General features: G+C 54.4%; 6 protein-coding genes and 1 pseudogene across 24 annotated transcripts; 5 read left to right on the top strand and 2 right to left on the bottom strand.

Moving 5' to 3' along the window:
* Window positions 1-5,875: 5,875 nt before the first annotated feature.
* MRGBP (MRG domain binding protein) lies at window positions 5,876-9,883 on the top strand. 4 transcript variants are annotated; one of them, XM_059705094.1, is made up of 5 exons: window positions 5,876-6,119; window positions 6,304-6,425; window positions 8,073-8,154; window positions 8,361-8,435; window positions 8,585-8,974. In XM_059705094.1, exons 1-5 carry the CDS (start codon window positions 5,972-5,974, stop codon window positions 8,746-8,748), a joined length of 591 nt encoding a protein of 196 aa, XP_059561077.1. In that variant the 5' UTR covers window positions 5,876-5,971; the 3' UTR covers window positions 8,749-8,974. The 4 variants fall into 4 exon arrangements, with proteins under 4 accessions (XP_059561077.1, XP_059561076.1, XP_059561075.1 ...); XM_059705093.1 differs by having other exon boundaries at window positions 8,582-8,974; XM_059705092.1 differs by lacking the exon at window positions 8,585-8,974 and adding an exon at window positions 9,028-9,883 and having other exon boundaries at window positions 5,894-6,119.
* A 3,061-nt stretch (window positions 9,884-12,944) lies between these two features.
* OGFR (opioid growth factor receptor) lies at window positions 12,945-20,720 on the top strand. Of its 2 annotated transcripts, none has more exons than XM_059705090.1 (7): window positions 12,945-13,162; window positions 15,529-15,597; window positions 16,094-16,172; window positions 17,478-17,556; window positions 18,320-18,386; window positions 18,888-19,036; window positions 19,575-20,720. In XM_059705090.1, the coding sequence occupies exons 1-7, from the start codon at window positions 12,998-13,000 to the stop codon at window positions 20,440-20,442; spliced, it is 1,476 nt and encodes a 491-aa protein (XP_059561073.1). In that variant the 5' UTR covers window positions 12,945-12,997; the 3' UTR covers window positions 20,443-20,720. The 2 variants fall into 2 exon arrangements, with proteins under 2 accessions (XP_059561073.1, XP_059561072.1); XM_059705089.1 differs by having other exon boundaries at window positions 12,945-13,183.
* A 2,960-nt stretch (window positions 20,721-23,680) lies between these two features.
* COL9A3 (collagen type IX alpha 3 chain) lies at window positions 23,681-44,510 on the top strand. The gene is made up of 32 exons (XM_059705088.1): window positions 23,681-23,794; window positions 24,325-24,393; window positions 25,566-25,601; window positions 26,191-26,262; window positions 26,828-26,881; window positions 27,732-27,767; window positions 28,000-28,023; window positions 28,267-28,320; window positions 28,659-28,712; window positions 29,018-29,059; window positions 30,074-30,130; window positions 30,456-30,509; window positions 30,946-30,999; window positions 31,247-31,300; window positions 31,667-31,720; window positions 32,887-32,940; window positions 33,606-33,659; window positions 34,554-34,607; window positions 34,706-34,759; window positions 34,954-34,998; window positions 35,142-35,195; window positions 35,269-35,322; window positions 36,242-36,295; window positions 36,411-36,482; window positions 37,476-37,511; window positions 37,976-38,020; window positions 39,504-39,536; window positions 39,676-39,822; window positions 39,918-39,972; window positions 40,396-40,578; window positions 42,770-42,847; window positions 43,758-44,510. Exons 1-32 carry the CDS (start codon window positions 23,729-23,731, stop codon window positions 43,946-43,948), a joined length of 2,043 nt encoding a protein of 680 aa, XP_059561071.1. The 5' UTR covers window positions 23,681-23,728; the 3' UTR covers window positions 43,949-44,510.
* Window positions 44,508-63,307, bottom strand: TCFL5 (transcription factor like 5). 9 transcript variants are annotated; one of them, XR_009453985.1, is made up of 9 exons: window positions 62,559-63,303; window positions 61,827-62,010; window positions 61,118-61,280; window positions 58,745-58,988; window positions 56,086-56,227; window positions 46,503-47,278; window positions 45,992-46,251; window positions 45,346-45,490; window positions 44,508-45,250 (listed from the first exon to the last, which is right to left on the bottom strand). XR_009453985.1 is itself a non-coding variant. In XM_059705085.1 (6 exons), exons 1-6 carry the CDS (start codon window positions 63,209-63,211, stop codon window positions 45,128-45,130), a joined length of 1,509 nt encoding a protein of 502 aa, XP_059561068.1. In that variant the 5' UTR covers window positions 63,212-63,302; the 3' UTR covers window positions 44,508-45,127. The 9 variants fall into 9 exon arrangements, 5 of the variants coding, with proteins under 5 accessions (XP_059561068.1, XP_059561070.1, XP_059561067.1 ...); XR_009453986.1 differs by lacking the exon at window positions 45,346-45,490; XR_009453987.1 differs by lacking the exon at window positions 46,503-47,278 and having other exon boundaries at window positions 62,559-63,302.
* LOC132240372 (small nucleolar RNA SNORA1) lies at window positions 61,389-61,506 on the top strand (annotated as a pseudogene).
* A 9,799-nt stretch (window positions 63,308-73,106) lies between the features above and the next one.
* DIDO1 (death inducer-obliterator 1) lies at window positions 73,107-122,941 on the bottom strand. Of its 6 annotated transcripts, none has more exons than XM_059705075.1 (17): window positions 122,799-122,941; window positions 106,919-107,093; window positions 105,651-105,763; window positions 103,988-104,810; window positions 103,047-103,368; window positions 100,694-100,912; window positions 98,923-99,136; window positions 89,556-90,015; window positions 89,298-89,457; window positions 88,194-88,310; window positions 87,981-88,085; window positions 87,730-87,862; window positions 86,991-87,519; window positions 86,447-86,600; window positions 85,765-85,854; window positions 84,917-85,112; window positions 73,107-77,807 (listed from the first exon to the last, which is right to left on the bottom strand). In XM_059705075.1, the coding sequence occupies exons 4-17, from the start codon at window positions 104,806-104,808 to the stop codon at window positions 74,599-74,601; spliced, it is 6,729 nt and encodes a 2,242-aa protein (XP_059561058.1). In that variant the 5' UTR covers window positions 104,809-104,810; window positions 105,651-105,763; window positions 106,919-107,093; window positions 122,799-122,941; the 3' UTR covers window positions 73,107-74,598. The 6 variants fall into 6 exon arrangements, with proteins under 6 accessions (XP_059561058.1, XP_059561059.1, XP_059561057.1 ...); XM_059705076.1 differs by having other exon boundaries at window positions 122,773-122,914; XM_059705074.1 differs by lacking the exon at window positions 122,799-122,941 and adding an exon at window positions 116,744-116,879.
* A 146-nt stretch (window positions 122,942-123,087) lies between these two features.
* GID8 (GID complex subunit 8 homolog) lies at window positions 123,088-129,573 on the top strand. 2 transcript variants are annotated; one of them, XM_059705080.1, is made up of 5 exons: window positions 123,088-123,228; window positions 125,825-125,954; window positions 126,890-127,086; window positions 127,392-127,589; window positions 128,544-129,573. In XM_059705080.1, the coding sequence occupies exons 2-5, from the start codon at window positions 125,837-125,839 to the stop codon at window positions 128,715-128,717; spliced, it is 687 nt and encodes a 228-aa protein (XP_059561063.1). In that variant the 5' UTR covers window positions 123,088-123,228; window positions 125,825-125,836; the 3' UTR covers window positions 128,718-129,573. The 2 variants fall into 2 exon arrangements, with proteins under 2 accessions (XP_059561063.1, XP_059561064.1); XM_059705081.1 differs by lacking the exon at window positions 123,088-123,228 and adding an exon at window positions 123,705-123,844.
* The last annotated feature ends 3,237 nt before the right edge of the window (window positions 129,574-132,810 follow it).

Genomic DNA, 132,810 nt, shown 5'->3' with positions numbered 1-132,810 from the left:
GAGAGCTGCGGCTGAGACTGCTGCCACGGCGTCATTTGTTGCAGCAGCAGCAGCAGCAGAAAATCGCTAGTAACCATTGCACCACTTCCTGTGCTTGCTGCCCTATGGATTCAGACCCATGTGCTTTTCAGTCTTTTGCTATAAGAAAGCTCTGCACTTCCTGGCCGGTTTGGCCCAATGGATGGAGCATCGGCCTGCAGGTTCCAGGTTCGATTCCGGTCAAGGGCACATCCCCAGCAGGGGGAGTGCAGGAGGCAGCCAAGCAATGATTCTCTCTCATCGATGTTTCTATTTTTCTCCCCCTTCTTCCCTAAAACCAATAAAAATATTTTTTTAAAAAAGCAAAGAAAGCTTTGCACACCTGGCCAGCAAAGGGCAGTGGTTGAGCGTCAACTTATGAACCAGGAGGTCATGGTTCAATCCCCCATCAGTGCGCATGTGGGGGTTGCAGGCTCCATCCCCTGTAAGGGGCGTGCAGGAGGCAGCCAATCAATGATTCACCCTCATCACTGATGTTTCTATTCCTCTCTCCCCCTCCCTTCCTCTCTGAAATCAATAAACATATTTTTAAAGAAAGCTTTGCATGTTTGCCATGCACACGTGTAGAGGAGGATAAGCCAGCCCTTGAGCCCTGAGCTCAGCCCAGCCCTGTGGTCACCATCCATAGACCAGGGAGCTGGCTCAGCCAGTGCCAGCAGCGCCCAGGGCCCACCCCGCAGTGCCGTCTGATGCTGGGAGTTCTGCAGCCTTCACCTGCCTTGTCCTGAGCAGACCACATCCTGGATCTGAATTGGAGACCGCGGTGATGGGGGGCGGGGGCCCTGCTCCCCGTCTGCAGGGAGTGGACAGCTCTGAGCTCCCGAACCAGCATGCCCTGCTCTCCACAGTGTTCCAAGTGCTGCTCTTGAGGACCAGCCTGGGACAACATGGTCAGCAGTAAGTGGACAAAAGAGGAAGACCACAGGGACACGCACTCCAGCCAGTGTGGCCCAGGCTGGGACCCTATCTCACCGTCCTTCCTCCCACCACTAGCAGCTTTGGCTACTGCTCACTGATGTGCACCTGCTCTGGAGGCCACCCCTGCGGAGCTTTCTGCTGTCCTGAATGAATGATGGATAGTTGGTGGATGGATAGACGAATGGATGGATGAGTGGGTGAGTGGGTGGATGGATGGATGGGTGAGTAGGTAGATGGATGGATAGATGAGTGGATGGATGGATGGATGGTAGATGGGTGGGTTGATGGATGAGTGGATGGATGGGTAGATGGATGGTGGATGGATGGATGGTAGATGGGTAGGTGGATGGATGGTGGATGGATAGATAGTAGATGGATGGATAGACGAGTGGATGGATGAGTGGGTGGGTGAGTAGGTAGATAGATGGATGGATAGATGAGTGGATGGATGGATGGATGGATGGTAGTTGGGTGGGTTGATGGATGAGTGAAAGGATGGGTGGATGGATGGATGGTAGATGGATGGGTGATGGGTGATGGATGGTGGATGGGTGGATGGATGGCAGATGGATGGGTGATAGATGGAAGGAGAGTGGTCAGATGAATGGATGAAAGGCTGGATAGAGGAGGAGACAAGCAGTACACTATAGATAAGTGATGGCGAACCTATGACACGTGCGTCAGAGGTGACACACGAACTCATTTTTTTGGTTGATTTTTCTTTGTTAAATGGCATTTAAATATATAAAATAAATATCAAAAATATAAGTCTTTGTTTTACTATGGTTGCAAATATTTAAAAATTTCTAGATGTGACACGGCACCAGAGTTAAGTTAGGGTTTTTCAAAATGCTGACACGCCGAGCTCCGATGGCGCCATCGCTGCTCTAGATGCTGCAGAGCTGGCTCAGGGCCAGTGCAGGGCAGAAGGAATTTGGTTTCAGGATGACTGTTCCTGCCTGTAAAGAGAACCGCTGACTTCACAGAGAGCATTCGCCGCTCTCCACATGGCCCGGAGAAGCGTTTCCTTCTGTTGAAGTGCACAAGGAAGCAGAGCTGGCCTGTGGGAGCTGAGTCAATGGGGAATGATCCCATCTCTTCAAAATAAACTCAGCCCTTGTTTTTCCCTTGAAACTGACCGAGAGCTGAAATGATGAGCACCCCAGGCGCAGCCTTCATGGCAGTTGGCGCTGTCACGTCACTGTCCTGCAGCATTTTGAGGTCAGAGTGGTCCCAGGGCTCTAAGAGCTCCAGGGAGATGAGAACAGCAGAGGGAAATGACACATAACACCGCCATCAGATGGCGCATAAAGCCCTCATCATTGGAAAATAGAACTGGGGAGGGGGGGCAAGTGGGAGAGAGTGTCTGTGGGGCAGAGGCGTCACTGGAGTTGGCTCTTGCCGGATAGGTCTTCAAAGCCAACATCAAAAAACACCAGCCCTCGGAGACCAGGGCCTCCTCCCTTCCCTCCGGAGCTGGGCCGCACTGAGCCGAGAAGCTGAGACTAAGTCCCCGTCACTGTGACCACACTGCCTTCAGCAGGCTCCCTGATCAGGAGGTTCCCGCCCCTCACCCGTCTCCACCACCCCCAGCAGGACACCCCCCTGGAGAAGGGCTTCCTGCAAACTGGTCCACGGGCTTCCCGGGGGCCACAGGAGGGGAGAGCAGAGGGGCTGGGTCGGTCAGTGCCAGCAGGGCAAAATGAGTGGTGCCCGCGGGACCCCCTTCTCAGAGAAGATGAGAGAGTGGGGGGTCACATGGGCAGAGTGCAAAGCCGGGCACCCAACTAGCACAGTGGACCAGTTACCAGTATTCCTGTGCCTCGGTTCCCCTAACACAGACGGGATGATGGCCACTGGCACCGAATAACGAGGAAACCCTCCTCTCCGCTTGGTCCCTGCAGTCCCGGGTGAGGCCATCAGCTCTCACAGTCGCCACTGCCAGCCAGACAAAGGTCCTCCCGCAGGGCCTGGCTCTAATGACAGAGGGCTGTGCCCACGGGCGTGGAAGGCCACATATCCCACAACAGAACTGGGGAATGGAGAGATGGGAAAAGCAGCTCTGCCCGTCTCCCCTGCCCACTGCAAGGCACCTGGAGAGCAGCACTGGAGGCAGCTGGCGGCACCTCCCACGGGGGCCCTCACCTCAAACCGCCTGGAGGACTGCTCACAACAGCGCCCTCCCCAGGCTGACTCAGCAGGGCGGGGACGCGCATGGGCTGACACGAGCGCACACATACGCACACGCACACACAGGCACTGCATCCCGCTGATGCCCGGCTGCTGGTGAGTGGCCACTCCCACTTGGAGCTGCCGGGCCACCAGAACTTCCACCCTCCTCCTCTTGGTCCATCCCGCCGCCCACAGGTGCGCAGGCGGACAGCGTACCTCGCCACAGGGCTTTTCCTGGCAGAAACACACAGACTGTCCAGTGAGGCAGAAGGTGATGAAGTTGGTTCTTGTGCACCCTTCCCTGGGGGGTCTTCTGCACCCACAAAATCAGCCCAGGAGGACCGGGGCTGAGGTCTCCCCTGGCCATCACAGCAGAGTCGCTCACTCCCTCTACAAACCCTAAGTGCCTCACTCACACTGTCAGCAAGAGGCAGGTGGGGCTCTATGGGCCAGGCGGGCCCTGCATCTCAGCACAAATCAAGCTGCCAACCAGACAGTAATTCAGGCAAATTTAGGAGTAGGATCGTCAGATAAAATATAAAATGTCCAGTTAAATCTGAATTTTAAATAGTGAATAATTTTTAATATAAGCATAACCTATGCAATATTTGGGGCATACTTATACTGTAAAATTATTCCTTGTTTATCTGAAATTGGAATTTAACTGATGTTGAATCTGGCAACCCCAAAAAGAAGCCACTCCCCCCCACACCAGTCGGGGATGATCAGCAGCTGAGCCTGGCACCCGTGGTTCCCCTCCTCCCTGGCCCAGCTCAGCGCTGCAGGGCTGTGGTGGGGACAATAATAGGACCAGGACAGGGTGCTGTGAGGGTCAGTGGAGCCAACCACAGCGCTTCCCTCCCCAGGCGGGACAAAAGTCTCCGGTCACCACAGCGATTCCTTCTCATATGCCCTTCTGGAGAACTGGACTTCCTTTTCAAGATGCCATCCTCTGGGTGGGCCAGGTTGCAAAGGAACTGCCTTCATTTGGTTCCTGCCTGCATGCTTCTAAGGAGCCCTGGTTTGGGTCCAAACAGTGAGTGGGAGACGCCCCCTAGAGGTGAGATGTGTGTCTGCAAGCCCCAGCTGGCCCTTGGAGCAGAGAGCTTGCCAACCCCGCTGGAGTTGTTTGTGGATCCCAGGCACCTGGGAGAGGAGGCAAAGATGGGCCCTGGCTGGTTTGGCTCAGTGGATAGAGCATCGGCCTGCGGACTGAAGGGTCCCGGGTTTGATTCCGGTCAAGGGCACATGCCCGGGTTGCCGGCTCTGTCCCCAGTGTGGGGCATGCAGGAGGCAGCCGATCAATTATTCTCTCTCATCATTGATGTTTCTATCTCTCTCCCTCTCCTTTCCTCTCTGAAATCAATAAAAATATATTTTTTTAAAAGAAAGAAAAAGGCAAAGATGGGGTGGGAGTGAGCAGAGAGGGATCGTGGCCCAGGAGCAGGGACCCCAAGGTGCCCAGGGCACAGTGGAGAGATTACTAATGGAGGCCACACTCCACTGGGCGCTTTCTGCGTTGAGGAGCCTGTTAGGCAGCCCTGCTTCTGCCTGTGGGCACCACGGAGTCAAATCCCACTCTGGGCCAGGCGGGACCAGAACTCCCTGCGACCTCGGGGCTCCCCTGACAGCTGGAGGCCCTGGGCCGCTGCAGAATCCTCTCTGGGCCACCTCTCCCGCTGGAATTGTGGGGACTGCATCACCGGCAGCCCCCTTCACACATGGGAAGCTGAGGTTCGGCCCCAGCCAGCGGACCCCGCTCTGAGTCCACGTGCCTGTCCCAGAGAGTGAGGCTGACCAGTCTATGCGGGCCAAGGGGCAGCGCTCGGCAGCCTGGCTCCAGCTGTTACTATGAAGCCCGAACTGCAGCCGGGACGCTGAGCAGACAGACGGCTGGCAGGTCGGAACCCCCACGTACCCCTGGGCAGGCGCCCTTGAGGAAACTGAGGCCTCCAGAGGCTCTGTGCCTGGCGCGACTCACACAGCTTGCAGGCGGCAGAGAAAGGGCACCCACAAACCCCATCCTGGAGCCTACAGTCGTCGGGAGCCCAAGAGCGCACTACCCGCGGGCGCTGGGGCACCACGGGGGCGTGGCCGGGCAGGAGTGGGCGGGGCGGGCGGAGGCCCGGGATGCCTTGATTGGGTGCTGCTTTGATTCGTCACTGGGCTGCTGCCTCCCAGCCGGCAGCCCACCTTGGCCACGCCCCAGGGCAAGACTCCGCCCCGCCCCGCCCCCGCCCCGGCCGCGGTCGGGCGCAGACTAGCGGGTAACCCTCCACCTGGCCCCGACCCGGCCCTGCCTCGGCCTCGCCCCGGTGCGGACCGCAGTTAACTCGCGCCGGGGTCTTTCGGGGCCCCGCCCAGGCCCTGCCCCCGCCGCAGCCCCGGTCAACCCCCCAGACGCCCACCTGTATGGGCGTCTCGGTCCAGATCCCTCCCCGTTGCGCCGAAGCCGCTTTGTGCAGTGCTCCGACCAGGGGTCATCAGAGGCAATAGGAGCCCTTTAAAGCCCACGCTGGCGGAACTGACTGTGGCCTGTTCTTATTTCTGAATCGCTTTATTGGGGTGTAATTTGCAATTCCGCCACTTACATTCGACGGGGTAACCCAGATTGGGCAGCCATCGCCTCAACCGCCACCATCCCCTTCCCCAAATCCACTCCATTTCCGGAGGTCCGCGCTGCGTTACAGGGCCTGCCGCCAGGGGGCGCCGGCGCGCCGGGACCCACCCGCTGCTGAGCCTGCGCCTGCGTGCTGAGCCGCAGAGCACGCACCCCGCGAGTGCGCTTGCGCGGAGCCGTGGCCCCGCCGCTCCCGCCGGGGGCTCGTAGCTGAGCCGGGCCATGGGGGAGGCCGAGGTGGGCGGCGGGGGCGCGGCGGGCGACAAGGGGCCGGGGGAGGCGGCCACCAGCCCCGCCGAGGAGACGGTGGTGTGGAGCCCCGAGGTGGAGGTGTGCCTCTTCCACGCCATGCTGGGCCACAAGCCCGTCGGTGAGCGGGCGCCGCGGACCTGCGTGGGGGCGGGGCGCGCCGGCAACGGCCGGGGGCGCGCGCTGGGCGGGGCCCCCTCCACCGACCCTGCCTGCCCGCGCCCCGCCTCTGCCCCTTCTCTGCCCCTTCCCCACCGACGCCTGCCCCCCCTCCTCTCGCCCTCCAACCGGAGCCTTCCCCGCAGGTGTGAACCGGCACTTCCACATGATCTGTATCAGGGACAAGTTCAGCCAGAACATCGGCAGACAGGTGCCGTCCAAGGTCATCTGGGACCACCTGAGCACCATGTATGACATGCAGGCGCTGGTGAGCTGGACCCCTCCCTCCCCGTCCCCCAAGGCCGAGCCCTCCAGACCTCGGTCTGTCCTCAGAGCGCCCGCGTCCTCGTGGGGACCATTCATTCAACCAGGTAGCTCCGAGTGGGGTTCAAGAAAGCACAGACCTAGTGATAACAGCTGGTTACCGTGCAGAACCGACTGTAGATGGGTGATGAGTGAAAGCCTTTCCGGGGAGGTAACGCCGAGCCCAGGCCCAAGGGAGGGGGCCCTCACGCGGGCATCTGACTTATGGGAGGTCCCAGGAGTGCTCGAGGCAGGACGGTGCCCACATTCCGGTCAGGTGTAGGTGATGTGGTGGCTTCTGTGAGAACCGGACCGGCAGGGTGTCAGCCAGGTTCCCTAGGTAACCAGGAGGGCCAAAGGGACAGGTGTTCCCCCCAGAGGAGCAGCAGGAGATCAGAGGAGGGCACCCACCTGGGGTCGGGGCACCTGGGTCAAGGCAGGAGCCTAAGCTGTGTCAGGAAAGGCTTGCCAGCCCCTGGCCTTCTGTCCAGATCCTGTGCTGCCCCTGGCTTCTTGTCGACCTCCGGCAAGTCCTCTGCCTCTGCTTGTCATGGGTCACAGCTGTGTCCTGGGGCTGGCTGCTGTTTATGCACAGCCCCTGTGAGGGTCAGCTGCTTGCACTAGAGGTGTCCTTCGGGGGTGGCCTTGGGTGCAAGGCCGAGGCAGGCCTGCACTCAGCAAAGCTCCCACGTGTGTCATCTGTGGGGTCACCTGGTCCCCAGGCACTTCCCACACCCTGACTTCAGGCTGCTGGGGCCAGAAGTGGGACACGGAGATGAGAGCAGCAGAGTCCTGTCCTGGGGAGCCCCTGGTGTCCCTGGGGAGGCAGGCAGGTAGCTCTGAGGCACAGACACTCATGCGGGGGGCCCACATGACAGGCCCCGGGAGGCTGCAGGGTACACCCAGGGCTCTCAGCTCAGGACAGCAGCCCTCTCCCTCTTCCTGTCATGGCCTGTCACTCAGGCCTGGGCAAGACTTCAGGGATGGCACTGCCTAGACCCCAGCACCACTCTGGCCCTTGTTAGCACAAGTCCCCGGACCCTACCCACAGAGTGAGCAGGGGGACCAGCAGCCGGTGGATCACCGCGGCCGGAGATGCTGATCAGCACGTTGACAGCGGGCCGCCTGGCTTGACATGGCTCCCATGTGGGTGGCGGGTGGAAGCCCGTTTCCCGAATCCCCTCCCACCAACTCACCTTCCCTCGTCTGGTGTTCCGTGTATCACGGTCTGTCCCTTCTGGCACACGTGACCTGCAGGACAGGTGGAGCCTGACAAGCCACAGGGCCTTGGGTCTCTGCGCTCCTTACCTGCTTTCTGTGGGGTGGCTTTCCCAGCCCACATGCCCTGTCTCCAGGCTGTTGGGCTGCCGCTGCCCTGCCCTGAGGTGTGTGCCAGCAGGGATGTGGCCCAGCACATGTCAGGTGACACTGACCAGCATTCTTCCCACTAAGACCCCTGCCCTGGTCTGTCTCCTGCCCACCTCCGCAGCCTCAGGGCAACATTGTGCACTCACTGGGTGCTCCTGAGCTGGCTCTTACACATTTTTCGTCACTTGCTAAAATCACACCTTTTTTGTTTCTTAAAAAAATTAAACTTCCTATTTGCCATCAGCACGAGTCTGAGATTCTTCCATTCCCGAATCCAGAAAGGAACTTCGTCCTCCCGGAAGAAATCATTCAAGAAGTCCGCGAAGGTGAGACTTGGACAGGTTAGGTTTGGGAATTAGGAAAGGTGGGAGGTGGGCAAGGGTGGTGGTGTCAGAGTGAAGGGCATGAGCCTCCGGGAGGAGTGAGGGTCTCTGGCCTGTGATGCTCGGCCCACCTGGGTGGTCGGGAGCAGCCCCAGCCTGAGCCACCCCAGTAGTGTGGGCGTTCAGGGAAGGCAGTTGTCTCCCCACAGGAAAAGTGACCATTGAAGAGGAAATGAAGGAGGAAATGAAGGAAGACATGGACCCCCACAATGGAGCCGAGGATGGTAAGTGTGTAGCTTCTCCCATCCCTCCACCGGGGTCCCGGGGGACACAGCACCCACCCCTGGCAAGGCCTTCCCACAGGGCGCAGCGCAGGTCCCCAGCCTGAATTTCTAGCCCGTTGCAGCCACAGCTACTCTGTCTGGTCCAGCAGTTGAAAGGCAGCTTCCATCTGCTCGGGCAGGAGCCTCGGCGGGCATGGACATCGTGCGTGTGGCCGACGCCATGAATGAACCGCAGGGCGGCCCCGGGCACCGGCGGGCCCAGTCAGGTGGACCCAGTGCGCAGTGCCGGAGGCCTCAGTACAGGACAAACTGAGTAGCAAAAGCTGGCTCCACCTGCAGCACAGGCGTGAGTGGCGGCGGGCGGGTCCTGCAGCCTGAGCGCGTGGTGCCCGAGGCCCCTGGTGGGCACGCCCTCAGGAGGACCAGGTGCTCTGCGGGCCGGGCGGGCGCCCCCAGCTCAGGAGAAGCTTGTGGGTTCAGAGCGTCATGTGTGTAGATACAGAATTTTCTAACCGAACAAGAAGATGAAATAAAATTCTGGATATTCTGTTTTCAGCCAAATGATTTTATTTCCCAGTTTTTTCATCTTCAGGAAGCTTGGGGAAAGCAACCGAAAAGTGCAGCAAAGACAGAGACAAGAACTCCTCAGACTTGGGGGCCAAGGAAGGGGTGGACAAGCGCAAGCGCAGCCGAGTCACCGACAAGGTCCTGACCGCCAACAGCAACCCCTCCAGCCCCAGTGCTGCCAAGCGGCGCCGGACTTAGATGCTCCTCAGAGAAGGGCTGGCAGGGCTCAGGTGCTCGGCCCCTGCTGCCCGCCCTGGGGACTGGGGATCTGTGGCACCCACACCCCTAGAAAAAGGACCGCCGGCTTAGGTTGGGTGCGCTCTGTGTCAGTTCCGCTGCTCTCCGCACCAGCGGCCTGAGCTACAGCCTACATGACAGAGCCTGGAGGAATGAGCACAACGCCGTTGTCCCCGCCCGCCCAGGAGCACCAGGCTTCCCCCTGGGCCACTGTCCATCTGTCCGCTGCTCTTGCTCAGTGACTGCGACCTCAGGAGAAAGACCACACACGCCGCCTGCAGCGGCCCCTCCCGGCCCTGAGACACAGCTGGGTACTTGGCCTCATTCACTTGTACTGTAACGATGTGTATAATGTGGTTGATATTTCACTATTTAATTTCTAAGAAACCTATTTTACTAGTGTTTTATATGAAAAAATACTGCAGAAGTTAAAAACCTATGTTGTATTTTTTCCAAGATGTTTTGTTTTAAGGGAATGAGCGACAGGATAACTTTTGCTCAGTTTTATATGCCAGACACAGGATTTGTGGTTATTTTTGTATTATCGAGTAACTTGCAAACAGAGCAAACGAGTGAGTGGAGGGAGGCCCGACAGGAGCTGATGGCCGGCCGGGGCCTGTGGAGCATTAAAGCACAGAAAGCAACCTGGGCTTGTGTGATTTTCATACCGAAACCAGTCACTGGCTGCAGTCGGAAGCCTGTCGATGTGCTTGGCTCACGTGATACAGTAGGTGCAGCTCTTAGCAGGTGCGGAGTGTGAGGTGACTGACGAGGCCCTCAGATGGAGAGCAAACGAGGCACAGCTGCGCCTCCTTCCCGCTGGATGTCTGCATGTGCCCGGGGCTGGGCCTGCTGTGCACAGCAGAAGTCCACCAAGTGATGGAGAGGCCAGCCGGCGCACCGACAGACAGGACAGTTTCCTGCCCACCCAGCAGCCTTCCCACCATCTGGGAGCAGGAAGTCAGAACTCGCTGCAGCCCGTCCAGGACCCTGTGCTGAGAGGCCGCCCAGCATCGGGTTGGAGGCTGGCCCGTGCCAGACCCATTTCTTCAGGCCCTTGAAGACATGGCTGGCACGCTGCCTCCCAGCAGGCCAGCAGTGCTTGGTACCGAGTGTCTTGTGCCAGAGTCTGCTGACCCTGAGCGGCTGCTCTCGGCATCCACCCTGTCCTGGAACTGCAGCAGAGCCTGCACTCCAAGGCTTGGGGGCCCATGGGTGTGTCCGCACCTGCCGCCTGGAGCAGGGATCTAGACAGAACCCAGGTGGTCGGAGGCTACCCTTCGCCACACCCTCCTGCCACTGCCTTTTCCCTGTGATGAAGTCTGCACAGCACACGCTGCGCTCACCCAGCTATCCTTGCAGCAGAGCAGGCAACAACTCTTCATGGGAAGAGAGCAGAGGTCTGCCTTCTAGAGAGTTCTAGAACACATGCAGGGAGATAGGCCCCTGCTCCTTGGCCTCCCTCACTGCCAGTGTCCAACCCCCTCAGTACCCACTCTGCCAGGTCCGGAGTTGTGATGCACAGAGAAACCTGGGTGGCACGGGAGGGGCTCCCTTCACTGGGTTTCCTGGGAAACTCCCGTCTGGAACAGTGTCTTCAGGGACCTCAGAATTTGCTGGAAAAGCCTAGTCATTAAACCTGCCTTGTTTCAATTAACATTTTACTGCACTTTAAGAAGGGTGGGCAAGTAGCCCCACTCCCCATGCCCTGGCGCCGTGGGGGCTGCAGCCCTCAGCATCGGACGAGCATCCCTGCCCTGGGCAGACACCGCTGCCTGAGGCCTCCAGGGCTGCTCAGCCCTCACCAGCCCAGCTTCCCTGCTCGAGAGTCCAGTCCAGTCCAGTTGGCTGCCTGTGGTTTGTGCAGGTCAGGCTCAGCCATCTGTGGCACGTGATGTCTCCCAGCCTGGGGGTCCGATCTGTGACCTGGGTCTAGGTACATCCACCATGTAGCATGGAAATTATCTGAACAAGAAAACAGGATGGGGCTGCAGGAGGTGGGAAGGGGGTATAGAGACGAAGGCCTACGGAACTAAAAGAAGCACAGTCCTGCAACTCGGTGCTGCCCAGACACACGCCTGCAGGGCCGGCGGGTGGGAACCAGGTGGTGTGGTCTCAGGGCTCCCTGCTCTAGCCGAGCCCCCACGGGGAATCCAGAAGGACTGTGGGCTCCCAAGCAGAGTTGGACACTTACTGAGCAGCAGCGGGCCTGCCCGCAAGGCTAGGTGAGTAGGGATGGGCAGACTTTGGCCAGATAGCAAGGCCGCAACTATTTTCACTTTTGGAAAGCGTTAGGGCAGGTCTAACTTGGTCCCGCCTCAGCCAGACTTACAAGAGCCTGGCCAAGCACCTGGGGCAGCGTGTGTGAGGCCTGTGGATGGGACACTGGTGTGATGCTCTTGGCCACCTCACACACCTGGGCAACAAGCCGCCTGGATTGCTGAGCCCACATGGCGTCCCCAGAGCCCCAGCTGTTCCCACAGCAGAATCTGGGGTGATTGGGCGTGGCCATTATTCATAAAGCAGCAGTTGGGCAGTGTCTTAAGTCAGGAAAGGTCTACAGTCCTGGCCCTGGCAGGAGGCAGCAGTGGGCAGGCTGAATGGTAGGCTGTGGTGGTGAAGCCGGGGTCCCCTCCTGCAGGGCTCCCAGAGCAGCAAACCTGGAATGACCCACAGCCCAGCACCCAAAGCCTCCATCAGAGGAGCCCCTCTACCCCAGTATCACGGCCAGGGGCTCCAAGACCAACTGCAAATGGGCTGACAAGGTCAGGCCCCTCCCCAGTCCTGTGGGCTGGCCCCACTCCCTAGGAAATCTGCCCTGGCCGTTGGGGGCAGACATGCAGAAATGCCTAGGGCCCCTATCCTTTGGGGGAGTCACCACTGTCCTTTAGAAAGGGGAGCAGACTCAGCTCCAGCCAGGTGGGCTGTGCCGCAGAGTTGATGGAGGTCGACGTGTCAGGGAGCCGTGGCACCAGCACCAAGACAGGCCTCCCGCTGAGCTCCTGGGCCACTGGAAGTCTGTCCCACTCCTGGCGTCACCAGCTGCGCGGTATGAGGACGGCACCATGCCCGGGCACAGGCAGCCGACCCTCTCCGCTGGGTTCTTGCGGGGCCGGGAGAATCCGCGCGCCCCTGCGGGGCTAGGCTGTGCCCCCCCCCCCCCCCCACGTGGCCCCATCACCACAGACCGCTCTCCTCACGGCGGAGCCTAAGAGCCAGACGGGTTTTAGCTGTTTTTTGCGATAATAAAGTGGTGTCGTCGTTCTAGAAGACGGCTTTACCTGGGGTGACCACTCCCAAGTTTCATTTTGAGGGTGCGTCACCCACTTTGCTGGAGGGAAGGGACATTTCGGGGCGTGTCCTCCAGGGGGGCGTTCTCGGAGGGGAGAACATTAGGGGAATCCTGGGGGGGTCTGGGGGGATCTGGGGGGGTCCTAGGACAGGCACCTTCTGTGGACTACCTCCGGGGGCTGTTCCTTAGGGGCAGCCTCCCTGTGAGAAGCCCCAGGCTGGCATCTTGAGGTGGGGGACACCCTCTAGGGGGGACGTTCTGGGCAAGGGAAGGGGAAGTCTCGGGTTGGGGCGTCTGGCGCAGGCAGCCCCGGGGCACATCCTTCCAGGGAGGGCACCCTGGGCGGGCGGAGTCGGCAGCCCCGCGACCCTGGCCGCCCCGCCCCGCCCCGCCCCGCCCCGCCCCCGCGCTTCCTCCCGGTTTCACTTTCGCTTCCGGCGGAGCGCGGTCCCGCCGCCACCCGAACATGGACGATCCGGACCACGACTCCACCTGGGAGGACGAGGACGAGGACGAGGACGAGGACGAGGACGAGGAGGAGGAGGACGGCGGGGGCCCGAGCGCCGGGGGCGACAACGATGGCGAGGCCGCCGCCCTGGGAGACGCGGAGGACGAGGAGGAGGAGAAGGAGGTGTGGCCCAGCGCGCTGCCGGTGCAGCCCCCGCACCCCCACGCCCCGGGAGACCCGCACCCGAGACCCGCGATCCCCGCACCCCGAGACCCGCGATCCCCGCACCCAGGAGACCCGCGATCCCCCGCACCCCAGAATGGGAGCCAGGCCCTGATCTGGGAAAAACTGTCCATTCCCCCTCACCCCCCGCCGGGGGTGGGGGGTGGGAGGACGGAGGCATCTCCTGGAGACCGGACTTGGGGCCCGACTCCCTCTCCAGCTATGCCCTGTTCCCCACCCTGGTCCTCCTGCTCCCCTCATAATCTGATGGACACCCTGAGATCTGCCCCTGCTTGCCACCCCCACCCCCTGGCCCAGACAGGAGGCTTTGCAGAGAGATCCAGGGCCACCCTAAGACAGGTGCCCAGGACTGAATCTGTGTGGGGGTGGCATTTCCTCAAAAGGGTGCCCCTGGCACATCCTTGACCTCCTCTCTCTCACATCCACCTCCAGGCCTGGGGCTCTGTCTTCTAGATCCTAGCGCTCGGTGCTGGCCACCTCCACTGCCCACCTGCCTCTCGGCCTCCTGGTGCCCCTCAGGGAGCACCTGGCGGGCCTGTTCCCCACCCTTCCCCTCCCCTCCACGCCTGACCCACCCCTGCTGCTCCTCTTGGGCTGGGGCTGGCCTTCCCCCCTCCTGGAGGTGCCTCAGGGGCTGCATTCATGTGGCTTGGGAGCCAGGGCCCCTGGCTGTGCCCAGTGGTTACTTGTGGTTACCACCGGTTACTTGTTGCACTGTTACTTTTGTTGCCACCAAGTACTTGTCTTGCCACTGGTTACTTGTTAGCAGGGGCTATTTGCTAGCATGCACTGGGGTGTGGGTGCCACTGCTCTAGCTGGGCCCCAGGAGTTAGGGAGGGACGGCACCCGGAATGGTAGCTGGCACCCTGGGTCCCATTTGCTTTTGGATTAAGGCGTCTTGCCTGTGTCTAGAGAATCTTGAAGCCATCCAGGTGGTCTCTGGGATGGATTCTCCCGGGACCAGAGAAGAACACTGGTTTTCAGGTTTATCAGTGTCTTACAGGGACCAAAGAGAGGGACGCCGAGAGGCTCCTGGGCCTGCCTGAAAGGCAGTGGCCTCAGCGCACCCAGTGTTGGGGCAGGGACAAGTTCCCTGAGGAGGCAGGCTGGGCAGTGGTCAGGGTCAGGGGCCTGGAGTCACGGGGCAGGAATCGGTTCTGTCCCCTAGCGGGTGTGGCGAGGGTTAGGTGGAGGACGCTGTCCGCCCAGTTCCACAGGCCACGCTGCTGGAGGCCTGCTCTGACCGCTCCCCAGAGGACTCCACCTGCAGTGCTGCCCGCATGGTGCCCGCTGGCCCAGGGGCAGGAGAAACAAACTGGTGGAGAAGTGGGACATGCACCCGCTGAGTTTCGGTTTTGTTCCCTGGCCCTTGGCCTGTAGGAGAGAACCTAAGCAGCTGGCAGGGGGCAGCCCTGGACCTGGCTGGAGTTCAGACCACTGAGGGGTGTTGCGGATTGGGAATGGGCTGGAGCCTGGAGGCGCGGTGGTGGGCCTGGCCTCCTGACCCCTCCACCACTTCTTGGCTCTTCCCAGGTGCTGGGACCCAGCTGTCTGCCCAGGATGAGCTGTCTCTGCCCCTCCTGCGCCCCCTCCCCAAGCCTCAGTCAGACAGCTGGGCTCCGCCCTGCCTGTGCCCCCCACCCTGTAACAGGTGGGGGGGGGGGGGCTGCATTTACTTAGCTTCCTGCTCGCCAGTTACCTCTCATCCTACCCGGGACCCAGGTGCTTGGCCTGTAGAGACAGGGCTGCTGGTTTGGGACGGAAGCGAGGAGCCTCTGACTTGCTGCAGAGAAGGGCTGGTGGCCAGGCGATCCAGGGTCTGGTCACTGAGCCGTGGGATTGGGTGGATGGGCCTGGCGCCCTGGGCGTTGGTCGTTGGTTCCTTCATCAGACCCTGTGACTAGGTGTGGGCCGCTTCTAGAGCTATAAGTGGCAAGGCGCTGTCCTTGGGACACAGGCCTGGTGACAGTTTACAGCTCAGTACAAGGAGGAAGTGCTGCGGAAGGCGGGCTTTCCTCGGGAGATACAACTGCAGCTGAGGGGGGTAGCCAATAAGTGAAGCTGGAGCTTGGAAGGCTGCCCCCCAAGAATGTTCCCATGGGCCTGGGGATCCTGAAGGCTGAGCAGGGGGCAGGTCTCACTCCAGCCACTCTGGGCTCCTCTGGTTTTGTTGACATCTGGCCCAGGTCCTTGCTGCCCTCACCAGGATGGCACTCGGGGAGGGGGGGGGGGTGTCTGTTTGCTGGCAGGCCTCTAGGGAGGGGGGCATCTCCCATGGGGTCTCATCGTCTCTCTTCTCTTCCCAGCCCAGGATGACGGGGCTCCTAAACTGGAGAGCCATGCGGGACACACGCAGGTACCGGCACCACTACCCGGTACGTAGCTGCCTGAAGCACCCTCGAACCCTCGCAGCCCGCCTGGGGCAAAACCCTCCCGCCTTCCACCCGGACAAGGCCAGTGGCACAGCGTGTTCCTTGGCCCCTGCCTCTGGAGCCTCAGCGGCCTTGCCTTCACTAGGCATCATGGTGCCAGCTCTCGGCACGGCCACGTGAGGCCCCTACCGCCTGCCCCTGCAGTGGTCTCCTGTGTCCTCAGCCCCTGCCCTCCGCACCCATGAGTCCCAGGAAGCCCTTGGGCCGCCTCCGGGTGCAGATGAAGGGGACCTCCCAGCACTGGTCCGCTTTGGGGAGGAGGAGGGCAGAGGTGGGTGAGGAGCCCAGGCTGCCACATGGGGTCCTCACCAGCCTTCAGGATGTCTGGTGTTTTCCAGTGGAGAGCAGATGCCCGTCCCCTAGGAAAGCTTTAGTCTGAGGGCCCAGGGAGGCCAGCCTGTTTCTGATTCTGTCACCGGCACTCTCTCTGGCTCTTTAGGATTTGATGGAAGGGGACAGCAATGGTGACATGCCAAACCTGAGTTTCTACAAAAACGAGATCCCGTTCCGGCCCAATGGTGCGTGCCTGGCCGCCTGCAGCTCCCTCCTGCTGCAGGTCCCCTCTCCCCTCTCTCTGCCTCTGGGTCTTCTGGGACCTGGGCTGCTGGGACCTGGGCTGGGACTGGGGCACTGGGGCCTATAGCTTTCAGGTAGCCCCACAGCGCCCCCCACAGGCAAACTTGCTGTGATGGACCGAGCGGTACATGCGGGTGGCGTTGCAGCCCCGAGGTCTCTGTCACAACTACTTGGCTCTTCTGCCGAGTGGGAGAGCCACATACACCAACGAGTGAGCAAGTGTGGTTTTCACATTTTCAAATGGTTGGAAAAATTTTAAGGTAGAATATTTTGTGACTTGAAAATTATATGAAATTCAAATGTCAGTGTCCATGAGTGAAGTTTATATACATATATATACATATACATGTTCCTTATTGATTTCTGAGAGGAAGGAAGGGGAAGGAAGAAGGAGAAAGAGATAGAAACATCAGTGATGAGAGAGAATCATTGATCAGCTGCCTCCTGCACCCCCACACTGGCATGTGCCCCAACTGGGACTCGAACTGTGACCTCCTGGTTCCTAGCTCGATGCTCAGCCAGGCACACACCATGCAGAGCCAGGCCGTCCGGCCCATGAGGGAAGTGTCACTGGAACCGTGGTCTGGCTGTTTCCCTAGGACACAGCGTGCTCAGAGGCCATGTGGCCGCACACCGTAAATGCTCAGCCGGACGCTTCGCAGACACAGTGGCCGGTGGAAGGCCAGCTACGGGGTGGGGCTCAGCTGCAGGTTCTGTGTGAGGGCAGAGTTCTGATGACAAGCCCTGGTGTGAGGGGCAGTGAGGACCCTCCAGCAAAGACAGGTGCAGGTCGGGGAGCACCTGTCCCTCCCTCGGGCATAATCGTCTCTCTGGCATCTGCTCTCAGGTTGCAAAGAGGCCAAGGGCCTAATTTGGGGGATTAAAATCACATGAGATGTACAACTCAGAGCTGCAGAGCCCCAAGGTCCTCAAGAAAGGTGGTAGCCCTGGCCAGTTGCTCAGTGGGTAGAGCATCGGCCTGCGGACAGAAGGGTCACGGGTTTGAGTCTGGTCAGGGGCACCTACCTCCATTGCAGGCCCGATCTCCATGCCAATCAGTGCGTGCGGGAAGCAACCAGTTGATGTCTCTCTCTCACATCAATGTTTCTCTCTGTCTCTCCCCCTCCCTTCCACTCTGTCTAAAAATCAGTGGGGGGAAAATGCTTGGGTGAGGATTGAAAAAAAAAAGGTGGGTAGCGCTTGAATAGCTCCCCACTGACTCACTGACGCGTCCCATGGTGCTCTAGGCTATTGCATTGAGTATATTCTTGAGAAATGGAGGGACAACTACGACCTCCTGGAGGACAACCATTCCTACATCCAGTGGTGAGCAGAGGGCGGGTGTGGGGCTCGGAGCACAGGTGGGCTTGGCATCTGGGGAGGGGCTGGGACTCCTGGGGAGGAGGGGCAGAGCTGGGGGGCTGAGATGGGGCTGGACCTCTGGGGAGGGTCTCCAGGGGAGGGGCTGGAAGGCCTGGCTTAGGCAAGCCTCTTCCTGGAGTCCCATGCATGCCTGCAGGCACACTGCGTCCTTTCTGAAGCCGGGTTTGGTGCGGGCTGCGGGCACTGCGGCTCGGGGTCTTCACTGTGAGCAGCTCTGTGCTGGCTGGGAGCTGAGGCTGCGTGTGGGGCAGGAAGGACAGCAGACAGCAGCCTGCCGCACGTGAGCCCCGCGCAGCGAGTGCGGCCTGTCCTGCATGGCTTGTGGTCGCCCTGCCAACAGTGTGTCTTTGAGGACGGCTCCCAGGGGGCCTCTCCTGGGCACAGGGAACTCTCAGCATCAGTGATGAGAGGGGAAGAACGAAGAACAGAAGGAACAGCTGGCCGGCCTGGGCGAAACGGCTCGCTGGTTGCCCTTGCTGTAGGCCACCCGTGCCTGTCCTGTGCCCTGGTCTGTGATGCCCACCCTGCCCTCACTCTCCTGCTCTCCACCCTTTGACTTTATTGTGAGAGCCTGTGACATGTGTGTCTAGCGAGCCCCTCCCAGGGTTGAGTGAGGAGCCACTCCAGGCTGCCCAGCAGCATGTGCCTGCATTGCCGGGAGCCCACGGCTGCCAGGGACGGGCCTGTGCTATCTCTTCTCCCACAGGCTGTTTCCTCTTCGGGAGCCAGGGGTGAACTGGCATGCCAAGCCCCTCACACAGCAGGAGATCGAGGTGAGCCGGGCCTCTCTGTACCCCTGGGGAGCCACTCGTAGGGCAGGAGCTGGAAGTCCCCTAATTATCTGCCCTCTAAAGTGTTCCTCACCTCTCCCCAGGCACTCCTCACAGACTTCCAGAGAAATCACCCCACCTTGGGGCGCCTGGGGCAGGGGCTGGAGCAGGACCCCTAGAGGGATGGATGGGGAGCCACTGAGCATGTCAGGAGGCGCAGCATGCTCCTAGGCGATGGCGAGTGCACGATGCCGCCCTGGCGAGTCCTGAGCTCTTCCCAGCGGCTTGAGAATTCCTCTCAGGACTAAAGTGGACACTTCAGGCCCTGGTGGCCTTGTAGCCGCTCAGAGTAAAGAGACGGTCACATGAAGGAGTTTTAGGGCTTCTTCAGCCTGAGTCCGAGTCCAGTCCCGGCCTCTAGTGAATCAGACCTGAGGGGGCATCGCCAGCTGGGTGTCTGTGGGGCGGCTCCAAAGCGCTCGCTCTCCTGGGGCTGCTTTCCAGGCCTTTAAAAGCTCCCAGGAAGCCGGGGAGCGGCTTGTCCGGGCCTACGAGCTCATGCTGGGGTTCTACGGAATCGAGCTGGAGGACCGGGACACAGGCAAGGTGCGGCGAGCGCAGAGCTACCAGAAGCGCTTCCAGAACCTCAACTGGTGAGGACCCCAGCGGGGTAGCTGGCACAGCCAGGTCTCGGGCTGAGGAGGGGACTGTGCCAGGCTTCTGGCGAGTGCCCCGGAGCCCTTGTGGGAGCAGGGACAAGCGACTGCGGCTGAGCACCCTGCTCCTTGCTTGCAGGGTGGGGGGTCCCTGCCTGATAGGGTGTGAGGGCCTAAAGGGAGTCCCGCTGGTCACTGTGCCCTACTACCCTTGGCGTGGGTCCGAGGACCCACTGGGCTGGGTCAGCTTCACAGCACCCCCTTGTGCCTGTTGAGAAGCCAGGTGGGGGGTTGGAGGAAGTGCAGGGGAGGCATCTGCCCGTGGGCACACTACGGGAGCCCCTCCAACCCTCCTCTAGCCGTGCGGGGGGAGGGGTGCTCCGTGGGACCCAGGGCACCGGCACCGGCAAGAGGAGAGGGCGCATCCCAAACCCAGCCAACCGCAGGCTCCGGGAGGTGGGGTGCAGCCGGGGGAGGAGGAGGGCGGGCCCCGGCTGAGGACCACCCGCGCCCTCTGCCCCCACCCCCCCTCCAGGCACGGCCACAACAACCTCCGCATCACGCGCATCCTCAAGTCGCTGGGCGAGCTGGGCCTGGAGCGCTACCAGGCGCCGCTGGTGCGCTTCTTCCTGGAGGAGACGCTGGTGCGCCGCGAGCTGCAGGGCGTGCGGCAGAGCGCCCTGGACTACTTCGTGTTCACCGTGCGCTGCCCGCGCCAGCGCCGCGCGCTGCTGCGCTTCGCCTGGGCGCACTTCCGGCCGCGCTGCCGCTTCGTCTGGGCGCCGCACCACAAGCTGCGGAGGCCCCGGCCGCGCGCCCTGCCGGGCCCCGAGCCGGCCGCGGGGGAGGCGAGCCCCGCGGACCCCTTCCTGGAGGCGGGCGGTGCGGGCGGGGATGGCGTGGCCGCCGGGCCCCCGCAGGAGGAGGGAGCCCGGGAGGGGGACCCGGGGGCGCAAGGGCCGGAGCCCGCGAGCCCCACCGAGAGCAAGAAGAGGAAGTTGGAGCCGAACCGGCGGGAGCAGGCCCCGGGGGAGCCGGGCCCCCAGAGCGCCTCGGAGGTGGAGAAGATCGCCCGGAACCTGGAGGGCTGCGCCCTCAGCCAGGGCAGCCTCGGGGCCGGGACCCAGGAAATGGGCAGCCAGGGGCCCGGGGAGACTGAGCAGCCCTGTCCCCCGCCCCGGGGAGCCAAGGCGGCCGACGAGGTGAGGAAGCGAAGGAAGGTGGACCAGGCGCCGGCCCCCTCGGGGTGTCCTGAGGCCGGGGTGGGCGAGGAGGTGGAGGAGGACGAGGCAGAAGGCCAGGGGGAGCCGGAGCAGGGGGCCCCCGGGAGCCCGGCCACTGCCGAACCTGCGTCAGACGAGAGGGCGGAGGCGGGGCTGGCTGCCAGGCCCCCGACGCCTTAGGCTGGGGGACACCCGGCCTCCGCTGGGCCTGTACGCGGGGTGGGGGGGTCTCCTTGACGGCCGCGCCCCGCGCCCGCAGTGCCGGCCTCGCGCCGGGGTCGCTGCCGCCGTCGGAAGACACGCGGACGGCCACGGACTCCAGAGTCCTTACCGCGCCTCGCCGCCCCTCTCTGCGCTGCCCTGTCTTTGTAAACTGGCCCTGGAGCGGCTGGGGTGGGAGTGGGCTCATTTCTTAGTCTGGTGCCGAGGCCTTTTCTGAATAAACTCATTTGACTTAGTGTTTCGGTGTGGATCGCGGTCCTGTGGGCGCCAGGGTGGACGGGCTGGTTTCGGGAGATGCTGCTCTCCGCACTCTGGCCTAGGAGCAGCCCTCAGGCCCGCCTGCCCCGCCCGGTGCACCCTGATCACAGCGCAGGGCTGGATAGTGGGCCTTGGCTGCATTTTGTCACGGGCACTGAGGCAGCTCCGCCCGCGGTGGGCAGCGTTCAGAGATGCCCAGGTCTAGACCACACCTTCGCCTGCCCCGATTCTGGTGCAGTGATGTGCTTTGGAAGTAAACTAACTCAGCAGTGTTCTCTGTGCTTTGTCCCTGCCCTGCCAGCCACGGCCCCTTGCTGACCCTCCACCCCAAGGCACCACCTCCAGAACCCCCTGGGCTCCTCCCACCCGGCCTGGGCACAGTGCATCCCTCCTGTAGCAGCCCTGCCCCCAGGACAGGGTGGGCGCCCAGCCTGGCTTCATCCGCCTGGGCCAGGGGCCTGGGCAGAGGGCCTTTGCACAAAAGAAGTGATGAGCTCACTGCTCTCCTGAGGAGGAGGGAGCTGCTGAGTGTGACCCGTCTCCTTTCCATGAAGCGCATTGGCCACTAGCTCCAGTCCCGGGAAGGGCAGGGGAGAGGGGGACTCGATGTGACAGACAAACTGGAAGTCGTTTTGGAGGGAGACCCTGCCTTAACTCCCCAGCGCCCTCATGGGGGAGGGGCATGTCCTTAGCCCCCGTTTGCACCACAGAGGGACTGAGCGCTGATGTGGGTGTGGGACGTCAAACACTGAGTCAGGGACCCCAGTGGTCGGGGTCCCAGGTGAGAGCCTGTGGGGTTCAAGTTCAGTTAGAGAAGCTTGAAGCCAGAAGGAAACTCTACTTGAGTCACCCTGGCGGTGGGGTCTGTGCCCACAGTGGGGAACTGGGGACAGCCAGGCAGCTCCAGTACACTGACCCCAAGCTCTGGCCCCTGTCCCCCAGTCCCAGGCCACTGCAGCTCTTAGGGCTTGGCGGCAGGGGCAGCTCCGGGGAGCAGAGGCGTTTCCCAGTGGCAGGATGGAAGGGTCTGCTAGGAGCAGGGGCTGGGCTTGTTGCGGGCAGTGGAGCAGGATGCCAGATGCCAGGTGGCTCCTGAAGGAGCTGGAGGCCAGCTGGGCTTCCTTGGGAATTGGGGGGCAGCTGGGAGGGACTGAGGCGGGAGCTGGGGGGCAGCTGGGAGGGACTGAGGCGGGAGCTGGGGGGAACCAATCTTGCTCCCCAGACCCTGGGCTTGGGGTGGCGGTGGAGGGCTTCCCCGCCCGCTGCTGTCTGTGAGGCCCAGGATGGCTCCAGTTCTGCTGGAGGCAGGAGCCCAGCCTCTCCGGTTCTTCCTGACGTAACTCACACCTGTCCTCCCAGGTGAGGGTGTGGCCCAGCCTGGATGGGCAGCTGCAGTCTGACCAACAGTGAAGCCAGGTGCTTCCCTGAGGCTCCCTTTCCTGGTTCAGCCATCACCTCTCATTTGAATTCACATCGTCTCAAAAGTCCTGAGTTCCCACCTGGCTGGCGTGGCTCAGTGGTTGAGCATCGACCTATGAACCAAGAGGACATGGTTCAATTCCCAGTTAGGGCACAAGCCCAGGTTGCGGATCGATCCCTAGTGTGGGCATGCAGGATGCAGCCGATCAATGATTCTCTCTCTCATTGATGTTTCTATCTCTCCCTCTCCCTTTGTCTCTGAAATCAATAAAAACACATTTTAAAAAATATAAGTCCTGCGTTCCCACATGCGGAAATGAAGCTGACACGATGTGCCATGACCCCTAAATATGCAGATATCTTGGGGTGGGCCTGTAGGTGACCTGGATGTTGGAGAGGCCCCTAGGGTGACCATGGAGGCCACCTGGCCCCAGGTGCTGCCCCTTCCCCTCCCAGAGTGAGTGATCAGTTTGCCCAAATCCAGGGAGCCCTGAGCTGCCAGGGGCTTGTGGGAAACGGAGCATCTGATGCAGCCTTAGAGTCCCTATTCATCGCCGCTTGCCCGGCCTCAGGACCCTGGTGGTCCTCCTTCCATTCGGCCAGGGCCACCACTTTGCTGTCCCGTGGGGTGTGGGGTGCCAGGGCACAGCCAGGCCTTTGCCAGCCATGGCTCATGTGGATGGACCACTCAGTATAAAGTTTGGGGTAAGGCCCTGAAGTAGGAGGTATCCCCAACCTGGCAGGCGTGGCCCTACCCCAGTGATGGCGAACCTTTTGAGCTCGGCGTGTCAGCATTTTGAAAAACCCTAACTTAACTCTGGTGCCGTGTCACATATAGACATTTTTTGATATTTGCAACCATAAGTAAAACAAAGACTTATATTTTTGATACTTATTTTATATATTTAAATGCCATTTAACAAAGAAAAATCAACCAAAACAATGAGTTCGCGTGTCACCTCTGACACGCGTGTCATAGGTTCGCCATCACTGCCCTAGACTTTTGCCCATGGCGGGGCCCATGTCAAGAATCGGGGCTGTGGGGGCTGGTCTGAACCCTGACACGGGCACTCACCTTCTCCGGGGGGTCTTCCTGGGCCTTGGGCAGCCTGGGGCCCACTCAGGGCCTGGGGAAGGGCAGGCAGCTTCCGGACCCCATTTCTCAGACTGAAGGTGCGCCTTCCCCACAGGAGCCCTCCGTGCGGGCTCCCACACCCCGGGGAGGAGCAGGGAGAAAAGAGCGTCTTTCTCTTTGCTAAAAGGTGTGTGTGTCTCACTCAGCAGCGGCGTAATTTTAACTCAGAGGCTGACCCAAAAAATGCCACTGGTTGCTTCCCCCCACCCCGGCCCCTGCCTTCCTCCCACAGCCTGGACCGGGAGGCCCGGTGGTGGCGGCGGCGGCCCCTGCCCAGCCTGGTGGGCCCCGCTGAATGGGGGGTTTGTGTGCAGCCAGAGGGGCGGGAACTGGAGACCTGCCCGCCGCCGGCCCCGCCCTCCAAACCCCGCGCCCAGAGCCCCGAGCCCCAGCCTGGCCGCGCCTCCAGCGCCACTCAGAGTGCACGCAGCCATGGCCAGAGCCCCCACGCTGGCCCTGCTCCTGCTCGGGCAGCTCCTGGCCAGGACCGAGGCGCAGGTGAGCACGGGGCGCAGGAGAGCTGGGCTCGCCCCCGCGGGCTGGGGTGGGGGTCCAGGGCTCTGATGTCAGACATCCAGCCGTGCAGCCTGGGGGCCGCCCCTGACCCGAGCCGCCTGGGCCAGCCAGCGAGTGAGCCTGGGACGGGGAGACTGGCACAGGCCTATCGCGACCACCAGGCTGAGCCCACAGACACCAGGCCTCCTCCGCGTGAGCCCAGGAGGCTGCCCGGTCCTCCCAGGCCAGGGTGCCGCCACCGCCAGAGACCACAATGTGGCTTTTGTTCCCAGGCTCCCTGCGGTGGGCACAGCCCTTCCTGGCTGCACAGATGAGGCAGTAGACACTGGCAGGGGGCGAGGGGCATCGCTGAAGCCAGACAGGGTCATGGGCCCCTGTGCCAGGCCCCAGTGCTGCTCGACCCTGGGAAGAAGGGACCCTCCATCGGACTGACCCAAGAGCCAACCAGGGGACCCACCTCGAGGGGGAGGGGTGAAAAGTCCCAGGTGCCTAATGACATTGTTCCATTTCAGAAAGTGGGACCTCGAGGTCCTCCTGGTCCCCAAGGGCCACCTGGAAAGCCGGGCAAAGATGGCGTTGATGTGAGTTTGGGGCGTGGGAAGGCCCAGGAGGGTTCTGTGGGGCTCCAGCTCTGGCTCCAACCTTTACAACCCCCTCGGCCTGATGGAAAGAAAACTACGTCCTACTTCGCAGGTCGGGTGATGTCGGGGTGATGAGCCAGCACCCATATGGGATGTGAAACAAAGACAATCCTTGTTCCTACTTGGGACACACCCCACGGGGCCTGCATGGGGCGGCAGGGGGGGGGGGGGGGGCTGCATGTTGGTCTTTGACTGGAAATGTGGGCACTGAAGTGTGTGCCCGGGGGTCTGTGCTCCTGTATTCTGGGGGTTGGGTGTGGAAGTGCAGGGCCTGACCCTCTTTGTGGGTCTTGTTGGGGCTGCTGGGGGCTGAAGCCAGCCTTGGAGGGACTTGGCCTGCACTGCATCCCTGGTAGGTGCCCCAGGCCAGCAATATGGGGGGGCAGCTGAAATCCTGCAGCCTGCCCCCAGGGGCTGTCTGGGGTGAAAGCCCCTCCATCCAGCCACCTCCATGAAAGGTAGGGGCCCCCTCCAAGGCATCTCCTCACCCATATTATCCCCTCTGAGTCCCCAAGGCCCTGCCTGGCCGTCGGTGGCCCTGAGCCTCCCCCTCAACCTGGACCCCACGCCTCTCCCGCTTGGCTGGGCCCTTGGCCCCCCAGGGCTCCCGGGCCAAGCTGATCCTTCCTCCTGAGGATGCGTCCACTCGAGCCTGCCTGGAGCCTCGGTTAAAGGGTCGCAGGCCTGGAGGTCATGGCAGGGAGGCCCGGGCTGCCTTCTGGGGCCTCACGGGTCTGGGGCTGCCCCTCTGGACAGGTGCGGGCAGCAGGCCTCTCAGCGCCCACAGCGCTTCCTGAAGCTTCTCCGGCAGCGGAGGAGCTAGGGCTTCTTGGAGCCTTCCCCTTGGTTCTGGGGGTCATGACCCTGAGCCCTCAAAGTGATCCCCAAAAGCAGGGTAGGCCATGTCAGGGCTGAGCCCAGCCTGTCCTAGCCCCTCTCCCCAGTGCCTGCCTCAGCACCTGGCCCTAGCGGGGAGGTGCCCTAGGTGTGGACGAGGGGGTGAGGGGCTCCCGACTTGTCTTCCGGGGCAGGGCCCTGGGGCCCAGCTCTGCTCCCTGGGGCGGGGTCTTCAGGGAACCCTTGGTCACATCAGGGTGTCTCCCCCTCTGCAGGGAGAAGCTGGTCCTCCGGGTCTGCCTGGGCCCCCGGTGAGTGTCCTGGCTGTTGTGGGGGAGGGGTGGCCCCTTCCAGTCTGGAGGGGAGGGTGGGCCTAAAACAGAGGGGTCATTGACACCCCTTCCCACCACACTGGGCCCTGGGTTAGGGAGCAGGGCTGAGCCAGGAAGGGGTGGGAGGGAGGGTGTGTGTCGGAGTCTGCGAGGCTCTGGGAGGTGCAGGCTTTGAAGCTTTCTTTGGGCCAGTGCCTGGACAGGCGAGGAATGCAGCCTTGCGGGGTAGCTGGCCAGAGGTCCCCAAGTGAGTCCTCACAGAGGCGTGTGGGCCCAGGGATTGAGGCCCACAGTCAGCCCTTGGCCGGAGAGGCTGACGTGTCCAGGTGCATGTCCTGCAGATGTGAGCAAGTAGGGGGCCGCTAGAGAGGGCTGCCCTCCTGGGGCCGGTGAAGGGTTGGCAGGTGACCCCAGCTGGGTCAGGTCTGCAGCGCACGGACAGGGCCGGGCCTCCCGGAGAGAGGCCCCTCTTGCGTTGTGGGTGGTGCCCGGACTGGAAAACACAATTTCTTGGTGAGGCCAAGGCTCCCCATTGGCCCTTCCTCACACCTCTGCCCTTCCCCCACAGGGACCCAAAGGGGCTGCCGGGAAGCCGGGGAAACCAGGAGAGGCTGGGCTGCCGGGGCTGCCCGGCGTGGATGTGAGTGTGCCTGCGCTTTCTCTGCGCCCTCCCTTGAGCCCCCACTCCCCTCTGGGCTTGGACAAGTTCCTCCCCAGGCCCAGGAGTCAAGGTTAATTGCTGCCGTCTAGCTGGGCCCGCTCTGGCCTTTATCCCAGACCTTAGTCTGGCCTTGGCCAGCAGAGGACAGAGCCCGCCCACAGTAGAGGTGAAAGTCCCACCAGCTCCTGCTTATCTGGGAACAAACACCCCTTATCCAGGCCCCTTTGAGCCCCAGCCCGTTGGTCATCAGGGGCTCAAGGCCTGGCCCCAAGACCACGGGGCTGAGGTCTGGATGGGACTGCTGGGCTTGCCGATCCAGCAACGGCTCCAGGCGCTGGGCTCCCACTGGCTGCCTCCGTGTCCCCCAGAGGCTCTGGGCCCCCGTGGACAGTGGATGGCCAGCACAGCACGGTGCCAGGCCCGGGAGTCTTCTCGGCCGCTCTGGACTCAGTTTAGTTAGGGAAGGGCCCATGGCTGGTTCTCCCCTGCACAGGGGAGGGGTCACCTCCTTCCATGTGACCCCTCAAGCCCTGCCTCCCCCCAGGGTCTGACTGGTAGGGAAGGACCACCTGGATCCAAGGGCGCCCCTGGAGAGCGGGTGAGTGCCAGCAACACGGGGGTGGGGGGGGTGGGCTGCAGGCAGCCCAGGGGCGAGCTCGGGGCCGGGGCCCTGCACAACCGCGGGATAGCAGGGGACACAGGGTGGCAAGTGCACGGCCCCCCCATTCCACACCCACCTCTGGGCAGAGTTGTCCTGGCATTCAGACTGTGTTGGGGAGGCTGATACGGTTGGGGGTGATGGACCCCACATGCCCTCCTGCTCCCCGGGTGAACACTCAAGAGGCCCAGGGTCGCCCAGGCTGTGCCCTAAGTCTGACCATCATTCCTGAAGCCCACTTCCTGACCGACCAGCCTCTGCAGGAAGGCTTTCTCCAGCCCCGCACGCTGTCCCCTCCCTCTCTGAGCAGTGACCGTCCCCCCAGCACTGGGGTGCAGAGGGCAGGGGGCACAGGGAGAGACGGAGGGAACTCGGCTGGAGGCGTGGGGACAAGGGCGAGAGTGGCAGCTGTGGCCAGTGGGTCCTTTGGTGCCGGGTGGAGGGGGTAGGTGAACTCCAGGGTCTCTGCAGGGAGCCTTGGGTGGGCAGGACCGGAGGGGAGTGGCCTCAGTACAAGGACCGTGTCTTCGGGAGGCTGGGTGACAGGACTGGCGGCCAGGCGGGCACCCCGGCTGCCCGAGGTTCGGGCTCCTCCGCAGGCCAAGGTGGAGGGTCCCGTGACCTCCGAATCCAACCACCAGGGGCTGGGACCAGTCGCAGGCCACTGGGGCGCAGAGGGGGCCCCTCCCCTGAGGAGCTGTAGGATGGATCTGGGAGGGCGGGAAACAGGTTTGCAGACAGAGGAGGGGTGACTGGGCCCATCCCACCCCTGACACCATTTCCTTCTCAGGGAAGCCTGGGACCCCCGGGGCCGCCGGGACTCGGGGTGAGTACATCTCATCTCCTGGTGGGGGTCTGAGGGGCTGCAGGGTCCGACCAGGGTGAGGTCCCAGGCCCGCTCCTCTGCTGACCCTCTGGGCTGGGTCCTCTCTCCCAGGGAGTGTGGGAGGCTCTCCTGCACCCAGACCCCCTGAGCTGCTCTTCCCCACACCCACCCGGTCGGCTCAGGGCGAGAGTGGGGTGGTGGGCAAGCTCTGACCCCATGCTTGGCTTTGCAGGGCAAAGGCCTCCCCGGACCTCCTGTGAGTACAACCCTCGTGGCCCCGAGCCAGGCATGCCCACCACACCCACAGCCAACCTGGCTGTCAGGTCCCCAACCAGGGCTGGGGGGGCCTCTGGGGGGACAGAGACATGCGCCCCTGGAGTCTCAGTCCCTTCCGAGAGGGCAGACCGGCCCTGCATGGGGGTCTGGGAGTGGGCTGTGACTCCCCAGCTCCCCAAAGCCCTTGGGTGCAGACTCCCACCCCTCACTTCTTTACCTCCAGGGAGAGGCAGGGATCAGCGGGCTCCCAGGTGGACTTGGCCTCCGGGGTCCCCCGGTGAGTGGCTGCCCCGACCTTCCCCACTGCTGGGAGCAGGCGCTCTGCTCGCCAAGACCCCCGAATTCAACCACCAGGGGCTTCCCACCCTCCACCCTTCCCTTTCTGCCCCCACCCCCTGCCCCCTGCCCTTTCGTGATGGAAGCTGTGGCTGACATCCAGGGACTGGGACAGGCCCGACCTCAGGACACAGACCCTAGGACTGGCGGGGGGCGGTAGGCAGAGCTGGGAGCAGCCCCCCAAAGACACAATCTGGAGAGGCTTCTCTCTGGAAGTAGGTGGTCCCCTCACCTCAGGTGGGGGCTGGGCCTGTGCACCTAAGTCATAACATCCCCCAGGGACCCTCTGGACTCCCAGGCCTGCCTGGCCCTCCGGGACCTCCTGGACCCCCTGTGAGTACTGGGCAGGGGCTCTGGGTGACTGCATGGTGGGCTTGGTCCTCTGTCCCCAAGCACCCCTCCCCTGGCCCTCACCCAAGATCTGTACCACACCCCTCCCCGACTGGGTCCAGGGCCGAGCAGAGGGTGGGGATGGTCAGGGCTTCTGTCCTGGTCACATGCCCTGCAGATGGGCCAGTAGCACTCGGCTCTGACCACAGGAGGGATGAGGGCCCAAGGCCCCCAGTGGTCCCTGAGTGGTGAGGATGGGGAGGGGGGAAGGTGGGTGGGCAGTGTCACAGTCAGCCATCTCCTTCCAGGGTCACCCAGGGGTCCTCCCCGAAGGCGCTACTGACCTTCAGGTGGGCATTGCTCGCGAAGGGGCTGGGGTGCCTGTCTTGGTGGGAGGGGGTCTGGCCTGATCCCCTGCCTCAGACATCCATCTGGGGAATCAGCCTGTTCCCTCCCAGAAGGAAGGCAGAGATGGGGTCTGGGCATAGCCTCGCCCACCCCTCCCACCTCCCCCCTGTCCCAGTCCAGCTCTGCAGGAGCCACATGCAGCAGTGAGAATCCAAATTAGGCAAAACCGAATTGCACACAGTCCAGCCCCTCAGCTCAGCCGCACTCCAGGGCTCCAGCCGCCTGGCCACGGCGGCAGCATGGCCCGCAGACAGAATGTGCCATCGCAGAAGGTTCCGGACTGTTCACTGTTATCTTGGCCTTTGAGCTTTGTCACTTGTGTCAAAGGGGAAGCGGTGGCGGGGCGGCCAGATCTGTGCTCCGCCCGCGGGAGAGCCGGCAGCTGGCTCACCCTCTGGGGCTGTCTGCCGTCTCTTCCCGCCCCCACCCGCGTCCCAGAAGGAGGGCAATGGCTGAGTCGCTGATGAGTCCGCCCAGACCCTGTGGTCGATGCCTCGGCTCCGTGCCAGATCGGTCGTGGAATGATCTAGAATCCTTAGGCCCCCACCCCACAGCCTCCCCAACACGGAGCATCCAGTCTGTGCCTGAGGGACACATCCTTCCTGAAGCGTTAGTGCAGGGGAACCGCCTGACGCGCTGCAGGGAGCGGGGCTCGCATGAAGGCGCCTTTGTGAGGCCGCAGACACTCACTGAATAGCTGCCTTGAGCCTGTGGCGCCGGCACCGAGGCTGAGAAATTGGAGCCGGGCTGTGAGGAGGCCGGGGGCCTAGTGGCCGAGGTCTGGCTCCTACAGAGCCTGGGCAGCCCGGAATGAGGCCGTGCGGCCCGGGGACCCCTTCATTTTAGGATGACCCGCCTCCGGGCCCCGGTGCTGAGCTGTGTTGGGGTCTGGCTCGGAGTTCCCGGGGTCCCTGTGTCTCGGGGGGTGGGGGGGTCTGACCACTCTTTTCCGACAGTGCCCGGCCATCTGCCCGCCAGGGCCCCCCGGCCCCCCAGGAATGCCAGGGTTCAAGGTGAGTGGTGTGGCCACAGGGTGACTCAGACCTGAGCCCACCTCCACACCCTGAAAGGGCAGCCCAGCACCTGTATGGGCTGAGATGGGGGAGGTGGGAGTCTAGAAAGGGGGGCTGGCTTCCCACCCTGCCTGGGGGCCTTGCTCTACCCCCCCAATCAGCATGCATGCTCACTGAGAGAGCCCTTTCCTGGTCCAGCTGCACCCTCGTGACCAGCCCTGTCCCAACCTGGGCTGTCTCCCCGTGGAGCCTTGGCCCAGGGTGGGGGATGGGGGTGGGGGAAGAGGTGTCAGGCTGTGACTCATCACCCGCCGCTGGCTTTTAGGGACCCACTGGCTACAAAGGGGAACAAGGAGAAGTCGGCAAAGATGGCGAGAAGGTACCCTGGTGGTGGCCGCTGGAGGGGAGGGCGTTTGAGTGGTGGTGGCGGGTGCGTGGCTGCGGTGGCATCGAGGGCGTGCCTGACTGAGGAGCTTCTATGGACACGTCCCCAGCAGGCCTGGGCAGGCCCCACGGTGGCCAGAGAAGTCTGGCTTCAGCTCGAAGTGGCCCCAGCAGCCCTGCCTCCGTCCCTACAGCCACTGCCCTTGGGGGCATCTTTTCCTCACCACGGGCTGGGGCTGAGCCGGGTGCCCTCCAGCAAGGAGTGGCCAGACTGCCACTTGGGCAGCAGAGGCGGCCGTCCCAGCCAGGAGTGGCTGGGAGTCTGTCTCTGGAGGCGGGCCAGCATGAGGGGCGGAGCGGGCGGGCATGGAAGGGGTTGTGAGAGCTTGGGGCTGACCCCACCACCATCACTTTCTCCGCCTCCTCTGCAGGGTGACCCCGGCCCCCCTGGGCCCCCCGGCATCCCTGGCACAGTGGGGCTGCAGGTGAGTCGGGGAGGGGCTGGACAGGGTGATGGTGTGGGATGGGAGCCCCTTGGACAGCTCGAGGCTGTGGGGGATGGTCCCTTCCTCTCAGGGTGCTGATCCCAAGGGTGTGTGGCCCCACCCTTCAGGGCCTGAGCTGAGGCTGAGGGCTTCTAGGGAAGCCACCAGGGCCACTCAGTGGCTCCCGGGGCAGGGCAGTCCTGGCGGGCTTTGGCCTGGCCCTGCATCTCCAGCTCTCTCCCCACAGGGCCCTCGGGGGCTCCGAGGACTGCCAGGGCCGCTCGGGCCCCCCGGGGACCGGGTAAGTCTGCCAGCACCCACCCGCCAGCACCCACCCTCCTGCACGTGATGGGCTTTGGGCCAGGCCGTCAGCACAGGCGGGTGGGGGGCCACCTCCAGACCTCCCCAGTGGCCACAGATGGCTGTGTGACTTGGCGAGGCTGCCTCTGAGCCCTCACTCGGTCGTCTCCAGAGCCCAGGTCCAGGAGGATGGGACAAGAGGGAGGCCTTGGCAAGCGTGGAAGGGGGCTTGGGGACCACTAGGTGGCTAACTAAGGAGGGGTCTGCTGGGGGTGCTCGAGGCAGGGCCTTCCACATGGAGCAGGGTCCTCTCTGGGATGCTGGCCAGGCTCAGAAGTGAGGCCCAGATGCCCCCTCTTCTCTACAGGGTCCCATCGGGTTTCGAGGACCCCCCGGGATCCCAGGAGCCCCCGGGAAAGTGGTATGTGTGAGTCCTGGGGGTGGAGGGCCCATGCAGGCCCAAGCTCCCTGTTCCCTTCTCTCTTCCTCACTCAGACGCCTCCCCAGCCCCACTGGGCTTCACTGTACATTCCCAGGGATGAGCCATTCTGCTGTGTGGGTACACCTGGGCATAACCAGTGGGCACACCTGTGGGTATACCTGGGCAGGTACCTGTGGGCACACCTGTGGGTACACCTGGGAAGGTACCTGTGGGCACACCTGTGGGCACACCTGTGGGTACACCTGGGCATAACCAGTGGGCACACCTGTGGGTACACCTGGGCAGGTACCTGTGGGCACACCTGTGGGTACACCTGGGCATAACCAGTGGGCACACCTGTGGGTACACCTGGGAAGGTACCTGTGGGCACACCTGTGGGCACACCTGTGGATACACCTGGGCATAACCAGTGGGCACACCTGTGGGTACACCTGGGCAGGTACCTGTGGGCACACCTGTGGGTACACCTGGGCAGGTACCTGTGGGCACACCTGTGGGCACACCTGGGCATAACCAGTGGGCACACCTGTGGGCACACCTGGGCATAACCAGTGGGCACACCTGTGGGCACACCTGGGCGTAACCAGTGCGCACACCTGTGGGTACACCTGGGCATAACCAGTGGGCACACATGTGGGTACACCTGGGCAGGTACCTGTGGGTACACCTGGGCATAACCAATGGGCACACCTGTGGGTACACCTGGGCAGGTACCTGTGGGCACACCTGGCCATAACCAGTGGGTGCACCTGTGGGTACACCTGGGAAGGTATCTGTGGGCACACCTGGCCATAACCAGTGGGTACACCTGGCCATAACCAGTGGGTGCACCTGTGGGTACACCTGGGAAGGTATCTGTGGGCACACCTGGCCATAACCAGTGGGTACACCTGGCCATAACCAGTGGGCACACCTGGGGAGAGACTTTACCAGAGTCGTGGGTCTGTCCTTGATGGAAGATTTGCACCTTCTCTCTCTGGACGGAGTGAGGTGTGATGGGCATTCTTCTGGCCTCTGGCCCTCAGCAGCCTCGGTCCTGCCACCTCTGACCACTTGCAGGCTGATCCTGCCAGTCACCCCTCAGTCTAACTCTCCCACTTGCTTGAGTTGTGAACTCTGTCCTTGTCGCCCCCTTGTCATTTCAGGGTGACAGAGGCGAGAGGGGCCCAGAAGGGTTCCGTGGGCCCAAGGGCGACCTCGTAAGTGAGAGAAGCTTGCTCCTCTGGGTCCTTCCTCAAAAGAACCTGGCCTGGGGGGAGGGGAAGGACACACGATGTCACATGCCAAGGGACACAGGGACGGCCCTTTCCTGCCGGGGGGCGGGTGAGCCGCTGGGCAGGTGGGGGCCTGGCCTGCCTGGGAGCCTCCACCCCGTTTGCCCAGCAGCTCCTTGAAGCTACGGTCACCTGACAAGTCCCCCTGCCCCCGAAGCGGCGGGCTGGGGCCATAGGACCCGGCTCCTGGGTGCAAATTCTGGCCACGGACACACATCCCCCGAGAGGCCTGGGCACTAGGGCTTGGCCTTGTGCCCAGCTGCACAGCTGCGAGATGAAGTCACACAGCCCGCGCCTCCGGTGTTCAGCCAGCAAACGAGGAAGCCGAGAGGGCATCCGGCCATGGGGTGACCTCCCCAACTGGCACTTCCTGCAGACACCAGCCAGTTCTTTCCTGGACTGAGCTGGCCACCCAACATGGCAGTGTCCGTGCTGAGGGCCCTGCACTGGGACTGGCCAACGCAGCTGTTCCCTGACCCAAGCACAGCCCCTGGCATCCAGGGCCACCGCCCAGGTCACCCGGGAGCGACTGTGACAATAAGGGAGGGACGTGCCTCAGTTCCAGCCGTCATGGCTTGCGTGTCTTTCAGGGCAGACCTGGTCCCAAAGGAGTCCCTGGAGGGGCCGGGCCTGTGGGAGAGCCGGTGAGTCCCCGCGTCCCTGCGGCCTGTCCCTACACGGGGCTGTCTGCCCCGCATTCTTGTCGCCTGCGCCGTGTCCCCCGCTTCGGGGGCGGGCCTCACGGGGCTCAGCGCTCTGCTGCCAGCCTCTGCAGCGCACCTGGTTGAGCAGGCCCGGGTGCTCACTTTCACGAGCCGGGCACCCTGTGTTCGCCTGGCCCTGCCCCGGTCGCAGGGGAGGCAGGGCGGTTGGCTGAGCTGCTCTGTAATCTGGGGCACGTGAGGTGGAGGTGGGCAGGACCGGCAAACACAGAAGCAGGGCACCCACGCTCTGGCCCGTGCCCCCTTGCCCCGCTAAGTGCCCACACTCAGCCCAGACCCTCTGGGCTCCTCCCCACCCTCCTGGAGCTCAGACACCTGAGTGGGGAGGCGGCTGAAGGCGGTGGGCAGAGGCACCCTGCTGTCCCCTACCTTCCCCAGACTTGGCTGTGTTCTCAGTTCCAAATTAGTCAAGAGTGTGGGATCAGACAGGCCTGGCCCCAGCCTCAGTTCCCCCATCTGAAAAACAGGACTCTGCTAGGGACTGTGAGGAGCCTGGACAGAGGTGGAGGGTGCCCATGGTTCCACAGGCGCTCAATGAGCATCAGAGTGCATCCTCACCACCTTTCCCTGCCCTCGCCCCCTTCCTGCCCGTGCACCTCGCCTGGGTGGTCTCAGGGCAGCACAGGTTACTAAACTGTGGCCACTGAGCCATGAGACCAGCTCAGGGTCCTCTGACTCAGGAGGCACAGTCAGTGTGGGAAGGGGGGAACTGCCCAAGCAGGTGGCCTGGAGGGTGATGGGACCGGGCGGGGCGGGGGGGGGTGTGGAGTGAGGGACATGCTGCCTGTCAGGCCTCATGCCATTGCCTATCCCCAGGGCATGCCAGGCAAGGATGGCAGGGATGGCGTGCCAGGACAGGATGGTGAGAAGGTGGGTACTTGGCCAGTGGCCTGGAAGGGTGGAGGGGGTCTGAGGGGGAGTTCAGCCTCCTGGGCCTCAGCACCCCATCACCCCTGGATCTCCCACAGGGAGAGGCTGGGCGCAATGGTGCCCCAGGAGAGAAAGGTCCCAGCGGGCTGCCGGTGAGTGCGTGGGGCTCCCACGGGGCCGGGGCTGCAGTGGATGCTCCCACACAGGGCATCTCCCGGGGTCCCTGGGTGGGGCTTGTGCAGGGGTCTCTGCGAAAAGAAGCTCCTCAGCCGTTGGGGTTCCCTGCTTCCGGTCATGCGCTCCCCCGTGGACTCGGCAGCTCTGACTCCTGGCTTCTGTCCTGCAGGGTCTCCCCGGACGAGCAGGGTCCAAGGGTGAGAAGGGAGAACTGGTAGGTGGCTTCTTCCTCGGCCGAGGGGGGGGGGCAGGGGGGAGGGGAGGGGCGGGGGGAGGGGGAGGGGGGAGGGGCGGGGGGAGGGGGAGGGGGGAGGGGACCCCAGCCCAGGGTCCCAGATGGAGCCCCCCTTTGTGCAGGGCCGAGCCGGAGAACTGGGCGAGGCTGGTCCCTTAGGAGAGCCCGGCATCCCGGTGAGTAGCCACAGCCCCCCCCACCCCCCCCTGAGAGCACAGGCCCCGCTGACCGCCCCCCCTCCCCCTTCAGGGAGATGCTGGTGCAGCGGGGGAGCGCGGGGAGGCTGGCCACAGGGGCTCAGCGGTGAGTGGGGATGAGCATGGGAGGGTGGGCTGAGGACCTATCTGTGCGGGCTGGGGCCATGTGACCTGTCTGCGGTCTGGGGCCATGTGACCTGTCTGCGGGCTGGGGCCATGTGACAGGTCTGTGGGCTGGGGCCATGTGACCTGTCTGTGGGCTGGGGCCATGTGACCTGTCTGCGGGCTGGGGCCATGTGACCTGTCTGTGTGGGCTGGGGCCATGTGACCTGTCTGCGGGCTGGGGCCATGTGACCTGTCTGTGTGGGCTGGGGCCATGTGACCTGTCTGCGGGCTGGGGCCATGTGACCTGTCTGCGGGCTGGGGCCATGTGACCTGTCTGTGTGGGCTGGGGCCATGTGACCTGTCTGCGGGCTGGGGCCATGTGACCTGTCTGCGGGCTGGGGCCATGTGACCTGTCTGTGTGGGCTGGGGCCGAGGACCTATCTGTGCGGGCTGGGGCCATGTGACCGGTCTGTGCGGGCTGGGGCCATGTGACCTGTCTGCGGGCTGGGGTGGTGTGGGGGACGCATCAGTGGGCTGAGCACAGGAGACTCAGGAGATGGTGAGGGCCAGGCCGGAACTGTCCTGCTCTTGAGGCGTCTGTGCTGAGGGGACAAAGGCCGACCCCGCCTCGGCCCTGGGAGGTGCTGTGGCAGCTCCCCAGGCCGTGTCCCCGCCATGGATGGAGACAATGACCACACAGCCACCGCGCCCGGAGGCCCTGGGCGTCGAGTCCTGGCACCAAGTCTGGCTGCTGCATGAGGTCCCCTGGTGTACCTGACCTACCCTCTGGGACTCCCCCAACTACCCGTAGGACACCCCCACCTCTGTCCCTTACGGCTGGGCCTGGTGGCTGGGCCCAGTGCCTGTGCTGCCTGCCCGCTGGGGAGGCAGAGCTGGACTCACCCTTCTTCTGATTTCAGGGGGCTCTGGGCCCGCAAGGCCCTCCCGGGGCCCCTGGCGTCCGAGGCTTCCAGGTGGGTGAGGTTTGTGGCCAGGGTTTGTGGCCAGTGAGCCCAGGTGGGCCCTCTGGGCAGGGAGGGCCCCTGCTGGGCTCCCTGTGGGTGCTGACCAGCTGGTCTTTGTCTGTAGGGCTGGAAGGGTAGCCTGGGGGACCCTGGCCTGCCAGGCCCCCAAGGTCTCCGCGGCAGCGTGGGCGACCGGGTAAGTGGCTGTCCTCGCAGGGGTGCTGAGCGTCCTGGGCACAGGGTCACCTGGCGCCGAAATAAGCATGAGGGCCATCACTCTCCACCACTGGGCTGCACTGTGGCCAGCTCTCCTAGACTCCCTGAGTGGCCTTGTGACACCAGTAGGTTCGCTTGAGGGTCCCTCCGTCCATGACAGTGGGGCACAGAGAGTCCCAGGCCGGCTGGGGCCAGATGACCAGGTGCCTGAAGGACCTCTGGGAGGAGGCTGTGGCCTAGCCCGGCCAGGCCACACCAGGTCTGTGGGAGCCCTGAGCACCTTCCTCGGCCCTCCGCCCCACTCCACCGGGGGCTCCTCAGACATGTACCCCAGGCCCTGGGAAGGACACCCCTGCCTCCAGACATCGCTGCGCCCTGGGAGGCCGGGAGCCACCACCCAACATGCTGGGGACACGTGAAACCACTGGCCTGTGGTGGAGACAACAGCCCTTCATTAGCGTCCAGGGGGAAGCTCCGGGGGCAGGATGCCCCCCAGCACCGGGACTCTGAGGGGGAGACTGAGCCTCAAGAACTTCTGCAGCGGCCCTCCCTGTGGTCCAGCTGCCCACGGGCGGTCTCAGACTTCCTGCAGTTTGGTTCTCAGGCTGCTATTGAGCAAATGGACCATTTGCATGTAGATGTTGTAGGGGCCACCTCACAGTTCCCAGACAGGGCCCAGCCTCCGCCTGGGGGCTCTTGAGCCTCTGACTCGGCAATCCCACGTGAGATCAGCCCCGGACTGAGTGTGTGAAGGGTTAGAAACAAGACCGAATTAGAGGCGCCTGGGAAGCAGTGGAGCCGTGCTGCGGAGCCCCCAGGAGACGGGCGGTCGGCCGCGTGGGGAGACCCTGAGGCCTCGAGGGAGCACGCACAGAGGGGTCACACAGGAGCCTAGCTTTGGGACGGAGCGTCAGGGAGGGAGCACACACCTTCGCTTCCCTAATTCCTCTAACTCCGAGCCTTCTCTCTGCAGGGCCCGGGAGGAGCCACAGGCCCCAAGGGAGATGAGGTGAGCTGCCTCTCCCACTCTGAGCTCCGGACAGCGGCTCCCTTTCATCTCCTTCCTCCGTCTCTGCCCTTGGCCCTCACTTGCTCCTCGCTCCCTCCCAGCTGCGAGACAGCTCTGGGCACCCAGCCCCAGAGCCAGACCTGGGCTGGCTCCCAGGTCCACAGTAGCTGCACCCTGGGAAGTGGCAGGGGCAGGTCTAGGTTCCCCCTGCTTTTCCAGGCGGCATTTTCTCCCTGGAACCTCGGGGGTGGATGGGCCTGCACTCCTGCCTCTGCTTCCGACCTCCGGCAGCACCTGGCCTTTCTTCTATTGGCCGGGGACCTAGAACAATCTGAGCCCAAGGAGTCTCTCCTGGGAAGAAAAGCCTCTCACGCCAACAGCGGGTGTCAGCCCCCCCCCCCGGTCCCCCGAGCTTGGGGAGCCCCCTCGGGCATGCACACCCTTTAACTTGGGTGTCGTTTCAGGGCATCGCTGGCTCTGATGGTCTTCCCGGGGACAAAGGCGAACTGGTGAGTGTGTCACATGGACTTCACTGTTCCACTAGGGACAGGCTGGCCAGCTCGGGACCAGCCGTGGCCCAGCAAGCGTGAACAATGCCGAGCGCGTCAGCGCGTCAGCGGGTCAGCGGGTCAGCGCGGCGGCCACTGCGTCCCTGTGCTGTCCTCGGGGGAGAGGGGCCACAGGCCTGTCCTGCAGTGACACCGCCTACAAAGGCTCCATCTGTGGCCATTGGAGTTGAGTTTTTTTTTTTTTAATATATATTTTATTGATTTTTTACAGAGAGGAAGGGAGAGAGATAGAGAGTTAGAAACATCGATGAGAGAGAATCATCGACCAGCTGCCTCCTGCACATCTCCCACTGGGGATACGCCCGCAACCCAGGTACATGCCCTTGACCGGAATCGAACCTGGGACCTCTCAGTCCGCAGGCCGACGCTCTATCCACTGAGCCAAACCGGTTTCGGCAGGAGTTGAGTTTTAATGGAAGAAAACTGGGCTTCTGCGGAGATAGAGCCGGTCAGGTCCCCGTGGACTCGTCAGCTCCGGGAGCAGTCTCGGGGTGGGAAGGGCCGTGCTGCCCCGCGTGGCAGGGCTCCTAGTCACCTGCCTCTGTCAGACCCACGCGGCTCAGGCAGCATCCGTGTCTCCGGCCGAGCCTCACGCCCAGTGCAGACCTTTCACATCTGCAGCCAAGTAGTCTCCCTTGTGTGCTGTTCATGGTGTGAATTCCCAGACAGCCTTGCCACACGGGCACTGGAACGCACCGCCCGTTCATCTGACTGGTGGGCGGTGCCTTCGAGCCGGGGAGCCCTCTCGCTGTGCTCAGGCTGTGTGAGCTGAAAGCCTCGTCCTGGTCTCCCTTTTGGCCTCAACGGGCTGTCCCCCAGACGGCCGCTCGGGTATCTGGTTGGAACTATGTCCCCTTTACACCCAGGCAGGCGGCTTCCAGGGGACGTAGCCAGACAGGGGAATTGAGGCACAGAGCCCTGGCCACGTGTGTGACAATAACAACGGAATGGGAACAAATGAGCCAGCCCCTGGACTGCCACATGAGGAATCCTGTGCAGCGACTAACACACCTCTAGGGAAACTAAGTTAAAAAGCATCCGTAGAGCCCTGGCTGGGTGTTCAGTGGTTAGAGCACTGGCCCACACGCTGAAGGGTCTTGGGTTAAATTCCTGGTCAGGCACATGCCTAGGCTGCGGTGATCCCTGGTCGGGTGCGTACGGGAGCTAACCGATCAATGTTTCTCTCCCTCTCCCTTCCTCTCTCTCAAATCAATAAAGACTGAGGGACACTCAGGTGAGGGTTAAAGGAACGGAGCCCAGAATAGAGGGCGGGACACACGTCAGAGTCACGGTGGTTTCGTGGCTGATCTGACTTTGTATTTCATCCTCGAAGAGTCATGTGCTGGGTCAGTTCCTTGGCAACTGCTTCCCACCCAGGTAACAGCATGTGGATCATTAAAATGCTCCCTTCCCTCTCCTGCAGGGAGCCAGCGGCCCCGTCGGACCCAAAGGCGAGGTGAGTAGCCGGCGGTCTGACAGCAAAGCAGAGGAGCGTCCGGCCCTGCGGCCGGTCGTCGCCAACCTGGCTCCTCGGAAGCCGCGTGGCAGCTGCAGGTGGCCGCCCCCACCCAGCGGGTCCTGTTGTCTCTCCCTAGCCCGGCAGTCGGGGGGAGCTGGGCCCAAAAGGCATCCAGGGTCCCAACGGCACCAGCGGCGTAGAGGGTGTCCCGGGTCCCCCTGGGCCCGTGGGCCTCCAGGGCGTGCAAGGTGTGCCTGGCATCACCGGGAAGCCCGGCGTCCCGGTATGTGGCCTTCCTCTCCGAGTGTGGTAGCGGGGGCCTCGGCGAGGTGCCAGCACCCACCCCCCTTGCGCTGACCAACTTTGGGTGCATTTCAGGGGAAAGAAGCCAGTGAGCAGCGCATCCGGGAGCTGTGCGGGGGCATGGTCAGCGGTGAGTGCTCGCCTCCCGCCTGGGCTGCAGCTCCACATCCCGCCCCTGCCCCGCGCTGACCCGGGGTCCTCGGGGGCCCATGGCGGGGTCACACCATGCCTGGCGCACGGGCATGTTCCCCGTGTCCACCAAAGAACATACAAGGCGCACACAGCTGTGCCCTGTGGGCTCTGACGGACCGGGGGGCAGCTGGCCACTCCGATGCACGGCTCTTTAAGGAGCTCTGAGAAAGCGAGGGTCTCCTCTCCAGCCGGCGCTTGCCTCGGCACGCAGAGGGGGCCTGACCGCATTCGTTTCAAGCCCAGCGCTGAGCCATTGCCAGTCGGTTGAGAGAGCGCCCCTGAGAGGCAGAGCAGCCATCGCTTTGCAGGACGCACTGGGCCCCTCCTCCTGACTAACCGCTGCGTCTCTTTGTTTCCAAAGAGCAAATCGCACAGTTAGCTGCGCACCTGCGGAAGCCATTAGCACCAGGACCCATCGGTCGGCCAGGCCCGGCAGGCCCCCCGGGACCCCCGGGACCTCCAGGCTCCATTGGTCACCCCGGTGGTCGGGGGCCCCCTGGATATCGTGGTCCCACCGGAGAGCTGGGCGACCCCGGACCCAGAGGTGAGTCCAGGCAGCCCCACACAGCCCCACATGGAAGCCAGACCTGCCCTCCACAAGCTCTCTCCTCCGTGGGGGAGGGAGGGAACGCAGGGACCCGAGGGCACCCAGGCGTGAGCCAGTAGACCTTCGGGCCTTGGCTGGCTTTGGGTCCCGCCACGCTGCCCTCCTCTGTCCACACGGCCGCACAACACTCTGAAAGGCTGAGCTTTTGCTGGAAAAGCACAGTAAATTCCTTATTCATCCGCAGGTACATTTTTAAATATGATGTTTTCTCTAATCAGAATAACGTTTGGGGAGTAGGGGTTACTACGACGTGGGAGATGAATCATCAGGGCCTCTTGATACTGAATAGAATGCACCTTCATGAAAATACAACACTGCTGCTGCAAAAGGCAAACATTTTAAAATTCAAAAACCTCCTCTGGACTATAAAGAACGAGGGAACGTAATTTAGAAAGGAGGTAAGTCCTGGCATGGCCGCCAGGACCCATGCAGTGGCCCTGCCACGCGGACGCCGCAGGGCGCGCTGTGCCCAGACAAATGCAGCCTGGGACCTGCGGCACCAGCGTGGCAGCTGCTGGCCACGGACCTTCTCCAGATGGCCTTTAACACTGAGCTCGTGTTAGAACGCAACGTTTGCCAGCACAGGCGGCCTGCGGCCAGTCGGGCTCACGATTCCAATTTATTGACCAAATAATTGTGTTTCTGAAAGCTAGCTTAGAGATGGAGCAGTTCCAGCGCTAGAGGGTGAGCATGTCAGGTGCACCTTCTCGTCCCGGAGCGACCTAGGCCCTGAGTTACTTCCCGCCCTCCGTGGTGTTGGAGACAGGCTGGTGCCTGGATGTCTGTCCGGCACCCAGAGCGGACAGGCTTTCTTCACACAGGGATCCGAAGACCTCACGACTTCTGAAAATAAGATTCAAAACGAATTAATCACCTTTACGGATCCTCTCAGAAAACCAGTGTGGCAGTCTAACCATGACGGTCATCACACAGCCCCTTCCTGCGAGGATGGGCTTTGTCCCGGGGAGGCGTGGCCTCACTCCTCAGGGGGGGCACGGGATGGTGCCTGAGGGTGGCTGTGACATTAATCTGGGAATGTGCAGTGCAGAGCCTCAGGCAAAACCAGTCAGTACTGAGCTCCCCATCCTCCAGACACATAGGTCAGGGGCACAGCAGGACCCCACCTGCCCCGTGGGGAGGCCATTCCTACCAGCGGTCCTAGTGGCCTGTGTGTGATGGCCGCACACTCCTCACCTGGCCGCACACTCCTCACCTGGCCGCACACTCCTCACCTGGCCTCACACTCCTCACCTGGCCTCACCTGGCCCATACTGCTCACCTGGCCGCACACTCCTCACCTGGCCTCACACTCCTCACCTGACCGCACACTCCTCACCTGGCCGCACACAGCTCACCTGGCCTCACACTCCTCACCTGGCCGCACACTCCTCACCTGGCCGCACACTCCTCACCTGGCCTCACACTCCTCACCTGGCCTCACCTGGCCCATACTGCTCACCTGGCCGCACACTCCTCACCTGGCCGCACACAGCTCACCTGGCCGCACACTCCTCACCTGGCCTCACACTCCTCACCTGGCCGCACACTCCTCACCTGGCCGCACACTCCTCACCTGGCCGCACACAGCTCACCTGGCCCATACTGCTCTCTAATGCAGAGGTGACGGATTGGAAGGCTCCCTGACACCCACGGAGGGAGCTGGAGTTGGTCTCCTCTCCCAGGCGAAGGCTCCTCTCCCATGCTGTCTGCAAGGGTCACTGCATCAGTGCAGGTCCCGCTGACCAGGAACGTAGCTTCACACAGAGCACAGGCCGACAAGCAGGCCTCCTGTAGACCTCGGTGTCACAAAGACCAGAGCTCGTGGGAGGCGGTGGCCAGGATCCCACGATTAGAGGGACATTTGAAACACCTGTGCATAACTTGTGGGCCGTGTTGAAAATAGGGTTACAACGGAATGTCAGTCATGTGACAGGCATGAGTACGGAACAAAACCAACACCGTTAGAAACGGCCACTGGGATGTGGGCGGTCACTCAGCCGGGCTCCCGTGTCGGAGCCTTAGCGTGCTGTGTGGACTAAAGAGCTGGCATGGGCGCCAGGTGGCTGGCAACGCCACCCTGAAGCCTTCCACCGTCTCAACACCCGCTTCTGTCAAATCCCTCTGATAGGAAGCCAGGGGGACCGCGGAGACAAAGGCGCGGCCGGCGTGGGTCTGGACGGGCCCGACGGAGACCAGGGGCTCCAAGGTACAGGGCCAGTGTCTTTAACCACTTTTGTGTCTTGGCACCTTTCCCAATTCTCTCACTGTGTGGGCAGCACTGGGTGGCAGTGTCTCAGGTCTGATGAAGGAGTTGCTTTCTCGGGCAAAGATTTTGAGGCGAGGTTCGTGACCATCTGACAACCACTTCAAAACGTGAACGGTTTGCCAGTACAGGGCCTCCTGCTGCCCTTTAGTTAAGCAGACTCGGTTAAAGTGTTTGACTAAAGCCACCTAGTATCCGTTTCACTTAAATTCTAACAGAATTTTCTCTTAATGGACCCACAAGTACCCTGAATTAAAAATTTTCCCCTGAATGTTTAAATTTTAATGTCAAATATAAGAGCTGTCCTCAGCGAAGGCCAGCCCCACCACACCCCACCCCAGCCTTCTGGGGGACTGTTTGGGGTCATTGTCATCTGCACTCACATCCTGGGAGTCCACACCACAGGGGAGCAGGGCCTCCCCAACCCGCCCCTCTCCTCTCCTGGCCACACCCCAGGCTTCTGGCTTCTCCTCTGCTGACCCACCTCCACCACCATCCCCAGTCCGGGGCACCCTAGGTGGGAGAGTCTTTGTTGGCTCCCCCCGTCCATCCCTCCCCATGCGTCCCCACCACGCACTCCTCCCACCACACCAATGCACTCCTGAGTGTGGAGTCGGAGCTGCCACACTCCAGACAAGACCCAGACCCTGCTCCTGCCTCGCCACCCGCCCCGCCCCAGCCCCTCGCAGGGGCTCTGCCCTGCGGTTCTCCGGGCCTGGGCTCTCCTCCCTGAGCTTCCAGGGTTCGGAGACAAGCCAGTAACAGAGTGTGGGGAGGCTGCAGGTGGACAGGAAGGGCCGCTGCGGCTCGCTCTCACTCCAGATCTACACTCATCTTCCTTCTCTGTCTCAAGGACCCCCAGGTGTGCCTGGTGTGGGCAAAGACGGCCAAGATGGCGCCCACGGTGAGCCCGGGCTGCCCGGAGACGCTGGCCTTCCTGGTGCTGTTGGTGCTCAGGGGACCCCCGGCATCTGCGACACCTCGGCTTGCCAAGGAGCTGTGATGGGCGGCGGCGGGGAAAAGTCAGGTCCTAGAAGCTCCTAAAACCACCTAGGAAGTGAGTGTGACACCATTGAAGCAGTGGGCTCTGGAGGGACACGGGGGTCAGCAGCGTCCATTACTAAGGAGAGAGCAACACACCGGGCGGGACGCCCAGCGAGCCCTGCATCCTCGGCGGTGGCGCCTGGACCCCTGGGTCCCACGAGTGTCCTGCAGCTGCCGGAGACGTCCTCTCTTGTGGGTGCACAGCGGCCCATGTGGCTGCAGCGTCGGACCTTGGACACAAGCCCTGTGTGGTACCAGCAGGAGGGACAGGGAGTGCAGTGTGTTCAAGCCCACGAGAAAATTCAGCAACTTGTTTACATGGCATTTGTGTACACTAAGATATAATCCCAATAAAATGATAAATTTAAATTCATGACTGACCAGTGTAACCAAAAATAAAGGATTTCACATACGGTACCCTCCACACCAAGGTCTCGTCTGACCTACCTGCTTCTTTTGTGTAAAACTGTTAACTGTCTCTGACCCACAGTATTTATTGACAGTGACTTTGTATTGCACGAAGCCTGTTGTCATAAATAAAGCCACTCGTTTGAAAAACTCAGTTCTGAACAATAGTTTATTACATGAAGTACTGACTCAGTGTGAAAGTGAGGTCACCAGAGCAGCCCACGGTGACAACATCTCATCTATGGACAAAGGAGCTTTAAAGATGTCTCTGGAAGTTTCCTAGCAAAATTCTGCAATGCAGTCCATGTGACTGGAAGTCGTTGCAAGGGGAGGCGATAAACAAATGAAATGAATTTCCAAACTACTTCTAGTGAAGAACATTTTGACCTTTCCAATTGCTAAGGGGGCATTTTTAAATGTAAAGGAAATAAGTAAAAAGCAGTGTACCTGTGAGACTAAAGAAATTACAAAGGGTGTTCATTTTTTAAGTTATCATGTTAAGAAAACATGATGGAATCAGACAGATAATTGAAAAATTACTAATTGTCACAGTGTCTGCATCCCAATGGTCTAAGAGGACAGTAATGGACAAATATTTTGTTTTATATTTTGTTCTAAATATTTTTACAAAATGTGCTTTCAAAGTCCCCACTGGAGTTCCAACTTGAGTCATGTCCCTCGAGAGTGGGCGGCTGGCGCAGAGCTCCAGGCTGGGACACGCCCACGGCCGGGCAGAGGCCGCCTGCTTCCAGGAACCAGTGTCCAGTCCGCTCACTTGATCTCCATGGCAGGGCTGCTCTGTAGACTCTCCTGCGCAGGGCACGGCGCCAGGGAGTCTGGTCTGGTCAACTTTAGCCTCCTGCCAGTTTTCCCGCAAAACACGCTCTCAAATTCCTACAGTGGAGAAAAGATCATTAGTGTACCAATCCATAGACATGAAAATTGCTGTCTTCGAAAACACAAAAGGTTGAAAGTAAGAGCTAACCTACTTCAAAATATACAGTTAGCCCTGGCCAACGTGGGTCAGTGGTTAGAGCGTCAGCCCGAGCACCAGAAAGCTCTGGGTTCCATTCCGGTCAAGGGCATGTACCTGGGTCACTGGTTCCCAAACTTACGTCACATCTTGCTAGGGGTCTGTATAATAAAAATAGGGATTTAAACACTTTTCTCATAAGTTACACTGACATTTACTTTTAATTTTCCAACAGCTTCTCACAATACCTGGTCAGACTCTAAGACCCTCTTACGGTTTAAAAGCAACCACATTTGCATTTGTTGTTTTACCGTGGTAAAATATATTCAGCAGGAACTTCACTGTTCTAACCATTAGTAAGTGTGTGACTCAGATGCATGAAATATATCCACACTGTTGTATAACCATATACATTTCCATACGTCTTGTGTTTTTTTTTAAGTACAGCATTCTTAATTAAATCTGGGTTTATATATTTATTGTGGTAAAATATATACAGCAGGAAGTTTACCATTTTAACCATTTGTAAGTGTACAATTCACTGCCAGTAAGTACATTCGCACTGTTGTGTTACCATCCCCTCCATCTATTTCCAAGTTTTCCATGACGCCAAACTGACACTCTGCCCCCATTAAACACTCACCCCCAGCCCCAGCATCTACCTCTGTCTCTGTGAATGTGGCTCCTCTAGGCCCTCATGTAAGTGGAATCCCAGGACTTGTCCTCTGTGACTGGCTGATGTTACTTATGTCTTCCAGGTCCCTCCATGTCGCAGTTGTCAGGACTTCCTTCATTTTTATGGCTGAGTAACAGTGCTTTGTGTGGACAGAGCACATTTTGCCCGTTGTGAATGATGCTGTTGTGAACATTTTCATACAAGTATCCATTTGGGTTCCTGCTTTCAATTCTTTGGGGTAAATACCTAGAAGTAAAATTGCTGGATCTTATGGTAGTTCTATGTTTAACCTTTCGAGGACACACCGTATTTATTTTTTTTCATCTTTACAGTTTAGAGTATTACAGATGTCCTCCCCTTCGCCCCCCCGCCCCCGCCATTTCTCCCCTCTACCCAGTCCCTACCCCACACTAGGCCTTCTCCGCCCTATTGTGTCCATAGGTAATGTATATACACCTATAAGATCTTCGGTTAATCTCTTCCCATACTCCACTCACCCCTTTCCTCTGAGATTCGTCAGTCTGTTCCATGTTTCCATACCTCTGATTCTATTTTGTTCATTAGATTCCTTATTTTTTTAGATTCAATTGTTGACAGATATGTATATATTGCCATTTTATTGTTCATATTTTTTATCTTTTTCTTTTCCTTTCTTCTTTTCTTAAAGAATACCCTTCAACATTTCATGTAATACTGGTTTGGTGGAGATGAACTTTAGCTTTTTCTTGTCTGTGAAGCTTTTTATCTGACCTCAATTCTAAACGATAGCTTTGCTGGATAATCTTGGTTGTAGGTCCTTGCTATTCATCACTTTAATATTTCTTGCTACTCCCCTTCTGGCCTGCAAAGTTTTTGTTGAGAAATCAGCTGACAGTCATATGGGCACTCCCTTGAAGGAACTGCTTTTCTCTTGCTGCTTTTAATTTTTTCTCTTTGTCTTTAACCCTTGGCATTTTAATTATGAGGTGTCTTGGTGTGGGGCCTCTTTGGGTTCCTTGTTTGGGACTCTCTGCACTTCCTGGACTTGTAAGTCTATTTCTTTCATCAGGTAGGGGAAGTTCTCTTCAAATAGGTTTTAAATATCTTGCTCTCTCTTCTCCTTCTGGCACCCCCATAATGCAAGTGTTGGTATGCTTGAAGTTGTCCCAAAGGCTCCTTATATTATCTTCAAATTTTTGGATTCTTTTTGCTCCTCTGATTGGTTGTTTTTTGCTTCCACATATTTCAAATGGTTGATTTGATTCTCAGAATCTTCTACTCTACTGTTGATTCCCTGTAAATTATTATTTATTTCAGTTAGTGTATGCTTAATTTCTGACTGGTCCTTTTTCACTAAGATCCTTGAAAATCTCACTAAGTCCCTTGAAGCTCTCATTAAGATCCTTGAGCAACCTTATAACCATTGTTATGAACTCTGTATCTAGTAGTTTGCTTGCTTCCATTTCTTTCATTTGTGATATGTTTGTCTCCGCATTTTGGCTGCTTCCCTGTGTTCCTATGTATTAGATAGAGCTGCTATGTCTCCTGGAATTAGTAGAATGGCTTTGTGGATTAGGTGTCCTGTAGGGCCCAGTGGCTCAGCTTCTCCAGTCACCTGAACTGGGCACTCTAGGTGCGCCCCTATGGGTTGTGTGCAGTCTTGTTGCAGTTGAGCCTTGATTTCTGTTGGCATCACTGAGAGGAGCTGACTTCCAAGCCAATTGGCTATGACAACCAACTGTGTCTACAATGGAAGAGCTGCTGTGCAGGAAGACACCCCACTGGAGCAGGACTTGCTTCAGTGGGGCTTTGGTGCTGAGTCTGCCCCTTGACTGTGTTACTTGTGGATGTAGAGTTGCTATTCATCACTTTGGTGTGGTCTGAAGCTGTCTACTGGGTGCACTGGCTCTGGGGCCTCCCAGGGGTGCAAAGTTGGCCACTGCCTGCAGTCATCCTGCAGAAGCTAGAGAGATCTGCAGGTGGCTGAACTAGGAAGAGCTCAGGCAAGGCCCAGCTGTGAAGCAAGGCAGGCTGGTGCTGGTGCCAGGTTTTAGGCCTTTGATTGATAGATTTCATGCCAGCTGCTGCTTGTTTGAGAGATTTTAGTAAAGTCTGAAGCCTGAGCCAGGACAGACCATTCATATGGAAAAGCCACTGCAAACAGCTTGGGTGGGGCTGCAAATTGGATGGGGCAGGGTCTCAGGGAATCACCAGGGTGGAGCAAACAGTGTGGGCCAAGGCTGATGGAAACTCATATGTGGCTGCCAGTCAGCTCTGCAACGGGAAGGTCCCAGCACAGGAACAATGACCCCTACAAGCACCATCTGGGAGAAAGCTGCCCCTGAGCTCCTGCCCAATGCTAAACAGTCCAGTTTCTCCCTGTATGTGTCTGGGTCCCCCACCCTCGGAGCTCAGAGGAAGCGGAACCATGTAAGTTTGTGTGCGTGCCCTTTAAGAGGAACACCTGGGTCTCCAGCAGGGTCCCCAGCAGGATTGTCACTCAGCCACAATCCCTTCCTGTTTTTACAGCCCGAAATTATGGGGACTTCTCTTCCCAACTCTGGAACCCTGGGCTGGGGGTCTGGTGTGGGGCTGGGACCCCTGCTTCTCATGGGAGGCCTTGGAGATACCCTTCCCAATTAAAAACACGCCACTTGTGGATGTCAGACCGGTCCATTCTGCACCTCTGCCCCTCCTACCAGTCTCAATGTGCTTTCCTCTTTACTTCTCTAGTTGTAGGACTTCCATTCAGCCAGATTTCAGGTGGTTCTGAATGATGGCTATTCTGCATTTCTACATTAGTTATAATTTTGATGTGGTTGTGAGAGGCGGGGAGTACCGGTGTTTACCTATGCTGCCATCTGGGTTCCCCCTCTGGCTGCACCAATTTACAATCCCACCAGCAATCCCAAGGGCTCCAATTTCTCCACATCTTCGCCAACACCTGCTTGTTTATTTTTTTGTTTTGTTGGGGTTTTTTCTATAGCCACAACCGATGAGTGTGAGGTGATATCTCATTGTATTTGCATCTCTCTGATGAGCAGTGATATTGAGCATGTTTTCATGTGCTTACTGGCCATCTGCATGGCCTCTTTGGAGAAGTGTCTTGCCAGGTCCTTTGAATCAGGTTTCTTTTGTTTGCTGGCTGTCGTAGGGCATAGTTCATTCATGCCAGGAAGGTAAGTGGCAGCACTCTGTGGGCACTGGCTGACCCCAGTAGTCTGGAGTGGTGGGCGCTCCACTGGACTGCAGTCTCAGTGGTGTTATGACCAAGGACCCTGCCATGTGCAGCTTCGCTCAGAAGCCGTATCTGTATATAAATATACTCTAAACTTTGTAAGGTTTTAGTGCAACTTAAGACAAACCACATTTTGATAATTCCCTATGTTCTGATACCCAAAGCCCAAGTATAAAATATCTGCCTATATTTGAAAGGGTAGAATTTACCTTTTTAAAGAAATTGATTTCAGAGAGAGGAAGGGAGGGGGGTGAGTGGGGGGAAGAAACATGGATTTGTTGTTCCACCCATCCATGCATTCATTGGTTGATTCCCGCATGTGCCCCAACCAGGGATTAAGCCACAACCTTGGGTGCATTGGGATGATGCTCCAACCAACAGAGCTACCAGCCAGGGCTAGAATTTAGCTTTTAAAATAACCAAATAAAGCCCTGGCTGGTGTGACATCCTGTGCACTGAAAAGTTGCCAGTTCAATTCCTGGTCAGGGCACATGCCTAGGTTGCAGGTTCGCTCCCCAGTCAGGGTGCATGGAGGACACAACCGATCTATGTTTCTCATATCATTGTTTCTCTCTCTCTCTCTCTCTCTCCCTCCCTCCCTCCCTCCTTCTTCTTCCCTCTCTCTCTCTAAAATCAATAAAAACATATTTTAAAAAAAAACTAAATAGAAGTCAGAAACAAAACAGCCATTTCTCAGATGGAAAAAAGGTACTTGGAGAGATTTTCTAAGCCACCTTCGCACATGAGGCTAACCCCGGGCACATCTTTAATTTTAGTATTTTGCCAGAAGTGGGTTGAGCCATGCTCCATCTGGATTCTCCCAGGGTCCCGGGGAACCCAAGTCCCTGGGAGTTGGGGTGACTGTGAAACAGTGAGACGGGGGCCTCCTTAACCCTCCTCAGCTAGTCATTGTCATTCTGCTCTCTCAATTAGCATCTGTTTTCAACCAAACAAGTGAAAAGGCTGAGTTTTAAGGGATTTTTACAATTTATCAGAACACCTTGACATGACGTCTGGCCAAAGTTGATATTCGCGTTAGATTTCTAAGTATGAGAATGCCAATAACAAAAACTGTACTTCTTAAGAGGAAGGAGGTGTTCTAATTACATGTCAGGAAATGACACCAGGAAGTTCCGAGTAAGAACTCATGTCAGTAGAGACAAAAGGTTAAAGACAAATGGAAGGTCTTCGAATTGGTACAACAGCCACACAGGAAGGAGACAGAACAAGGAATGTGAGGGCCTAACAGAGCTCTGAACTGTGTGACACAAACAGAATTCAAGGGGTGACAAAGCCGATCTCAGTGGGAGATGTCACACCGGCCTCTGGGGGCCAGAGGGGACAAAATCACAATTCATAATCTTGACCTAACAAGGAAATTCACTTAATGAAGGGTGCATGTTCTTTCGAAGTGACCACAGAACCATAAAAAATTGACCACAGCCCTAGCTGGTTTGGCTCAGTGGATAGAGCATCGGCCTGCGCACTGAAGGGTCCCGGGTTCAATTCCGGTCAAGGGCACATGCCCGGGTTGCAGGCTCAATCCCCAGTGTGGGCATGCAGGAGGCAGCCGATCCATGATTCTCTCTCATTGTGGATGTTTCTATCTCTCTCTCCCTCTCCCTTCCTCTCTGAAATCAATAAAGATATTTTTTTTAAAAAAATTGACCACAGGAGAGGTCACATGGTAGTCTCAATAAACCTCAAAACTACTTTCTATACAACCATCTTCATTGATCACATTGTGAGAAACAGAAAGAATGAAAATCTGTGGAAAATGAAAGCCCTCCTTTGCAGGGTTCATGCAAAGAGACAAACCAAGGACATCAGAGATACTTGGAGACGATGAGGCATTACCCTAGGCCAGTGATGGCGAACCTATGACACGTGTGTCAGAGGTGACACGCGAACTCATTTTTTTTGGTTGATTTTTCTTTGTTAAATGGCATTTAAATATATAAAATAAATACCAAAAATATAAGTCTTTGCTTTACTATGGTTGCAAATATCAAAAAATTTCTATATGTGACACGGTACCAGAGTTAAGTTAGGGTTTTTCAAAATGCTGACACGCTGAGCTCAAAAGGTTCGCCATCACTGCCCTATGCTGGGGGTGTTTTCCAAGGAGCACGGAGACGGGTCTGCTCTATATTCACTGACCAAGAGGGGAGAAAGGCTGAAAGTAAATGAAGTCAGCTTGCAACTCAAGCACCAGAAAATCTAAATTTATAAAAAGGAAAGAAAGAGAGGTACGGTTTAAAAATAATTAACATAAAAGCAAATTATGATAGAAAACACATTCCTACTGACTCTCCTGTTCCCAATCCAAGAGGCCAGAACAGACCAGGACCGGTGCTCTGGGAAGACCCACAGCAGAGCCAGGACACTGAGATGAGGGACAAAGGAGCAGGCGTGAGGGAAGAACGAGGGAGGAACAAGCTCACAGCACAGAGCTGTGGAGCACTCCCCAGGAGGGTCTCCCCACAGTGCCAGCGCCCCAAGCCAGGCGGCCACTCTCCTGCCCTGGGAGCGAGGGTCCTGCTGGAGGCGATGAGGGAGGGGTCATGTGCACTCACTGAACACAGGGATCAGTGACCCCTGTGCACCAATGGTGAGATCCCCAGCCGCTCCGCTCCCAGACTGTTTGAATGGGGGGCGTTATAGAAGGAGGGAGGGGAAAAGGTGCCTCAAGAGAAGCAGGAACACCAGGGAGGGTGGTGACCTGGGGACTGGCGGCGGAGGTCAAGGTCAGGTCAGCACAATCACCTTTGACCCATCACTGGCTAAACAGGCACTAGGCAGTCAAAGGCAATTGGAGAAAGGAGATGGGACAGGCAATTCCTTTGAGCAGTGCAGCTAGCAGCAAGGAGGGGGATAGTTGCTGGCGGGGGACATGGGCCCAGTTCTCACAGGGGAGTAACTATGGGACAAGTAACAGCGCCTCTGCCCCTAATCCCAAGCAGGTACTGAAGGACAGTGTCCATCTGGCAGAGCTGTCCCGTCTCCCGACTTCAGGTGGAACCAGAAAGGGCACAGCAGAGAGGCAGGGATGAATGACAGTCTGGGGAGCCCCGTGACCTTGGACTGGATTCTGAGTGGGGACACCCCGGGACAACAGGTGCAGTGTGAATGTTGCCCCTGAACTACTAGTAACAGTGTCGGTATAAAGTCCTGTCTCTGACCACGTGTTCTCACTGAAACATACACAGAAGGCCAGGTGCAAAGCGGCCTTGTGCCTGCAACTCACTATCAAAGGTTCAGCAAAATACAGATTCTGCACAGAATGGAGCAAATGGGGCAATACGCCAACAGCTGGCAGCTCTGGGCGAAGCCAGGAGGGTATATGAGGGGCTCTCAGTCCTATTTTTGTCATTCAAGTTTGAAGTTGCATCGAATTTTAAACTGCCATAGTAAATAAATAATAAAGTGAGCCATCTAGGTGCAGAATTCTCCTGACACCTGGATGCCACAATAACTAATGGAGGGACCCCCAGTTAGAGGCCGCAGAATATAATGAAATGCAAACCCCATGGCTGGTCACTGGTTCAGGGAAAAAACACAGCTGAGTCATTTTAAAAGCAGTTTGGGGACATATGACTATTAGACATCAGAGAACTACAATCAATGTGGGGGGCATGACAATGGCCTGGGGAGGAAAGGGCATTAGGACACACGAGCAGACATTCAGCGGAGAAGGGTCACGTCTTCAGTTGTCTTTGAAGTCACCTAGCAAATGTGAGTGAGGCTGGTGATGTGCACAGGCATCTGCTATGCAGCAGGCTCATCAGCAAAGTGACAAAGCCAAGCACCCACTCGCTGACAAGGACCCACCGGTCCATGCAGACTCGCCTGTCGTCCTGGGCACTAAACAGTCTGGGAAAGACCATGGGTTCCTCCCGCCCACCCTGTTTCTCCCTGTCCACCCAGCAGTTCAAGCCAGAACCCCGAGTGCTCCCCAATCCCTCCTCCAGCACAGCACGCCCACATCACAGCGAGCGCGGGCCTCCGGCTCCCACCGCAGCGCCCAGCAGTCTCGGTGAGCGGCTCTGCGGCCCTCAACCAGGGTCTTCACCTTCACTCCCCCCCGGACCTCTCCTACCCAGGATCCAGGCTCCTCACACAGCAAAGCGTCAATCACAGCGTGCCACTCCGGCCTGACCCCCCCGAGGCTGTGGCCACCTGGCCTCAGACGCGCGCTGTGGCAGGGCCTGCACGGCAGTGTGCCCTCTTTGAGACGCTGGGGACGCCGCCCACGGGCCAGCGGGGTCTCCATAGATTTAAAGTATGACTGAGCAGAAGCCTGGTTGGAGCATGAAAGGTTTGTGGAATTCAATGTGTACTAAGATAACTCAGGAAAATTACTTCAGACTCTCATGCATCGTATTCTGAGAACAAAGACATTCATGCAAGTAGGAGGGTGAGTTACTGAGAAACAGTGAGGCCCACGTGCGTTTAGGCCAGTGATGGCGAACCTATTGACACGTGTGTCAGAAGTGACACGCGAACTCATTTTTTTGGTTGATTTTTCTTTGTTAACACATTTCGTATGGCCCAGGAGTCTTCTCGTGTTTCGTGCGCCATCTGTTAAGGACCGCTCACGAGTGTTCTCGTTTTTCACGCCCATGGAAAAAGGAGCGAATCTAGATACTTATGTAAATTTTGTTTGGTCCCTCTTCATAGAGGAAAATGTTTTACGCAGCACCATACGTTAAAAAAGTACTAGGAACTTTAATTGTTTAATTGTTTTTGTAAATAAAAATGTTGTAATTATTGGAAAACAACACCTAAAGTGCATTATGATGATTTAAATAACGTGCAGTTTGCCCAAAAACGTGCGGTCCCTGGTGTATGTCTTAGAGATTTCTATGCGGTACGCAATGTGTAAAATGGCATTTAAATATATAAAATAAATATCAAAAATATAAGTCTTGGTTTTACTATGGTTGCAAATATCAAAAAATTTCTGTATGTGACACGGCACCAGAGTTAAGTTAGGGTTTTTCAAAATGCTGACACGCCGAGCTCAAAAGGTTCGCCATCACTGGGTTAGGCTGTTTGCCTCCTAATTCCCCCCAGTTGCTAACTGGCGTCACTCCGGCCTGTTTCTTGATGTTCCTATGATCTAATGCAGAAACAATCTACAAATTCAATATAATTAAATTTCAGAAATGCTCAGTATGCATACTGTCCATAAAACATAATACCTATAAATCAATCTGAGAGTGTGTGTATATTTAACAAGGTTTTTGCTGTTGTAATGCCTTCATCATACTTGAATGAGTTCTATCAATAATTTTCTAATAGGTACACAGAGCCAAACATTAAATCATTTAAAAAGTGTAAAAGCTTTATTTTATTAAAATAACCCCAAAAACTAAAATAAAATAACCCCACAGTCTACCCCTAACAAATAGTGTTAAAGAGCAACTGCATGACAACTATAAATGATCCGTTAGAGCAGTGGTTCTCAACCTTCTGGCCCTTTAAATACAGCTTCAAAGGGGTCGCGACACACAGGTTGAGAACCGCTGCCAGAGGGAATCCGACATAAGCATTGCTTGGAAATGCAATTAAATAGACAATGAGAACCAGGACAGAGATGAAATATGAAGCTCACACGACGCAGACCAGGAAAGCAGAGCCACTCAGCACGGCCCGGCCACGCTTGCAGCGTCCAGCATCTGGACACAGGAGGCTCTTTTTTTTTTTTTAAATCCTCACCCAAGGATGTTTTCATAGTTTTGTTTTGTTTTTTAAGAGAGAGAGGAAGGGGGTAGGGGAGAGAGAGAAACATCATTGTGAGAAACATCAACCAGCTGCCTCCTGTACACACCCCGACCTGAAAACTAGGTATGTGCCCTGACCAGGAATCAAACCCACAAGCTATTGGTGTACAGGACGACGCTCCAACGGACTAAGCCCCAGCCAGGACATGAGGCGCTTTTTAAAAAGGTTCCATGTTTATCACACCAACCTCAGCTTGGCTCTCCAATCAGACTCATGCTGCAGCTCACTTCACTAAGCCTCCTTACCAGTCAGCCTGACCGCTAGCTCTGCAGCCAACACGGGAGCCCTGGTGTCCGGAGGAACACAGAAGCCACAGCTGGCACCACCTGGGTTCTCTCCTCTGAGCCAAGGAAGGGGTGGACAAAAACCACACCAAGCATTCGGTCCAATGGGAACCCAACAGATGGTCAAGGACATGCTGGCCCGAGCCCCAGGTCACCCAGTCACCCAACCCACACAAGTGTCTCTCTTTCTGCCTTTGGAGGCACTGAAGGCCAGACCATTTACTTAACATTTATCTGCCCTTTGCTTGCTTTATCCCTTTGGGTTTCCTGAGGGCAAAACCACTCCCTCCTCCAGTCTCTGAAAGGCCCCCTCACCCAGTCCAATCCACCACACACAGCAGGTGCTCAGCCTGTCTCGAGGGCGACCCCCGTCATCTCCACTATCATGGAGTGAGCAGGCCAGGCGGAGGCCACTTGAGCACACGCCACGAGCAGAGCTCTTGCTCACAATGACTCCGTAACGTCTGATTCCAGGACACAGAGGACAGTTTGGGATCTTCAGGAAAAAGGACACATAAGAACACTGATAGGCTGACAAACTCCTAAAACTCACCTGACCTCAATACTCACCTTAATTTAATATATTTTTATTGATTTCAGAGAGGGAGGGAGAGGGAGAGATAAAAACATCAATGATGAGAGAGAATCACTGATCGGCTGCCTCCTGCACACCCCACACTGGGGTTTGAGCCCACCACTTGGGCGTGTGCCCTGAGCAGGAATCGAACTGTAACATCCTGGTTCATAGGTCGATGCTCAACCACAGAGCCATGCCGGCCGGGCAATACTCACCTTCTTAAGAGAATCTCCATGGCGCTCCTGAATGTACTTTAGGAACGCAGTGGTCCACTGCAGGGTCGTGGCCTTATCTGTCTCGGCGTTGCAGAACGGGACCAAAAGATTCAACTCATCACAGCAAATGCGGATTCTGCGCCTACAGCAAAATCCAAAGCAACACAGAGAATCTGAAGCAAAGAGCTGAGCAAATGTGTGTGTCACTTGAAGAGTCAGAGCTCAGGGGCCTGGCACCAAGTGCACGGGCAGAGGCCTGTCCCCCCAGGACCTGGTGCTCTTGACTGCCCTCACCCAGGCTCCTTCCCTTGGCCACTCCTGCCCTGGGCACCCTCCTCGGGGAGCTTCCCTATTTACTTCCCAGGGGCCAGATTCAAGGGTCTAGACCAGTGGTCAGCAAACTCATTAGTCAACAGAGCCAAATATCAACAGTACAACGGTTGAAATTTCTTTTGAGAGCCAAATTTTTTAAACTTAAACTATATAGGTAGGTACATTGTTATTAACTTAATTAGAGTACTCCTAAGCTGGCCTTTGCTAAAAACGTCCTCAATCTGAGGGGTCGACCTCAGCGAACGTTACCCCCACTTCTTCTAACGTCACTTCTTCAAAACAGACTCGCCCAGGCCGAAAACCGACTTCTGTGCATGGGCCACGAAGTTTCAATCGCACTGTACGTGCGCGCCCGCACGTGGTGTTTTGTGGAAGAACCACACTAAGGGGCCAAAGAGCCGCATGTGGCTCGCGAGCCGCGGTTTGCCGACCACTGGGCTAGACCAACGACAGACCCAAACCTCTGAAACTGGAAGCTAAGTGTCGTGTTACATATTGGGCAGGTCACCCTCTCCCTCCTTAGTAAGCTGCCCGCTGTGTGCCCAGGACGAAGATCCCAGCCTCACTTCGTCGAGGGACCTGGTTCAAAAAGGACCACAGACACCAGTCTGTTAATATCTGGAACCTGGCCGCCTTAGAGACCAATCAAGTCACAGCTGGAGTCACGACTAGGCCATCTGTAACTTGCACACATATGGCTAGTGATGTGCGGAGTCCGGCCTAAGCTGACACTAAACGATGCACAGGGCACGGCCCTCATCCTGGTCTCCTGCTGAGCACGCAGGATGTCACGGGCCTCGTGAACACAGCCGGCACTTAGCGGTGCTCTCCACCCCTCATCAGCTTGTTTAATTTTAACGTAAACCTACATGGTAGACAGTAACTCTTATAGACGGAAGCTCAGGACAGGATGGAAAGAGCTGGCGGAAGAAAGGCTGTTACACTAGGACATGGCAGTGAGAATAGAAACTTCCACTGCGAACATGCGAGGGTTTTCCCAGAGCAGGTGCTCAGTGAATGTCCTCTAAATAAATGCCAGAGGAAAGAAGCTCTGTCACCTGGTGAGCTCAAGGGTGTGTGTGCATCCCAGTCCATGGGATCTGGCTGGCTTAACTGTATCCCTTTAGAGCAGGGGTGGGGAAACCCGGCCCTCAGACCGTATCATGCCCTCGAAATCATTTGGTTTGACCCTGTAAGGCATTAGGGGTGAGTTAAATGTTTGATCAAATGTAGCAGCTAATTTTTAAGCTGATAATCTTGTCTGGCCTGAGAATGATGTTACAAATATCCAAATGGCCCTGGGCAGAAACAAGGTCCCCATCCCTGCCTCAGAGGGGTAACCTGCCTCAGCCCCACCATGGGGCTTCGTCTTGGTCCAGGCTGCATCTCCTGAGCCTACAACAAAAACTGGTCCGTGTGCTCAATGAATGACTCAGTTAACTCCGTGTTAGAAAATACCATGTAAAATCCCAGCTGTAAGAAACACTAACCACCCCGATTCTACACAGAATCTGCAAATATATGTAGAGACAAAACGACTTAACAGTTTTAACCCCCTCCTTCCCCAACATTCTTAAAGGAACCAGGACAAACTGGTGACAAGGGCTGCAGGGGAACTGCCGGCAGGCCACCCACCCTCAGGAAGGAAGGCATGCCCATGAGGCTGGCCTGGCTGGCATCTGGGAACTTCAGATTTCCCACCATTGTGAGTTAAGAGAGGCTCCCTGTGCCTAAGCCAGTGGTTCTCAACCTGTGGGTTGCGACCCCTTTGGCGGTGAACGACCCTTTCACAGGGGTCGCCTAAGACCATCCTGCATATCAGATATTTACATGACGATTCATAACAGTAGCAACATTACAGTTATGAAGTAGCAAAGGAAATAATTTTATACAATGTGGTTTCCATGAAACACAGGCTTTCCTTCTGGGTCTGGAGCCTGACTGTGTGCTGGGCAGGGGACGCCCACAGGACTGGTCCCCAAACAATCTCGGGCATGGAATCTGCTGACAGCTTTCACACATCCAAGAGCGCAGGGCTGGGGAGTGAAGTGCTCCCCTGCGAAAAGCCCTTGGGAGGCCCCGCCCTCATCCCGCCACCTTCTCAAATTTTTCCATGTCTTTTCTAATCAATCAGGATGGTCTGGGGGTGCTGGGGACCCCAATCCACCCAGCAGAGCAAAGTCCACATTTACTCGTGCGAACTTTCCCCGCCTTTGAACACAGACACGGCTACTCTTGTTTTTATGGCAAGGTGCCGTTATTACTAATGTGTCTAAGGTAAGTGTCCACAGATGCTCCAAAGCTCGGTCCCGCGTACACACATTACCTCCTGTCCCTCTCCATGCGGTTGTGCCTTTCCCTGCGCTGTGACCTTCCGCCCGGGGCGCTCTGGGACTGCTCCCCAAGATGAGACTGCGATGACTCTGCAGACTGCCAGGAGCCCTGGGCGGTGGTGGCACCTTCGCCCACGTTCTGAATCTCTCCGAGGGCTCTTCGCTCCACACTGGCGTCCAACTGCCGTATCCTACTCCGATTCCTCTTATTTATCGCTTGTTTGCACAGCGCTTCTTCTTTGCAAAAGAAGAAAAAAGTGGTACTTTAATTATTTATTTTTAACTTAGTTCCAGTAATGCTGAATACATTTTTGGCATCTTCAATCCAAGACATAAACATTAATGGGGAAGGAGCACAGAGACCTGAAGAGGACGAGCTGGACACGAAGGCAACTCTGTGTGAGCAGCCAGCTCCAAGCTCCTAGTTCCAAACACAAAACTAGGCACAGACCTCTAACCAAATTACAACATGCTGAGTGTTAATCAGCATAGCCCTGCCAACCCCCCCACCCCCCCGTTAATCAACAGGCATTAACTGTCATCTATGAACAACCAAGAAGTTATTTGATTTTTCTGACATTCAGAGTGGGGGGAAAAAGCTGGAATTATCCTATATAATAAAACGGGAATATGCAAAGTGACCATCGCTCTGCCGCAAAGATGGCTGCACCCACAGCTGAGGCGAGTTCCCATAACAAGCCTTAAGGAGCAATCAGCAGGGACCTGAGGCTGCACGCCCCCACCCCCGTGCGGGTTGACAGGGGACCTCAGGCCGTGCCCCCTGCCCAGCAGGGATTGATGGGGGACCTCAGGCCGTACCCCCCACCCCAGCACCGGGCCAGGGGACCTGAGGCCACGCCCCCCACCCAGTGAGGCTTGACAAGGGTGAGACCGGCTGGGTCTGGATCTCGCCCAATGAGGGAGGGGGCAGCTGGGTCTGGGTCTCGCGTGATTTTGAGGCGTGAGTGGGTGGGTGGGGACTTAACTCTGGATCCCGTGGTGCACCCCAGACTGACAGGAGGAAGATTTTCATATACATTTTACTAATTTTCTTTCATCTCTGACACTTCTATTATAGAGAAAAGGCAAATAGCAATATTAAAATATTTCCTCTAATTAATCCCCTTTTAATGGGCCACTAGTTCTAATATGACAACTGCGTTTCTCAGGAGAGGACAAATGCTAAGTGGTTTAAGATTCAACTCACGCTCACCTTACAAGTGATTCTTCCCCCCTGAGGAGCAATCACATCAGAGCTACAAAAATACTCATGTTTCCACCAGACACAGAACAGCAGACACCTAACTAGTGTGTGTGGTGACGTGCATCCTGAGAAGCCACATAAAGCCGCATTCAAAAAAATCACCACATTTCAGAATACTGGACAGAGGGAATCCACAGGCATTGGTAATGTTTTATTCCTTAAGCTGAGTAAGCAGTACAGGAGCTATTTCCATCTTAACCTTCACACCTGACAAATGTTAACATATACTTTTGTGTCATAAAAACAAGGAAAAAATTAGTTATTGCCACGGGAGAAAGCAGTAGCCCTCCACCCCATCTGGTGTTCATAGCTCTCAGAAAGCTTAGTGCCAGCTGTGTTATTGTGGTGGGTAACCTGCAACCAATTTGTTTCTAGGGAGAAAGGGGTGAGAGTTAACGTTTGACAAAAGCCGAGTTGCCTTCAGGCGTGTCTGTTTCTACATCACCTTATGGCTCCTTGCCTCCAACTCAGACCTCTGCCCACCCACGGACTGTCTCCTAAAGCTTCTAGCAGATTTCAGGCCTTGCCTCACTCACAAGGAAAATAAAAACAAACAAGCCTATGTGCTTTGGTGACTTGAAGGTAACTGAAACTCTATATAAGTCTATCATTTTTGTGTTAGGGTATTTACTATTAAGAACAGGCAGCCCGAACACAATGTTTCCATACCAACTGTAAGCATGATGCCTATAATTCGGGCAAATGCTGAAAGTGAGGTGACTAGGGCAGTGATGGCGAACCTTCTGAGCTCGGTGTGTCAGCATTTTGAAAAACCCTAACTTAACTCTGGTGCCGTGTCACAAATAGAAATTTTTTGATCTTTGCAACCATAGTAAAACAAAGACTTATATTTTTGATATTTATTTTATATATTTAAGTGCCATTTAACAAAGAAAAATCAACCAAAAAAATGAGTTCGCGTGTCACCTCTGACACGCGTGTCATAGGTTCGCCATCACTGCCCTAGGGGAAGATGGAAGCCCTGAGATACAGACACTTCCAAGGCGGCCATGTTCATAAACCACCGCCCCCTCAAAGACCACAAGGACAGGAGGGCAGAGGTCAGACGGAAGTGCCTGCTCCCTCCCGCGTGGTGGCTTACCTCCCACTTTAATCCAAACCTGCTCGGGCAAAGCTTTGTTTCTACTGCCTAAAGTCTGCTTCGTGGACTCAATCTCTTGTTGGTAACAGAAGGAGAATGCTCTCGGCAATCCAATATCCTGATGTTTGGCAGCCTCAAGTATAGAACAGGAGTTATTAGAGCTCTGGAAAAGATGAAGCAACGGGAACCTGATCACTACTCTTTCCTGTACAAATACAATGCGCTAACAGCAGTGACCTCAAAGCTATTAACATGCAACATGAAGAGCTTAGGTCACAGAGGACTTTTGAAAATTCCCTAACCAATTTGTTAATGTGGCTACATTGAGACACAGATTATGCTTCCATCACAGTAATTTTATTACAGTGGTGACGAGACCTGTAACACTTTTTGAAAATAAAAAAAAAATTCTCTAACCACATAAATGCTCTCAATTTTATATGTTGTTTCTTTTTGTATTAAATTTTAGAGAGAGGAAGAGAGAGAAGCATCGATGTGAGAGAGGAACAGCAATCGGTCACTCCCACTCATGCCCCAACCGGGGACTGAAACTGCCCTGACCAGGAATTGAACCCGCCACCTTTGGCTGGATGGAATAACACTCCAACCAACTAAGCCACAAATGCTATCTATTTGAAAAAGTTAAGAAAATCAATGAAAGAACGTAAGTAAAGAGGTTAAGGTCACTCCACAAAGCCACTTTCTGCACCTGAGTCTGAGAGAGGCTGGTGCCCCCTCCAGAGGAGCAGGCGTTCGCAGTGAACAGGGGGTAGGTGAGCTGCAGGGTCGTGGCGGCGGCGGCGGTCTTATTTTTCACTAACGCTGTGCATTTGTTTTGTTGCTGAAGAGGAACGTTCATTAACTCAGATGGATGTCGAATAAGAGTCACCAAACTGCCGAGACAAAAGAAAACGCAGAAACACATGATGACTCGGCAGGAAAGCTTCCTGAAGCCCGCCACCATCTGCCATCACCTCCGAGGTTAACACTGCACTTTGTAGGGGTGCTCCAATCTGTCGGGAGGAACGCGCCCGTCACCGAACTCTCTACCAAGCAACTGTCAACTGATGCAGTGGACAAGCTCACCTTCTTCCTCACGGAGGGAAGGGGCTGTCATCCTTTAGTTATACCTCCTCCTCCCCATCACGCCCTGGACACCCATCTCTTTTGAGAGCCATCCTCCAAAATCAGGACTCTGCATAAAACAGGGAACCTGTAGGTGGGATGGATGGCAAGCTGCAGGGTCACGGGAGCAGCCGGGCTGAGAGCTCTCCGGAGCGGGCGTCCGTCAAAGCCTCGTCCTCAGTCCCCCTCACCGACCCAGCGGGCCTGCCCCTGCTGATGGCAGCCAGAAGGAACGGGTGCCCCCGCACAGGACCCTTCCCACACCCACACCCGCGGGACCCGTCCTCCGCCCCGCCGCCCGCGCCCAGGCACCCACTTGTTGAGCGCCACGCCGGGCTCGGGGGGCTCGGCGCCGCGCGGGGCGGGCGGGGGCTCGGCGGGGATGCTGTTGAAGCGGTCCTCCAGGCGGACGCGCACCGCCGACTTGGCCCGCGCCTCGCCAGCGCCCTCCGCGTTCTCCTTGCCGGCGGCGTCGGGCGCCTTGGGCCGCGCTGCGCCGGGGCCCGGGCCGTCGGCGCCCGGCGTCTTCTCGGCGGCAGCGGCGGCGGGGGGCGCGCCCGCCTCGCTCAGCAGCATCATGCGCAGCTCCTGGAAGTCGATGTGGCCCAGGCACGGGTTGGCGCCCGCGAAGCCGCCGTCGGCCAGCGCCGGCGGGCACAGCAGCGGGTACACGGGCGCCGCGCCCCCGCCCGCCGCCGCCGCCGCCGGGCCCCCCGCCGCCGCCGCGCCCCCCGCCGCTAGGAAGGCCGAGTTGAGGCGCGTCTCGAGCTCGCCCTCGGCCGCCGCCTCCATGTGCGAGTAGAGGATGTGCTGCAGCTGCGTGTACTCGACCTCCGTCATCTCCACCAGGCTCAGGTCGGTGGTCGTGAAGCTCAGTCCCGCCTCGCCCAGCGCCGCGTCCGCGCCCTCGGGGCCCGCCGGCCCGCCCGCCTGCGCCTGCGGCGGCTCCCGCGGCCCGGGGCCCGACATGCCGGCGCCAACGGCGGGGGGCGCGCGGCGGGCGGGCCGGCGTCGGACACGCTCAGGCGGACGGCGCGCCGGAAACCGCCGGCCCAGCGCGCTTGCGTGGCCCCGCCCCCAACGGCAGCCCCTCCCCCTGCGCGGGCCCCGCCCTCCAACCGCCCGCCGCCCCGCCCCTCGGCCGCGGTGGCCGGGCCGGGCCGGGCTGCGCGCGCACGCGGGGGTGGGGCCAGGGTTCTTGGGTCCTGACGGCCGGGGTCCGGGGTCCCGGGTCCCGGGTCCGGGGTCCACAGACCGAAAACACCTAAGCCTGGCGGTAGCCGCGCACCCTCCACCGAGTTCACGGAGCCACGGGGTGCTGTGCGGCTCCCCACTTCTCAGCATGCGGGGCGGACACGACGTCTCCATGCGCCCCAACAGTAGACCGGTGAACAGTGCTCCAAACCCAGTGTGACAGGCAGTCTGCGTGCCAGTATTTACCAGGGCGTGTGGTGCCCTCCGCGGACACCGGCCAAGGGACTAAGATTTGCACAGCTTTACTGAGCTCATGCACAGTCCCACTGCTCGTCCATTGTAGGGGGTGGGCCTCTGTGATCCATCTCCAGCAGGGTGGGCTTTGGATGGAATTTGCTGAATTTCCCCAGGGCAAACAGAATGTAGGGAGGAGGGAACAGGATATAGGAACAAAGAACTGTGGACGTGGGCCAGCATCACGGTGGAAACGCCGGAACAGGGGGAAGTGGGGGCAACTGGAGAAGGCCTCAGCCCAATTCTTTTAAATGGCCCAATGGGAGACATGGAGGGAACAGGTACTCCATAGGACTCAGCCAATGAGGAACTGGAGGAGGGACTGAATAAAGCGGTGTTTGCTGCTCAGGTGTGCCTGTACCAACGGACACCCACTCTCCAGAGCGTATTAAAAATCTCGTTTTGGCCATACTTCTGTCTCTGAGCCCATCATTTGAATTCGGACAGGTGAGCATTTCTCACGTCCATGTAGTGTGCGGTCCAGCGGTAGTTTGTGCTCACAGCGCTGCACTCATCACCCCAAGAGGAGGCGAGTGAGCACCCCGCTGCAGGGCTCCTTTGCACACATAGCAGGCCCAGGCCCCTAACCTGTAAGAAAAAGAAAAGGCCAAATGGGAGAGAAACCCTGAGGAAGGAAGCAGCTTTACAGAACGAGGGCAGCACTGCTCAGCTCTGGGAGACACACGCTGCAGTCAAGTCACTTCAGCGGCTCTGGACCACCCAGTAAGCCATAAGCACACCATCCATCTGTCCACGTGAGCCTCACATGATGAGGACCAGAGCTGAACCTGAAACTGTTGCACAGACACGACCAGACACAACATTACAGGAAAGTAAAACTCCAGAGCAACAGCCCCCATGAACAAGTAGGCAAACATTTTTTAAAATCCTCACCCGATAATATATTTTTATCGATTTTTTAGAAAGAGAGAAACATCCATAGGTTGCCTTCTGTACATGCCCATCAGGGGATCAAATCTAAAACCTAGGTATGTGCCCTGATGGGGAATTGAACCCACAGCATTTTGGTGTATAGGACAATGCTTCAATCAACTGAGCAAGCATGCAAAATTTTTTAACAAAATCTTAGCGAACTGAACTCAACAAGATTAACAAAAAGGAGATTATGATGCAAGCTTTGTGTACTTTTAAGAGTCAACCAATAGAAATTACCATATTAGCCCTAACCGATTTGGCTCAGTGGATAGAGCGTCAGCCTGCGGACTCAAGGGTCCCAGGTTCGATTCCAATCAAGGTCATGTACCTTGGTTGGGGGCACATCCCCGGTAGGGAGTGTGCAGGAGGCAGCCAATCCATGTTTCTCTCTCATCGATGTTTCTGACTATCCCTATCCCTTCCTCTCTGTAAAAGAAAAAAATCAATAAAATATATTTTTAAAAAATTACCGTATTAACAGATGAAAAATATCAGCCATATGATTACCTAAACAAAACAAAACCAGTCCTAGTCGTTTTTACTCAGTGGATAGAGCGTCGGCCTGCGAAATGAAAGGTCCCAGGTTTGGTTCCAGTCAAGGGCACATGCCCGGGTTGTGGGCTCCATCCCCAGTGGGGGACTTGCCAGAGGTAGCTGATCCATGATTCTCTCTCATTGTGGATGTTTCTATCTCTCTCTCCCTCTCCCTTCCTCTCTGAAATCAAATATATACACACAAAACAACAAAAAAAAAACCCATGTTTGACTAATCCAATATCCATTCCTGATAGAAATTCTGCCAACCAAGAGCACACAGGAAATATAACTATAGCTAATGTCAGACTTAGCGGTAGAGAGCAAATGCCCCCACCCCTGGGTGAGGGAATTAGCCAAGATGCCCACAGTCACCACATCTGCTCAGCGTTGTACAGAGGGCCCACTGAGCACAACAAAGCAGGGGAGAGACAGGCTTTCAGGTGGAAGAGATGTGCCTTTACTTGCAGATCCCATGCCCATCTGTGCAGGAAATCCCATGGAAATCTATAAAAGCTAGTATGTGAATTCAGCAAGGTCACAGAATACAAGAACAGCATGCAGATGTCCATTGTGTTCCACATACCAGTGATACACAGGTGTGCACTGAAATTAAAATATGCCAGTACACTCACTCAAAAATACGCTTAGGTGTAAATTTAACAGAATTTTGAGAGTAACTGGATGCTGCACAGATATGCTCTCAGGAACAAACTGGCATTACAACTAAAATACAGAAAAACTTCCTGAGTAATCAACATAAAACTCGCAGAAGAGAACCCTGATACCCGAGGACCGAAAGTGGAGATGGCATAGAGACTGGAAGAACAACATAAGTAGATTAGTTTTTGAAAGTGTTCAGTAGCTGCACATTTAAATCATTTGTTTTAAAATATATAAAAATTACTTAAAATAACAAAAATAAATTTAACAGAATTTTAACAGGTATAGAACATGTATGTTGGATATCACACTGAATCCTTTCACAGCCCTAAAATCCTCTGTGCCTCACCTCTTCATCCCTCCCCTCAACCCCTGGCTACCACTGATCTTTACTGTCTCCACAGTTTTGCCTTTTCCAGATGTCACATAGTTGGAGTCACAGATTGGCTCCTTTCAGATTGGCTTCTTCCACTCAGTCATGCATTTCATTCCTCCCTGTCTTGTCATGGCTTGTCAGCTCATTTCTTTTTTGGTGCTGAATAATATTCCCCTGTCCGGCTGACCTGTCCATCCACCTGCTGAAGGACATCTTGGTGGCTTCCAAGTGTTGGTGATGATGAATAAAACTAGGGGTCCAGTGCACGAATTCATGCACCAGTGGGGTCCCTCAGGCTGGCCTGTGGGCTGGGGCCAAAACCGGCTCTCCGACATCCCCTGAGGGGTCCCGGATTGTGAGAGGGCACAGGCCAGGCCAAGGGACCCCAACAATTCACAATCGGGCCGGGGAGGGACGTGGGAGGTGGCCAGCCAGGGAGGGACTGAGGGAGGGCTCCAGGGCATGTCCAGCCTGTCTCACTCAGTCCCGATCAGCCAGACCCCAGGAGCAAACTAACCTATAAATGGGAGCGTCTGCCCCCAGGTGGTCAGTGCACATCATAGCAAGTGGTTGAGCAGCCTTAGCATATCATTAGCATATTACACTTTGGTTGGTTGAATGGATGACTGGACGACCGGGCATTTAGCATATTAGGGTTTTATTATATAGGATGACTATAAACATCCATGTGCAGGTGTTTGTTTTTTAATTAAATCTTTATTGTTCAGATTATTACATTTGTTCCTCTTTTTCCCCCCATAACTCCCCTCCTCCCAGTTCCCACCCCACCCTCTGCCCTCACTCCCCACCCACTGTCCTCATCCATAGGTGCACGATTTTTGTCCAGTCTCTTCCTGCATCCCCCACACCCCTTTCCCCCCCAAGAATAGTCAGTCCACTCCCTTTCTATGCCCCTGATTCTATTATAACCACCAGTTCATTCTGTTCATCAGATTATTTATTCACTTGATTTTTAGATTCACTTGTTGATAGATGTGTATTTGTTGTTCATAATTTGTATCTTTACCTTTTTCTTCCTCTTCCTCTTCTTAAAGGATACCTTCCAGCACTTCATATAATCCTGGTTTGGTGGTGATGAACTCCTTTAGCTTTTCCTTATCTGTGAAGCTCTTTATCTGACCTTCCGTTCTGAATGATAGCTTTGCTGGGTAAAGTAATCTTGGTTGTAGGTTCTTGGCATTCATCACTTTGAATATTTCTTGCCACTCCCTTCTGGCCTGCAAAGTTTCTGTTGAGAAATCCGCTGACAGTCGTATGGGTACTCCCTTGTAGGTAACTGTCTTTCTTTCTCTTGCTTTTAAGATTCTCTCTTTGTCTTTTGCTCTTGGCATTTTAATTATCATGTGTCTTGGTGTGGTCCTCTTTGGATTCCTTTTGTTTGGGGTTCTCTGCGCTTCCTGGACTTGGAAATCTATTTCTTTCACCAGGTAGGGGAAGTTTTCTGTCATTATTTCTTCAAATAGGTTTTCAATATCTTGCTCTCTCTCTTCTTCTGGCACCCCTATAATTCGGATGTTGGTACACTTGAGGCTGTCCCAGAGGCTCCTTGCACTGTCTTCGTATTTTTGGATTCTTTTTTCATTTTGCTTTTCCGGTTGGGTGTTTTTTGCTTCTTCGTATTTCAAATTGTTGACTTGATTCTTGCGATCCTCAAGTCTGCTGTTGGGAGTCTGTATAATATTCTCCACTTCAGTCAGTGTATGCATAATTTCCAGTTGATCCTTTATCATAACCTGGAGGGTATGACTAGATTTCTTGAGGATCTCACTGCATTTATCGGCAGTCTCACCAGTCTTTTTGAGAGTCTCACTAAATTTATTGGCGGCTTCTAGAAAGTTCTTGAAAAACCTTAAAAGTGTGGTTTTGAACTCTATATCCAGTAGTTTGCTTTCCTCCATTTCTGTCATTTGTGTCCTGTTTCTTTGTCTCCGCATTTTTTATGCTTCCCTGGGTTGATAGAGTGGTTTTCTGTGCTAAGTGTCCTATAGGGCCCAGTGGCTCAGCCTCCCCAATTACCTGAGGTGGACACTCTTGGTGCACACCCTAGTGGGCTGTGTGCACAGTCTTGTTGTAGTTAAGCCTTGATTGTTGTAGGTAACACTGGGAGGAATTGACCTCCAGGCCAATTGGCTGTGAGAATCAGCTGTGTCTGCAGTGGGAGAACTTCTGTGCTGGAGACACCCCTCCGGGGCAAGACTTGCTTCAATGGGGCTTTGGTGCTCACTGAGTCTGCCCCCTGAGTGTGTCCCTTATGGATCCAAGGGGCTGCAAACTGGATGGTCCCACTCTGACCACCGGGCACACCGGCTCCTGGATCTCTAGGGAGGTGCTAATCTAGCCTCTGCCTGAGGCCACCCAGCAAAAGCCTCCGTGCAGGGCTTGGGCGGGGCAGGTCCCACGGGATCAACAGGGCAGTATGAGCAGTTATGGCTGCTCTCAGTCCTGCCCTCAGGGGCCCCGCTTCTTAGCATCCCGGCAAACGCTGCAAGCACTTCCGAGAGAAAGCTGCTCTCGAGTTCAGACCGATGCCAGACAGTCCCGCTTCTCCCGTATGAGTCTGAGTCCCCAGAGACTCGCCCGGAACTGGAGCTCAGAGCCTGAGACTCCCTCCCGATTGAAAACGACAACCGCGCCCTCAGCCGCCAGCCTGCTCCGCGTGCGCCTCTGTACCTTAGTATTTTACTTCTGCACCGCAGCTCCTCTGAGTCTCAGTGCTTTTCTCTTTCCTCCTAGTTGTAGAATTTCCACTCAGCCAGCCTTCCTGTGGTTCTGGATGATGTCCGTTCCGTCTTTTAGTTGTATTTTTGAAGTGGTTGTGCGAGGCAGCAGACTCCGATGTTTACCTATGCCGCCATCTTGGTTTCCATGTGCAGGTTTTATGTGGACATCAGCTTTCAACTCCTTTGGGTACACGAATCTGTTCAGTTTGGTAAGAGACCACCCAGCTGTCTTCCAAAGTGGCTGCGCCCCTGCCTTCCCAACAGCAGTGAAGGGGGGTTCCCGCTGCTCCGCGTCCTCGCTGGCACTTGGTGTTGTCAGTGCTCTGGGTTTTGGCCGTTCTGATAGGTGTGTCCCATGATCTTTTGTGGACCCAATTCTAGAGCTGGCGAGGTGCAGCACGGCACAGGGCCGGCTGATGTCTTCAGGACACAGTATATGCTCTGAGTTAGCAACCAGTATTGGTGGTCTGGCTTCAAAGCCAGGATTCAGGGACCTGTCACAATTAGCCCTGCTGATCCACTGGAAAAATCTGTGCTTTCTGTTCCTGCAAGTTTAGGTTCTAGAGTGCTCAGCCCGAGGGAAGAAGCACCTTCTCCAGGGGAAAGATGGCAGACTGTGCCAGCCTGGGGATTGGCCTGTCAGGGGCTGGCCGGCTCTGAGCACCCCGTATCCTGTGATTATAGTTGGTAGAGAATGACAGTGATCATTCAGCCAGGACCTCCCACAGCACAGACCCAGCAGGAAGGAAAGCGGGTCTCCTACCAGGCTGGGGACCCGACCAGCACAGGGAGCACGGACTGGGCAGGGGAATGGGGTCATTATGAGCACCAGTGGCAGTCATGTGACCAGCCGCAGAAAGAAGGATGTCATAGCTGAAGTGCCTCTTCTGACTTTGACAGGAACATGTTTGTGTGTCTATTAACCACTTGCCTCGGCTTCCCTTTCCTCTTGTGCTGTCAGCTAGCGGGAGATGTGACAAGAGAGCTGGCCTTATTCCCAGAGTGTGCAGGGCGGCAGCTCACGGAAGCGTGGCCTCCTGGGGATCGGCATTGTGGTTTCGGGATGGTGTCTCATGTGAGGTGGGCGCAGGCTTTGTTACTGTCTTTGTTGGGAGATTATGGCTTACAGGGTTCGAGGGCCTGGTGGCTGGCCGGGGCTGGGTCTTTGTTCTCAGAATCCTGAGGGTTCCAGGCCAAGAGGGTCACCAAGACCTGGCTGCCTGAGATCTGAAGGCCAGAAGAGAAGCACAGACACTCGGCTGGGTGTGCCTCGAGGGCTGAGGTGGGTCAGCGGGAGTGACTCCCCTGTTAGAGCAGACCCGAGTAGCCTCAATTCTGGGCCAGGTGTGCTTCTGCCACCCTGAGAGGGAGGCAGTGTTTGCCTTTTCCTGAATGTCACGTGACAGGATCCTCCAGCTGGTGGCTGCAGTGTGGCTTCTTTCCCTGAAACTCACCCTCTCCCCACCAGCTTTCTTTCTGCCCCTGGGCCTGGGCCTCTACTTTTCATTAATTGAAGCATATTTGGGCCTGGCTGGCGTGGCTCAGTGGTTGAGCGTCAACCTATGAACCAGGAGGTCACGGTTCAATTCCCAGTCAGGCCACATGCCCAGGTTGTGGGCTGGATCCCCAATGTGGGGCATGCAGGAGGCAGCGATCAATGATTCTCTCTCATCATTGATGTTTCTTTTCTTTTGTTTTTTAAATCCTCATCTGAGGGTATTTTTCCATTGATTTTTAGAGAGAGTGGAAGAAAGAGGAAAAGACAGAGAAAAATATAGATGTGAGAGAAATTCATCGATTGGTTGCCTCCTGCATGAGTCCTGACCAGGACCCAGGCCGGGGAGGATCCTGCAATCAAGGTATGTGCCCTTGACCAGAATCAAACCTGGGACCCTTCAGTCCACAGGACGACGCTCTATCCACTGAGCCAAATGGCTAGGGCTCTCATCATTGATGTTTCTTTCTCTCTCACTCCTTCTCCCTCTCCCTTCCTCTCTGAAATCAATAAAAACCTATTTTTTTAGAAAAGAGTATTTGGGTGGTTGATCGTTTGGGCAATTTTGAATAAATTGCGATAAATACTTATAGACTTGAAGGTGAGTCTTGGTTTAGGGCAGTTTCTCAATCTTTTAAAAATTACTCCTCCCGCCGAACCGGTTTGGCTCAGTGGATGGAGCGTCGGCCTGCGGACTCAGGGGTCCCGGGTTCGATTCCGGTCGGGGGCGTGTGCTTTGGTTGCGGGCACATCCCCACTGGGGGGCGTGCAGGAGGCAGCTGGTCGATCTCTCTCATCGATGTTTCTAACTCTCTGTCCCTCTCCCTTCTTCTCTGTAAAAAATCAATAAAATATATTTTAAAAAAATTACTCCTCCCTAACGAGCCTCTTTAAATGGTTTTTCTTAATTGTCCTCTCCCCTTGCGACATCGTGGCCACAGAGGTTCTGTGCACCTCTTCCTGGAGCCTTTGGGGGCAGGGCCCTTAGCGGGCATGGCCTGGGCAACACCTAAGATCTGGGCCAGTACTGCAGTACTGCTCATTGAACGTGCATGGGGACGGCGGGTCGTGTGGCATCTCACCCAACAACCCGCTGGTAGGACACTGCAGCTGCCCTGCAGGGGAGCACACCTGCCCCTCCCAGCAGCCCTGAGGGACAGGCCTGAGTCCTCACCAGCACTTGTGATGGTCAGCTTTCTGACCCTGTGGTGGTCCCCACTAAGGCTTAATTCCTCCTGGTTTTTACTCACACCCCCGATTTCTTCCCTTGCAGGAGGGATGGCCGTGTGACACAGCCTGGCCGGCCTGAAGTTTTAGACGAGGAACAGATGTGGCAGGCGTGCCTGCAGACTGTCAGTTCTGCTGGCTCAGGCCCCTTCAAGAGTATGGCCATAGTGTGGTCCCTGCTGTGAGCTGTGTCTCAGGCGCCTGTCTGTCTGTCCCTGTGCTGGTGGGGCAGGAGGTGGGAGGAGCAGAGGCCCCAGCACCTTGGGCTCTCTGGTGAAACAGTCTCTTTCTTTCTTTTCTTTTGTTAATACTCACCGGAGGATATTTTTTCCATTGGTTTTTTTTAGAGCGGAAGGGACGGAGGGAGGGAGGGAGAGAGAGGATATCAATGTGGGAGGGGCACATCAAGATCAGTTGCCTTCTGCACGCGTCCCAACCAGGGGCCGGGGATCGAGCCTCCAACCCAGGTATGTGCCCTTGACCAGGAATCAAACCCCAGACCCGAGGGTACATGGGCCGATGCTCTAACCGCTGAAGCACATCAGCTGGGGCAAAACAGCCCCCTTCATTCTCCCTCACAGCAGCTGAGAGGCTGAACTGCAGGGACCAGGAGTGACAGTGAGTAGAAGCCCCCAGGCACTCCCCCCGACAGGCAAACTCAGCTGCTGGCTCCTGGGCTGTCCTCCAGCCAACCCTCACTCTTCAGGTTCCCAGAGAGCTGAGCTCTGGGCAGCACCTGTACCCGCCTGACACTAGGGGAGTCATGGCTGGAGGACAGGCAGGGTGCTGGGGTGGCAGGAAGCGGGAGGTGTCGTGGAGTGTGTACAAGACACAAGGTGGGCTTCAGGCTGGACGCAGGAGGCCGACCGTCAGAGGAGCCCCACAGGACTGACGGACTTCTCAGTGTCCTGGCGGAAGTGCCCTGACAGTGTAGGGAGCGTCCGGCCAGAATCCAGCTTTACCACTTGGCAGAACCTCAGCTAGCCGGGCCATCTCCAAGGTCAGGGCTCGCCCCTTGGGCTGGGCCTTGGGGTTGTCCAGCACCTTCCAGGGACAGTGGTCTGTGGCAGTGGGACTGCCCCATGCCAGGGTCCCTTTTGAAACCCCCCACACTGCCCTTGTGTTCAGGGCCCCCCGCTGGTTTGCTGTGAGCTTAGCTTCCTGCTCTGACAGTCCAACACCGGAACGCAGTGCAGGGAGTTGACCCAACTCGATGGCAGCAAGTCCCCTGAAGCCAGTGCATCTGGCCACCAGCCGGTCATGGAATGGGCTCACCTCCAAGGCATCTGAGGGCCAAAGGGCAGCCCAGCCCCTGCCATGTCCACTGGCAAGAAGGGGTGGCCAAGGTGTCCCTTTCCAGCCCCAACTTTCCAACGTGGAGAGGATGCGATGACACAGACAGAAAACATCTGTAGATGTTTATTCTACTTCAAGTAACGAAACCTCCCAAGTTCCACGTTTCAATGGACAGGGATATAGTACTCTGCGCTATAAAATACAAGTTACAGAAAATCCTATCGAGTAAACCTAAAGACACACACTGGATTTTTACATTTGTGTAGATTAGAAAACTTGTGTTACATGTAAAAACCTTCCCATCCTATTAGATGTTGGAACTCAACACCGCTTGAATGTGCCTTACCTGGGACTCTGGCTCCCGGCACCAGCCTCCCAGACTGCTCGCCCTGGACGGCGCCCAGCCCACCGTCCCCGGGAGAAGGAAATCTGGAGCAAGGCAGTGAGCAACGGACTCCAGAGAACAAAAAAGACGCTCTAATTTTACATTTGCAAAAGTAAGTTTATGAAAATATAAAAAAATTATCAAAGTGTATTTGTACAGTCAAATAAATTAGCAAGGTTTTCTCTTTCTCACACCTCAGAACTTGAAAAATACATAGCAAGAAGCAGCGCACTATCTCACAGTGGATGCTTTCTACTTGCTCGTTCTTGAACTATTATCACTATTTTCCATCTCAGAGTTTATACAAATATTGTTTTGTTTTCAAAGACAAACTTTAAAATTTACCCCCTGACAAATATAACGGTTTAGAGCTAGTGCACTTTTCCTGGGACGAAGGAAGAACTGTGCAGAAGGTGAAGTTCAACAAACAAAATGTTCCTGATTACTGAGATAAAAGAAACCCCCCTTCAAAGTACACTTAATTGGTATATTTTCTTACCTTTAGGCTGGTAAAATCGAAACCTTTTCCAATAAATTGTTATTTAAAATGCAACCATTTGTACTCAAACAGATGTCGCTTTTAATGTTTTTGAAAAAAAGAAAACGTATGAGGTGATATATAAAAAACTGAGCACAACTAAGAAACAATGTATTGTTTCCTGGTTGAAATTTCTAATCAAATCTCTTTAGGAAAAAAGGAAACCGCATTCGGAAGGTTATGTTTCTCCATTTCAGAGGGCTCACAGCACGGCTCTGGTGCGCATATGCGGCCCACCGAGGGCGCATCCACGAAGCACACCACCCTCCAGAGCCGGCGAAACCTGCAGAAACAGCGTTTGGAAACCTAGAAATACAGACGAGGTGTCAGCAAAGGTATGGCTCTGAGGTCCACAGAATTCCCTTAAAATTTACCATAGTCAGTCAAGTTATTGGAAAAGATAACTTTATAATCTGAAAAGCAATATGCTTCTGTAGACACTTTCCCATTTCAGTAATTTTAAATGGAAAAATTAAGAGTTCTTACATTTCTTTAAAAAAGCATCAGAATTGTAAAGACGTGAAATTTTGTAGGAAACCATCATACACAAAATTACAGTAATTTTTGAAGTCCAGAATATTCAATTCTTCATCTACGTTCATAGCTATTTCAAAAACAATTTGTTCAACACATTTTATGAACTTGGCTTTTAAGAGAGGGCCCAGCTGCGGCCAGGCCTAGGTGTGGGCAGCGGGGTCGGTGGCCCGCGGGGCCGGGGCCTCAGCCTTTGGATCCCGAGTGCTTTCCTTGCTCTTGCTGCGGTCCTTGCGGTCTCCGCCTCGCTCATGCTCCCGGCCCTTGTCACGGTCCCGGTCTCTACTGCGAGACCTATCCCGGTCCCGCCTCCGGTCCCGGTCCCGGTCCCGGTCCCTGTTCCGGCTGCGCTCCCGGCTCCGGTCCCACTCCCGCTCCCGCTCCCGCTCTCTGTTTGCACTGCGCTCTCGGCAGTCCTTCTCACGGTGTCTGTCCCATTCCCGACCCCGGTCCCGGTCCCAGTCCCGCTCCCGGCTCCAGTTCCTGCTGCGCTCCCTTTCCCAGGGCTTCCCGTGCTCATGCTCCCGCTCCCGCCGTCGGTCCTCGAAGGTGCGGCCCTGCCGGCTCTCAGGCTGGCCCTCAGGCTCGTCCAGCAGCTTCTCTTTGGGCCTGGGCTGGTTTCTGTACTCTGGGCCTTTGGATGGGGCCCACTGCGCCTCGGCCTCGGGGGCTGGTCCGGGAGCCCCCGAGGGCAGGTTGGGGGCTGAGCCCGTCTCGTCCCACCGGTCCTTGCGGTGCTGGGGTGGGTGGCTGGGCAGCTCCAGCAGGGGTCTGGGCACCTGCTTCATCACTTGAGGGGGCTGGCCCTGGAAGTGGAACCGGGGAGGGGCAGGCTCACTCTTGTCAGGGAAAGGCACAGACCCCCTTGGCCCACCGAACTGAAGGGGTGCTGGGGCCCTCTGATTCGAAAATCTGGGTGGCGAGTTCACCCTTTGCTCTTCAAACTGCTGAGGCTGAATTCCCCTGGGTCCTGGCATGAAATTTGGGGCTTGACCTCTGGGCCCATCAAACTGATTGGGATGGGGGCCCCGGGTGCTTTCAAATTGACTAGAATGTGGACCTCTTGGACCCACAAAATGGCCAGGGGGTGGTCCCCTCTGACCCCCAAACTGAGACGGAGGTGGGCCTCCTCGGGGCCCTTTAAACGGGGCCAGCAGAGGCCTCCGTGGTCCTCCAAACTGGAAGGGGCCTGGGCCTCTGCTTCCCACCAACGGGCCTTGTTCTGGTCCTTCAAACTGGGCAGGAGGCCCAGCCATGTCATTGTATGGGGTGTCCTGGAATTCCCTTTTTTCCCCATGCAGATCCTTGCGTTCTTCAAATTGGGGTGGTGCTGATCCTCTGGGCCCACCAGGGTGAGAGGGTGAGGGGCCCCTGTTGTCCCCGTAAGGAGGTGGCCCATGTGGCCCTGAGAATAAGGAAGGGATGGGCCCCTTCTGAGCTCCAAATCTGGCCGGCGGAGGCCCTCTTGCTCCATCGTTGTTAGAAATGACACCGTCTTCTGAAAACGGAGCCACTGGTCCGCGCGGTCCTGGGAAGCTCGGGCCATGAAGTCCCAATGTTCCGAAAGTGCGGGGTGCAGGCTCACGCTGGCCCTGTAACTGGGGTAGAGGGGTCCCTTTCTGTCCAGAGGGGGGGAATGGGTTGGCCCCCTCTCCAGGTCTGCACTGTGGGTCTCTGTCTCCTTCAGTTTCAACAGCCGAACAGTCACTTTTTTCAGCAAACAGGGCATTTCTTGGATCCTCATATGGAGACGAGCCGAAGGATTTGTCCTGAGACGCAAACACTGGGCTTGAAAATGGGTCTCTTCCCGCAGAACTGAAATTGTGCCCCTCACCTGGCATAGAGAAGTTGGGCTGGAAGGCGGTGCTGGGCGGCGTGGGCAGCAGCACCTTTCGGGCGGGGCGCGCCAGGCCTGGCCCACCCGTCATGGGAGGGCTGCTGTTGGTGGCCGGCGGGCCCTGGCTTTCTGAGGGCTCACCTGTGGGGCCATCCTGCTTGGCTGGCAGGGTGGCCCCGTCGCCTGGAGCCCAGGGCGGAGGGGTGGGCTCCTTTTCTTCTGGGGCAGGTACGGGCCCCTGACTAGTAGTGGCCACCCCGCTGGGTGCTTCTCTGGTAGGCAGGGCACTGGGTATGCTGCTGGCTGGGGCCTTCGAGAAGCTCTCGCTCTCATTGCTCTCCGCGGCCAGTCGCCGGGCCTGCCGGGGGTCCCGACTCTGTCTTGGGTCAGAGCCAGGGCCTGGCCCCTGACTGGTGGGGGGCCCGGCTGGCCTGCCGGCAGCCTGCTGCTCTTGGGGGAAGAGCTCGGCCTTGGGCAGTGAGGACTTTGGAGGCGGCGACATCAGCGCATCCGACACTGAGAAGTGGGCCATGGAGACCCCAACGGCGGCCCGCTGCTGCCTGAGAGCCTCCTCCTGCTCCTCCACTTGTCTCTTCTGCTCCTCGATCTGCTTGTTAAGTTCCTCTATCATCTGCTGCTGCTCCACCAGAGAGGGAGCAGCCAGGTCGGCTGCGAACCCCGCCGGCCTCTCCGCCGAGCTCCTGACGTCTGCGCACATCCTGTTGGGCAGGTCGTCGATGGCCACTTTGGCTTCTTCTAAAATCGTCTCGTCCTCTGGGTCATAGGCCACCTCTTCCCGCTCAGTGGTCTCAGAGGCCTTTTCCATGTCATGCCGTTTCCCTCGGTCCCCGAGCTGTGTCTCGAAGGCCCTGTCAGGACCGTACTCTTCTTCAGGGTCATAGGGTCTGTCATCTTCCTCTTCCTCTAGAACTTTCTCTTTGGAGAGCTGACCAAACTGCTGGACGATGGGGTCCAGCAGAGGCACTGCTGGCAGCTCGCACTCAGCCTTGGCCTTGGGGTCTGGGCGGGAGGTGGAGGCCGACTCCACAGACTCCACGGCCAGAGGGTCAAATGATTTCTTCTTCCCAAACAGAGTCTGCAGGATGTGTTCCAGCGGCGAAGCTGATTTCGAGGCAGAGGAAGCAGCCCCTGTGACTGCGGCGGGCACCGTTGGCACGGTGACGGTGTTGGTGGCTCCTGGCTTGAGGGAGGACAGTATTTTCAGCACCGAGGACGAAGCTGGTGGTTCTGGCAGAGGGGGCGGGGGTGGGGGAGACCCCGGGGGGGTGGTGCTGACAGCTGTGTCCCCAGAGCTGTGCTGATACTTGGGGGGTTTCTTCTCAGCCTGTGAGGCTGGAGGCACTTTGGGGTAGGCCGCCACGTCTGTCTCCTCCGGTGTCTGCAGTCGGGCCCGCTTCTCCTCTGTCTTGTCTGAGTCTCCAGCATTCGAAGGACGTTTCATTTTTTGACAGATTACTAACCCAAGGATTATGTTTGGCCGTGGTGACTCAAGACCTGAAAAACAAAATATATGTGCAAATTTTAGGATCTAAATTCCACTCTGTCCTTCAGAGGTGAACTTTATTAAGGGTGGTAGTGGGGAATGTTTTCATAGGCAGAAATCCTGTGTAAGACAAAATCAAGTGTTTGAAGGACTTACTGCAAAGGACAGAGCACACACAGGTGGTGTCAGAATTTATGTTACAGATTTAAAATACACAACACTCAAGCAGCAGTGCGGAGGAGGGGGTGGCCCTGTGCCGACCGACGGCACCATCATTAACCAACCACAGGGACAAAGCTCAAATGAGTCGGGGTAGCTGTTGAGCAAATCTTGGCTCTTGCTACACACCCTCCTGGCCTTTAACTCCGGAGTTCCAATACCTACATTAAGCTAAATGTACTAATATTAAACATTTGATTAGGGACTAGTTCAACAACTCAAGTATATGATCAATAAAATTATAGTGATCAATGCAGCCCACTCCATGAGGTAAGTTCACTGATAGCCGATGTGAAAATTACTCTCAATGGGGAAAATGCTGCTGCCTGAAATGGCTAAAATAAATATTCTTTCAGGTTTAGAGAGACATTCCACGAGCACTAACTGATCAAGAGTTGTCCAATGCTCAGTCTTTGTAAACACAGGACATGGCGCTTAAATCCAGCGCTGAGGAGTTCAGCAAGCTGGTGGCAGAGAAAGCACACCAGCGTCTTAGGGCACAACAGGTAAGTCATTCCTTCTTAAGAAAGGCTTATTCCAAACACGGCAAGCTGTGGCGCATTATTTCAGGAATACTAATATTTTATAACAACCCCTCCCCCCAGTCAGAGTAAGTCCAGACTACCACAAGGAAACAAAAAAAGCCCAACTCATAAAGCAGTCATTTGGGGAGAAATGCTGCCACACAGAAAGTTTGTTTCATGATAGCAGAATATAATTAAAAGTAATCAAAATGTATAAATTCAATTTATAGGTAATTTAACACTGTGGTATATAGTCACGTGACATTCTTACTTATTAAACAGGAAATCAAGTATTGTTTTTCCTATTGTATGATTTTAAAGATGATCACAGATCACTCCATGATGCAGTTCTGCTAATCTTCTGAAATTCCAACAGACAGGTTGACAGGCTGGGCCCACGAAGGTGGTGGAGGTGCCCTCCGGCCCCAGGAGCAGGCATGCCAGGGCTGGGTGGCCCAGCACAGCCAGACTAACAATGCTGTGCTGACCTCCCTGCTGATCAGGCTGCCGTGTGAGGTGAGGTGCCCACTGAAGACCTAATTCCCAGGACCTCACCCCCACCTTCATGAGAGAAATGGCTTCAGAGAACAGCTGTGTGTCCGGGAAAGGACGAGCTGGCCGGAGGGAACAGGGCTGGAAGGTTAGGCAGACTAGAGTGTCAGTAGGTATGAAGGGGAATCTAGCAAGTCTGTTTTATAATTAACATGAATCAAGGTTAACTTATACAGTACTTCTGTTTTCATAGACAGAATGTATTTATTGAATGTTTCACAGCTTATTCAGACCCAGTTTTGGGGTATAGTAGACTTCAATAGGACTGTCTGGACAATAGCCCCAGAGCTGCAGAGCAGGTGCACATGCAGACACCCACAGAACCCACCAGGGGACAGCCCTGTAAACCTCTTGTCTCTAGGGAACCTGGCAGAACGAAAGGACTGTGCTTGGCCCCATGGGTGTTGTGGGCAAGGCTGGGAGCCCCAGTGTGGGGAAGTCTCCTTGGCCACAACACCCATGGTGTTGGTCACCAACGGAGACGCTGTGCCACCTCACAGGGAACAGTTCAACTTCTCCAGCGCCAACAGCAGGCTCGTGGCACCAATGAAACTCCAGGTCAAAAAGCTGTGGTGGGAAGTCGCTGTGCTCCACCAAGGAAGCCATGGTCTCCAGCCCAGTGATGTGTGTACCCCACCAACTAAAATGTCTAATGGCTTAATATGCTTTCTAAAGAAAATAGTACATCCCACTCTTAAGAGAATCGTTTAAACTAACCTGTTGTCATATTCAAAGGTAAGGTTATAGTTATATTTCTTAATATTTACATTCAGAGACAGGAAGCGACCTGGAGATGGGCATCTAACAGCAGACACTCAGCTCCCAGCGCCCGCACCTGCACACACCCGTGAGCCATCTAACAGCTCCAGAGCTGGGTGGGCATCAGTTTTGAATTCCTCCACAAGATGGGAAGTTTAAACTGGGCTCTCAAAATGTATAATCTTGTTTTGAAGCCGTCAAATCTTATCTGATTCGTATGTCAAATCTTATCTGATTCGTATGTTCATGTTACAGCTGCAAGGGTGTTTGAAAGGTAACTAGTTCTTTGGAAATAATGTGCACAGGAACAAAAAATGAAGTTCACTGATCTGCACTGGGCCTTAGGGGCAGCCTTCACTGAGACGGGTGCTGTAAGGGGGGTCACCCACTGCTGGGAGGTGGCGCAGGCTAGCTCTCCCCACCCACCCGAATACCCCTCTGGGCCTGGGCCCCTCCCGCTCACCCCACTGATGGAGCATCACCCTGGAGAGAAGGTGCAGAGCAGGGACCATGCTGGCTGCAGTGAGGAGACGGAGGCTCAAGCCCAGGGCACAGGGGATCCGTCTCCATTGTTGTCTCCATTGTTAGAAGCAGGAGATGCTCTTACCCACCTCCCTTCTGAGGGTTGTTGAGGCTTAAATTCCTAAGTCAGATGAAAACAAACACTGGCTGGTGAGGGGGAGGGGCTGCTAACTGGGCTATCCTGCATTTCCAGAGCAACAGTGACCTCAGACTGTACAGTGTGGATAAAAATAAGCCCATTTAGCTGCTCAGATCTGTTCCGAAGTGGTCATGGGAGCCTCAGCTCAGTGTTAACATCAGATCACGCAACAGCACAGAGGAAACTGGAAAGCCCAGGGACTGTGACATCTAGAGAGGCAGGTGCCACCTGACTTCCCGAGTCCAGACCAAACCAGGACCCATGTCCAGGTGTGTCAGCCACAGGAGGCAACAGGTGAAGTGGCAAGGAAGGGAGCAGCCCTGGGGCCCCACATACCTCCAGCCCAGCACACCATGGACGAAGCTTAATTTTAATAACTGGTTCCTTAACCCCCAAACTATCAAAATGTTGCCTTTTAACCTTAAACCTGTTGGGCACACACCCCACTCCATTGAAAAGGAAAACCCTGTTATGGTCTGAATTTGTCCCAACACTATTTCCCCATATGCTGGACAGAAAAGCGTGGGAGTCACCCAGTGACCATCCTTAATGTGACCGGATAGAAAAGACTAGGCACATACAGGGGGGCGGGGTACCCGCCCCAGTCCACACGCAAGCACACACACACACACACACACACGCAAAACTCACACGACCTGTACAAAGCCGCTGGGCTCAGCATGCCTGAGTGTTGTCCATCTCCATCCAGGTGGCCCAAGCAGCTCAGCCCGCACACCTGAGGCTGAGGACCAGGTTAAGTCATGTCGGCTTATAAAAAGCAAAGTGGGGACTCCGCCCTCCATCAGTGCACCTACGACAGGTACAGAGGCTACTACATGGTTCAGATTCAAACAAACAACAACCAGGTTCCAGGAAATGTACTTTATTGATTTCGAAGGAGAAACTAATACATTCAATACTACATTTGTCTCGGATCACAGTGCACAACTAGATACACACACAAAGAAATTCTTACCTGACATTTAAGTCACAGAATGTCCAGCTAGTTTAGAAAGCAGTGAGAACGGAGCACAGGAACACTATGGCTGTGAATCTCTAAGGGTCCTCTCCGCGGAGCATCCGGAGGCAGTCCCTGCCCTGTCAGCGCACACCTACACCTTAGACACCAGGTTCCGCAACAGCCATTGCAAAGCGGAACCTGAGCCCTTGCCTGTTACTTGTGGGGGCTGAGTCCCAGCCTAGGTCCAGTCCTGCTGGGCTGCACAGGAACCGTACAAGACAATCATCCAATCTGATCTGTCTTCCTTCACAAATAAGCCCCGGGGCGTGCAGACCACCTGACCCTTGTCCCCAGTGGCGAAGCTGTCGAGTGTCAGTGGTAGGGCTGAGCTAGCACCCAAAGTGGGTGACCTCCAGCTGGACCAAGGGGACCCAGATGTACAGCTGTCCTCGGAAATAACACTGCCACGTTATGAAAACGCCGCTGTTACACGAGACCGCCTGGCATTTCTGAGGACAAGTCTAAAGTACGCAAGGGTGAGAGCATCCTGGAACCTGAGCAGGCTGCTCGTAGGGCTGGCGGGCGGCCAAGGGGCTATGGGCACAGCTCCCAGGTCTGCTGTGTAGAGCATGGCCGAGACAGGAGGCCCTGACCATGTGAGGGTGGCCAGTGCAGACTTACTGGATCTGAACTCGGTGTCAGGGCCGCCAGCATCTTTACTGGCTTCTTCTTCTTCTTTTTTTAAAAAAATATTTTATTGATTGTCTTACAGAAAGGAAGGGAGAGGGATAGAGTTAGAAACATTGATGAGAGAGAAACATCAACCAGCCACCTCTTGCACACCCCCTACTGGGGATGTGCCCGCAACCAAGGTACATGCCCTTGACTGGAATCGAACCTGGGCCCCCCCGAGTCCGCAGGCCGACGCTCTATCCGCTGAGCCAAACCGGTTAGGGCTTTACTGGCTTCTTAGGTGTGGACAGCAAGAGCTCGTCACTCTATCGGGTTCCTGAGGTCAGGGAAGGGAGGACCCTGCACCTTCTGTATGTGGTGTGAGAGTTGGTCCTTCTCTGCCATTTCTCCACCCCCACAGCAGGCAGGCCCCACCCAGACCTGTGCTTCTTGCCCTAAAGAGAACTGAGAGGGATAGAGTGCAAGCCTCAGGACAGCCACCCTGGCTCGACACCTAACTGGGTGCGACCTCAGGTGAATGACAACTGTGACAGCACAGGGCTGCAGTGGGGTCAAGGGTGCTCCGGTCAAGCCATGATGCCAGTGCTTGCCGGGTGGCACGTGATCACACCTGCTGGCTGCCCTGCTGAGGGACATCGCTGCCACTCTGAGACTGGACCTGTGCCTTCGAAGGGTGCTCTGCAGAGGTGAGCTTGGTGAGGACAGGGACCACCACGATCGGAGAAGCATCTCCACCCATGCTCCCACTGCAGGTGCACAAACACACCAGACACACAGACACGCGCACACAGGACACACACACAGGATACCACCATGGCACAGGACACTGCAGCTGGAGTGAGCCGTGTCACACTAGAAACACATGAAGCAGGCAGGTAGGCCCTGCCTGGAAGTGGGTTTTAGGTGATGTGAAGTGTATGAAAGATATACATGGATATGAATGCATATATAAAAAATTATATAAAAATAAAAAATAACAGACTAAATTAAGCAGGCTTGCATTTAGAAGCCCTTAAATTAAATCTTTAAGAGCTTAGGGGCAAAACATAATTAGTTTCTAAAACCTGTCACTACTTGTTCTTTATTATGGACGAAAAGCTGTGGGTCCTTTGGATGTCCCCCCAGGGAGTGTCCAAGCCCCAGGAGTGTGAGGTCCACTCGGCCCGTCTCCAGTTTGTCTGGTGGTCAGCGCCCCAAACCAGGTGTTACTCAGGCTCCTCGGCCAAGTGAGTCTGCAGATGGGCAATGGGAGCTCAAAGCAGCACATGAGGCTGATGAGGGGAGTAGGCCCAGGACCTGCTAACCCACCTCTGTAAACAAAAAGGGCTCTGCACTCGGGCTGTCATGCTGCCCAGCCACATGCCCACTGGACCCGCACAGCGAGGCACTCGTGACTGACCGGAGGCTCCTCACAGGTGTCTGAGAAGTCAGCTTCTTTCTCTCACCTTCAGGGACACAGGATGCTGCCCTTCATGGTCATCAGGGAGCTCGCCAGCCGCTTCAGAGCTGCTCACCAAGAACCTCCACCAAGGTTCTTTCTGCCACCCATCGCCAGGTGGCCTTTCTTTATCCCCAAGGAGTATGAGAGGACACCCTGAGTGCCTGGCTTTTAAAATGTATCCCGCATGAAGAGAGCTTGGTGATTGTGTCAGTAAGTACTGAACCTGGGGTTACTGACACCAGCCCCTCTGTGGACACAATTCTGAAATCAGGGCAAACTGAGCCACCTGTGTTAAGCGTGTGCCCCAGCCGGGACTGGGCGTGCCTGTGGGAGTGGGGCGACAGCCAGGGCCCAGCTAGTGTAGGTGTGGTGTGAGTGCAGTACGTGGCTGTGGTGGGAGCACTCGCCAAGGCCTGGTGACGAGGTCAAGGCATGAAGGTGCCATGGTCTAGGCAGCCCCAGTGATGGTCAGAGGGTTCAGTCACTGCCTCTAGGACAAAGCCCTTCAAAAGAGCATCACCATGTGTCTCGTCATCTTCTTGGCACTGTTAATCCTGGGGGACTTCACAGCCAAGGAGACACATCAATTTAGATATCTTGCACCAGCTTCTTCTCAGGTTACAAAGAGCTGAAACCCCACAGACTATGTCCCTTTGGAATCACCCTCAACCCTTTGACAAGTCTGACATTTTTAAAGGTTAATTTGTAAGAAATCATTTAAAAGCAGCACTTTATAAGGAAGGAGTAAACACTAAGTATTTTGCAAAAGATGAAATAACTTATTAAAAATTAAAACTTGAACAGATTTAAAAGTATTTCTCAAATTTTTCTCCTTCACTACCTGTTCTTGTATCTCTTGGAAATGACTCCCTGACAGGCAGAGAGCGCCTCCGAGTGCACCTGCTCACCTCCTGAGCGGGGTGTCCACAGAAACCCCCTGGGGGAGGCGGCAGTGACCAGCGCTGTGAAGTGTTGCCTCTCCACCGCTCCTCCCTTCCTATCCTGTCCAGACTCCTGGGCACCTGACCCGTCCAATGACCAAGGCCGTGAAAGTGAAAGGCTGGTGGAACGCTGAGGGCTTTTCCTTTCATAAAACTTTTCTAAGACAATTTATGCCAATAATAAGGGTATTCTGGTGCCACCCCCCAAGCCTAGAGCTACACTGTCCAGCTCAATGTAGCTTCATGTGACTGCTAGTTCCTGATGCCAGACAGACAGTGGGGGGGGGGGGGGGGGTTACGACCACTGGTGGCAGGTCAGTAGGACTCGGTGTCAGGGGAAGGGGGACATGTGTGACCAGAGGTGCTTACCTGGTCCCTCAAAGGGCAAGAGCTTGGATGGAACAGGGTCCTCAGAGCTCAGTGGGATCAGGTAGAGGTCCTTGATGTGCCTACTATTGTTAGCAACAACGCCAAAGCGGCCGCGGCTGCTAAAATAGGAGTAGAGAGATATATAGGCCACCTCCTCCTCCTCCGTGGCGGGATGGAAGCGGATCAGACACAGCTCCTGCAACACAAACAGGACAGGGAGCATTGACCTGCGGTGCCGGAAACAGCATCAATCTGAACAAGAGAGATGCGGTTCTGACTTCAATTTCAGTCCTGTTAGCAATGGAGCGGCAGATAGAGCACAGGCTCAAGGGCCAGGCTTCTGAACTCACAGCCGCGGGTCCTCGGAATAGCACCCACCTGTGGAGTTCTCATACCAGGACAATCAATGAGCAGGGCAAAGTGGTGAGCTACAGAACTCCCTGTGCTTATCTAACAGGAGGGCTAAGCTAGACTGGAGGGCCTGAAACCCTGTGAACTGAGAAGAATGATAGCCTGGCTCCACGGGCACTGTCCACGCACACGTGGCTGATCTCGGGTGCACAGAGGACAGCCGGTCAACTCCTCCTGTCGCCAAGGACCCCCGGGAACAGAGTCGCTGCTCCCTAACCCTAACAATGACCTGCATGTGCCCATGGTCAGTCCGCACCAAACCTCAGCACTACAGCACTCTCACCCGCCCGCCTCATCCAGCTCCAAACTTAACTTTGAACATCCACCTGGAAATACTTAGGAAGCTGACATTTCACATAGTAACCCATCAGGATGAGAGGTGAGGGCAGAGCTGTTAGAACGAGCACTTCTTCGGCGGTGCAGACAATGAGCAGTACCTTAGACACAGAGGATTTGAGTTTGCCGACATAGTCCCACACAGTCCTGGGTGCGATCCGTCCACCAATGTGAATAGTGTCGGGCAGGTCCTAAACAAAATGCACTTTGCATAAGTGACAGGTAAACCAGCATTCAGAGGCTGATACAGTCATTTCAGGGCCCCAAGCTAGTGAGTCAAGATTCCAAAGAAAAGGGTAATAACTGTACCAAATGGTACAGGATTGTGAGTTACCAAACCCACGGTGGGGATGATGATAGCCTTGTACCAAACACGCGCGTTAGCTCTGTGAAGACGGAGTGCAGGACTGACTCAAGTGTCTCCAGAAACGCCGCCTGTCCAGGGCTCTGTTCACTGTGTGTGTCACTGCACACCAAGGCAGGTCGCACACTCTGGGTAAATGCCCAAGCAGAACAGAGAGAGGAGGAAGACCACTGGGCTTCTTCACAGAAGCCGGGAGGCCCAATGACTCATTGGAATTTCTGTCCAAGCTGCTCAACCTGTGGACTTGTCCATCAGTCCCCATTGTAACTTCAGAGGTGCTCAATCACCGATGGCAGACAATCCCACAGGATCAGAACGCCTATGAGAGGTGTACACACACACACACACACACACACACACACACACACACACACACTCTCTCTCTCTCTCTCTCTCTCTCACTTTCTCTTGGCTCTAACCTCACTGAGATAATCAAAACATCCAGAGACGGGGTAAGCCTTAGTGACAAACTTTGCTACACTCTGCATGTTAATAAATCCTTTCCATATGGTGCTGAGTCGAGACAGAAAGAGGGTCGTATCTCCTTCTGGAGGGGACCGAGACGCCGCAGTGCTGCAAAACAAAACCAGAGAAAAGGAGTAAAGCTCTTTGCACAGAGAACGTCCAGAGTGCGAAGACTTTACATATTACAAAAGTGAAAGATCGGGCAGGTTTTGGTAGCTTACTTTTTCAAATTAACTACTTTAATCATTATGATATAAATAGATATTCTCGTCAAAGAAAAATAAACTGAATAAGCCACAAAACCAGATGGCCATATATTCAAATTTTCAAGATTTGAATTTCTAAATGGTGTTCGGCACCTTAAATGTGGGACACCGAGTGCCTTCCACAACCCTCCAGAGCGGCGGTGCCGCTGGGCGACTGCAGAGCTGAGGGCTGAGTCGCTCTTTCTGCCCCTCCCGTTACTCTACGAGAAGTGAACCCATGTGGAGACCGCACCTGATGCTTGGGGACGGCGGGACCGACAGCAGGTATCTGGGCTCGGGGGAGGACGACGGCTTGGCTAGTATTGACTTGGGCACCAGCACCGCGGTCGTAGCAGGCTTTAGGACTTCCTGTGGCGGCTCTGCCAGGTGGGTGCTGCCTGGGAGGGCTGCGGCAGGAGGCATGACGGTGCTCGCTGCGCTTTGTGCGGTCCTGGGGTCTCGGCCAGACATGGTGACAGTGGTGAGCACTGTGCCCCCACAGGAGGCTGGGCAAGAAGGCCCTTCCGGGGCACAGGGCTCAGGCGGGCCGTCTCCTGGAGCCTCGGATAAGTACCTCCTTTCCGAGAGAGTCTGGGACGCACTCTCAGGGTCTGGCTCAGAGGTGTTTTCAGGGAGACTTTCTGGCACTGCCTCACCCGCTGAGCTAAGAGCTGGCTCACAGGCAGAGCTGTCGTGCTTGGATTTGGACTCTTCTTTCTTAGCAGGAGCTGACAATTTTTGTCTTTTTGGAGCCGGTTCATCTTCTGATGATGGAACCTGACCTGTAGCACAAGAGAGGCTTGGTTTGAGGGCACAGCCTGCCCCCAAGCAAATGACCATTTTTCAAGGATAAAGGAGCCTCTAAAAGCAGGGGCTGACTTCACACGCTTCCAAAGACCATCCCGGCTGTGTCATGTTTTAAACTTGGAGTGAATACAATTGCCATACACGGGTCAGCAATGTTAAACAAAGGCCTCCCCTCACCTGCTCACCTGTACAGATCTTGCAGTTCAGGTCAAAGAGGTGGGCGCGGTGCTGGCCCGTCGTGTCCTTTAACATGCTGCTGAAGAGGTCCAGAGCGGGTGCAGCGCTTTTCTCGGGAACAGCACGTACTGACTCCTGCTCCTAAGAGGAAAAGAAGGGACACGGCATGGGCCACTGCTTCCCAGTCCGGCAAGGGCTAAGAGACCGAGCACAAACCGCTGAGACACAGCGACTGCGTAACCCTAACCCACAGGCTTACATCCGAGTCCGACACTGGGGGCGAGTCTTCCATGTCGGGAATGGCTTCCTGCCTAACGGCTGTCTTTTTACTTTCCTGGTGCAATCTTGCCCTGGACTCCATCACCTAAGAGAGAAGACAGCCTTAGTGGGCGCCCTCCTGCTCCCAGAGCGGCCTTTACTTCCGGGCAAGGCCAGCTGCTCGGGCTTCTGGCAGTCGCTCCCCAGCACTCACAGGTTTTGTTGGCCTCTCTTTCCATGTGGAAAGCTCTTTAGACACAAGTTCTTCTGGCTTCATTCTCACAAGTTTGGCCAAAGAGATTTCTTCACGCAGAACACGGTGGAAGAGACCCTGTGAACAAACATTTTTCATTCACTGGTTCAGGATAGTTGAGTGAATGTCTCCAAGACCCAAGGAAGGGCATGGAGGAAACAGAGCAGTAGGTGGAGTCCCTGCCCAGAGGCTGGTGACACAGGCCAAAGCACCAGACCCAGCACAGCAGGGGCCTCAAGGTGTGGCAACTCCCTAAGAGCTCATGGGAGCTAACATGCCCAGAAAACATCAGTACTGGGCCTGTACGGCTGACCTGAGGCCCACGCTGCACCAGCTGCTAGAGAGGGACCTCAGAAAGTAGATCAACTCCAAAAGGTAGTGTTACGGCTAAAGGTGAGAAGAGACCTCTTCTGCCAGGGCTTAAGAGGCAAGATGGAAAGTCAGAGCTTCCCTCTGACCCTGCTTCTGAGCACAGGTGAGAGTTTAAGAGGCAGAGAAACGGGCAACCATGAACCCAGTGCAAGAAGGAGGAGCCACACCAGGCCAGAGTCCAGGCCACTCTACCCGTGGGGACAGCACTGCCCTCCCACGGCTGCTGTGAGAACCAAGTGCCCCACCCAGGTGTGCACAGCACCTGTCCGAACAGTGAGCACAGCAGAGTTCATCTAAGGAACCCCCGAGGACAGGCTCGCTCCGCTGAGGTGGAATGACAATAAAGCCCAAATATGGAGATACCCACATGCTACCATAAGGAATTTGAATTTTATTCTGGAACCAATGAAATGACGAGAAAGCAATTTCACGGCCATATTTAAGAGACGCATCTGGTGAACTACAGATGGACTTCGGGGAGCCAGCGGAGCCCAGGCTGCAGCTAAGGGAAGGAAGGAAGGACGCACCACTATTCCCTACACCGATGGCCAGTGTCAAAGGGAACAACAACGCCTGCTGGCTTCCGCAGAAAGGGTGTGACGTCTCACGCTATGTACGGTTAACGCCGTGACACTCAGAGCCCAGAGCAGTGCACTCGCCTCTGCAGCAGGAAGCCAGCCCTGAGGCACACACCTGGTTCTTGGGGTCCTTGAGGTTGAACATGATGCTGCGGTACTTGCTCTTGTAGCGATTGTCAGTGACGTGGAAGAGGTTGAACATCTCCTTCTCAATGTGGAATGCAACCTTCCCGACCTCGCTCTCTGTCATCATGAGGTCATCACTGTCACTGGCTCTAAAAGAAACACAACTGTGTAAACCCTGAGCTTGCACTTCGTTCTCCCAACAGCAGAAAGCTTTCACTTTAACAGATCATCAAGCCTAACAGCCCACCTTTTCCACAGAATCTCCTTCAAGGAGCGCCTTATATTTTGCCGAATCTGAGAATTGGGCTGTGATGGGGTGGTGCTTGAGGCCCCCAGGCGTCCTGGGGCTGGAGAGGCCAAGGGGGCAGATGTCACCATGGGCTTCCTGGCGGCTCCCCCAGGGGCAGAGGAGCCTGGCAGCTTTTTGGAAGTAGATGTGGTGGCACCAGGCACCAGCCCTGCCTGCTTGGTGGCAGGAACACTGCCTGAGGGGGCAGCCGAGGGCCACGGCCTCTTGGGTATAGTGCCCTTGAAGCCTGAAGGCAACTTCCTGATGACTGGCTTGGTCACATTTGTGAAAGGAGGGGACTTCTTTGGAAGGAGACTCCGGGCTGCAGGCTGCCTGCTGCCCACAGCAGGGCCCTGAGCAGCCACTTTCTTCGGCATCGCAGCTGCCGTGTTCTCCACTTGCCGGTCTTCCTTCATGGCTGCAAAGAACACACGACGTTAGTGAGGCAGGAGGGCATGCAGTGCACTGTCAGGTGACATAAAAAGCATGCTCAGCCTCACACTAGCAAAGCTTACCAGGCCCCAGTTGAGGTATTGGCAATATTGAGGGGAACCCTACATGAAGTATATGATTTTTTTAAATCCTCACCTGAGGATAATTTTCAATTGATTTTTTTAGAGAGTGGAAGAGAGAGAGAAAGGCAGAGAGCAATATCGATGTGAGAGAAACACATTGATTGGTTGCCTCCTGCATAAACCCCCGACCAGGGCCCGGGCCGGGAGGAGCCTGCAATCGAGGTACATGCCCTTGTCAGGAATCAAACTCAGGATCCTTCAGTCCGCAGGCCGACACTCTATTCACTGAGCCAAACCAGCAAGGGCAAAGCTCTAACCACTAAACCGTACACACAGGAAACCAATACAAAGAAAACATGCCTCCCTCCCAATTGTTCACCTTAAAATCATACTAAGTATGAAAACTAAGGGGCAGGCGGCGGGGAGACACTGATCTGATTTAAGGAAAATGGTTTTAAAAGTAATTATCAAATTCAGAAAAGGAGTGTAATTAAGGCCTCTGGCAATATTTATGATCGTGACCATACTTTATTTCAGAAAGAAATGCTTTACTGGCCCTAGCCAGTTTGGCTCAGTGGATAGAGCGTCCGCCTGAGGACTGAAGGATTCTGGGTTCGATTCCAGTCAAGGGCACATGCCTGGGTTGTGGGCTTGATCCTCAGTAGGGGACGTGCAGGAGGCAGCCAATCAATGATACTCTCTCATCATTGATGTTCCTCTCTTTCTCCCTCTCTGAAATCAATAAAACTGTATTTAAAGAACAATGATTTACTGTGAAATCAATAAAAATATATTTTAAAGCAGTAGATTCAGAAGAGCACTTTCACTAAGAACTCGAGTACAATTTCTTTGTAAACAGGACTTTAAAAAATCTCTTCAGGATTGGTCACAGACTGCCTCCGAGCCCTTGAGGCTGTGGAAGGAGTACTAAGAGTCCTTTGGGGGGAGGTCACCCACAAGTGTTCATCATTCTTTTGGACAAAAGCCAATACGATGCCATTTATAAAACACAGGAAAGCTGGCAGAAATCTGTAACATGGGAAGACTTATCACTCTAATACTAAGGTGACAAGAATAGATTATGCTCTGATATAAACATTCTCATTTAAAACTACCAGTTGTATTTGATTACTGGTTAAGACTGTAAATCAGCGCTTTTAATCCAAACAAGAATTGTAGTCAAAAGCTCAAAACATTATCAAAACCCTTCAACTTGGAACAAAAATTTTGACACCAGTACTTTTTATTTGAGAGAACGAGCATGCTCAAGTCTGGATCACATTAATCCGGCATACTTAAGGTCTTAGGGACACGAGGAAGACAATTCTCAGGCAGATCGCGCCCTCAGTCCCAGGGTGTGCAGCCAACCAAAGCCAGGCTGGCAGAGGTTTACAGACGGCCCTTGCTCCACACACGCAGAATGGCGGGGACGGGTGGGCCCAGTAAGCGAGCCAGGACACCGACCGGGCCCCAAGGGGCCGATGTAAAAGGCGCCTCCTGCAGGTGGGGTTTTTCTCAAACTACTTGTGCAGCAGTGCGCCTCTAAGGCTCCCATACGTGCAAATGAGGGCAGGGCTTCAATAGAGGATGCTCCAGTGAACTGTCAATTTTACCCAGGGCTTAAAAATCAGCCACCAGCCAGCCACCACAGCTCCTCCCAACCCCCAGTAAGTCAGGGAGGAAGTCTGGAAGCTGGTGAGACCCTTTCTCCAGATGCCACCCGCCCAGGTGTTGATGCTCCAGGGCCCAGGCAGACACCACCACCAGCTGTGGCTGCCTTGGCAGAGGGCCAGAGCCACCACCCCGAGCACTGCCCGCCTGCCGCGGCAGGTGAGGCCAGTTCAGCACTGGGCTTTCCTAAAGGCACGCAGGGACCGCACGTTCCTCCCACTTGGTCGTATGAGTGCAATCACCCAATTTTAGTTTGTGCAGCAGCACCACCAGGACCCAAGAGCTAGGACAGTGTTAGAAGTCCCTTGTTCCTATCATCAGTTGACTTTAAATCCCGTATTTTCCTCTCAAAGCCCTCACATTCCCTGCCTACCCCAGCCTAAGGTGGTCTGTGCACCAGACCCCCAAGCTTGCTGGGGCTCCAGGCCTCCGCCAGCCGCTTCTCCACCTGCCCTGCTTGTCATTACCAGGCCTATCGTCACCAAGGCTTACCTCTAAGGCTGCAGTTCTTTGGGAACTGGGTTTCTAAATAAAGCACGCTCCCAAGTCTGACAAAGTGAGAAACGGGACAAGGACGAAGATAAAGCAGCATTTCTACACATCACTTCATCAGACCGAGTCCACACACCCGAGGAGGCCCTTGGGAATTCATTTTTACGTGTGGATGTGGCTGAGGTCTGCAGCGCCTTCCCCGCAGGATCACTCAAGCTCAGGTTCAGTAATGGGGACGTGGCAGGGGGAGAGGCTGGGCACTGAGGAGTGCTGCCTGAGTGTCTAAGGCACTGCCTCAGAGGGAGGTCACTGAGCACCAGGCAGGGAACTCAGCTATCGGCAGTCAGGGAGGAGTGAACTGCCGACGATGCAAACTGGGACCTGAAACCAGTTCAGTCACTGCCTTTTATAAACACACATCTGGCAGAGTATTCTAGAAGCACACGTCTCACGAACTCTAAAAGCCTGGCCCAGGTACATCCCAACACCTGAAGAGGATGCCCGACTGTGACACAGGACACCTGCACGCTGGGGCCTGGACAAACCTCGCTGTTGGACATTGTTTCACCTGACACATTTGTATCAACTTCAAAAGCTCTGGGTCTGTCTCCAGATCAGAACCTAAGATCAATACTTCTGGTCTAACTGGCCTTTTTCTCCTTCAGGGAAACCCCACTGAGAGGTTATTTTTAAAACATCTCCCACACACAATTAAAATGACCTGTCACCAAGAGCGGTAACAGTGAACACACGCAATCTACTTAAAAAGCAGAGATGACTTTCCTTAACCATCATGCTAGTTCATAAAATCAGTTGCTTTAGCCTCTTGAAAGTCAAGCTTCACTATCCTTTTCTGACCTCCTAAGGGCATAAACAGGTACAACTAATTATTGGTAAAATGTCTGAAACCAGTGGACTCCAACAAGTTGGCCACCAACCTCTTCTACTTTGAAGGGACATATTAAAAACATGTAAAAACTTCCATGTAGCAACTGCTACACGTTAGTACATGTGGCCCCTCTGAAAGCTGGATTTGGGACATTCTGGAATGACAGTGACTCCAGTGCAGTGCCGGAACATTCTCACAGTGACAGAAACTCTTTTTGAGTAGAGCTAGAATCGAATTTGCAAAACCTTCACCTAAATTCACTTCTATGTTGTGTATACCTTTATGGAAGGGCAGGGAATAATTTGATAACCATCGAGGAAGAATCCATTCTGGAAAAGCAGCAGCGCACCCCATGCTAGGGTGACTTCAGGGGACGGCAGACACCCCCCTTCCCCCCAAGCTGAACTCCCTGCTGATCTGCAGTGGCACGGCTGGCAGTATCAGCAGTGATCGCAGTGTGGGCAGAGGGGGCCCTGAGTGTGCGCCAGTCTGGGCTGTACTGGCAGTTAAGGCGCCTTTAGCTCCCACTCTGGGGCCTGCTTGTTCCTGAGCTCCAGGCCCAGCTGACTTGGGGAGTCAGACTCCTTAGCAGCTGTAGGAGACAGGGCTGCCCTGTGGGCCAGAACACTGTTTCTACCTGCTGGCCACGTTGGTAATGGGAACGGAAGGTTGGGGAGAGGCCTAGTGTAGAACTAAGGAGGCTGGTGTTCTCCGGGGCCGGTAATCAGCAACTCTCGAATTGGCTCATTTCCCAGTAAGCATGGAGTGAGGGGCCTTGTCACACTGCAAAGGTAGGCTGTGGGGGCATTGCTGGCCTCTGGGTGGCACTGGCGGGCCTCAGTGAAGACTGGAGGATACGGGTCTCACCAGCACTGTTGCTGTCTGCCATATGGAGACTGCAGACACCCAAATGAAGTTATAGCAGAACTGCAAGTAAATATGGGGGTGCACCCAACCAGCACAGGCACAGGCACAGGCACAAGGCCTGGTGAAAAGCCCTCAGAGCAATTGCATAATGCTATATATACCACATCCTTCTCAATATGCCAATATAACCACCCGAACCCCAAAATCCCAAGAGTGTCACACTGCTGCCCGGGTGGGCCTGCTTCTTAGTGACTGGCTGTTAAGAGCCAAAGAAATGAAGTGAGCATGTGGTGTCAGTGAGCCAACCTTATGGCAGATGCAGGAAGCAAACAGAGGCCCTGGCAGGTTCCCCTCCCTGGAGCTGCCCACTGACTCAGCACCCTGCTCCACACCACCACCACCACCCACTGGGTCCCATATCCGCTTGCAGTCAGACTGAGGCAGCTACCACTGAGAGAGCCCCCTCTGGAACAGAGCCAGAGAGGGGCTCTGATGACACAGTGGAGAAAGCATGGACGTGAATTGTTCGTGGTGACTTCAGTTCTATTTTCAGCTCAGCGGAACCCAGGTACATTAACTTTCTCACTGCAACCTGGGTTTCCTGTTAAAATTCTTCCTAAATATCAAGTAATAGCAAGAAATCATTTTGCTTTTATGCATTTGCTTAAATATTTTGAGTTTTTCGGTAAGTTCTGATTTGCTTTTGTTAGAAAACACAAATTCCTAGAGAACACTTGAGTGTAAGCCACCTCCCAGCTGCTGCTCAGACGGGAGACACTCTATCATTGGGAAGTCTCTAAAGAGGTCTGAACGGCTATGGTTTGGGCCACAAATCTTTCTCAGTTGACTTATCTGATGTCTGTCATATTTGGGTGATTTACACTTAAATGGAGAGGTGCCTAGAACTCTTCAAAGAAACTTGCAAAAACCAAGTATGTATCTGGAGGTTAATGCCCTTCTTCATTTTAAGACTCACATACAGGGTTTTGCAAACTCATGTTGGACTGACAGCATATGAAACTGACCCAATTATTCTTCACCACGAACACTAGAATAATGTGATCAAGGCCTCGTGGGGAGCCAGGCGTGTAATCAAGAGGACGGGCAGACAGCCTGGCGGGGTGGTGGCCCGGGGAGCGCAGCCGCCGCTTTCCTGCCATCTCAGCACTGTCACCAGGCAGTCTCCTCACGTTAATACGGCTACAGTTTAACCAATATCATCTGTGCCCCAATTGTTTACTACTTCAACCAATGTGATGGGGGCAGGGTCTTAGATCCTCCCTGCGAGCTCCAGGTCACAAAGGGTCACGAGTGGACGCCCAGGGCCGGCGGGTGGCTGTGCAGACGCAGCGGCTAGGCAGCAGTTACCTTGGCGCTCTTCCTGCCGAGCTCCTCCAGGTCCACCCGTGCAATGACAGATGCTCTTTCATTTAAACAAATGAAAGTGGCAAAACTTCTTATCCATCTTCTAAGTTTACTTCCTTTAATTCTCAGAAGCTAAGAACATAACTATGTGCAGTTTTGTGCCATGCACAAACATCAAGAATAGTATTTTATGATTTTATACAAATATACCCAACGACTTGTGTAGCACACTGGAAGACCTGCAGCAGCGTCTTCAAAGGGGCACTTGGGCTTGGCAAGCAGTATCAGATGGGCCCAAAGCTCCAAAAGGTCACAGGTCACTAAAGAGCAGTTGGAGGGAGCAGGACCCACCCTGAGCTGGAAGCTTTAGCACCCCTCCCCTGGGGCTCCAGCACAGCGTGCTGCTGAGGGGTTTCATCTCAAATGTTTATGTACATGAAACCTTTCCCCGATAGAAGTGCCTGAGCAGTTGGGTATTTTAATGTTATAAAAGTACAACACTGTAAAATACCAAAAGAATGTCACTGACAACCAAGAAAATTGTGGCTGTATGGAGAACATTAAAAACAGCTGTCAAACTAAATCCATCAGTATAAGCTTTGGTTTTTCCTCTGGGGAGTGAGGGAGAGGTAGGAGGGGAATTGGTTCATATGGACGAAGTCTGGTTTGTCCCAGCCGCATTTTATTGCTACTGACAATCCTGGAAGAGACAGGTAAAAATGGCTCACGCAGCTGATAAAGCAAAAGACCCCCCCTGTCCCCGCTTAAATGTCTACAAAATATGCTTGGGTTCTAGAATCCCCTACGTATTTTATTATAGGAAACTTGTTTCCTCTGATGATTTGTGAAATATGCTCCTGGAGCCCATGCCATTAGTCACCCTCGTGAGAGTCCGTGTTCTCCAACCACTTCTCACAGCTCGTGGACGATCTGCATGGCCACACATGGACTGGACTGGGGGGAAATGCTGTATCTGGGCACCATGTTTAATAAACCATCCGGATTTGGGTGTCCTGGTTCCCTTAGGGTTTTCCATTTTAATTCTCATAGATAAACTGTAGAAATCTCGTATTTCAGTCAAAATTTGTTTAGATCCCATGTTTTAAGTCACCTATTGAGACATTTAAGGAGCCCAAAATACTAGAATACAAATACCAGAATTCCACTTCCATATTCTTTCTAATAACCCTGGGGCATTTTAGGAAAGAAAAAAAAAATAGGAAAAAAGAAAAAAAAAAAAGGTTAAGCTCTCTCCATGCTTTAACAATAAGGAAGGCAAACCAATAGTGGAAATAAAGAAGAAAAAAATAAAACTGTAAAAGCACAAACATGATTTGGGGGAGAAATTAAAAAACAATTGTTTCCACAAGTACAGAAAACCTCAAAAACAATTTAAATAAAAGAAATCAATCAGGAATGAGTGTATGTTAATAGCATTACCCTGAGAGCACGCAGGACCTACTGATACTTTCGTGAGGAGGAAGAGCAAACTTCGACGTGGTTTACCGGAGGGTCCTAGACCATGTACCCCGACAGTTGTCCCTGCATCCACATCCAGGCAGCACAGAGCACCTCCAGGAGCAGCACCCTGGCTCTCTGGGCTGAAGAAGGCTCCACATGCCCAGGCCAGTGTCCCAGCATCAGGTGCACCCTGAATCTCACCATCCCAGCCCAGAAAAGCCCATTCTGAAGCCGGCCAGGGCGGCAGGTAGGGGGTCCTCATGGGGCCGCCGGGTTCTGTGTGTGCTACAGCAACTGTGAAAGGATGATCTGGGTCAGAGGTAGACACAACTGCTACTCACCCGGGCTGAAGTCAGTATTTTTCCAATGACCCTTCCCAATCATTTTTTGGGAAGATGACATTTCTGGGATAACAAAAAAAATGATCAAAAGCAACTCGAAAATGTCCCCCCTGCACTCAATCAATTCTGGATATCCATCAGTTTTAACTGGCGTCAGTGTGCTAGGAAGGGTTAGTCATTAGTTTGTTTCAACTTTCTGTCAACTGAAGCCCATGAAGCTTCAGGGAGGAGCTGATATGGAGAGAGGAGGTGGAGAAGAAAAGAAAACCCAGTCTGTGAGCAGAGAAATGGGCCCCTGGTGTATCTCCCCACCCCCAATTCCTTTCTTCTCTCAAGGTCACAGTGGGATTAGAGTCCAGGGAGAGAGCCATCCTGTCCTCATAACTCCGCACAGGGTGCCTCAGAGGAGCTTTCCAGCTCTAGTCAACAGATGGAGATCAGTCGCCAGGACCTTGATAGATGTGCCTGGGTTTCCTGATTCTGCTGCATCCTGTAACCTGTAAGCCACTTAGAGCACAGTACACAGGACTCCAAAGTCACGGTTACCATCCGTTCACACGTAAGTGATGTACATTTTTAGGTATGCTCACAGCCTCTATAAAAGTGCTACTTCACAGGCGTGCTATAGTTTGTTAACTGTACTTAACAACGTATTCCTAAAATAATAAAAAAAATCTAGTATTACTTTGCAATTTACTTAGGTATTAGGCCATTTACATTCTCAAAGTGAGCATTTAGTTACACATTTTCTGATTATACTAGTCCAGCGCCTACCTACAGGTATCCTCCCTCAGTGACTGTTAAAAGGTGACTAAAAGGAGAAGGCAGAAGAGCTCTATAATCTTGGGATTCAGGGCTTTTCAACCTTTCAGTGCTTTAAAAAAAGGCACAAAACAGTATAAAAAACAGCACAAAAAACTGAATAAAAATAATCTTAGTAATAGAGTAAGATGTGCCCTGCAGACCAATTTAATTTTGGAGAGTTAGGCTGAAAAACAAGAAACCAAAGGTCCTCCTGCATAAGCAAATCTGGGATCTCACAGACCGACTGGCAATACCTCAACTCCTCATTTTTTGGGGGTGGGGAGGGACGACCTACAGTCCGGCGTCCAGAGAAGCCTGGAGGCCCCTGGTGGAGTCTGCTTTAGGAGACACCTCGCCCACTTACCTGAGACACACGATGCTCGGTGTGAGACCAGGAGTGTGTTTATGGGGATATGTAATGTGTACTGAACAAGAAAAACTTCTCAGCTCAGAAATTGTACTTTAGTTGACTATCATTGCATCATCAATTTGCAGAAAGAGCTCTCCCAACACACAAAAGAAGTGATGGCCACACGTGCTAAAGGGCAGTGTGGAAACCTGTGCAGCTAACAGAGCGGTGACAATAATGCACCTGTAGTGTGGATGGTGGTGAACTTGTAGTGCCGGGCAAGAGTACCCGCTCATTGGACTTTGTTGGCAACAATACTAAATACTTACCAGCGTCTGATAATGAAAACAGATTAGACCTCAATTGCCAGGTGCCACATTTACACTGAGGTTTGCAGGGCTTTGTGGGAAACAGGCTAAGCATGAGCCCCTGGGGCTCCCTGGTATTTGCTTCCATCCCTGGAGGTGCGGCTTTGAGCTTGGTTACACCTCCTAGTTCTGGACAGTCCTGAATGGACAGACATCCAGAAAGACAGGGAAGGGTCCAGAAGCCACCCCTAGATGATACATACATTTATACAACAGTGACGGCCACAGGGCAGCAGTCTGTTCTGGCTTTACTGCATTGTAATTGTGGTCGCTCGCCCAGGATGGCGTGCTGCTCTCGCAAGTCGTTTCCTTCACAAGGACCTCAGTCCGAGCAGGGGCCACCACTGCCTTCTTCATGGCATTCTCTTTCTTGTCTGGAGCGGGTCTCTTGGGCACAGAAGAGACTTTAATGCCTGCCTGGATAATCAGTAAAACCCCAATCATTAAGGAGATCAAAAGTCAACCTTCATTCGCTTCCCTTCTCAATGAAGGTGAGAACATGCTTAAGGTCACTCACACTCCCACCCCACCCTGAGCCTGGGCACCACGCCTGCTCAGCACCAGGCCTCAGCAGGACTCACCACCAGCTGAGCCCTCAACATTCCACCATAATGGCTGGGAAGGGCTTCAACTTCTGAGTGACACGAGGCCCAACACAGAATAACTGTCATCCAGCTGAGGTGTGAGGCAGCCAGGGTAACATAGAACAAGTCCCTTGAGAAGGTGGTGAAAAGAGGCAAGACCCAAGTGGGAAGGGCCTCTATGAGAGTGTGCCTGCCCACAACACTGTGGGAGAGGGCGACGGTGGGCAACAAGGCCAGGACCCACACTCCCATGCTCTCCATCAGGCATCCTGCACCGTCACTCTTACTGGACACAGCAGTTGATTCAAAATTACCAGCCTTAAAAATTAGGCCATCTAGCCCAGCTGGCATGGCTCAGTGGCTGAGTGTCCACCTATGAACCAGGAGGTCATGGTTCGATTCCCGGTCAGGGCATATGCCCGGGTTGTGGGCTCAGTCCTCAATGTGGGGTATGCAGGAGGCAGTTGTTGATGATTCCCTCTCATCATCTGTTTCTATCCTTCTCTCCCTCTCCCTTCCTCTCTGAAATAAAAAACAAAAACAAATAAAAATCAGGCCATTGAGTCTTGGCAGGTGTTTCTCAGTGGTTAGAGCATCCACCTGTGAACTAAAGGGTCTCGGGTTTGATTCCCGGTCAAGGACACGTACCTGGGTTTTGGGTTTGCTCCCCTTTTCCAGTTGGGGCGCGTGCGGGAGGCAACCAGTCGTGTCTATCTCACATCGATGTTTTTCCCTCCCTCCCGCCCACTCTCTTTAAAAGCAATGGAAAAAATACCCTCAGGTAAGGAATTAACAAAAGTAAATAAATAAAAGTTAGGCCATCTAAACGCTAAATAAGCATTCAACTATGTCAAGAAAACACTCCATTAGGCTTGCTCAATACAAGTGCAATGGGGCCATGCCACGGCCATGCCAACCTAAGCTAACTCCAGGAGGGCATGCAAGTGGGAGTCAAGTGATTCTTGAAACACCCTGACTCTTCACAAGTCACGTGTGTCTCAAAGCCAGACCACCTGAGAGCCAGGTCTCGCAGTGACAGTCTTGCCTCAGAGCCCACCCCCCAGCCCGGCTGGCTGCCTGTGACGCTGCTTCCCACATGGGCTAACGGTCACCAACAGGTCTTGGGAGATGGCTGGCTGAGGAACAGCAGCCAGCCGCCTGGGTTTGCTTTACGGTGCCCGCATTAGTCAATCCCTCAGCTAGAGGGCAGAGAAAAGAAAATGTGAGGATATATACTCCCTGGTAATTCTGACAACAGGAGAGGGGACGGCACCTGACTTACATCTATGCCGCTGTCCCCTACACTCTACAAACAAACCAGCGAGTCTGGAACATGAGTATACTTACGCTTTGACTCTTGCAATGGGGGTGGTGGTCTTGGTCAGCTTACCTCAACACTAGATCTGGGAAGAACGAGCGTTTCTGGCTTGGTCTTGGTCTTGGTCTTTTCTTTGGGTTTTTGTTTTGGCTCCTTCCCTGCACTCAGGAACTTCATGGTGGCAGCAGCATGTTTCAGAATGCAGTCACTGCTGCAGTAGACAGAGTCGGGCTGCGCCACGCTAGAGCACCCAGGCCCAATACACTTTGCGGCAGCAGGAGACTCTGTGACCTGCAGAACAGAACACATGACTTCAGACTTACCAATTCCAGCAGTTAAGGTATTAATTGAAAGGGTCTGATTCAATCAGGTGAAAACACCTAACAGAGAAACTGGACCTGTTAAAGGAGAGGAGACATTGCTGCTCATTCTGAAGAAAGCGGCCCTGTTGTGAGGGCCATCAGTGGCTGGCTCTGAGGGTGAGGGTGCAGGAGAGAGTCAAGACACCCAATGAGGTTTGAATCCCAGATAAACAACAAATACCTTTTTAGTATAAGCATGCTACAAAACCACACAGGACACCTTTACAGACATGGAAGCTTCTGGATGTGGATCTTCACCCGCCAGGTATGAGACCCTGGCCTCCATTGGCCCCTGGGATGCAGCCTAGGACAACCCTGGGCAGAGGGCCTGGCTTAGCCATTTGTGACCCGTGGAAACCGAGCTAAGAAGTACGTGTTTTCCTGCTAAGTCTGTAGCTGTGGTGCTAGAAACCTGACGTTATCACAAGCTGAGTACGTCTGACGGTCAAGACCAAACATACAAACACATCCTCAATGTTCTTGAGCAAAATCTATGTATCACATTAAGTACTTAAGATAATAGTTTTTCTTCCACTGAATCCAAGTTTCACTCAAGATAAAAATTAAACGTACATAGTTTCAAACACACTGACAATAAAGACATAAAATTAGGATGGCTTTCCCCACTAATTTACATTTCTGTTAACGCTTCCTAATGACTAAAGTTGTTAACGGTATCATATTTCCATTGAGTACCTGCAGTACCTCACAATAGCTATACTGAAGGCTCCAGTCCCCACTAACACAGTGCAGGGTGTGAAGGCAAGAGACCCTTTCGGCATGGTCATCTCACAGCCTTCTGGCCACCGGACACCTGCAGGAGGACAGGCGGGGCACAACCAGCAGTGGCACCCTCCCACGAGCCCAGCTGGCCACACCAGGGGTGGCTGGTGAAGGGTGGCTGAGACGCAGGAAGACTGGGAGTGAAAACATGTCCTGAGCAGGGCAATCACGAGAGCCCAAGACGGCTCTCCACAGCGGAAGCTGACAATCCATGGAAAACAAGACAAAAAAATCACAGCCTTAGCTAAAGACCAGCTGGAAAGAAGGACGGAGTAAAGAGCTGTGGACAAGAACCACAGACACTGGGCTGGGGACTGTCCCTGGCTGAGGTCATTTAAAACCCTAGTAGCCACGTGAAAGCTGCCACCACCACCCCTCAGCATCTCCAGTAAGGCAGGTTCAAGATCACTAGTTCTTGCTCTCTTGCATCTCAGCCACCAGCATGCCATCCAGACTGAGGAAGACCTGAAAACTTTGGGGCCAAGAGAGCCACAGCCACATCAGTGAGCACAGGAAGCACCCAGGAGGCCGAGGTAATGCAGGTGGCTTGCATCATCACAGGAACAATTTCGGCAAGTATCACCTAATAGGTGCACATAAAGAGAACCCAAGCTTCTGCCCAACTGTCAACCTTAGTAAACTGCACCTTGATCAGTGAGCAGACACACAAATGCTGCCAAAAAACAAGACAGGAGCTGCTCCTATCACTGACGTGGTGCGATCAGACTACTATAGTCCGGGGAAGGGAAGGCTCCCACAGAAAACTGTCACAGTGGAGGCCAAGTGCTTCAGGAGAGCTGAGGAGAAAACGAAGGGTGTTAGCAGAGGCTGTGTCCTGCTACCTTGAAGCCACACAGAAGGAAGTTCATTAAATGCTCACAAGTGCTTTTTTGGGGGGGGTCTCCCCCCCCCCCAAGTTCTATCAAGATGGTGCCAGTTGAGACAAGGGCACACTCACTTCAGTAACTCCAAGACGACTGTGATTTGTTACATGAGACTCCATAAAGAACACTTACGGAAAGATTCATTTTTAACAAGCCAGTCCATCAGTTCAGTTAAGAAAAATGTTGAGTCAACAGTAATAGTCTATGAGCTGGACATGGAGTCCCACAGGAGCAGGAATGGGGAGGCTCACAAAGCACAAAACACAACTGCTTTCCTACCAGCCCACCCTCATCAGACATGACACTGCTTCTGGGGAACCAAAAGAACCAAACTCCTCAGTCTTCATGTTTGTCAGCAGGAGTCAGATCATCACTGACCTAGGAGGCAATACTTACAGGCTGGAATATCTTGAGTTTTTTCTTGCCACTTGGATTTGCAGCCTTCTCAATTCTCCCCTTTATTCCTTGGTCTTCACTGGATTTCTGCTCTATGGTCCCGATACTTGTACAGTCAGTGCTGTCAGCGTCTGCAGGTCTCAGCCTCGCTTCCTGCTGGTCGGTGGTTTCTGAGTTAGGCTCGTCCTGCACCTGCAGAATGGTGCAGTTGGGGCAGATGTAATCTTCCCCGTTCCTCTCCAGGAGCCTTCCACGAGCCTCAGAAATGCCCACACAATCGCCATGAAACCATTCTTCACATCGGTCACAGCAAATCATAAACCTGAAATTGGAAAATAACCAGGAATGGAAAACAAAGAGATACACACTCAATTTTAGAAAAATTGGTTTCAACATTGTTAAAAAAAAAATGCAAACGTACAGAAAAGTAGAGACAGGATAAAAAACACAATATACCCTCTCATCATTCAAGCAAGTTCACTCAATCTTGTTTTGAGTAGAGCATTTTAAGTTAACTAAAGGGTTCCTAATATCCCCCCACCCCAGCTCAGTACTGTCTCCACAAAAGAGCAACAATGCCTTTCTCCCACCCAAAGAACCTGACCACAGCTCCCTACCACCACCAGAACAGCGCCAGCCCAGAGAGATCTCTGGGATGACAGTGGGTGGTGGGTAGTTTAGTCTTTGCCGCGTTGCACTCTGGCCAGTGGCTGCACGTGGCTAGTGTGACCAAGGCAGTGAAGAGCCCCAAGTGGCCTACGGCGACCACAGTGCATGCAATGCATGGCTCCAGAGTCCCTTTCTGACAATGACTTGTTCATCTTTTTCAACACACAAGTTGCTCATTCAGCCCGGCTCTATAACCCTAAATCCCGCTGCTTTTCTCACATGGATTTCCCTAAAACCCGGGGCAGCCAGCAACCTCCTTGCCCATGACCTACCTGTTGTTGTGAGGCTGACGACATATACAATACAGAGCATTGGGGTCGTACACCTCACACTCGGGCTTGTGCTTGACTGAGCTTCCAGGGTCCTCCTCTTTGACTCCCGGGGTCGTCCGCCCTTCTGACTTCCCCTCTCTGTCACTAGTAGCTGTCTGTCCGTCTGCCGGCTCTTGCTGGCCGGGTGGGGAGCTCTCCATGGCATCGGCCACCTCCACGTCCACAGCTTCTGCTGGGCCCTCTTCCCGACGCTTCTTTCTCAGGCGACTCTGCCCTCCTCTCAGGGCCCTATCAGCTGGCTCCTGTTCACGCTTTCTTCGTAGGCGATTCTGAAGTTCTTTCAAGGTCAACCCATCGCTATCACTATCGGAGGTGTCGTCCTCACCATCATCTCCTTTGGTCTTTGCAGATGAGGCTGGTCGTCCCTTACTGCCTGTGGGGCCAACCTTGGGCCCACTTTTACTGTCAGAGGAGCTCTCGACGCTCCCCTCAGAAGCGGTTTCGACATCTGTGACTGGGCAAGAGGTTGACTCACTGGGGTCCTCAGGGGAGATAGGCACTGTCTTCCTCCCTCTGCGCCGGACTGTTGTGAGAAACTCCTCCACCCTCTCAGTCCGCTTTGGCTGCCGCCCACTGCGTCGCAAGGAAAGGCTCTGCTGCTGCTGGGGCTGCTGATCCACAGAGTCTAACTCCGTGTCCCCAGCGCCCTCCCGTTTAGCAATGGTGGTCCTTCGAAACCCCCACGTTTTCCTAAACTCTTTACTGGTGGGTTTGATGACCTTGGGGGCTTCCTCATGGCTCAGGTCACCTTTCTCATCCATACCTGATGGGGAAATGCAACCAAACCACAACCAACGTTAATGAGGCCACATTCCTTGGCGCGTGAGCAGGGAGGCCCTGGGCTAGAGGAGCATGGCCTTCACCCCACAGGAGGGAGACACCCACAGGACCACACAGGAAGGAACAGCTTCCTACCCATGGACAGTGAAGGTGGACATTAAAACAAGTAAAAAAATGTCATTGTGACCAGTGCTTCTTCAAGTGTGAGGCCATGTCATAATTTGAGGCGATTTTTGAAGAAAATCCTAGAAAAACAGCTAGCAAATCTGTAACTTTGCCATTTAACTGGTGAGGACCAGGTCTTATAAAACAGGTAGCGGGGAAATGTCAACCGAGCCACAGTCCCAGACAGCAAGGACATGACCAGAACAGTATTTGCTGCGATGAGAGGTGGCTGCCACTTCCCTCCCTGAGTCAGGCAGACTCTGCCTGCAGGGCATAGTGGCCGGGACGCTGTGCCAGTCCCGGGCCCAGTAGGTGAGAATACTGGCTGCTCCTGTCCTGGGCTTTGGAGCCCTGAGCAGTCACATAAGAAGTCCGACCACCTGGCTGGAGAGACCCCATGGAGAGGGTGTGTGCTGGACCTGCACCACAGCCCAGCTGAGCTCTTAGTAGCTACAAAAGTACGAGTTCTAGGGGTAGTTGTTACGTAACAGATGACTAGGACACATAGGAAATACTGAACCTTGGTTACTTTGAATGTGTGTTTCTTTTCCCTATTCTTCCTTTTCCCTTTCCTTCTAATACGATTACTGAAGGGTCATGCCTGTGAAAACGTTACTCCTATTTGAAAATAATAAAACCCAAAGAACACAGTATGTACCTTAAGAATTATTTTCCGAGCTGTCCAGGCTTCAGTCACATGTAAATGCTAGTGATGACTCAGACTTTACACCATGTTCCATCCTAGGGGAAGGACTGGTATAGAATGAAGACCTTCAAAACATAAAATACACAAAACTCAAAACCATATGCAACCTGACTCCTTTCTATTCCCACTAAATGCTGTCACCCCATTTCCCATCCAGCTCCGCACACCCTTCACCCTAGAACCTGGCCTCATGCTCCCAACCACTCAGAAGCTTGCAGGAGTGGCTGTGTCATTAGCATGTGTGCCATGGAGGACCACACCACTTCTTTAGTCACAGCCGAACTAAAGTGAGGTCCTTATGGAGCTTCCAACACAGAGTGCTCTGGCTGGTGACCTTGAGCAAGTCACGTGAACTGCCTGCATCCCGGAGGCAATGCTGACCTCATAATGCTGTGAGCTCCAATGTGAGAAGCAGCACTCACGCTCCCAAGAACAGGGCCGTGATCCTTCCGTGTGCGTGTGAGAGCTGTTACTAACCACATTAGTTACAACCGTTTGCCCATCTGGCCTAGAAATCTGACTCCTTCGGGTAAGTGTTCTCCTCTTGCAAATCTACTTGTAGCAAACCTGAGGGCCACCTTAAAAGAGGATCAAGCCCCTATTTCATACACCATTCTCAATCCCTACCCAAGGCAAAGCGTGAGGGCCTGAACCAGCCTTTGGCCACAAGCAGTGCAGGGAGCCACAGGCCCTCCATTTCAGAGGGCCTGGGACTGAGCCTACGAAGCTACCGCAGGGCTGGGGAAGGGGCCCGATGCCCACGGCAAGAGGAGATCTCCTCTGCAGGTACATTCACCACAGAGAGAACGCATGACGTCAAGTTCTATGCACTAATAAAATAACCAATGGGAAAATAATTGCTCTGAATAAAATTGTTATTTTTTCCAGTTTGAGCTAATTGTTGTGTGTGTGTGTGTGTGTGTGTGTGTGTGTGTGTAGTCTTTTACATTTTTATAAGCTGAATGTGGGCACCAAAACACCTCTAAGTTATCTTTTTCAGTTGAATGCACACAAAAGTGTAGAGAAGGTGAAAAGAACGACTCTAAACATCATTCCATATTCACCTAAAAACTTTCCAGCTAAAGTTTAGAATGTTTCAAACATATATGAATGTTACATTGCATCACCTTCTTTACATATAATGCCACTTTAGAAATAGAAAACACAACTTAAAACTTTTAAGGTTTTGCTGTTGACATTTAACACTAATGATACGTTACCCGCCAGACACTGAACACTGGGACACCTCCAGAAGTCCTGAATTCAAAAAACCCAGCCTGACCGTTGCAAACACTTGGTCTAAGCAAACAGCCAGGCCTCAAACACTGCTGCCGCCAGTCACTGCTCACTGACGACTACACAGATTATCGTGAGACCATTCACACGAGTGAGCTCCTAAAAGAAAGAAGATGGTTTATAAGTCTTAACTATAAATTAAACTACATTAAAACTTTTTTTAAAAAAACAAGCATCCCCCCCCCCCCCCAAACACACACAACACATAGTTCCCTTCCTTCAAGGACTTCTAGAGAAAATACTGTGACCACATTGGGACCAGGACAGGGGTGGAGGGTGGAGCTGGCTATAAGAGAAAACAGGCCCTGGTGGGGTGGGGTGGTGGGTTCCACAACCAGTAATCAGGTGTCAGCTAATACCCAATCAATCCTATTTCTCAATAAAACCCAACAGAGAGAGAAACAAAATATGAAAAGGCTGAACAACAAAATTAAATAATTATTTAAAAATCCTTAATTCTAGCCCTGACCAGTTTGGCTCAGTGGATAGAGCGTTGGCCTGCGGACTCAAGGGTCCCAGGTTTGATTCCGGTCAAGGGCATGTACCTTGGTTGCGGGCACATCCCCAGTAGGGGGTATGCAGGAGGCAGCTGATCTGATGTTTCTCTCTCATCGATGTTTCTAACTCTCTATCCCTCTCCTTTCCTCTCTGTAAAAAATCAATAAAATATATTTTAAAAAATCCTTAATTCTACATCTACACCATCATTTTAGTTAAAAAACCTGAAAAAGACTATAATCGAGCATCAGAGTGGAACAGGTCATGTATTATATTAAAAGCATCTCTCTTCCTACACCCTCTTTTGAATGGTCTCGGCCCCACTAAACGCGCCTCAGTTCCCTGAGGGACCCTAAGTATTACTTTTGACACATTTCACAGTCTCAGCCCAACCAAGGGGACCCACCTCACCTCTTTCCTCCTAGCCTCACTCCAACTGCCTCCTGTAACTGTGGTCTCCTTAGTGACTCAGAAGACAGACAAACATTCTGATGCCCCTCCTTTTAAAGCAACAGTGACCATTTCACCCCATTAGCAAAACAGGTCACCACAGCCACCAAATCTCTTAAATGTGGTGGAAAATCGGTCTCAAAATGAGACTACAATGGTTCAGAAACTTTACTTCTCAGAAGAAACTGGAAATAAACCTTACTTTTATATTTAAAAACCCCAAGAACAAAATTTAAGATGTTCTCAGGAATGAAAATATTTTTAATTTATGTTACTCTGAAAGACCAACATATATCTGGATTTGACTTAAGTGTTGAAAAATTCATCAGAAAAGAAAAAAATCAAATATTTCTATGGAGTGGAATGAGATAAACTCTATTCAGAACACATGACATTTTAGACAATTTGGTTCATTTATCTGGACTTTTTTATATTTCATATTTACATCTACAGTCAAGTGCTAAGTTCCTAACACAATTAAGTGTGTAACCCTTTACACCACGCAAAGAGAACAGGTCATAAACTTTCATTCACATCATCGTAATACAACTTTCCCAAAGGAAAAAATGTGGGCATTCCTGAAAAAGTGAGGGGGGCGGGGAACCCATCATAAGCACAATTTTTGTTCTTAGCTGAAGACTGCTCCCTTCCCTGCTAAGCTCAGGTAGGAATAATTCTTTGACACCTTAGGTTTAAAAACCTCAGCTGCTATCCACCAGGAGCCTGTGTACCTACAGGGCAACCCCAATGGCTAAATGGGATCCAGGAACAAGATCTGCCGCTATCAAGGTCCTTGAAAGGCAACTCTCCAACTTTTTGGTCCCAAGGCCTCTCCACACTCTTAAAATCTGAAAACCCCAAAGAGCTTTTGTTTATGTGAAATACATTGTTATTTCCAAAATTAAAACAAGAAACTTTCCAGGTAATTGTGGGTGTTCTTTGCTACCCCCACACCAAGCCTTGACAAGCAGTAGTGTCATAAACATTAGTTGCAACACAGAAACAGAAACCATATGGTCATCTGGATCACCAACTCACGCAAGTCCAAATGCAGCATGGTCCATCAGATGACACGGAGGACACACACGTGCTAGTAATACTGGCACCTGTCTCCTCAAACAGCTTTAATCACTGGGAAGCCATCAAGCTCACAATGGCAGAGAGAAGCTTTTCAAGATTCTAACCCTCATTTGAAACCTGGAATTTTATCGTTAGGAACAAATATGTCAGTTCTTTCCTTAAGACTCACATCCTTCATCTTCAAGAAAATGCCCACCAAATGCCAGTCTGAAAACTTGCCGCCTGTCAGTAGTCCTTTCAAGTACAAATGGCTCAGGTCCCAACAGCCCCAGGGGCACCTCCTGGAGACAGTCTCCCTTCCCATCTGGGGTGGAGGAGAGGTGCTACTGCATCCTCGCCACTTCATCACAGGGAGTGGTAGGAAGATGTACACTATCGGCTGAGATTTAATAAAATAGTCTTTATTGCTTCACCAAAGACAGTAAGGGAGACTGGCACATTAAAAATTTTTTTTTTTACTGATTTCAGAGAGGAAGTGAGAAGGGGAGAGACAGAAACATCAATGATGAGAATCATTGATTGGCTGCCTCCTGCACATCCCCCCCCCCCCCCCACTGGGGATTGAGCTCGCAGCCAGGGCATGTGTCCTGAGGGGAATTGAACCATGACCTCCTGGTTCATAGGTCAGCGCATAACCACCAAGCCACGCTGGCTGGGCAGGCTGGCACATTTTAAGTGGCTGGTGCAGAGGTGGAGAGCACACTATAGGGTTTGATGTCAGCAATCGAATTTGCTTCGGCACCACGACCAGCTAACTCAGCAAAGAAGGCAAAAAATGTCAGCTGTCACAGTGGAGAGTTTTTACCTCTTAATCCCCAGAAGGGTTTGGAGACACTCAGGGACACACTGAGGACAGGCTCCTGTGACAAGGTATTTCTATCAGTGTAAGAACACACCGCGCCCGTGCACAGCACTAACAGACGTGGGCTTCATTACCAGAAGGGACCCAACACTGCCTTCCACCAAACCTGTTCTAAAACAACCCTCACTCTGCCCTCCATTCTCCCTGTCAGGCTGTCAGAAGTGAATTTCTTAAAATCAAAGGCGAAAAGCCAGGTTGGTGTGGCTCAGGGGCTGACTGTTGACCTATGAACCAGAAGGTCAAGGTTCGATTCCTGGTCAGGGCACATGCCCAGGTTGCAGGCAATGCCCTGGTGAGGACATGCAGGAGGCGGCCAATCAATGATTCTCTTTTCATCATTGATGTTTCTCTCTCCCTCCCTCCCTTCTCCCTTCCTCTCTGAAATCAATAAAAATACCCCCCAAAAAGTTTAAAAAACAAAAAGGATAAATACCTTTCTAACATGTTATGTGTTACTCACAAAACAAATACAAATGTCAGTGGTGTGACTGTGACCATGGTGGAGCTGAAGGCCGACCCCAGGATCACAGAGCACACTGGAGGCCTGTTTCGAGTGGTGCCGTGCTATACAGCGAAGAGACTCATGTCCCCTAAGTCACTTTACATATGCTACCCAACCACGATGTGGATCCTACTCTCACAGCATGACAACCACTTCTTACCAAAGAGACCACCCAGTGCTGACCTGTCCCACCTGGTGGCTAACCATGTTTGCCCACACCTCACATCCCAGAACAACATTCACAACTAACCATTTAAATTCTGAAACAATTCTGATCTGCCAGTCAGAAACTACATCCAAAGCTACAACATAACCTCGCCATTATGGACTCTGGTGACGCAGACTTTTTAATTCTGAGTCACACAATTCAGTTTCTATTAATGGGGTGGTCACTAATGAGAATATACCCAGAAATTCCAACCACGCAGGATGTCCCGAGTGTGGGCCATTTTTCAAGCATTGATGGTAGCCACCCTCATCTACTCCATAGGTCCGCAGTCACAAACACTCGCTGTTCATCCACAGAACATGAGCATACCCTTGGGGCACGCGCAGGAGGCGACAAGTGGATATGTCTTTCTCAAATCGATGTCTCCCCCGCCCCCCCAAATGCAATGGAAAAGCATATACTTGGGTGAGGATTAACTAACAATCAATCAATCAATTCCCAGTTATCCCTGCTAGGCACTTCAAGGACTCCTTTTTCTGAGTATCCCAAGTCCTGTAGCTATTAATTAAGAATCCAGGACCTGCCCAGCTAGCGTGACTCAGTGATTAAGCATCGACCTATGAACCAGGAGGTCATGGTTTTATACCTGGTCAGGGCACGTGCCCGGGGTTGTGGGCTCAATCCCCAGTGTAGGGTGTGCAGAGGCAGCCAATCAATAATTCTCTTTCGCTGAAACCGGTTTGGCTCAGTGGATAGAGCGTTGGCCTGCGGACTGAAAGGTCCCAGGTTCGATTCCGGTCAAGAGCATGTACCTGGGTTGCGGGCATATCCCCAGTAGGAGATGTGCAGGAGGCAGCTGATCGATGTTTCTCTCTCATCGATGTTTCTAACTCTCTATCTCTCTCCCTTCCTCTCTGTAAAAAATCAATAAAATATATTTTTTAAAAAATAATTCTCTCTCATCAGTGATGCTTCTCTCTCTCTCCCCCTCCCTCCCTTTCTGAAATCAATAAAAAAAAGAATAAATGCACACACACAAAGAATCCAGGACCCCCCACAAATGGCCACTCTACTGCTTTTATATCCACACTTTCTGTTTGGGACCCAATTACATCTGTGCTGGACTTCCTTCTGGCACCTCTTGGGTGCACTGCTACAAGATCCCAGTGCCCTGCTGGAGTCTCCTGGGGTCATCCGCAGTCCCCCATACAGGCCACTCTCAACCCATTTTCACTGCAGCAAGTGGTGTTGTTACAGAGGCTGTGTATAATTAAAGGATGCCCTACAACAAATGCCAAGTGCCATTTAACGTACAAAACCAAGGGCCTCTCCCATTCAGGCATCTCACCTACAAGGCAGAGTGCCCTACAGCTAAAAGCAGTCTTCCTCCTCCCCCCCTCCCCTCCAGCAGGCTCCCTGGCCTCACTTCAGGCAGTCCACTGGGAGGCGGAGGGGAGGTATGCCCCGAAACACTTTTACCCATGACCACAAACCAACCTTTTTCCAAAAAGCAAGTAATGTGGTTGCAAGTAAAATGCAAAGACATTGCCTGTCTTCCTAAAAGTAATTCATCCCCCCTCCCATGTTAAAGTCGGGAGTCAACTATTTCTTAAAACTTGCACTTCTCAAAAATAAGCACTCCTAACCATTATCTAGATTCTAGAGCAAAGGTTCTCAGTGTGGTCCATAGGCTTTTCGAGGTCTCCAAGGTCAAACTATTTACACAACATTAAGACATTGTTTCCGTTTTCATGGGTCACTCTCAGTATTCTAGAAGCAAATGTGAAAGTCAAACTGCTGCCAATTAAGCCAGAGATAAAAGAGAAAAAAAAGGTAAAACAATGCCACCTTTCTCTTTAAGTTGGTTTTGTCTTGGAAAATAGTTTCAGTAAAATGTTATTCATGTTAATATGCAAGGGTTTATTGTTTTACAATAAGTAAATGCCTCTATTGGAAATGCCAAATACGGTAAATATCAACAGACACAACTTAAACAAAAGCTCTCCTGGGTCCCAATAATTTTAGGCGTGTCAGGTCCTGACTTCAAACCCTCTGAGAATGGCTGACAGAGCACAGACTTGACTCTCCGGGGGAACCCTAAGGGCTGCTGCCTTTTGGACCACAAGCAACCCAGTGACCTTCCAGCCAGGAGGACTGCAAGGCAGGGACAGCACCGCTTCAGCAGTGGACTTTTCTGGAGACTCCCGCCTTCTCTAAACCAGCTTCACATGACTGCCGAGAAGGGGCTGATTCCAGTTAGGAGACTGCAGCGCTCACACTGACTGCCCCTAAGTTCAGAGAAGGTGGCTGGAGAAACAAAAGCCTACACTCAGGCCTGTCTCCCCTGAGCAGAGCTGCATCCCATACAGGTCTTAGGGCAGAAATGATGCTTAGAGACCTTGGAGACAAGTTAAGAATTACTGTGTATTTCAGCTGGAATCTTCCTTTCCTTCCCCAAGATTAGCAGAGGCCAGTGTCTGGTTTTGGTTTTGGGGTAGTGCAATGGTCGGCAAACTCATTAGTCAACAGAGCCAAATATCAACCGTACAACGATTGAAATTTCTTTTGAGAGCCAAAATTTTTAAACTTAAACTATATAGGTAGGTACATTGTTATTAACTTAATTAGGGTACTCCTAAGCTGGCCTTTGCTAAAAAAACGCACTCAATCTGATTGAGGTACGTTCGCTGAGGTCAACCCCTTCCAACTCTCCCATCCACACTCATCTTGTATACTTTTCAGATAGACGAGTGTGGATGGGAGAGTTGGAAGGGGTCGACCTCAGCGAACATACCTCAAAACAATGTACCTCCCCGCGCTGCGTCTCCCCTCGCCCGACCGACCTACACCCCCACTTCTTCTAACGCCACTTCTTTCCAATCGCACTGTACGTGTGCGCCCGCACGTGGTATTTTGTGGAAGAGCCACACTCAAGAGGCCAAAGAGCCACATGTGGCTCTCGATCCGCGGTTTGCTGGCCACTGGGGTAGTGGGAAAGTTCTAAGCTTAAATTAAGGTGTTAAAGAATAAACAACAGGATTCTGTGTCAATTTTCATGGACCCACACAGAGCTGAATCTTCAAGCTTATCTCAATGCTGCACGGGCAGAGAGGCATGCCCAGGAAGGCTGTCTTACAACCAACCAGAGGGAAAACTTCAGATTACAATCAACAAACCCCAAGAGTCCAAGGATAGCATCTACCTAGCCCTGTCTCTCTATGGGGTGTGGGGTGGCACCTCAGGGGAACCACTCACCATTCTTGATCCTGACAAAGGCAGCCAGCAGTGCCCTCCCCTACTGACCGCAACATGACACCCCTCCATTGACAAGTGGGCTAAGTCCTTGATAAGCAGATTGGGGGCTGGGGCTCAATGGCTTTTACATCAGGATGTCCCTGGCTGCAAACTTAACAGTAAGTTACCTCTCTCTGGGCTGCACTTTCCTGCCTGGGAAATGGGGGACAATTGTGACCTCACAGTTTCCTAAAAAGTTATCTGAAATTCTACAAAGTCAAGACTGGTCAGGGCTCACAGCAGGCAAAGATGCAATGAATGATGGAAGTCACCTATTAAGATGACAATGTCAGGCCCAAATGGCGTAGCTCAGTGGTGTTTTTGCTTTCTTTTTTTTAAATATTGCTTTAATTTTCTATATGTGTATTTATCTTTATGACCCAAACCATAGTAAAGCTATCTCTATATTGGAAAAAAGCCCCCGTTTACAGACAAGTGTCTGTATCAGCGTATGAAAAACAAAACCACAGCATCGAAGTCTGATACCCAAAGAGAGAAATATCTGCCTCATAAATTACACACAAGGGAACCACCACCTGCTGAGGTATACTTTATAGTCACGGTTACAGGCATTCTTACTGCAATACATACAATTACCTATTCAACTTCGTGTAACAATTTACCTTACTCAAAAAATAAAACGAGGCCTAAGCAAGAGCCACTACTCTGCAAATCAGGTGGGCACTGGACCAAGTGAACTCGATTCAATGGTTTGTTTCTAGCCCCTTCCTTCCCGACTGATGCCTTTCCATTAGTTGCCAATCACAGACCTCTGTGATGGAATTAGCAAGGTCACTTAACGCTGGCCATAAAAAGGGTAATATTATATTTCCATACACTGTAAGTGACCTCACCACTTAAGTAAGGAAAATGCAAAAGTCAAACTGTAGGGAAAAGCTTTCTTAGTGGCCTTGCTGAGTCTAAGAGGGGTATGAGAAATCAGGCCTCTAAGGGGACACAGTGCCACCCTTCAGGGACCCAAGGACAACAGAGAGCTGGCCTGTGAACACAATCTTTGCTCTGTTAAAAGTCAAATGAAGTCACTTGGTATCATGGGACAGACATTTGAAGAAAAATCAGGTCCTGGAACATCTTGCCAACATGTACTAGAAAGATCCAGTCCCTGGGCTACAGGGATGGAACTCCTAGGAAATTAGGCACCCCCTAGTACTTACAGTATCAACAGCAGGACCCACAAGCTGCACTGGGAGCCAAAGTGCCCACTCCAAAGCCCTCTCCCCACGTGAAAGCAAGCCCATGAACCAAGGCCCACCTGCAGCACCAAGCGTGCCCATCTCTAAGTCCCAGGGACACGTCTGCAACAAGCCATTGTGATGCTCACAGCACACATGTTCACAGCCACCCTTTGCCGGGAAAGAAATTGGTAACCATGGGTACCAGCAAATAGTAAGGAAGAAAGAGGAGCAGCCAATTATACAACTTTTTACTCGTGTCCCTTGGAAATGCATTAGGCGAAACGTTTATAACCGGGCCAGCGCTGGGTCTTCTGAGATGACTATACCGTGTTTACAATGTGGATCAGTCACAGAGACACGTGCAACGGGGCTCTAGGCTCCAGGGTGCAGGGTTCAAAACGCAGAGCCCAATGAAGGAGCTGGGATGACCTTGCATGTCCCCGCTAGGCTTGTCTACAGGATTGGGAGGGTCAACTTTCTGGTCGCTGCTTCTGTCCTGGTGCCTGGCACACAGGATGCAATGAATATTCGCTGAATAAATCAAGGAATCGTTCCAAAGATCAGTGATCTTGTTTCCTTAAAACGCACAGCTGAAAGCACCTTCCTTGGAAGCATGTTTCAGTCAGGGCCTACGTGGCTCCGGGAAACCAGGGAACCACCATTTGTCAGAGCCCAGCCGTGCAATCCTGTACTTCAGCGGCTGGAGCTCAGGCTGCACACAAAGCACCCTTCTCAAAACAACGAGCTGGCACTCGTGCCCGCCGCAAGCCGTTACACTCCTAGTGGGAGGCTCAGCTTCCCCCGTATCAACCTAGATACAAGGTATGTGAATACACTGAAAAGATCTTAAAACCCCCTTTCTACATATGCCCCTTAGCACACGAGGCTCAAATCTCATTCCATCAGCGTGCCAACGACAAGGACATGGTTACCGACGGCCCGGGCAAGGATGAGGGTAACTTCAACAGCTACGGCTTAAGTCACCGCGCTGCTGTCACCTAAGGCCGCCCTTCCTGGCGCCCACGAGGTGCCAGACCCAAAGCAGGAACGCTGGTTGACTTCCTGTCTCAAGGCCTGGCCGGGGGCGGGGCGCGCGAGGACCGAGGAGAAAGCTAACGATCTGAGCGCCAGAGGCGAAAGTCCGGACGGCACACCGCGACACCAGAAAACCCAACACCGCGCTTCCCGCCGGGCGCGGGCGCTGAGAAAGCGAGCGGGTCTCTCCGTACCACACACCGCGCCGTCGCGGCGTCACCCTCGCAAGAGAGGGCGCTCGTCAAAACCAGCCGGTTACACGGAAGCCAACAGAACGTACCCTGAACAGGCTCTGGAGCGAAACTTCGCCACCGAGACGTCCGGTGTAAACAAACAACTCAACCCCACCAGCTCCACGACCACTGGAACAGGCGTCTCTGCGTGTCAGCTCGCCGCACCGGGAACGTGCCTGGGTCCCAGGACCGCATTCGCTCTCTCCCCTTTCAGTGCGCTCCCGCCGGGACCGGACCCGGCTCCCTCAGCTCGCGGGCCGCCCCCGCCCCTCCCCCGCCGCCGCCATCTTCCCTCTCCGGCGGGAGCAGGCCCGGCGCGAACGCCGCAGCTCTGGGAGGGCCGGGCTCTAGAGCCGCCACCCTCACGCCCTCCCCAGAGCACGGCCCCGCGGCGGCCAGCTCCTTCGCCCGCTACGCGAACGCCACTCACCTCCGCTCCCAGGCTCCTAGGATCTCGCTGCCATTTCCTCCGAGAGCCCCGGAACAAGCGGGCGGGCGGGGCCAGCGCCGGCCATCGAGATGCGGGGGCTAGAGGGCCCGCCCGCCACTCCAAGTGCCGGGAAGACGCCGGCCACCGAGACGCCTGGAGCTAGAGAGGATACCCGCGCCCTGAGCGGCGCCCCCGTGCGGCAAACGGAAGGAAGCCAGGTACAGGCTTCACACCCGCCACTCCAAGCGCCGAGCCCAAGGGCCAAAGCAGGGGCGAAAGCGGGGGTGGGGGTGGGGAGGGCGGGAATCCCAGGCTGCGAGCTCACGGTAGACCCCCCGCACCCCTAGGGGCACACAGTGGCCCGGTTCCTGTTGGCGGGCTCCTGAGGGCAAAAGAGCAAGGCGCAGGGCCCCTTTCCCACCAGCCTGCGTTTTCAGTTTCTTCTGGACTGCAGCCCAGGGGGCCAAGGAGAACAGCGAGCCGCCCGCCCACCCACCCACGCACGCACGCTCGCTAACAAGCGACCTGGGCACACCTGTCCACAGGGTTGGAGGGAAAGGTGAGGCAGTTACTGTACAGAAAGGGAAAAGGCTCTGGCCGATGTGCAACCCTCCACATGGATTTTCTTCACTTAGGGCTGACTAGTGACACCCCAGCATCTGCCTGTCCCCAAATAATCAGTCGACCTCAGAGAGGAACTCCTGCTGCCTTGGAACACTGTGGACACTGGACATTTGCCCCAAGGGCAGTAACTTCTTGACCTCTGTTCCCATCACTTGCCCCTACAGCCCCACTTCCACGTTCCTTGGAAGCCGGAACCCCTAGGGAAAAAGTGGACAGGTGCCCTCTGACGCTACCGGGCCTCCCAGATGCTTGCATGTGCAGGAGAACCAGGGCCTGGATCAGGAGTGCTTTTTAATAGACATCTCTAAGGACCACAAGGCCTGTCAGTTTTCTTCAAAGGAACACAATGCTGCTAGTTTCTGCTTGTGGAATCTTGCAGGGATGGGCTCTATGTGCTCTTCCATCTTGTGTCTTCAGGTTTGCCCCCAGGTAGGTGTAGTGGGAAGGTTAGAGACCAAACAGATCGAGTTTAAACTGGTTTGAACAAGCATGGTGATTGATCCTGGGCAAGTTGTCTGTAAAATGGGGCTGGCATGCTGGGGAACTGGGGAAGATCACATGAACGTCCCTACAAAGGGCCCCTAAATGGAAGTTAGAATGGGGGAACCCTGCCTGCCCAGCCTCTTTAGTTGAGGATCCTTAAATGAAAGAACAAAAAAACACAAACCAGCAGCAATGTTTTTCTGCAAGTTGAGATTTTAACTTTGGGGTACAGTATAAGGCCAGGTGCTTGGAGGGGTGAAAGGCACTTAAGGACAGGGCCGAGAGTGGACAAGGAAGCCTGAGGAAGCTTCAGAATGGGAGACCATGGGGACAGACCACTGTAGTTGGAGATGGCCCTCACAGGGTCACATCCCGGGGCTGTGCCTTAGTCCTCTCCCAGCAGGCTTGACTGGGCCGCCTCCCCCTCTGACCTCTTCAGGTAATCCCAGCCCACTTGTTGTACCTCCTCAAGGGAGCTGCTTCTCACTGTGAAAGAGGCATTTCCGGAATATAGATTGGGTATTTTTTAGTTGACCTCTACCAATGAAGGAATACTTCCTCCTAACAAAATTATTTTAATAACTAACCTAAATTTAAAAGTAGTCTCCAGTGTCTCAAATTCTTCCCTAGATAACCCCAATGCATAACAAAACCCCCAAGTCCTGTGGACTGGCAACAGGAGTGGCTCAGAGGGCCAGAGGGGACAGGAAGCTTAACAGGCTTCCATGCCTCAATGGGGTTTGAGTCTTGGTGGAAAAAATATGATTAGTGCATTACCAATACGTGTAGACCCGGTCCTGCTACCCCCACACCTCATGGAAGTCTATCAAAGCAGAAAAGATCTGGGATTCATCAATCCTTCAACAAACCGCTTCCTGGCTTTCAGCCTCTTCTCACCCTGAATTAAAGCCCATTGGAAAGCAGGGTCCTGGTCTCAAATGAAAACCCTAAAGCAGAACACCGTCGGGATCAAGTGCAACCTTGAGAGCCCCAATCCCCTCTCCGAGGTTCTGGCCCTTTCCAAGGACAATTCAAAACGAGCGAGGCAGCAACAAATAGTTTTATTGTTACTCTCATTTGGAATTCAGAGACCTGGAGCAGCCCAGCAACCTGGGGGGGGGGGGGGGTGGCCAAGGTCAGACCCCTTGAACCCCTTCCCTTGGCCTCCTTAACCTCCACTAGCAGTTGGGGAAACCCGCCGGTGCCCTTTGACTCAGGGGTCATGGGCTGAAAGGCTCGGACCTCACACACACCCTGGCCCAAGGCTTACTGGAGTGAAAGCAGTGGCACATTTCAGTGGAGAACTACGGCCTTTCCATGTTTCCCAGTCATCCTTGGGCTGCCCCAGGCTGGACCATGAGGAGGGAAGGGGCAATAAACCCACCCACCCTACTCCAGGGCCCCAGGGTGCCTGATACCCAAGAGGCTGTGCTCTCAACCATTTGTGGAATTAAAATATGTACATAGCCCATTCCCTGCGGCTAGAATATAAATTCCTAGGAACAGATAAATCTAGTAATTTTTTATCGCTAACAAAAGCTTCAATCACTTTATTTTTAAGAACCTGATTTTTACCACTTTGACATTTTATATAAGCCAGCTAACTTATAGCTATGGACCAGCTCTAACGAAAGTCTGCTTCCATACCTGTGAGAATTGAGAATTAATTTCCAGGTGGCTATTTCGTGATTACCCAAAAAAGAGAAGAGCCAGCCACCTCGAACCCCAGGAGCCTCCCGCTCTGATTAGCACATGAATTTCCCAATCTGCAGCGACAGCTAATCCCAGGAGGGCCCACCCAGAACTAGCCCCACCCTCCTTCCCCACCCTGCTCAAAGCTAACATAAATCCTATCAGAGGCTGACATCTCTCTCACCCACCTAATGTACAAAGCTGGCAGCAAAACCCCGGACAGATGGGCGGGTCTGTCTTTCCCTCTTAGCCTGGCTACAAGTGGTTTAGACTCCGCACCCCAAAACTAGCTGCCTTTTTTTTTTTGCTACCAATAGCCTAATAAACCTTTTATTTTTGAAAGGCTTCAGCTGTGGAAGTTAAATTTTTGTTTAACAGCTGTAAGGTTTCACAACCAAAGCAAAAGGGCACAAAGCACTGGGCTACCACTGCTACCCAGACCTCGGTCTACAGGAGGGCAAGTCCCACCACTGCACCCCAGTCACTACCCGGAGAGGTGCTGGGTGCTGTTCCTGGGCTACCAACTATCTCAGACACAGAGTGCTCAAGAACTGGGGGTGCGAGGTAAGTCACGTAAAAACAAAACAAAAAAACAAGTAATGCAAGGAAAAGACAGGAGTGATAGTTAAACTGTGTGGCCAATATGGAAGACCTATAGAAAGTTAGCTACATGTTCAAAGGAGCAAATGAGAGCCACACCAAACTTTTGTCTTCAAACCAAAGAAGAAATAGCCATGAAAGACTAGGAAAGGGAGGAGGGTGGGAGGACAGTACCATGTTCACCCTAAGGCAGTGGTTGGCAAACTGCTGCTCGAGAGCCACATGCAGCTCTTTGGCCCCTTGAGTGTGGCTCTTCCACAAAATACCACGTGCGGGCGCGCACGTACAGTGCGATGGAAACTTCGTGGCCCATGCGCAGAAGTCAGTATTTTGTGGAAGAGCCACACTCAAGAGGCCAAAGAGCCGCATGTGGCTCCCGAGCCGCAGTTTGCCAACCACTGCGGCCTAAGGGACTTCTCTGTACTGACTAGCTGCTGCTCCATCAGGGATGGTGTCGTCACCTGAAGGCACTGTGAGACTGACTTAATTAGGAAAGCAACAGGACATGGCCTCTGGGTCATTCCAGTATCTAAACGAGGTGCGAGGTGCGAGGACTGGGGAGAACTCAGGGCACTGAAAATCAGGAGTTCTCAGCTCCCCCGCCCCTCCAGAGAGCTGGAGTATTTCTACCACTAGCCTCTCTGACCCGTCTTAGCTCTGCTACTAAGACAAGTTGAGCTGTGCACATATAATAGCACTGGTCACTACCTTTTGGATGGTCCTGTAACTCTGAAATGTCTACATTTCCCGGTGAGTTCAGTGCAAAGTAAATAAAGTCAATTTCAGGAGAAATTAACATCTTAGTAAGCACAAGGCATTAAAACTGCATTCCCTTGCTGGTAGGTTTCATCTCAACAATCTCTAAGTCTAAAGGAACACAGCAAATAAGAAAGCCAAGAAAATGAGTGTTGTCCACAGACGCCAACAGAAAAGCAGTTTAAGAGCACAGCAGTTTGCCTCCCAGGCTGATGGAGTGCCTAACAGAGAAGCGAGAACCGAGCCCACAGACCTCTTCTGCGCTGAACCTGGTGGTGAGCAGCAGGGAAAGCTGGAACCTCCATGGGTGAGGAGTAGCCGCCCAGACAAGGCAGCTGCCTGCCTTCGCCATGAGCCTGACCTCAGGGGGCTAAGGGCAGCGGGGCAGCTACAATTGTACAGGCTACAGTGTGAGATTGTTCTTTTTCCAAAATGAAAGTAAGTAAAAAGTGAGAGTGTTTAAAAATATGTCCAGAATAGAAATATTGTATAAATTCATTCCTGCTCTAGCCCGGCTCACTAAAACAAAACGGTGAAAATGAGAAAGGTGTCTCCGGCGGAAACACCAAGAATAACAACAGAGGCTGAGCTCTTAGGGATTGTGAAAGCATACCCTAAAGGTTCTTACTCTGCATTTCAACAAAATCAACATCCATAAATCATCCTTCCACAGCAGGAGATTTTTGAGCTCCGAACCGAACCAACTGCTTCCAAAATGTAGGAACCCAAGGAAAAACAAGAGCGCCCAACTCTGTCTATAAAGGTGGAAGGTCAGCCCACTGCCTTTTATGGTTGTGCAGAGGAATGAGAAATCCTGGGAGCCTGTCAGACACAAAATTCCTCTCCCACCAAGAACAAAGTAAGCACTTGAAGCATGAAGGTAAGAGGATTTCAAAGTCAAAAACAAAATTTTGCAAGTGTTTTTTTAAAAAAAGGAAAACGTGGACATTAACTGAAAAGCGTCCCTTCTTCATTCAGTGGCGCCGCCACTGGCCAAACGTCGATTACGACATCTGGGCCAGGCAAAAAGAACCTCGAAGCATTTACAGATGTGGCCGTGAACATATATATTGTGTGCATTTATGGATACATACGTGTGTATTGATGATACATATTAACTTGAATTGGAAAGAAGGGTCAACTCCTAAACCAGTCTGTGTATTTCGAACTCTCGACCAGACAGGCCTGCCGCCCGACCCCAGGCCACCCCGTTGTTCTAGGTGGCACTATGCTGAACACAGTCTACGTTACATCAGCAGGAGTTAAACATTAAAATATTACTGTTGCTTTTACCCATGCAAAGACACTTCTGACATAACCAGTGCCTTGGGACGTCGTGGCATCATCCATAACAGGAAATACAGGCAGGTGAAGATACAGTGGGAGGGTGACCCGACCAACCCCCCCACCCCCCCTGCCTCCCGGGGTCTCGGTTCAGCTCGGCCGTACAGAACCACCTAGTAATAAACGGCTCCCTCGGGTTCAAAGGGCCGCGACGGGGCTGCCTCCGCTGCCTTCCCGAAGCGCTCGACATCGCTCCACCTCCCTCTCCCGCGACGGGGAAGCCGGGCCCTGCTCGGAGCCGGCCTTCTTCTAGAGCAGACGGGCTGCGACCCGCAAGCCCCGGCCAAGGTGTCCGTGCGCCTCCGCGTCCCCCAGGTGCGCGCCGCGCCGCGCCGCTTGGGACCCCGCCGCCGCATCTGGAGCGAGCTGGTGCGCGCTCCCGACACGGCCGGGAACCCCACAACGGAACGGGGAGCTCCTGCTGGCCGCGCTTGGGCGGCTCCTCCCGGGCCTGTGCGGCTGGTCCGGAGGAACCTCGGCGCGGGGCCCCAGCTCCTGTGTCCCCCCCGTCCCGTGCCCTCCGGGCTCACACAAACGACGGAAGGGATGCTGGCACCTTCGCCTCGGACTCAGTCTAGCAGCGGCTGCATTCCTCCCGCGGAGTACTCCGACAGCGACGCCCGCACAGCGGCCATTTTGCCCAGAGGCGGACGACGCCTTTTGACTCTCGCGCCAACCCGTAGAGCGAGGGCGCCGATTAGAGCGTTCAGCGCCAGGACGGAAGCTGTAGTTCCGCGCTTCCGGGCAGCCGCCGCGCCACGCCCTGTCGCGGGAGCACTTGATTGGCTGCCGGCTCGCGATCGCGCGATCTCGCGGGAAGAGGCTGAGGGGACTGCTGCCGGTGCGTCGGCTCTCTCGTTCCCGCCCCGCCTCTGTCGCAGCCCCCGCCTCCGCTTCCCCCTGCCCCTCGCCGCCGCCCCTCCCCGCCGGCCCGGCCCCCAGAGCGGCCGCGGAGACTGCGCAGCGCGGGAGGCGGGAGCCACACGGTAAGATGGCCCTGGTGGGCCCCGGCGGGCGGGCCGAGCGTCCCCGCGGAGCACAGCGTGGCAAAAAGGGGGCTGGAGAGGGGTCGGACCTGCGCGGGGTCTTCAGGGGTCCCAGGTCCGAGCAGGTGTCAGGTCGCGGCTTATAGTCGGGCGGCGGCGGCGTCCCCCCCTGGATTTGCAAGTCAAACTGCCGGTTGCTGCGGCCGAAGCTGCCCGGCGCTGTGGTCCTACCGGGAGAATACCGCGGGGCGGCTCGGCGTTCGGAAGCAGAATACTGAGACACGGCACTGGCGTCTTTGCCAGGAGATCGGTGTTCATAACAACTGCTTCCTGCAGACACCGAGCCGGCGAGAACGGAGCCTGCTGCTCGGGGAGCGAGTGCCCCCGTCGGAGCCGGACTGTTCCGTTGTGTCTGCTAGAGTTTGGCCGCTGACTTCTCCGAAGGGGTCGCTGTCGGAAGGCTCTCTCGCCGTCCGGGAGCGGTGCCGGCGGTGTGGCTGTCCCCTGAGAACTCAGAGACGGGTGTCTTTTTGTCCCGAGTGGGAGTGAGAGTTTGATCTGAGTTTCGCCGTGGGCCGCGTCCGCGAGGGGTGGTGCGAAGAACAGCGTCTCTCGGGTTTGTCTCCGGTGCTCTCCGAAAGTTGGATCTCCCACGAGCCAGGACTTTGTCTTGTGTCCCTCTGCTTCCCTACCCACACTGCCTCCCTGGGTGATCTGCTGTCCCTACTTCCTGGCGAGTGTTCCCCTGATTAATGTTCCCAGCGCGGAGCTCGGGACCTGTAATCCTGGTGCCTCCTGGACCTGCCTAGCCGCATGTCTGACGGCAGCCCGAACTGGCCCTGCTCCCCAAACCTGTTCCTGGCCCCGCCCCGCCTCCTCACCGTGGCGCCATCCTTCAGGGGCAGCTTCAGCCTTCCAGTCGTCCCAGCAGCAAGCCCACGGGTGTCCCCGGCACCTCTGCCCCTGGTCCCTCTTGTTTGGGTGGTTCCTTAGTGGTCTTTCTGCTCAACTCTCACCACTCCACATTGGCTATCTTAAAATTTTAAAAAATGTATTGAAGCATTGAGCATGTACTTTGCTGTCTATAAAGCAGTGTTCCTAATGGGTATGTTTGTCAGTGACGAGAAATGAAAAGGTGGCGGCACCCCCACTTCAGAAGCCCAGGTGGTTCTCCCGGGGCGGCACCTGTCCACCCCTCCTTCTTGGTGGCACCTCCTCAATTTCCCATTTCATGTGTGTTTACTGCTAAAGCACATGTTATGCAGTTTGCCTTGCTTTTGTTCTTTACTAAACTGTCTGCCACACATGGGCCTCTGCCGCAGTTTGCTATATTCATCAGCTCGTTCCTAAGAGCAGTCCATGCAGCTGTCTTCATTCATTTCAACCCCTTTGGTAACTTCTGCCATGTGAGCCCTCGCTCACAGTCCCGTCTCAGCAAACTAAATCCAATAGCTCTGAAAACCAAGTGCTTGCTTTTGTTTTTAACCTCTTCGAGGTGGAGGCTGTTGAATGGCCTATATTCCCCTCAGCACTAATACTCACCCATTGCACAGAAGAGATGTGCGATGATGGGGTGCTGCCCCAAACCCAAGAGGGCACCATGTCATATAGTGTAGACCAGGGGTCCTCAAACTACGGCCCACGGGCCACATGCAAATACAAATATTGTATTTGTTCCCATTTTGTTTTTTTACTTCAAAGTAAGATATGTGCAGTGTGCATAGGAATTTGTTCATAGTTTTTTTTAAAACTATAGTCCGGCCCTCCAGCGGTCTGAGGGACAGTGAACTAGCCCCCTGTTTAAAAAGTTTGAGGACCCCTGGTGTAGACTGTCACGGAGGTTTTGTGTGGTCTGAAAAGTTCTGGATCCTCACACACCCGCCCAAGGGTTTGGAGCCTGGGGTTGTGGTCCTGGGAACACAGTTGCTGGTCCATGCTGCTGGTGGTTGGACATGTGGCGCATGGCTTCTGTGTTCCTGCCATCTGGAGCAGTGTTTCTGTGGACAGGCTTGTATGTCTGGTGAAGGTGGTGAGTTTTCGAGTCTGGTGTGGCGGGCGTAGAGTCTCGGGGCTGTAGGAGCACTTGTGTTTGGCCTCATGAGGGCTGACACATTTTTCATAGCTGCGCTGCTCTGACGGCAGGGAGAGCTCGGGACAGCGCTGGGCCTCTGTGATGCTGGTGGTGTCACTTCTTAGTTTTTGTTGGTCTGGTGGTCGATTGCCAGTTCCTCTTGAGTGTGGATGTAATATGTAATGCTTTGGCTCATACCTCTGGCAGCTGCCCTTTGCACTTCGGAGAGACGCTATCTAAACTCCCTCCTCAGCCTCGCTCAGTCCCACCTCAGATGACCTCTTGGTTCTCTGATCCCTGGCTCTTTCTTGCATTCATGAAAGCGGCCTTCTGAACACCAAGTCTTCTTCCTGGTCCCTAACACTGTGCCTGGGTCAGAGGCCCTTTGCATTGCTGTTCTCCAGAATTGAAGTATCTTCCCACTCTCTGTTGCTTCTTACTATATTATATCACTGTGTTATTTCTGAAACGATCACAATTGTTGGAGAAATCTTCACCAATTTCTAAAATGTTTTTCCCCTGTAGAAATAAAGCAGAATGAGTTATACAGAAAAACCTGATGAAATCACAAAAGATGAGTGGATGGAAAAGCTCAACAACTTACACGTGCAGCGAGCAGACATGAATCGCCTCATCATGAACTACCTAGTCACAGGTAACAGCCTGCAGTCAGGATGCTACAGATGCTCCCTTTTGTGTACACACGCAGAGTTTACTACCGAAGTTCTGTGTGCAGTTAGGTTTGTTCTGGCATTATAAAACCCAGTGTGAGCATACCAGATTTGTATATTATCACGTTAAAGATATCCTCTCTTGGCTAGGAGGTCATTATTTCTGTCTCTGAAATAATAGTACCTGAGGCAAAAATCAATTTTTTCGGCTTTTGACATTTTTGCAGTTAATCAAGATCATTAAGAATGTTCTAAAGTACATTTGAAGCCTGAGTGATGGCCCCTGACCAGCCTGGTAAATTATATAGCACTGTTTCTAGAAGGTGCTCAACTCAAAGGAGACAGGGAGGGCAGAACATGAGGGAAGCAAGTGGTCTGTAGCTGACGTGCCGTCCTCTGTGTTAGTGGAAAGGAAAGGGGGTTCTGCATTGGTGGGGAGCCCAGACGTTTCCACAAGGGAGGCGTCTCCTTCCTGGTAGTTCTGAGTGCCCCTTCCCCACTGGCCTCTGCTGAGACTTTTTGACAGGTGAGGAGGAAATGTGAGCTTGTGGCTGTGTGTGTATAGAGAAGGGCAAACAGGCTGCTTCAGAGGCGGGCTGTGGACTCAGTGGAGAGGAGGGGGTGGCCGGGTCCTTGGGGCTGTGAGTTGTTGTCTCACCTGGAACAAACCTGCAGCTGCTCTGCCACTGGATCTGGGTTGCAGCCTCCCTCAGGGAGCCCAGGCCAATATGTCTGGCTTCACTTTCTGTGTATCAAGGCCTTCCCAGGAATCCACAAAGATACTAACACCCCGTCCCTGAGGAAGTACGGTTCGTGTGGGGGTGACTTACTCGAGGCGATGGGGCAGACAGCGATGAAGAGGCTTTGTGTTTAATGTCTTGCTGACTTTCTGAGCAGTGAGGCCAGTTTTCATTTCCAGAGGGCTTTAAAGAAGCTGCAGAGAAGTTTCGAATGGAATCCGGGATTGAGCCTAGTGTGGATCTAGAAACCCTTGATGAGCGGATCAAAATCCGTGAGATGATCCTAAAGGGGCAGATTCAGGAGGCAATCGCCTTGATCAACAGCCTCCACCCAGAACTGCTGGACACCAACCGCTACCTTTACTTCCACCTGCAGGTGAGTTTTGGTTGAAAGTTATCTGCTCTGTGGACCCCCGATAGGTGACTTGTGATGATTCAGAAGTGTCGGGTGAATCTGTGTTAATAGAACATCGTTTAATTTACGTGGGGAAGGGGTTTGAGTTAGCTGTTGTGTTGTGTATTTCAGAAGTGGTTTCTTGATTTTAAAATGCAAATTTAATAACTCAGGTGCTAGAAAAGTGTCCTTTAAGTTGTCCTTTTGACTAGAGAGTAGCCTGGTGCCGCTAGGGGCTGCTGGCCCAGGTGCGGTGTGTAAGTCTGTGCGCTTTGGCCCCTGACTAGCAACAGCACCTGATCGAGCTGATCCGCCAGCGGGAGACCGAGGCGGCGCTGGAGTTCGCGCAGACGCAGCTGGCGGAGCAGGGGGAGGAGAGCAGGGAGTGCCTGACAGAGATGGAGCGCACGCTGGCCCTGCTGGCCTTCGATAATCCCGAGGACTCGCCCTTTGGAGATCTCCTGAATATGATGCAGAGGCAGAAGGTATAGAACCCACATGGGGTGACTGAGTGAGGGACCCATCGTGCTGGGCGTGTGGCGCTGGTATGATAGCACCAGTTCTTCCTGGTGTCCTGTTCTTCATCGTGTGGAGCTGGGCGCAGTGTGCTGTGACCTTACCCAGCAGCACAGCAACCCTGAACATGTGGGGTTTCTGGGCACATGTATGACTTTGACTCCTATGGAACCTAACTACAGTCGTTGCTCCATAACCACGGCGGGGTTAGTTTCAGGACACACCCCCCCAGTGGGTACCAGAATCTCTGGAGGCTCAAGTCCCTTGTATCAAACCGCGTGACAGTGCATGTAGCTGCCCCTCACCTCCACGGATCCCAATAGTGGAGGCACAACCCACCTTTGGGTATGGAGGGCCAACTGTGCTTATCGAAAAATCCACGTATGGTGGTGTTCAAGAGTCAGCTGTATCCAAGCTCTGCCGATTTTTCTCATTTATCTTAGCCGTCCTCCTGTGTATTTGGAGCCTCTTACAAATAGGGGTCCTAAGTATTTTTTATTTAAAATCCCAGACTTGTTTCTGAAGCTTCCTGTCCTCACTGCTGGTTCTGTATTCCAGCCAACATTTTGTCAGTCGTTGCCCCAAGTACAGCTGCCTGTCCTCCCATGGCCCCTCCACTGTCCTTCAGGCCACAGCAGGCTCCCTGAGGCTTTGAGGATGGAGCTTGTCACCCCTGCCTGCTCCTTCCTCTTTTGCAGTTCCCTCCAGGCTGGCTCATGGCACCGAACTGCCATCTAGGCCTGGTGTGACATTTGCCAACTGGACTGTGAGCTCCCTGTGGGCAGGAATGTGTGTGTGTGTTTCATGCAGGGGACCTCATGTGTGTCAGTGGTTATAGGCCTCTGCAGATGGATAAAATGCGTGCTGTAACACACTCTCTGGCCGCCTGCGTGTGGCTGGCTGATTGGACGTGTCTTTTCCAGGTGTGGAGCGAAGTGAACCAGGCTGTCCTGGATTATGAGAACCGGGAGTCAACGCCCAAACTGGCCAAGTTACTGAAATTGCTCCTTTGGGCTCAGAATGAGCTGGACCAGAAGAAAGTAAAGTACCCCAAAATGACAGATCTCAGCAAAGGCGTCATCGAGGAGCCCAAGTAGACCTGTGTGGGGACCCCGTGTGTCATCACACAGACTCGCTGGCATGTCCGGCTTGACTGGGAGGTTTTTACTGCAGGAGAGACCCTTTTCCCCCCTTTACTTTTGGGGAGCCCAGCACCTTTTTTAAAGGAATAATGGCCCTTTGGAGCGCTGGGAAGCTTGCAGTGAATGACACCTTGTCTTCAGAAGCTGGTGCCGACCGCATGCGGCACATCCTGAAGGCAGTGGCAGTGGCCCCTGGCGCTTGAGGTGTCCTGCTCCTGAAGGGTTCCCTGGCCACTGCACTGTCCTGTTACGGACACCAGTGACCCTCCGGGCCCCCCAGAGTCTACGGGAAGCACTGGTCATTGTCCTGCTTTCTGAGAGCTGTGGGCAGACGACACGCGTTCTTCATCCTCCTGTCTCCGCGTACAAGTTGCCCTTTCACCTGGCCTTTGTTTGTTTTTTCACGACAGAGACTGTATGAACTTGTCAACCCTAACTCAAAGACTTCTTGTGTGTGAGGGCATCGAGTTTGGTTTGTTTTCCCTTCGGTCTGGGTTGTGTGGCTTTGGGGGACACGTGTGTGTGAGGGCAGCGAGTTTGGTTTGTTTTCCCTTCGGTCTGGGTTGTGTGGCTTTGGGGGACACGTGTGTGTGAGGGCAGCGAGTTTGGTTTGTTTTCCCTTCAGTCTGGGTTGTGTGGCTTTGGGGGACACGTGTGTGTGAGGGGTGGGCTGTGTGTTTTTAATTTTTCAGATATATATTTTGGTGCTGTCTGTGGTCAGAGACTCTTTCCTGGTGGATTAACAAACCATCTCTTCTGCGCAGTTCTATTGAAAATAAAGGTTATGCTTTGATTTCAAGAATGATCAAAATGCCTCTAAAAAAGTTTTAATCATCCTTGTAAACCTTTTGTTTTCAGGGCTTGGTGATGGCAATGCTCTCCTCTGGTCCTGCAGCTGGAGGGCCACTTGCCCAGCACTGTGAGGGGGACACCATGCCCTGACAAGGTGGAGGCTTAGGCTGGGGCATGCGGCTGGCCTGGAGGTCTCGCACTTCAGCCTCATGGTTTCATCGGCTCACACAAGCTGGTTCTGTAGGCTTAGCAGTTCTGTGCTCACGTTTGTCTTCTGCCCAGGGGTGGAGAGCTTGGAAGTGGCAGCCTGTGTAGTTGGGGACACATGAGTGCCATGGGATTTGGAACAAACAGCTTCCCCGAGAGGCTGAGGTCCCCAGTGGGTAGAGCAGTGGGCAGTGTGGGCATCCTGGTGGTTCTGTAAGTCAGTCACAGACACGCAGGTCAAATGCACAGTCACCATGGACGTCTTAGCCTCTGCCACACCCACATGCCACCCGTGACGTTTCCACTCTGACCGCTTCAGTAGTCACCTCAGGTGTGACCTTGGGTCATTTCCTCTGAGGTTGGAGGACAAAAAAATGTGAGGGGAGAGGGCTTCACATTCAGGTCATTGATACTTAACTACAGCAGAAGCTATAAGACAGATGCTAGGAGAGAGATGGAGATGAAACTACTTTTTTAGGGATGCACCAAGAACGCAGCATAGTCTTCACCTTTTCTTTTTTAAAAAAATATTTATTTTATTGATTTTTTTTAGACATATTTTTATTGATTTTTTTACAGAGAGGAAGGGAGAGAGATAGAGAGTCAGAAACATCGATGAGAGAGAAACATCGATCAGCCGCCTCCTGCACATCCCCCACCGGGGATGTGCCCGCAACCCAGGTACATGCCCTTGACCGGAATCGAACCTGGGACCTTTCAGTCCGCAGGCCGACGCTCTATCCACTGAGCCAAACCAGTTTCGGCTTTATTGATTTTTTTTACAGAGAGGAAGGGATAGGGATAGAGAGAAACATCCATGAGAGAGAAACATTGATCAGCTGCCTCCTGCACACCCCCTACTGGGGATGTGCCAGCAACTACATGCCCTTGATTGGAATCGAACCTGGGATCCTTCAATCTGCAGGCTGATGCTCTGTCCACTGAGCCAAACCGGTTAGGGCTTCATCACCTTTTCTTATTAGTGTATGCTGTATAAGATCGCTCACGTGCACAGTTACTACATCGTTAAATCTGACGGTGTCTTTGTGTGTGAGGGCCAAGGTGTGGGGCAAGGAAGTCCTGACCGTAGTAATTACCCATAAACTCAGATTGTGCCGTCACATTGGTCATGAAAACTGGTTAGGCCGTCACCTTCCGTGGCACTCTACATGTGATTCTGAAGTTCCATTTTGTTTCTGCAGGCATGTCCACACCCAGTACCATTTTTAAAAATACTTTTTCAAAATATATATTTTTCTTGATTTCAGAAAGGAAGGGAGAAGGAGAGAGAGAGAAACATCAATGATGAGAATCATCAATCGACTGCCTCCTGCACACCTCCCACTGGGAGTCTGCAACCTGGGCATGTGCCCTGACCAGGAATCAAACCATGACTTCCTGGTTCATAGGTTGACACTTAACCACTGAGCCACACTGGCCGGGCAATGCCCAGCACCTTTTGAAAAATGCAGAATAGGTTGCTTTTACTGCCTCACCAATTTTGTAGTAAAATTTTTTTACGTTTTTCTCAGAGTGGTCATCTGAAAGCTTGCTTTCTTTCATAAAGTTATTCTACTAAGAATAAGAATTAAGTGCAGTCTGATCTAGTGAGACATGGTGGGAAGGCTGGGAGGAAAGTGGAGTTCCACAGCCTTTCTGTTTGGCTGCTGCTCTGTCCCCACTCGGAGCAGCCCTGTATCTTGTCTCATCTGTGTGTATCTGTGTGTGTGTTCGTGTGTGTCTTGTCTGTGGGTGTCTGCATGTGTCTCGTCTGTGCATGTCTGTGTGTCTTGTTTGGAACCTGTTCTCTGTTCTCTAGAGTTCTGGCACTTACCATAAGTTTCATTTTTGTGAAGGAAGAAGAACTGTTTGGCTAGCCCACTGCATAATTTTAAGCTGAATTGGAATATCCCAAGTAAGTTTTTTACTTATGAAATTTCCAAACATTTAAATACCAGGGTGGCTGCAGCCAGTCCCAGGACCTCCTCATTGTGGTGCTCATGCCCATGTCCCCTGGGGTCAACTGCACCTTCCCAGGTGAAGGCAGCTGTGGACGCCTGAAAAAACCTAGGGTGGCTCTGGCTGGTTTGGCTCAGTGGATAGAGCATCGGCCTGCGGACTGAAGGGTCCCAGGTTCAATTCCGGTCAAGGGCACATGCTCGGGTTATGGGCTTGATCCCCAGTGGAGGTCGTGCTGGAGACAGCTGATCCATGATTCTCTCTCATTGATGTTTCTCTCTTTCTCCCTCTCCTTCCTCTCTACAATCAATAAAAATGTATTTTAACAAACCCTAGGTTGACCACTTCCAGTGCCTTCCAGGGAAGTGCAGAAGTGAGGGCCCTGGCTGGAGCCAGCGCTGTGGAGGGAGGACGCCCAGACGCGCAGCTTGCGGGACTAGTGCAGAGCGCAGGAGAGCCTCCCCTCTGTGTCCCACAGGAACTAGTCACCAGGGGGAAGTGACAGCCTCTGCCGGTCGCCGTGTCACCGCCTGGCTGTGATGTCTCACTCTGCAGGCACGTCAGCAGGATTTGCTCACATAAGCAAGGTTTTCTGTCCACAGACCACAGTGTCTGATAGTCATTTTCCCAACTGGCTTTTTTTTTTTTTTATGGTAAAGTAGATGTTTTATTTATTTGTATGTAAACTTATAAACCAACCAGCCAAACTGGTACTATTGTCATGACAGCAAAATACAAAAAACATCTACAAATACTTGAGTAATAAACAAATTAAAGGTTGTAGTAAAACAGCAGAAGGGGCAGAGGAAATCAGTGAAGCATATTATAGCTTAACCATTCACCTGAATTGAGGATTTTAACAAGCCTCCCAATCCCAGAAAACATGAGTAATCCTTTATCACACACCTTTGTACTTTTACTTTCTATTTTTAAGGTTAAGATTCTAGATCAGGGGTGGGCAAACTTTTTGGCTCGAGGGCCACAATGGGTACTTAAACTGGACCGGAGGGCCGGAACAAAAGCATGGATGGAGTGTTTGTGTGAACTAATATAAATTCAAAGTAAACATCATTACATAAAAGGGTACGGT

Source organism: Myotis daubentonii, chromosome 8, assembly GCF_963259705.1.
Source record: "Myotis daubentonii chromosome 8, mMyoDau2.1, whole genome shotgun sequence".
NCBI classification, from domain to species: domain Eukaryota; kingdom Metazoa; phylum Chordata; class Mammalia; order Chiroptera; family Vespertilionidae; genus Myotis; species Myotis daubentonii.
This window is presented reverse-complemented; position numbering and strand designations above follow the sequence as displayed.

Excerpts from the sequence above, each read along its gene's own strand:
- MRGBP (XM_059705091.1), top strand. The coding sequence starts at position 5,972 with ATGGGGGAGGCCGAGGTGGGCGGCGGGGGCGCGGCGGGCGACAAGGGG. Across the intron at positions 6,120-6,303 it reads GCTGGGCCACAAGCCCGTCG|GTGTGAACCGGCACTTCCAC; the intron begins GTGAGCGGGCGC and ends CCTTCCCCGCAG. Across the intron at positions 8,155-8,360 it reads CATTCAAGAAGTCCGCGAAG|GAAAAGTGACCATTGAAGAG; the intron begins GTGAGACTTGGA and ends GTCTCCCCACAG.
- OGFR (XM_059705089.1), top strand. The coding sequence starts at position 12,998 with ATGGACGATCCGGACCACGACTCCACCTGGGAGGACGAGGACGAGGAC. Across the intron at positions 15,598-16,093 it reads GGTACCGGCACCACTACCCG|GATTTGATGGAAGGGGACAG; the intron begins GTACGTAGCTGC and ends CTGGCTCTTTAG. Across the intron at positions 17,557-18,319 it reads AACCATTCCTACATCCAGTG|GCTGTTTCCTCTTCGGGAGC; the intron begins GTGAGCAGAGGG and ends CTTCTCCCACAG.
- COL9A3 (XM_059705088.1), top strand. The coding sequence starts at position 23,729 with ATGGCCAGAGCCCCCACGCTGGCCCTGCTCCTGCTCGGGCAGCTCCTG. Across the intron at positions 35,323-36,241 it reads CTGGCCACAGGGGCTCAGCG|GGGGCTCTGGGCCCGCAAGG; the intron begins GTGAGTGGGGAT and ends TTCTGATTTCAG. Across the intron at positions 37,512-37,975 it reads CAGGCCCCAAGGGAGATGAG|GGCATCGCTGGCTCTGATGG; the intron begins GTGAGCTGCCTC and ends GTGTCGTTTCAG.
- TCFL5 (XM_059705082.1), bottom strand. The coding sequence starts at position 63,211 with ATGTCGGGCCCCGGGCCGCGGGAGCCGCCGCAGGCGCAGGCGGGCGGG. Across the intron at positions 62,011-62,558 it reads CCCGGCGTGGCGCTCAACAA|TTTGGTGACTCTTATTCGAC; the intron begins GTGGGTGCCTGG and ends TTGTCTCGGCAG. Across the intron at positions 56,228-58,744 it reads CGCATGGAGAGGGACAGGAG|GCGCAGAATCCGCATTTGCT; the intron begins GTAATGTGTGTA and ends ATTTTGCTGTAG.
- DIDO1 (XM_059705075.1), bottom strand. The coding sequence starts at position 104,808 with ATGGATGAGAAAGGTGACCTGAGCCATGAGGAAGCCCCCAAGGTCATC. Across the intron at positions 87,863-87,980 it reads CCCCAGTGTCGGACTCGGAT|GAGCAGGAGTCAGTACGTGC; the intron begins GTAAGCCTGTGG and ends TTTTCCTCTTAG. Across the intron at positions 85,113-85,764 it reads TCAAATCCTCTGTGTCTAAG|GAGCTGTGTCTGATCCGCTT; the intron begins GTACTGCTCATT and ends TTTGTGTTGCAG.
- GID8 (XM_059705080.1), top strand. The coding sequence starts at position 125,837 with ATGAGTTATACAGAAAAACCTGATGAAATCACAAAAGATGAGTGGATG. Across the intron at positions 127,087-127,391 it reads ACCTTTACTTCCACCTGCAG|CAACAGCACCTGATCGAGCT; the intron begins GTGAGTTTTGGT and ends GCCCCTGACTAG. Across the intron at positions 127,590-128,543 it reads ATATGATGCAGAGGCAGAAG|GTGTGGAGCGAAGTGAACCA; the intron begins GTATAGAACCCA and ends TGTCTTTTCCAG.